This window comes from Uloborus diversus, chromosome 4 (genome assembly GCF_026930045.1).
Source record: "Uloborus diversus isolate 005 chromosome 4, Udiv.v.3.1, whole genome shotgun sequence".
Taxonomy (NCBI): Eukaryota; Metazoa; Arthropoda; class Arachnida; order Araneae; family Uloboridae; genus Uloborus; species Uloborus diversus.
Window position 1 is genome coordinate 105,320,499 of NC_072734.1, and position 133,841 is coordinate 105,454,339.

The 133,841-nt window shown below is 34.3% G+C and overlaps 2 protein-coding genes across 2 annotated transcripts; both read right to left on the bottom strand.

Moving 5' to 3' along the window:
• Nucleotides 1-34,176: 34,176 nt before the first annotated feature.
• On the bottom strand, nt 34,177-66,609 carry LOC129221199 (sialin-like). The gene is made up of 8 exons (XM_054855651.1): nt 66,480-66,609; nt 65,466-65,649; nt 60,413-60,546; nt 50,305-50,454; nt 48,799-48,931; nt 47,673-47,828; nt 42,552-42,637; nt 34,177-34,455 (listed from the first exon to the last, which is right to left on the bottom strand). Exons 1-8 carry the CDS (start codon nt 66,513-66,515, stop codon nt 34,240-34,242), a joined length of 1,095 nt encoding a protein of 364 aa, XP_054711626.1. The 5' UTR covers nt 66,516-66,609; the 3' UTR covers nt 34,177-34,239.
• Nucleotides 66,610-75,763: 9,154 nt separating this feature from the next.
• Nucleotides 75,764-101,139, bottom strand: LOC129221146 (uncharacterized). The gene is made up of 2 exons (XM_054855591.1): nt 100,956-101,139; nt 75,764-76,212 (listed from the first exon to the last, which is right to left on the bottom strand). The coding sequence occupies exons 1-2, from the start codon at nt 101,041-101,043 to the stop codon at nt 75,965-75,967; spliced, it is 336 nt and encodes a 111-aa protein (XP_054711566.1). The 5' UTR covers nt 101,044-101,139; the 3' UTR covers nt 75,764-75,964.
• Between the last annotated feature and the right edge of the window lie 32,702 nt (nt 101,140-133,841).

Consider the following 133,841-nt stretch of genomic DNA (forward strand, 5'->3'; position numbering starts at 1 on the left):
GCAGTTTCCTTTAGAGATACGCGTTGCGACTCATTTGCACACTTTTTGGATTACTAAATATAGTCATCAATTTCTTCTTGAAAGAGATTTTTAATTTCTTTTGGCGTTTTATTTTTTCCTAAATTTTTATTTGCAATTAACTGATAATTCATTTCAAGGTCTGCTATTGTAGTAACATTTCCCTGAACAAGAAACTTATTTAAGGCACACAGGAATTCTACGTCTGTTGCTTTATGAGAAATAAAGTCTTGTGACTTTGTTACTACATCAGGATCGCAATTTTTTCGTAAAACATTAAATACATGTTTTGCCCAACAATATTTATGGTGTAAAATGTTCTTTGCATGAGGGTCTCCTGGATCTGTACAGTCACTGAGTTTGATTTTGAAAGTTTCATTTTTGAAAATTTCAATGGCTTTTTTTAATTGCTGACCTGCAGAATCTGTTTTTATCGCTACCAATGGTTTTCTTACACCGCCTTTTCCCGAGGCAGAAAAACCACTAATTTTTGTCACTAACGACAATTTTGGATCTCGTTGTCTTCATGAATGGAAGTAGAACAATATAGTTCATTTTTATCCATTTCGTGAAATCTCTTACTTCTGTCCATGCTTGCTTTATGAGTGCACTTCTATTAGCATCGTGCATGCCATGATGCGGTTTTCGTTTTTCAATTCTTCTACTGTCACATTCGTTAATCGTTCAGTAAGTAATGTATATACTCTTTTTCATTCCATTCTACTCTCTTTTTGATACATTCTAACACTTTATCATAACCAATGGGTTTAACTAATGGGCACTGTTAATCTGACAAAAAATACACAGTTTATAATTAATTTGTTAGTCTTGCTTTTTTCGAAGATGGAGGCAAAAAAACTTGTAAATGAGTTTCCAGGAGAGAAGACATCGTGAATAAAATTGCAGTGATAAGTTAAGGAAAAAATAACCGTACTTGAATATTTGCTGGGGATCGCAAATGTAGTTCGCTTTAGCAGTAGTTCGTTGTAATCGTGTTCGAATTAACGAGGCTCGAGTGTACTCATGTTTAGTGATCTTAACCTGAAAATTAAAAGTATTTTTAACTGCGAAAGTTCACCCGAGGTATGTTTAAAACAGCTAATTCTGAGAGCCAAAGTAAAAAAAAAAAGATTTATCAGAACTTTTTTTTAAATGAGTTAATAAACAAAAAAATTAAATATTTTGTTTTTAATTCATAATAAGAAGATTAATAGAATATTAATCAAGTAAATTCACCAGAAAATTATCAGAAAATACCCAAAAATTAACTCATAATTGCAAAAACTCATTAAAGCCGCCATCTTGGATTGATGACGTCATATAGGCCGTCTGACACAAATTCAAGCAAAACAACCGGTGAGGCATTATTACACAGACCATAAGGAATATATTAAAGTTGGTCTCACAATTTCCTCATGAAATTTCCCACGGAATGTAGTATGCCCCCCCAACTAATTCGCGAATTTTCCGGATAGATAGTTGATCGTGAATTCTAGAAATCTATTAAACACAAGACTAATAAGGCCTAAGAACTCTTAAATCAAATTTATGTTGATATTAACGAAATGCAAAAACATTAGTTATCAATAACTACCGTAATCGCCAATACAAAACCTTTACAAAAAATTAAGAAAAAAAAATTAAAAAAAAAAAAAAACGCGATCATGAAAGCGAATTCTTTTATACACTAGAGTAGAAAAATCGCACATTTGGTTCTAAAACTTATTTTTTACCATTCCCTTTATTTTTTTTTCGTTTTAAATCATCGAAAAGTGGTGGATTTTTTTTTTCTTTTCCAAACAGAATGTGAGAGTCTCAAGTATTATGAAAAACTTAAGCTTTTTGGTGTTGAAATTATTCTCTCACTATTAGTTTTTAACATTTCGATATTTATAAGCATTTCTGAACTGTTTTCTTCTTATTTTAATATGCATAGCCTTTTATTATAGTACTTTAAGCGCTTTTTAGTTCAATAGCGCTTTTTAGTGATTCAGATATCCGGGATAGCGATGGTCCCGAACTTCCCGGATAATTGGTTCTCTACTGTATAAAACATGTATTCTTACCAGGGGTGGACTGGATGTCGCAAGAGGGCGCCAACCTTGGCCTCCAAAGGGTGCAAAAAAAGATGCAAAAAGTGGTGCAAAAAAGTGCAAAAAGGAAACAAAAAAGGAGAAGAATAAAAGGAAAAAAAGATAAGAAAGGGAAAAAAAGCTAATACACAGGTTTACGATTTTAAAGAAAAGAAAAAAAAAGCAAATTAACGTCGCACAGGTAAAAAAAAAAAAAGTTGCACCAAAAAATTAAATAAAAAATACAAAAATAAAAAAGGTGTTCAGACTTAAGGGCGCAAAGGCGCAGATGCGGGAGGTTGCATCGGCCCTCGGGTCGATGGACCGGCGGGTCAGTCCGCCATTGATCCTTACTTTGTTGGGAAAAAAGAACAAGTCATTTTTTAAAAAAAGAACTTTGTTTTACTTTCACGGAAGAGTAGGCTAGAAACAAAATTCATTAAGAATGTCTGCAAAACAATTTGAAAAAAAAAAGAAAAGAAAAAAAAAAAAAGAAGCAATTTGAAAAATATGATAAAAAAGTTTTTAAAGCGTTCACAAATGAAATTTAGTTGTTCTCCGTAGAAGATGCATATTTTCTAACGACATCATACTTTTGATAATCTCTCTGGATTAAAAAAAAAAATCAATTCGTAAGTTACGATGAAAATTTTTGAAGTTTTTATCGGTGAATTTCATTTGATAACTACCGTAAAATAAGCATACTTTATGACGAAGTTGTATTTCTTACACAATAGTGAAAAATAATTAAACTTGTTGATAATGACACAACAATCACAAAATTTTTTGCAAATGAAATTCATCAGTAACTTTAGCAGGATAAAAATGTTCTGCTATGAAACTTCGTACATTACACATTATTTCAAAAGGAAAAAAAAACTGCAGTTGAATAAAAATTAAAACTAATAAAATCTTACATGTTTCAATATTGAGACGAAAATTATTACTCGGAAAATACCATAAACGATTTTGGAAGCTTTACAGAAGCGATTCATTTAATAATTTCTGTGGAATAATAATACTACTAATAATAATCAGAAGCAATATTGCTAGGTGCAATATTATGGACGCTCATGGTAGTAACGATTAGAGGTTTTAATGTTTCTATGGATGAGTTCATTTTACACTCTCTGCTGAATCAAAATATTTTTCAAAGAAATCTTCCGCACATTACATATTTCAAAAAAATCCAATTTCGAGTTCTGATTAGAAAGTCTTTAAAGCTTCAAATAGAAGATAGATTAATAACTTATGTGGATAAAAAATTTTCTAATGAAATTTCACTTATTACACAATTTTGAAGATTTCTATCCGGATAAAATAATTTTACATATTTCTAACAAAAAAAATTCATTTAATAATTTCTGCTAAACAGAAGTATTTACAAAGAAATCTCCCTCATATTAGTTTGTTGTGGGGAAAAATATTCAATATAACAAAAATTTTCCAATGAAAGCTTAAAATTATTACTGAATTGTGAAAAAAAAAACTGTTTCGCATTAAAAAAAGGAAGATATTATAAATGAAACTCATTTAACACTTTTTTCAGAATAATAATGGGAAAAAAACATTGAAGTTATTAAAAAGATTAAGAAGGTTAAAAATGAGATTTTACAAATGTTAGTCCTTTAATAACTTCAGCAGAGTAAGAATAATAAAAAAAAATATGATGAAAACTTATTTATTAAATAAAATCAAGAAGATTTTTAAAAATGAGAATCCTTTAATAAACTTCTGCTGAATAAAAATAAATAAAATCTTATTTATTAAATTAAGAAGACTAAAAAAGGGAGAGTCCTTTAATAACTTCTGTAGAATAATAATAGTAAACTATAGTGAAATCCTATTTATTAAAGAAAATGAAGAAGATATAAAAAATGAGATTTTACAAAGAAGAATCCTATAATAACTTCTGGAAAATAATTAAAAAAAAATATATTTGTAATGAAATCTAATTTGAAAATTAGGAAGGTTAAAAAATGAGATTTTACAAAGAAGAGTCTTTTAACAAATTCTGAAAAATAAGAAAAAATGAAATCTTACTTATTAAGTAGAATTAGGAAACTTAAAAAAATATAGGATATACAAATAGGAAAACAAAATTTTTCTTAAAGTTGTTCGCTCTTTTGCAAATTAAGATAATACAAACTAAAAATTGTTTTGAGTTCGATAAATCGTAGACATTAATCGACAGAGGGAGGAGAAAAGATAACGCGTCGTCACTTGCTCAAATCGGCTATTGGTATAGTTAATTTTTTATCATCCTCATATATATATATATATATATATATATATATATATATATATATATATATATAAAGGAAATGGCATAGAGATTTAGAAAATATGTAACGAGAGAGTTACCCCCCCCCCCCCCATCCTAGTAAACATTATTTAAAACACTTCATTTGCACTTTTCAGTCTCAAACATTTTAACACTAAGTTGTATAGTTTTACCGAATCGTTCAAATTTTGTAAAAAAAAAAAAAAAAACTTCCTGTTTTAAACTCCTGTTTTACAATATTCTTTTCCATTACAAGTCCGACAGAAAACGAATGTTGAGGTAGTGTACTATTTCTTGTGATTAAGAGTAGAAGTATGATCAAAGTCATCAAGCAAAAGAACTTCCAAATTACTGAATTCGGGATTAAATAATGATGAAGATGTAAAACATGTGAGTCACAAAAATATATCTCAAAAAATATGTTACAGAAACGTGAGAACCATGATTTTATATTTTTGATGCGGGATGTAGTACGGAGCTTAATTTGGCTCATTTTCGGCCTCCCTAGTCCCTCTCGTATTCATTAGAAATTCTAAAATACCAGTTTTGTAAAACTCTCTCTCTCTCTCTCTCTCTCTCTCTCTCTATATATATATATATATATATATATATATATATATATATATATACAGTGGCTCCCAAAAGTGTTCATACACTTTAATTTTTTTTTTTAGTAAAACCAAAATAACGCGAAACTGAATTCGAATATGAAGTCCAATATTTTTTCACATCATTCCTATGTCATTCTAAATAAAACCCTTTAGTTTTTTTTTTTCAAATATTGACGGATCTTCTTTTTGAAATGAGTCCAAAACGAAGAGACAGAGAAATAATACGCCACAATAGTCATCGTACACTCAAATATTTTCGAATAAATTCATGATTAAAATTCTCATATGTCGTTTTTTTTAAAAATTATTTTCGTATTGTGTTGACCCTGAACAGTCATTTGGCTTTAATTTTTTGTTTATTTATTCCTTAATACTGTGCTTATTACTTTAAAATGGCTGGTATTAGTAAAAAAACCGTATAAACACCATTCGAAATTTGAATTTTTTCCTCACAGTGGAGGCAATTGGTTTGAAATGTCTCTAAATTAGTTAATTTATTCCATCCTATAGTAAAGTGCTTGATAAAATGCTTAAAAGAAAAGAATCGGACCGAAAACAAGGCAAGAAAAGGTCAACCGGCAAAGTTGACAAAGCATGATCGGAGATTTACAGTTAAAAAATATGTGAAAAAAACACAGTTGAATGCTGTAACAGTTTCTGCAGAATTTAATGAAATAACTTACATTTAATTTTCACCTAAAACTGTTCGCCAAGTTCCCTGATTAGCTGGATTAAATGATGGGAACGATTCCCGCAGAAATTTCTTGTTCATGCGAAGAACGGAAAGTTTACGCTTTTTGTCGCAAAATAAATGATAAATAAGCTCCAAAGCGTTTTGGAATAACATCTTATTTACAGATGAAATTAAATTCAACATTTTGGGTTAAATTGTTGTATAATTGTCAATAGAAGAAAAAATGAGGAACTTGATCTTAAGAACTTATAGTTGGATCAGTTTATCAGGACGGTGATGGAGTTCTTGTGCGAGGATGCATATCAGCATCAGGACTTGGTAGTTTGGAATTTTTTGATGAAATAATAAATCATGCTTTCATTTAAATATTTTTAAAACCAATTTTAAACTCTTAGCCAAAAATTTGGTTAGCGAAAACAACTTTGTTTTTTATCAAAATAACGATAAGAAGCACACGGCTTTCAACGTTTGCGTCTAGTGCCTCCAAAATTGTCCGAAAGTTTAGAAAATACCCCTTCAATCTCCAGATTTGAACTTAATGTAACATATGTAGAGATATCTGGAGGTTAGATTACGAAAATACGGCTTTGAAACGAAAATAGAGCTAGAAACGGTAGCACTCGAAGTGTGGTTGAACACTTACTCAGAAATTACGCAAAGAAAAAAAAAAAAAAAAAAAAGAAAGAAAGAAAGAAAAAAAGAATGAAATCTATTCCCAAACGTTTAAAAGGTTTACTGCATGATATTCTACTAAATAATTACTTAATAAAAAGTTAGATTATTCAATAATATATAGACATTTTTTAAAGTGTACGAAGACTTTGAGATAAAATTTCCGGCACTTTTTGGTTTTTGATTTTTAAAAAAATTAAGTTTAAATGTTTTTAAAAAAAATTTCAGATAGTTTTGTTGAAAATTGATAATAGATCTTATAATTAAATAACTATACCGAAATAATAATTGCAACCAATGGATAAGGTCCTATTTCATTGAAAGTCGTAGGTGTACGAACACTTTTTGGAGCCACTGTATACAGTGGCTCCCAAAAGTTTTCGTACACCTTGAAATTTTGTAGTAAAACCAAAATAACACAAAACTGAATTCGAATATGAAATCCATTTTTTTACACCATTCCTATGCCATTCTGAATAAAATCCAGTATATTTTTTCAAAACATTGCCAAATTTTATTTTTGAAATTTGTCAAAAAACAATGAGACAGAGAAAAAATACGCCACAAAAGTCATCGTACACTGAAATAGTTTCGAATAAATTCATAGTTAAAATTATCATATGTGGTTTTTTTATTATTTTTGCATTGTAATCACACTGTAAAGTCATTTGCCTTTAACTTTTTGTTTATTTACTCCCTAATTTTCTGCTTATTATTTAAAAATGGCAGGTATGCATAGAAAACAACAAACACGATTTAAAATTTGATTTTTTCCCCTCAAAGTAGACATAAATTGGTTTGAAATGTCTATAAATTAGTTAATTTAGACCATTCTATAGTGAAGTGCTTGATAAAATGCTTTAAGAATCGGATCGAAAACAAGGTAAGAAAAAGTCAACTGACAAAGTTAACTAAGCGTGATCGGAGGTTTACAGTTAAAAAAATTATGAAAAATTCACATTTGAGCGCTGAAAAAGTTTCTGCAGAATTGAATGAAACATTATACGTTTAATTTTCACCTAAAACTGTTCGCCAAGTTCTCTGATTAGCTGGATTAATGGGGACCTCTTCCCACCGAAATTTTCTTGTTCGTGCGAAAAACAGTAAACTTACGCTTTCCGTCATAAAATCAATGAAAAATAAGCTCAAAACGTTTTGGAACAACGTCTTACTTATAGATGAAAAAAAATCAATGTTTTGGGTAAAATTGTTGTATAATTGTCAATAGAAGAAAAAATGAGGAATTTACTCTTAAGAACTTAGCTGGATTAGTTAATCAAGACGGTGAAGGTGTTCTTGTGTGATGGTGCATAACAGCATCAGGACTTGGAAATATGGAATTTTTTGATGAAATAATGAATTATGCTGTTCACTTAAATATTTCAAAAAACAATTTTAAACTATTAGCCCAAAATTTGGCAATCGGAAACAACTTTTCTAGAAACAGCAAGACTCGAAGTGCGGCTGAACACTTATTCAGAAATTGCACAAAAAAGAAAGGAAAAACAATGAAATCTATTCCCAAACGTTTAAAAGTTGTTGTTGATACTGTAGTCCAGTCAATAGGTAGAAAAAAACGGGCTTGCCTTACAAAAAATGGGGTCAAAGATTTTATTTTTTAAATTTGTGTATACTAGTGCCAATATGAAAACACCAAGTTATCCAACACGAAAGACCTCGGGAGAAGTTTTGGGGGCCGAAAACCCCCCAAAAATTGTGACTTTTTGTAATATTTTCAAAATATCTCAAAAAGGTTAAAATTACAAAAAAACTTCCAATGCAAATGTTAAAGAGGATTAAATTTCCTTCAACTTTTGTCATTACAACATTTTTGTAGCATGAAAAGCAAGCGAGTTACAGCTTCTTGAAAGTCACACTTTTTCTGAACTCCCTCAGCGAAGTGCGTGAAAGCGCATCGGATAACGGAGGAAAAAAGGAGAAACGCCGGCAGTCTGACCTTGGAAATCATTTGTCTTTCACAACTGAGGGTAAATGCCTCCGTTCCCTTTAACTTAAACAAAACACCCCCATTCCATCCCCCCTTTTTTTTCTCCAAATGAGATGAAGCGACTCAATAGCTACTTATGTTGGTCACTTCAGCGTTTGAGCCAGAGTATGTTTTATCAATTTGTGTGTTCTGTATTACAATTTTTTTCCCTAGAAATGAATACGCCTGACCAAGGTGTTTTATTATTATTATTATTATTATTATTATTATTTGTGAAATCAGTTTGCGTGAATGCGAAATAAAGATTGTGAAGGAAAAGGGAACATAAAATCTTCAAAGATGCAGCGCAAAACGGCAAAATGAAGAACATCAGCGTTTTTTTTGAAGTTCTTAAAAGAAGTGACAATTCACACTGCCTGTCAAAAATGCTATATCAATGCGCAATCAATCTCTTCCCTTGAAGCAATGGTTGAACCTAACATGTTAACTAAATTCTTCAAGAAAGATTTCTGGCAAATTATAGCAACAAGAACCGTCTTATTCAACTTCTTGAGACATATTTCGAAGAGTGTGAGATTGAAGTCAGGCAGACTCAAGATGATGTCGACTTACTTACTGCTCTTTCAAAGGCAAAAAAAATTGAAAAGTTTGTTATAGTGGGCTAGAAGATATAGATCTGTTGGTGCTGATGACAGCTTTAGGACAGCCTTTCAGCAACTTGTTCCTTTTAAAACCTGGAAGAGGGAGTACTTGTGATTTGTTTTTTCCCCCACTAAATCTTTTAAGTTTAACCCCAGCAATATTCTTTTCATCCATGCGTTTAGTGGGTGTGATACGACTTCGGCAATCTTTGGCCAAGGCAAAATTAAGTTGTACAAAATAGTCAAAAAAGAAAAAAACTCCTGAAATTAAGGAAGCTATTGAAGAATTTAGGGACCCAATCTGTCATCGTGATGCCTTAGCTGCAGCCGGAGAAAACATTTTGCAAATATTATACACAGGTGACGTAAAGTGTTTGAACCTATCTTTGGATACTTTGCAATTTAATCTTTTTATAAAACTAGTACAGGGCTAAGATAAATCTTGAAGGGCTACCTCCAACGTGCGGAGAGGGGGGGGGGGGACGTTATCACTCATATCGGTTCTACCACCAAATTCAAAGTTAGTTGAGCAACATAATTGATCCAGAGAAGTGGGGTTGGGAACGCAGAACGCAAGATCTAATGCATGTTGACAAGAAAAGAGATTCAGTTACTCAGAATCTTTTGAAAATTGTACCTTGTACCTGCAAGAAAAATTACACTAGAGCCTGTTCTTGTCATAAGGCAGGTTTGAAATGCTCCAGCACGTGCAAACACTGCAGTGGCACAAATTGTAAAAATGTTGCAGAAATTTCATCTTTGGATGAGACTGCTGAAGATGATGATTTGTTCCAGGAGCTTTTGGAATTACCGCAACAAGAAGATGAATAATTAAAGGACCAAAGCTTCTTTCTACCCCCTACAGATTCTGAACCGGGAGAACCTGGACCTTCAAAACGGCTTCGAAGAAGATAAACAGCGTATTTTGTTGTCCTTTCTCTATTTGCTTTAAGGTCGAATGAATCTCTCTGTAATCTAGATCTGTATTATTCTGTCTGTAATTAATCTGTATTAAGCTTCTACAGTTGGATTTTCGTTTTGAAGAGTAATTCTTTTGAGTTTTTCAGGCCTCAAAAAGTCAGTTTCTGCAGAATTTTTTCAAAGTGTTCATTACGTATTGCTATTGTACCTTTATTTATGCATTATTATGTCTATTGTTTGCTTATTATCACCCTAATATTTATTCATTCACATTTATATTTTTGAATATTGCATTTTCACTTGTAATAGAATAGATGGTACGAATTATGTGCTTTAAATGAATGAGAAGATTATGTAATTTAATTACAAACTGCAATATGTTATTGGAGTCTGACTGAAGACTACCTCTGTCAGACTAGAAATATTAGTTCGTGAGAGGTGGGGGAGGGTTTATTATTATTATTGTATCAGAGCATAGGATGCATGACTGTGGTGATTGTTTGCTTATTAGCTGCCCAATATTCTTTCCTTCACATTAATAATTAAAAATCGCATCTTTGTTTGCAATAATTAGACTAGAATATACGAATTACATCCCTCAAATGAATGTATATATTGTGTAATCCAGTTATAAACAGCAATTTATCATCTATTATTGGAGTCTGATGAAGACTACCTCTGTCAGATCAGAAAAGTTAGTTCGTGAGCAGTGGGGAGGGTTTTTTTTTTAATTATTGCATTGTCGTATGTGCTTTAAATGAATGTGTATATATGTATTTCAGTTTCATAATACATCGTTTGTTTTTGGAGTATAGTGGGAACTAATCTGACAGCCAGAAATGCTACTCTGTGTCTAGCGGGGGGGGGGGGGGGGGGGGGGGTAGAGCAAGAAACTCAAACTACTCTAACTGTCGATAAACTCTCTGAAACTAAAGTTTCTATTCAAGTTCTAATAATTATGACGCCTTGCTTTCGGTGTGAAAGCTTTTTTTTTTCGGAGTGGAGGAAAACTGCCTATTTTCAAAGAGCTACAGCAAGCTTGTTATTTGTGCTACAAAAAAGTTGTAAATACAAAAGTTGTAGGAAATTTTATGTTCTTTAAACCTTACATTTAAAACTTTTTTCTAAGTTGAACCATTTCGGAAATATTTTGGAAAAAACAAAAAAAGTCATAAATTTTTGTGGTTTTTCGGCCAGCAAAAGTTCTCCCGGGGTCTTTCGTGTTGGATAACTTGGTTTTTCCATGTCGGCACCAATATGTACAAATTAAAAAAATAAAATCTTTGACCCCATTTTTTGCAAGGTAAAATGTATCTATTGACTGGACTACTGCATGATATTCCACTAAATAATAGTTTTGTAAAAAGTTAGATTATTTACTAATTTTTTGACATTTTTTTCAAAGTGTGCGAAAGCTTTTGTGAGATAAAATTTCCGGCACTTTTCGGTTTTTGATTTTAAAAAAAATTAATTTTTAATGTTTTATTAAAAATTTGCGTGTAATTTTGTTAAAAATAGATCATAGATCTTATAATAAAATACCTATTCCGAAATATTAATTCTAACCGATAGGGGCTTATTTCATTGAACGTCGTAGATGTACGAACACTTTTGGGAGCCACTGTATATAAATTTTTGAAAATTTTCAAGGTTTTCAAGCACTTAAAAATAAAATTTATTTTTCAAATACTTTTAATTGTTTTAGGTACGAAACTTTTTTTTTTGGGGGGGGGGAGTTTTTGACCCACCGCTATTTATTGTTTAGCTTATAGGATATTCCAGTCCTGCACGCCTACACACACATACATACATACATACATACTGCCGTGGGCAGGTAAACGACAGTATCCGCAGAAATGAGTTTAGCGAGATTATTTTAAAAACTGAGTGTTTGATTAAATATTAACAATTGGAAAATGCTGGAATGAGACTTTTTTTCGGGTCCTTTTTTTCAGGTCAAACCAAATAAGCAATCTTGTACAATAAAGCTAACGTACAACAGATGACAAAAATGAAAAAAAAAAAAAAAAAAAAAATTAAAATGAAAAATTTGCAGTTACTGCCCTTTACTTGCCCGCGGCAGCATACACGCCTGTACACACGCACACATATGTCACCGCCCAGGGGGGGGGGGCGGACATGCTCGAGGCTCCTGAACCAGAGGACATGGACGCCACAGCCCAGAAGGAGGAGAAACATGCTCTTGGAAGCACGAGCGGATTTGGGGGGGGGGCAGAGGGGGGAAATGCCCCCCCCCCCAGTTTTGGGAGGACTTTATGTAGTAACAACACATTTTCCAAAATTAAAATAAAAAAATTATTATTATTTTCTTTTTTGAATAGTTCAGAAGGGCATGGGTGGATTTATAGGGGGCATAGGGGGCAAGGCCCCCCAGTTTTGGGAGGACTTTATATAGTAACAACACATCTTCCAAAATCTTAAAACAAAAAAATCATGACTTTTTCTTTTTTGGGTAGTTCAATGAAAATGAAGAGAAAAGCGAATGTCCTTTTCTGATGAGAGAAAAGAAAAGGAAAAAAAAACGAACCTTAAATACAAACAGTACAGCTGTCACTGGGGTGCTGAAAATGTATCTAAATTCACTATTTTGGACTGAAAACCATTTGGGCAAGTATATGAGTGAAAATATAGGCTAAACAAGCTATACATTAAGCTGCAACACTTATAATAATTGACGATTAATTTAACAAATTAGAACCTAAAGCAAAGGGGGAACCCCCCCTCCCCATTCCCGCTAACAGAATGATCTACTCGTTATGATTTGTGTCCACATTTAAAGTATTATTTGTGCAAAATATTTATGTTCTTATTAGATTAATTCGCCTTTTGAGAAATTCTAAAGAACAGTTTCTTTTTTCCTTCTCTCTCTCTCTTTTTTTAAATTTTTTTAAGAGAGAGAAAGAAAATAAATACTATTGCAAATTGAATAAATTTCAATTATCTGAGTGTTCTGATTAAATGAATCTTTTTACTTAGAGGGAGAGCACAATTTTACTTACTTTATAAATACTGTTTAAAAAGTAAGGTAAGTCATAATCATCTAAGTCTAAGTGAGTCAGTCCTTGTCATTATTGAAATCTAAATGATTGAGTCATCAAAAGTTTTAGAAAAATTTACTGAAATTTTATAAAAGTCTATAAAAACCTAACAAAGATTGGTAAAATCGTAAAAATCCTTTAACCATAAAAACTGACGAATTTTCGCAAAAATTACAAAAGATCAAGCAAAAATCTGAATTACAAACAGGGCCGAATTTGCCCGTAAGATGAACAAGCTACTGCTTAGGGCCCTTGCTTTGAAGTGGGTCCCTAGCTCCCAAAAAAAATTCATGATTCGTTTCTTAAAAAATGGAAATTGCTTGAAAAAAAAAATTCATTTTTAAGTGCTTGAAAACCTTGAACATTTGGAAACGTGTGGCTACAAACCTTAAATTTTAAAATTTCTAACAAATGGTAGAAGGGGAGGAATGCCAATGTATGTCAAATTCGGCTCCTTGCCACATCCTGTATTAAAAATGTAAAAATCATGGTTCTCAAGTTTGTAACATATTATTTGAAATAAATTTTTGTGACTCGCATGTTTCATATATTGCTATTTATTCAATCCCGAATGCAGTATTTTGGAAATTCTTTTGTATTGATTGCTTTTATATTACTTCTTCTGCATATTGTCTATCTGTTTAGCACGGAAAAAAATACACACTACTTCTATTTCTTTTCGTTTTTTGCCCCACTTGCAACTGAAGAAAAGTTGTTGTCATGAGAAATCTATGGTTTCTTTTTTCTTTTAAATTTAAAATAGCTATTTCTTACAAAGTTAGAACAGGACTATTGAATATACCTTGCCTCGCGTTCAATCTTCGAGTTGAACCGAACCATTGCTTCGGTCTGGTCTGCTAATTCTTTATTAGCTACCAGTTTGTTTCGCACTCTTGGCTTCCTTAAGAGGTTTTCCATCTCCAGCTCAGTCACTTTCCTATGCCGGGCTGATGAGTGCTAATAAGCACGAAACTGCAGTCCTCGGCTGGAAATGACTGAGCTGGCGGTGTATTTCACATCTTAGAACAGGACTGTAAAAATTTACAATCAAGTACTAAAATATCAGAGATTGGAAAGTACAAATAAAGTGCGTTAAATAATTTTATTTATTCTAGAGTCCTTGAAAATAATTAGATAAATCTTTAAAAATCCTAAGCAAAGTGGGCTCTAATTACTTCTACTGAATATTGTTAATCTGTTTACCCAGGGAAAGAAATGATACATTACCTCTATTCCTTTTCTGCATTACTTATAATTAAAAAAAGGTTGTTGTAATGAGAAATCTATAGTTTATGTTTTCTTTCAAAATTAAAATGGCTGTTTCTTACAAAGTTTGAACAATCCTGTACAACTATATAATCTAGTTATCAATTTCTATGTCTATCCAATAAACCTTTGTAAGGCTTCAAAATGTAGAATTTTATATCCATTTCACAAAATTTCCTCCGAGGGAGAAACCCCCGGTCCCCTAAAATTGGAGATATTCTATTTCTCACTTAAAAGGGAGCCTTGCATCACTTTCTTAATACCAGCTCCCTCTCTTAAGGTCAATTCAAAAAGGACAGCATGAAAGCACACTTTAATGAAAACGACACATAAAAAAAGTAAAGCATGGACTTATCCATCACAAAAAACAGACAAAAACATGGGAGTGGGGGAGGGGGGGGGCAATAAAAATGTTGCTCAAAAAAAAATCCTGACCCCCCCCCCCCCCCCAGGAACTCAGTCCTAAATCTGCCTATGCTTGGAAGTTCGTTTTGCTGGATGTTGTTTTTGTCTAAAGAAGATTTTGTAAATTCGAGAGGGTCGGGTATACATGAAGTCGATTTCGGGGGGACAGAAGTCGCTAGTAGAAACAATAGACCAAACGAGTAGGGTTCTATCGCAATTCGTGGTTGTGAAAAACATAATTTGAGTTCAAGATGTCAAATTTCGAATCATGATTATTTTTAAACTTTATTTTTTACTCAAAAAGTAAATAAATAAATAAATAAAATAAATAAATAAATAAATAAATAATAAATTAATTAAAAAAAATAATCTTAAATTCCGGATTTCTGAAAGCCGAATTTCGAGCCCTTGACATGCTCAATTTAAGAAACCCCCACTAATACTTAAAAAAATCCATTTTACACTCAAATTTTGTCACTAAATTTATTTTGCAAACTTCTTTCCAACGTTATGCACAAGTGTCTCTAATTCGCGTCCTTTAATGTTGCCAGCTATGCAAGTGTAATATTTAAAAAATTCCAATTGCTTTCCCCCTCATCTTTCACGATGCCGAAACGTAATTAAAAATACCAAACGTGAGAATACATTTAGGTAAATTTTGCACGGTATTTCCGATTTTCAATTCGTGAAATGGTCTTGTAAATGAGTCAAATATATCTTTGCTAACACGCATATTTGACAATTATGAAAACAAAAATGATTTATATTTATTCTATAACCTATGTTGCTCCCACTACACCCCCTCCCTCTACTTTTTACGAAACTGACTGATGAAGAACGACTTGCGCAAAAAGTTGCAGGTGTCTTGCAGTACATATGTCGGTTGAGAAAGTTGGATTCGATCATTTTTTGACGCAGCTGCAGCAGAGATTACGTTAAAATGGCAACATATTGTTCGTTGGAGAATTAATTAATTTCCTCTCTTTACGAAGAGCGAGTTGAGTTGAGAAAGCCGGTGTCATGTTTATTCACAGAGGAGTAGTCACGATTTGTTGTAATCAGACGGATGCAAAGCAACGTGTCGTGACGTAACGCAGCAGCGACGTGAAGTGAAGTAAGAACCTGCTCGGAAAACTCTTGAAAGAGTTGCGGTCGTCATCCGTCAATTTCATAGCGCGAGTTGTGAAAAAGGATTGCTCAAAAAAATCCATATTGCTCGTTCCGATTGAGTTTAAGATAAATATTTTTAGTTCAGTGCAGTATGCCTCAAAAAAACTGTAAACCGTTTGTTAGAAATGCAAATATAGCAAGCTCATATCTTCTTAGTAAGAAACACTTTTTCCTTCACCCCTAAAAGCGAGCACCCCTCCCCCTTCCTCTTTCTTTTTGGAAAATTGGCAGAAAATGAGAATTTGTTATTTGACAGAAAATAAATACGTGAAAAAAGCGTAAGTTTATTTATTTATTTTTTTACGAATACTGTTGTGGGAGTGGGATGACTAGGGCGTGGGGAAGAGGGTGAAAGTCACAAAAGAATTCCTGAACAAACAAAGTGTAGACCAGTGGTTCCAGACCTGGAGGTGGTCGCTCCTAAAGATGTGATTGAGCTCTTCAAGAGGACGAATAAGGGGGCAATGAACAGTTGAAAGATAAAATAAAAATAGCAAAATAAAGCGAATAATGAAATTGAAAACGCAGATGAAACCGATTGTTGATAGTTCAGACCAGGAATCTCAAGTTAAAAAAAAAAAAAAAAAAACTTTTAAAGCTTTTTTCTTAACTCTAAAAAGTAAACATTTTTTCCTTTAAATATTTTTTTTACGCTTCAAACTTTCAATGTCCTAAGTCTACAGCTTTTTTTTTGCATTTGTAAATATGCATTGCGGATTTTTAAACGGAGACACGTTGTATAATTTAAATGAAAATTAAAGTAAAAAGGTGCAAAACATTATAAGGTAGCAAATAATATGAACTCGGATTTTGTTTTTACAGTTGGAAAGGAATAGAAAAATATTTTTATAAAAACCGGATCTAACCTCCCTAGTTACCCCTACTTGACTAATGTGCGTTGTGTGTGCTTTTGCTTTTCTTCAAAACAATGTTTAATCAGTGTATCTCGAATGGGTACTCTAGAAACTAAATTTTTCCAGCCTATCAGTGGCATACGAAGTGGGAGTGACCCGCCACGGTTGTTGCCCATTCGATGGTGATACGCGGACACAATGTGGTCGTCACCGATAATAATCGGTGCACTTTCATTGTGTACGCTTCTGCTGATGACTTCACAAAAGATGAAATGCCATCCACAGATAAAAATATTTAATTCGCATCTTAACTCACGTGAACTGGCAACGATATGGTTGATAGCAAGCGTAGAGCGCAATATTTAATTCGCTTCTGGATTATCGTAACTTGGAAACGTGGTAGACAGATGCGCCCAAAGTACATCATTTGTGCAGTTATAAAGACCGCGCCCTGCTTTCAAGATCGGACATTTTAAGAAATTAATTAAAAATTAGGCGTTGGGAAAATGAGAGCTTTTTCTCACTCCATTGACCCCATGTTATTTTTTTGCTTATTCTAGCAACTTCAGTGACTAAAAGTAGTACTTTTTACAGAAGGAAACAACCCCGTCGTTCAAAAAAAAAAAAAAAAAACTTTTAAAACACCTGTTCTAATGTCTATGTTTTAATTCAGCAATATATTTTCCTCTCAAATACATAACCCGCGTGTTTTTCAACAGCTAATATCATCGAGAATTCTGATTTCAAAATAGCTTAAAATATAAAGATCTTGGAAAATTAACTCTTGGTTTTACGCATGCGGTGCCTTACACCGAGGCCGTGCGGGAAAGAGAAGAAACGGGAGGAGAGGAAGATCAGTCGAAGACTGAGTGACGTCACACAAAACATCCCAGTGAAGCTGTCGTTCCGTGTTCAGAGCAGCGTTTAATGCTTTTAAATTTAAAATATTATTTATTAAAAGAATCTATTTCGTGTGACACGATTAAAACTTGTAAAAGATTTGAGTTTCAAGTTTTATTGCAGTTTGCATTGCCACACTTCTTGATAATAGAAGTAATACAACAATTTTTGAGTTTTGGCATGTAGTCTTGAGATTTAGATGAATTTTTGTGAAGATGATATCAACTTTTTACTGAATGATGATTGGAGGTTTTATTATTGTTAATAATAATAATATTTAAAAAAAATTCCATATATTTTTTACAATATTAAAAAAAAAAAATGGAACAGCTTTCCATTTTGTTTTATTTATGAGGTTATAAAAGAGAAAGAGAGAAAAGAAAGAGAAACAGAGAACTAAAAATACTGCAACAAAGTTCATTAAGAATGGGTTAATGAATTTTGTTACAGCATTCTTAGTTCACTTTCCCTCTTTTTTTTTTTTTTTCGTTTCCTGTTACATTCATGTTGTAACTGCTCATAATCTACCATTGGAAAAACAAAAAAAAAAAAGGTTCATAAAATGAGCTAGTAATATTTTTTCTGAAAATAACTGTTATGCTAGTTTACGTCTGGGAATAGGGACAGCATTATTTATTGTTTTTGTTTCTAATTGAGCCTCTTACCTATACTCAAAAATTTGACATTACCTGAAGTTACACCAAGTAATGCATGTATAAAAAAATTCTTTCGTTGAAATGTAGCAGGAAAATCGTTATTTCTCAGTTCAGGTAGCAAATCTAGTAAAAACAAATTTTGGCCTATATCTGGGTCTATTTTGAGTCTTAAATATAAAATCCCTAAATTTAATTTCCATATATCTTCATCGATACTTTTATTATGTAATATTTTCTAACGCTTAGCAGGCCTTTACTTTCTTCCATTAGTTTGTGATGTAATAAAAATTAAAAAACATTAATAAAAAATAAATAAAATAAAAATGAAGCGTTTAGATGGACTCGTAATTTTATTATTCAAGTACAAAACAAGAAAATTCTTCTATTTCTCTCTTCAGGGGTGCTCGAACTAAAATTTTTTGGAGATCGAAAATTTTCAATTTGCCGAATGAAATTTCTGTTTTACCGAATGATAAAATACGTTATTATATACGTAAATAACATCTAATGAGAAGTAACACTAAGCATCATTAAACACAATTTAAAAAAATTAAGAAAATGAAGGGGAAAAAATCAGTGTCGCAATATCGTCTTTGCCGAATCGTCAGCAAAATTAGCCGAATGATAATGTTTTTGGAAGGTCACTGTGACCTCCCGTGACCTCCCCATCAGAGCACCCTTGTAACTCTTCCGATTTTTTTTTTTTTTTTTTGAGCAATCACGATTGCTTATTGTTCTTACTTGACAGTTTTGAATTCCTATGATTTTATTTTCCTCCCGCCTCCCTCTGCAGCACCACCATCGGCCGGCCGCCTCACGATGCTGCTCCTCTAGCGAAAACCGTCTCCAGGTTGCGTCACTTACTTGCCTACACTTACACATACACCTACACACACACATACACGTACATAGACACTTACACATACACACACACCTACACATAGACACAACTACCCACACATACACATACCCCCACACAAACACACACACTTCCAAACACACATGCCTACACACATCCCCCCCACACACACAAACACACACGCCTACAAACACACACAATCGTGATTGCGAAAAACATAATTTGAATTCAAGATGTCAAAGTTCAAATCATTATTATCATCATTATTTATTTATTTATTTATTTTTGAAAATCAATGTCCTAGAAGTTTACGGTTATTGGAGAACTTAATGGGAATGATGAGAGAGTTAATTGGTTTTCAAGGATTGAAGAGTTTTCATTTTTAGTAAATTTTGGCACTTTGTGATGTACAATCAAATCAACACCTTCATCTTTTTAAACTGTCTTTATTCATTTCGTAAGTTAAATGTTTAATACACACTGCAGCTGCTGCACTGGGAGTAACAGTTTTCCTCTATCAATACACATTATCTACGTATTTCTTAGAATTCTGATTTGAATTTAGCGCATCAATAAAACAATATGATTCCAATGCATACAAAATTATCACAGAGGATAAATACATGAATTACAATATAAATTTGTTTTCGAGTAAAAATATTTAGATATATATTTCTTCCTTCACAAATAATTATAATTATTAATAATTAAACTGATCAAGCTAATTTAATTTTCATTAGTTTAATAATTAACAAATATACACAAATATATTGATGAAAGCAAAGCTTGTTTTTAGCTAACGGTCTAAACTTAAATAGTACTAAATGTAATTATAATTTTATTACTTTATAATTCTTTTCTTAAGCATATAGGAGTAAGGGGGGCACATGTGAACATGGTATGTTTTACTATGTGCCCCTATAGGGACACATTGGAGCAATTGAAGACATTTTTAAAAAATATCATAAAGTAAAGAAATTTATCCCGGTTTAACGGTTGTCAAGGGACTGGAAAATATTATCGTTAAATCGAGAAGCATAGCCATTCAATACAGTCACATCCGGACCAGTGAAATGTATCATTAAATTGAGGAAATCGTTAAATCGGGTATCGTTAAATAGAAGTTATACCAGTGGCGTACATAGTATAAGCGACATCCGGGGTAGTACTTTTGGGAGTTACCCCTCCCCCCCCTACAAACGCAAAAAATCAAAAAATAAAATTAAATGTAAACATAAAAACGCATGCAATTGCATTCATGCAATTTTCAGAAACTACATTTGTGTTATCACGAAATTTTAAGCGGGCTAATGTGTAAAAAACAAGTAAAAATGGGGGGTCTAAAGGTTGTAGTCTTTGCATTTTAGCTTCATATTTTTCAAAAACTTGCATGTCCCCCCCCCCAGGCGGGTGACACACGGAGCGGACCGCCCCCCCCCCCCGTAACGACGCCACTGGTTATACTGTAAATTTTTTTAATCTCAAAAAATTCCATGACACTAAGACTATTAAATCAAGGGGATATTTTTGCCCTGAGAAATTGATAACACTTTTTTGAAAATAAAGATTAAAAAAATAAAAAAAATCACACGTGTCCCCCTTTTCAAAACGACAATGATAAAAAATCAGTCATTATAAAATTACTACATCTCAGAACTTTAATAGTATTCACTTGAAAATCATTAATCGCCATTTTCATAGGAAGCAAATGTGTGATATCTGGTCAAAATTTGAGTTTACTGATTCAGAAAAAACGATTTTCCTGCAACATTGCAACAAAGGACTGCTTTGGGTTTGATCAAACCGGTCACGATAGAGTGTTCCAAGCATCTTACGAAACGCTCCCAATTATGTAACAATCACCCGATACAATCTTCTCACTGATTTACTTTCGAGTTACGCAAGTTTTTCACTTTTTTTTTTCTTTTTGAGTTTTGAATCCTCACATTGAATGCGCAATACGGAAACCGCCCGCCGCGCCGTTTTGACTAATATGAATACAATGAGGTGCATTCGAATGATGAGATTTTGATATCCTTTATTACTCTCGCGAGGTTTTGATTCGAACACAATTTGTGAGGTGGTGGCGAAAGCTTTTCAGCATAGCAAGCAGGCCCGGCTTCTGTGGTAGGCGACCTAGGCGGCAAACTTTAAGGGCGCAAACGTCGAAATTGAAACTTTTTTTTTCCAAGTATTAAGATCTATTTTAGCGCCATAAGATTCACTGCTTCAATGCTATAAAAAAAAACAAATTAAAAAAAATTTTAGAGTATGTACCAGTGCATGAATATGTAAAACATACTTCGGAATTCAACTAGAAAATCAACTTAATTTTAGAGGCGGTAAATTTCGTGATTTAAAAGTCTTTTTAAAATTTTCAATATCTGTTTCAATGTCATAAGATGCACTACTGTAATGTTTTGTTAAAAAAAGAATTTAAGTGTGTTCCAGTGCTTGGATATGCAGATCCCAGTTTGGAATTTTAACTAGAAACTCATTTTAATTTTTAAGCACTTTACTATTATTTTTATTTTTTATTGTATTATTATTATTATTTAACGGGGGGGGGAGCGGCACTTGTCAACATGGCCTAGGGCGAAAGAACTACTAGAGCCTGCCCTGAGCTGGGGCACCTCGATCTGCAGTCATGGGAGGTCACCGTGACCTCCCAAAAAAACTTCTTATTCAGCAAGTTTTGTTTGACGATCCGTCAAAATTTGGAGTTCTACTCAACAAAATTATCGTTATCTGGCAATATTATAACTTTTCGGTGAAATCTGGAGCTCAATTCCGCGAAATTTGGAGTTTTATTGAGCAAAATGTGGAGTTCCATTCGGCAAGTTGCGAATTTCCGCCCTCCCAAAAATTTGAGTTCAGGGTGCCCTGATAACAAATCATGTTTGTACGTGATAGTGATGCATCGCGAATAGAATAAATATATGAGTGAAACTTATCATAGCATTTTCGTTCTGAAAATGTTTTATTTTTTCACAATTGAGACAGTGAGAAGCAAAGGGATGTAAGTGGACATTTCAAGTTTTGAATAAAACGCGTTTAAAGATATAACATCCTAGGTAGGCTTTCATTGAATTTTTTTTCTAAATCATGCTGTATAGCAGCGACTCCCAGGGCTACTAGTACCATCTCTTGCCCCAAAACAGAGGAGAGGTTCACCTACCATGTGTACTGGTTATCTCCAAATTTTCAATTTTGTCATTTACATCCCTTTGCTTCTCACTGCCTCAATGGGGTGGTTTCCTTCAGTCAAAGTACTACTTTTAGTCATGAAATGGATAGAATGAGCAAAAAAAAAAAAAAAAAAAAAAATTATATGGACCCAGAAAATACTTTCATTTTCCCAACAGTTTTTATTTAATTAATTTTTTTAAATGTCCGATTTTTCTAACAAAGCGTGGTCTTTATGACTTCACAAATGATGCATTATGGCGCATCTTTCTACCACGGTTCCACGTTATGATAATCAAGCAGCGAATTAAAATTGCGCTCTACGCTTGCTATCAACCATATTGTTGCCAATAAACGTGAGTAAAGATGCGCATTAAATATTTTGGTCTGTGAATGGCAACATTGAATGGCATTTCATCATTTGTGATATCACACGACAGAAGTGTAAACAATGAAAGCGCAGAGATTTAAGTAATTTTTCAAAAATATTAAACTTAAATAAATTATTTAAAAAATGATCAGATCCCATGTTTTTAAGCATGCTCTTTCAGAAAAAATACTTTTAAAATTTTGGAAACGACCCCATTCAAAGTTTCAGGTTGGTTTTAGCGGAAACGTCAATTTACATTTCCGAATCCAATCAGTAAGAAATCCAGGAATTTTTTGTATCAGACGAAAGATTACCGTGAATATGGTCTACTTTGGTTCACATTTTGTATTTTTTTTTCATCTTTTCACAATAATTTATTTATTAGTATGCATATGTATCTGTTTTCATTATAAACAAAAACATCCACTTGTTTTCTGGACATTCCGGTGCAAAGCGCATCGTTTTATTGTAGGTAATTCAGAAAGTTTCTAGATTTACGGTAATGCATTGGCGTACCTAGCATGGGTGACACTCGGGGCGATAATTTGGGGTGAAACCTCTCCCCTACGGTGAAAATTTCAAATTTGTAGTCTTAAAAATGCATTTTAGCCTTTATATTTTTCAAAACTTACAATTTAACTTTGGGTGTAACCCCCAAACGGGTGACACCCGAAGCGGACCGACCTCTGCCCCGCCCCTTCGTAGCTACGCTACTGAGTAATATTAAGCGAAAAAATGGAATAAACGCCAAATTTAGCTAGATTACAACAAATTAAGCATATAAAAATAATTACTATTTTCAAAATTTTTAACAAAACGTTAGATCCAAGAAATTATAGTACAGATACAGAAGAGAGTTTCGTGATGGTCACAACATACTAGTTTTCTAAGGGGGTATGGTAGATTTCATGGCTGACGGATTTTTCTAAGCTAAACAATTTTAGTTCAAATTACTTATGCTAGCTATACTTTAAAAACAGATAATGGCTTTTTAGAAATGTACTTTGAAACCAATATACATGAAATTTGCATTATTTTTACCATAATAAGCCAAATATGTCAGGAAACGACCCCCCGGCCCCTTCCCACCCAAGTTACAGCCCTGCCTGCAACTTTTATGTGAAGATGACATATATAAGCCAGCAAAACATAGTAATAAAAACTAAGTACGTCTTACTTTTATAATAGAATATCGGTCATCAAAAGTTCGAATTTCAACCCTAGAACTACAAACTGAAGATATCTACAGTGGCTCCCAAAAGTGTTCGTACACCTACGACTTTCAACGAAATAAGCCCCTATCCATTGGTTAGAATTAATATTTCGGAATAAGTATTTTATTATAAGATCTATGATCTATTTTTAACGAAACTAAATGAAAATTTTTAATAAAACATTAAAACTTAATTTTAATAAAATCAAAAACCAAAAAGTGCCGGAAATTTTATCTCACAAAAGTCTTCGTACACTTTGAAAAAATGTCAAAAAATTAGTAAACAATCTAACTTTTTACTAAGTTATTATTTAGTAGGATATCATGCAGTAACAACAGCAGCTTTTAAACGTCTGGGAATAGATTTCATTATTTTTTCTTTCTTTTTTTGTGCAATTTCTGAATAAGTGTTCAGCCGCACTACGAGTCTTACTGTTTCTAGTTGGCTTTTCATTTCAATGGTGTATTTCCGTAATCTAGCCACCAGATATCTCCAAATATGTTCCATTAAGTTTAAATCTGGCGATTGAGGAGATATTTCTAAGATTAAGGACAAATTTTGAGGCACCAAACGCGAACGTGTGCTTCTTATCGTTATCTTGATAAAAAAACAAAGTTGTTTCCGATTACCAAATTTTGGGGTAATAGTTTTAAATTGCTTTTTGAAATATTTAAATGAACAGCATAATTCATTATTTCGTCAAAAAATTCCAAATTTCCAAGTCCTGATGCTGGGATGCACCCTCACACAAGAACACCTTCACCGTCCTGATTAACCGATCCAACTAAGTTCTTAAGCTTAAATTCCTCATTTTTTTCTTTCATTTACAATTATGCAACAATTTAAGACAAAATGTGTAGTTTATTTTCGCCTATAAGTAAGGCGTTGTTCCAAAACGTTTTGAGATTATTTATCATTGATTTTACGACGGAAAGTGTAAACTTACTGTTTTTAGCACGAACAAGAAAATTTCTGCGGGAAGAGGTCCCATTTAATCTAGCTAATCAGAGAACTTGGCGAACAATTTTAGGTAAAAATTAAATGTAAAATGTTTCATTCAATTCTTCAGAAACTTTTTCAGTTCTGAAATGTGTATTTTTCATATTTTTTTCAAACTGTAAACCTCCGATAATGCTTTGTTAACTTTGCCAGTTGACCTTTTCTTACCTTGTTTTCTATCCGATTCTTGTCTTTAAGGCATTTTATCAAGCCCTTCACTATAGAATGGTATAAATTAACCAATTAAGAGACATTTCAAACCAATTTACGGCTACTATGAGGGAAAAAATCAAATTTCGAATCGTGTTTGTTGTTTTTTACGCATAACTGCCATTTTAAAATAATAAGTAGAATATTAGGGAATAAATACACAAAAAATTAAAGTCAAATGACTTTGCAGTATCATTACAATGCAAAAATGATAAAAAAACCACATATGATAATTTTAATTATGAATTTATTCGAAACTATTTCAGTGTACGATGACTTTTGTGGCGTATTTTTTCTCTGTCTCTTCGTTTTTTGAAAAATTTTAAAAATAAAATCTGGCAATATTCTGAAAAAAACAAATGGGTTTTATTCAGAATGGCATAGGAATGGTGTGAAAAAAAAATGGACTCATATTCGAATTCAGCTTTGCGTTATTTTGGTTTTACTACAAAATTTCAAGGTGTACGAACACTTTTGGGAGCCACTGTATCTACCCCAGGTAAACTCGGTTTTCAGCACTTTAAGCTATTCAAATCGTAAGATAATAAGATAAATAAATACCTTTGTGCTGAATAGTAAAGTCAAAACAGACAACGTAAGTAGAAGCACAAATTTGTAAATCTAATCGTATTTTCACCAACTTAATCTTGATAAAATGGAATTTGTTTTTCACCATTCTTTTCGGCATGAAACAACAAAAAAACATCATGTACTTATGTGGCAGGATACAGCTTTCAAAACGATTTCACTAGCAAAAAAGCCCACGGGGCAAATACACCTCGGTTTGTAGTTTACAGGTAAAAAATAGGTTTGTAGCTCTAGGGTTAAAACTTACATTAAATTGTTGTATCAAGAACACTTGAAAACTACGAAATCTACTACATACCTTTTGTTAGCTTGATAATTTTCTAAATATTTGATGATTGACCCTCTACAACCGACTAAAGCAAATACGTAAATCAATTGCATGAATTCCACGTAAAATATATCCCTTCCATATATATTTGCGTTTACTCGCTGGAATATGAGTCAGAGGGATTTTAGCTGTGTTATTAAAAAGCATTTTAAGAAAAGAGAAATGCAAACGGGATTGTAAATCCGTGTTGGTTAGAAGTTGAAATTCGATATTTTATCGAACAAATATTACTTATTTTACTCCGAGTCATCAAACCCAACACTTACAATATCATCCTTAGTTTACTATTTCAGTTTACGTATGACGCAACTGAACTGGCCAGGCACAATCACAGTTTGGTTTGCAATAAAAAGTAGGAAATATAATAAGTAGGATGATTTCTTGATTACAACCCTCAAAATTAATTTCGAAACACTTAGCTTAACTCTAAAGTAGACAATAAAATTTAAATTAAAAATGTGAGAGACCAAATTGGTGGTATACAGCTTTGTAAAGATAACTTTTGCTATACCGTACATATTTCTTCTTCATTCAACTCTTAAATTTAACTTTTCTTGGCTACTTTAGAATAAACCTTGTATATTTTCTTTTGTTCTCTGCGGACCCAGAAATTTCAACATTTTGGAAAGGGATGACATTTTGTCGTGATAACAAGGGCCACATTTTTAACTTTATTTTGTTTATTTATTTTTTCTATTGCGGCTGCGTTAGAGGCACAATCTTTTGCAGTCCTAGTACATCCTTTATTTCTCGTGGCACTACTATCAACAGTTGCTTCGAGAATTTTGACGTGCTCTCTTCGAGGCGAAACTGCACAAGGAATTTAATTTTATAAAAACACTCGAAGCCAAGCTAGCAGACGAGGGATTTTTTACGTGCCGCATAACCATACGACATGGAGGCTGTCGGTTTTCTGCACCTTGAAAATCCACAGAGTGGAGCCAGGTTTGAACTTGCGCCTTTGGGCGTAAGGGACCAGCATCTAACCACTACACCACTCAGTCTATATTTAATTTTATTTCAATTATCATTGCACCTGGATAATGTTTTGTTTTACTTTCGCGTTTTTCATTTTCAATTTAGATCTATCGGTATGACATTTCATTACACAATATTTAAAATTGCTCTCTATTTCAACTTTTCTATTATTTAAAACAAATTTCGACAATCGATGTTTCTCCACTTTACTGTGATTTTCGTGTTGATATTTTGATTTTTAAAATCAGTCCGTGATTCTTATGATGGAGTCATGTGTACTGTAGTCATGTGTATTTATGAACTACAGTAAACTCCCGATTATCGGATTATCCGCTGGTCTTTTCACATTTTTTTTAATTTTTAAACTGATGATTGCGTAATTGTTCGCTTTTAGATTTTACATGTATTTTTTAGATTCAATACTAGTTGATGCAGTGTAGCAATGATTTTAGTTATAACTAGTGGTACCCGCACGGCTTTGCCCGTAATAGAAAAATTAAAGGGTCTTTTGGTTTGCCTGTATATTTACAAATAATGTATGGTGAATTTTCTCGCCAATTGGCTTTCACCCATGATAAGGTTCCACGTTATGATTATTTCGTATCTCGCCAATTGGCTTGTGTCCATGTTACGGTTCCACGTTATGATAATTTCGTAATTTACTCGTCCATCTTATGATAGTTTTGTTCTTAAAATTGGAATAGAAAAAGAACCACATCGAATTTTCGAAAAATCGCTTCGAGGTGCACACCCCCATGCAACAAACTAACTTTGTGCCAAATTTCACGAAAATCGGCCGAACGGTCTAGGCGCTATGCGCGTCACAGAGATCCGGACAGACAGAGATCCTGACAGACAGAGAGGGATCCGGACAGAGAGACTTTCAGATTTAGTATTAGTAAAGATTTAAATGTATGTGTGAGTGTTAATGAATACAATAGCTGAAAAATATTAATAAGTACCGTCTTTTACCTATTACTCGAATTATACCACCTTGGATCCACGCTTGCCGCTGCTTTTTTAGCGCAAGATTGATTCTTTAGCTTTTGTTCACTGAAACAACGACCCCATATAGAATGGAATGGCTCCCTCCAAAATCATAAACTGGGTTCGCCCATGGTGTTGCTAATCGCTTACTCATTAGTAATTTTTTTCTTTTGACATTAAAATTACCTTCATCCAAAGAGGCATGATTGGTTGCATGAGCTATGCCCTCATATGGAATAGATAAATTCTCGCTCCTTAGCAGAGCCGTACCACGAGATGACGGTGCCCGTGGCGAGTATTTTCTGGCACCCCCTTCCTCCCTCCCACTCACAGAAGGTTGGATGTATAGTGGAAAAGTACCCAACATTTTTATATTAATTTCGAATATAATTGAACATGTAATCTGAAATATCTCTAGATGGTACCATTTTAAATGGGAATTAAATCTAATGTGTTAGCTTTTAAAAAAGAATGATACTAAAAAATATATATAATTCAGCAAAAGTTTAATTGAGGACGCCCTCTCGCATATTGGCGCCCGGGGATATTGCCCGCTTTCCCCCCTCTTTGGACGGCCCTGGCTCTTTGTATGATATCCATAGCACGTCTTATTGCAAGTGACGTCAGTTTTAAATTGGTATGATATGAAAACAGACTAATAACTGAAGTTACTGAAAAATTATTTTCCATTATTTTTGTTGTTCTTTCAAAGACCTTGCAAGAACCTTGAAAATAATTTTTTTTTCCATTACTAATAACCGTATTTGCAACATTTTGAGCTAAAATATTTTCTCTCAGTTTTAAATACATTTTTGTTAAAAACTTCAAAGATAGGCGGCATCAATGTTAAACCTGTATTAAAACAATGAAAGCCTTTCTCAGGAACATTTTATTACGAAATACTACAGCATGTAATATACAATCACTTCTTCAGCTAAAATTCATTACTCAACAGTACATCATCCATGGGAATACAATATAGTGGGATACAAAATAAATTATTAAAAAAAAAAAAAGGAACGCCTCGCTTAGTTACTAATTACAAAATAACTTAACATGAATGATTTACAAAAAATGTTTCAATGATTAAAAGCTCAATAAACAAATGATCACAATGAACAACTATTGACGGATTATGATACACATACAAATTTCCTTAATAATGGGAATACTTTATCAAAACATATGAATACATTCCTAATAACAGTTAAAGTATGAAATCAAATAAAGAAGGATACAGCTAGTGTAAGACATGACAATTTAATTTAAAGTGCTAATTATTTACAGGCTGTTGATCAGAAAATGTACCAAAGGAATATGATTATAAGGAATACATGTAAAGCATTGCAATAAATATTTTATTTTTTTCTATTTTACGCCATCCGTTTGAATTTTAAACTTTTGCTTTTAATTGTGATAAATTCGAATGTGCGGAATCTTTATTTATCATGATTTCGCATAAATATTGTGCAAGATAAACATTTTTAATTGTGAAAACATCTTATTGGTAAACACTCAAACCTCCAACGCGTGAACGTTAATAAATCTTAATCCGAAAACATTTTAAGTCGTGAGAAATTTTAAGGTTCTAAAAATTCAAATGCTGTATAAATATTATTACGTTGAGTTAAAACAAAACAAAAAAAAAAAAAAAAAAAAAAAAAAAAACAGCTGTTATAGTAAGTGAGGGTTTTAAAATACAAAACTTTAACTTTTAATGAGTTATTTTTTTTTTATATCGTTGAAGTGTATTTTATTACATTCAATGCTAGAACAACGAATTACTTCTTTGAGAGGGGGAAATAAAAAAATATTGAAATTAATTGATTGTGGATAAGCAGTTTTTAATTCATTATACGAAATGGTCGATATATTTTTGTCTTCATTTGGCAAATTCTAAAACAGCAAGGTATCTTTTTGTCCGTAATCATCAAATTTTAAAATAGAAAACGGTTTTCTGACTTTATTCACCAAATTGAAATCGTAAGATATTTTTTCTTTATTCGCCTTTCGACTTGATTCACCAAACTCTGAAATAGTAAGATCTATTTTCGAATTTATTCACCAGATTCTGGGATAGTAAGATACATTTTTATCTTTATTCTCCAAATTAGTAGGATACATTTTTGTCGATAATCATCAAATTTTAAAAGTAGTGAGGCATTTTTGGACTTTTGATTTACCAGATTCTGGAATAGTAAGATACACTTTTACTTTATTCACCCAATTTTTTCGTAAAGTAGTAAGATATTTTTGTCCTCATTCACCAGATTCTGGTATAGTAAGATATATTTTTATCTTTTTTCGCCAAATTCTTAAGTGGTAAGATCTATTTCTGTCGATAACCATCAAATTTCAAAAGAAGTGAGACATTTTTGACTTGGTTCATCAAATTCCGAAATAGTAAGATACCTTTTTGTCTTTATTTACCAGACTGTCGAAATAGTAAAAAAAAAAAAAAAAAAAAAAAAAAACATTTTTGTTTTTATTCACCAACTTCTGAATAGAGGAACATTGATCTTGAAAACTTTTTACTCCATCGTGATACGAGTGAACAATCACCCAATTGAATATCAACAGGAAATGTCAACAAGCCGTTTTAACTCGACGCGAAGGGCAAATTGAAGAAATACACTGTTCTACAAACGGAAAAAAGAAGGTCAGAACAATAGGAAGACGCAGTTTTTCAATTCCTTTGGCGGAAGAGTGTCGCAACGGCTCTCGCCACCATCTTTTGCGAGCGTTTCCCGTTTTCTACAGCGTCCTTGTGCGTTTGTAGGTATTTCGCTCTTGCTTGCTTGCGCAAAAATTGCATAGAATTAGTAAAAAGGCTCGCGCCGAGGCCTTTATCATTATTTATCGGTCATAAAAAATGCCATTCTGGAATTTCATACACTTTCTATTGTTGCAGACGATTCACGCGAGAGCATGCGCATTCAAATGGCAAAGGTTGCGAGTTGTGTCCTTCGGTAGTGTGAAATTTCGATTATTTTTCTCTCTCATTCAAGACGGATTAATATTCTATTTTCAACAAACTGGTGAATTGTAAACTTCGAATTACTTGCAGTAACTTTCGCGAGAAAAAAAATGAACTGGTGTTCAATTTTTGAGCACTAGTTCAATTGGAATTTCTAAAACCCTGTTCTGGAATGTTTGACACTTCCAAAGATTTTCTATTGAAGTTAGGATTTGGTAATTATATTTTAAAAGATTTTCACCAAAGCATTGTCATATTTAAAAAAGTTGGAAGATATTGTGTATTTGCGAGAACGTTTAATATTTTCGTATTTCACCCAACATTTTAAAGAAAGTAATACATTTTAAAATTTAAATGGCTTAGTGGCTTATCGTTCCAAAACTTCCCACCTTCTCAGTTCTAAAAGCACATCACCATGTAAAGGTAACTTAGTTTTTTTTTACATAATGCAACTTTTTCAAAAATATTAATGAAGGGTTCAAGAGAAAAGTATTCAATCCATAAGAATAAACGTATTGAAAACAAAGAGGTTTAAATTTGGTCTAATGTGGTTTTTGAACGATTTTTTTTTTTTTTTTTGGGGACAATTTCAAGTTAACTGACTTTGTGCTGCAGAATGTATATGACAGTTAATACAATACTTACGCTATAATGTTCTTTAAGCACATGAAAATTAAAGAACCTTTTTGGCGAAGTATTGCAGAAAGTATATGACAGAAGCAATTTTCACCCGTCTTACCTTGACCGGCGATTTTCTAGTTGCTATATTAATAGATCAAAAATATTAAGTACATAATGCATACAGCAAACTACAGAAGTTGACTCTCGATGTCCTGCACGTGACTCATGCAAATACATTAAATTTAAAGTAACGAAGTTATTTAATGAAAATAATACTATGTCCGGAGTATCTTTGTATCAAATGTAAAGACTAAAAAATGTGCTTACTTCTGTTTAGTTAAAATATTAAGATCTATAACAAATTGTGGGAGAAATTATCGAGTCAAATTGTCCCGTACATGATGGTGGAATGGCCCTATAATGGAAGGTCGTTGAAAGGGGGGGGGGGTCGTTCTAAAGAGTGTAAACTGAAACTGAGAGTGTGTACAAGCGTAGAAATATTGTTTTATAACTTAATGAATTTTTTTAAACTTTTTTTCGATTTCCTTTCAAAAACTAGACATTTGACAGAAGAATTTAGTTTTACAAGTTTTTCATTTCAAAAACTACTTGAAAAAACACTTTCATAAAGGAAACAAAATGGTAAATTTTCAGATCATTAGAACTCGAAATTTGAGATCGAGTAATAAGCATATTGTCAACAAGTTAAACAGTAATACAAATTTCTACTAATTAGCTTGACACATTTTTCACAAATAAAACCAACACAACCATAACGACTAAAAAAAAAAAAAAATAAATAAATAAATGATAAAAAAAAAATCGCCATGCAAAAATATATTTAGAAGTAGTTTTATAAACTATTTTAGACGAACAAAGAAATACTACACAATACAATAATCAATAGCAAAAATTCATTTCTTAAAACAAAAATAGGAAAACTTTGATGGTTGAGATTTTAGGGTCTGTTGTGGTTGTGAAATTTTGGGCAATAACCCTCTTTCTGGCAACATCTACAAAAGCAGATCTACATTGGCGCCAAACTTTTAGCGTCAAAAAGTTTGGCGAAAATTGTAAATACTGTGTCTTACAAAATATTGCCAAAAATTGCAGTCACTTGTTTCGAATTTACAAAAAATCCCTTAGCTCCAAAAAATGTGAACTTAGGCACGTAAAGACATCTGGCAAACATGTTTTAAAAAAAAAGAAAAAAAAGTGGGATCTTTGTTCTTATATATGTGATTCTTTTGCAAATTTTGGGTCTTTTTTCTATAACACTGTCCACTAACATTTGTCTTCTTTAAATATTATTGCCTTCTAAGAACACGATGACAAATTTGAAATAATTGTTTTGAAAAGAAATACTGTTGTTGAAGTATTGTTTAATATATAATTCTTATCACAAGCATGATGAATTAAATCTCAAAGTAACATCGTAATTTTTTAGGAAAATATTTTTGCCCAGCGTTTTAGAGCAGTCAGGAGTTTTATAAATTTTAGTTCTTTAAAGGAGTTGGTACTTGAGTATTTTTCGAATACGAGTGACTATCCCCAAAAATCGGCAACGATTTTCCAGCCAGCTATTAATCGCCAATACGAACTTAAGGGAAAGGATGATCAACATTCCAAACAGAATTTTAAATGCGCATATGACATGCATTAATCGCCTCGCAAAATGCGTGCGATTGTACTGCGTTCATGGAGAAGATAGACCAGACGCAAACAAAGAAAAGGGCCATTTGGCAGCCTCAATCAAGTGTTTGGATTGGACAAAAACAAATTGGTTCCAAGCAGACAGCGAATGCGAATATTGGCTAGCTTTTTCTTCATTTCAGTTTTTTTGGGAAAATCCCAAAAAGTAGCATTATGGCAAACCTACAGGCAACCTCTTTGTTTACTTTCGGTCTATGTTTTCAGTAAACGTCACATTTAAGACTACTGATAGAAAACAAATTACATGTAACGTGTATATTATGAAGTAAGTGAAGCAATATGTTGAAGATGTTTCACAATATTTTTTTCAAAAAATGCTGGATAACCATTTACAAGGAATGAAATATCTTTTGTTGAAGATAATATGAATTTTAATATTAAAGGATCGTGTAAAAAGTCACTAAAAACATTGATGAAACATTAAAAATTAACAACTGTGAACACTAACGCTAAAACATTTTTACAAACGCAACTTTCAGAAGTTGAAATATCAGCAGCAAGCTCTGATATTATTTACTGAGTCCACACAATCTAAACTAAAATGACTTAAGGATTAATTATTCTTGTTACAAATGTTGTTAAAAAAGGTAATTTAAAATCATTAAACACGTGGCCTTTCTATATACATACATATAACATCGAGCTTTTAAAAATATTTAAAAATGTATCATTTAAAACCATTAAACTTCAACAATAAATATTAGCATCAGTCTTAAAACACCTCAACATACGCCTTTATAAATGATTCATAAATTAATGCCTAATCTACGATCAAATTTTCCACCAAGCCGTTTCTCAAATGCACCAGTAGAAAATACACTTATTTAACCAATACAATGAATTGTGTAGCTTTTAACTGTTGCTTGGTAGCTACAAAATGTATAATCTAACATTTGCCAACACCATTAGAAGAATGTCTCCTAGAAGACTCTTTTAGGCGCGGGGCTTGGCTTCATCCGAGCTGCAAGAGGTAGCTCGGGGGCGACACCTGGTGGTAAACGAGGGAGTGCCACTCCCTGATTGAGTCGAGTTGAGCAGTCACATGGGACCAGATGCATGAATACTGAGAGAAATCTCTATGTCCGAACGGACAGAGGCTTTTCTTGAAATTTCACCAGGCATGTTTTGGTCTTCTTCTGTCACGGCCCAAGGTTCTGGTTCTGCAGATCCGAAGATCAGGAAAACGATAGCGCCGAATGCGTAAATGCCGCAAGATGTATAGAAGACTTTAGACCATTGGAACATGCCCCCGTGCTGTTGAAAAAGACGAAATTATTAACATACAGAGTGCACAAAACAGATGTGACAACCGGCAACAGGCTCTGGGCCCAGCTAGTCTGGTACTAGTGAGTTTATAAGTCTCCAATGAAGATAAATGGTCCTCTTAGCTATCCACCCCCTTGCTCATTACCGCTTCTTCCAGTAAGCTGTTCCGAGTGCCCACAATCCTAAAGTAGTAGTTTTTTTCCTAATTTCCTGGTTCGCCTAAGATCTGAATAGCTTAAAACAATGAACCCTTGTCTTGCTTTCCGGGCAGAAATTTAACCCATTATCATCTTTCATGTTAATAAATTTAAACAACTGAATCATGTATCTTATTACTCTCCTTTGCTATACACATTACTCCTTTTAAGTCTGGAATCCTAATCTAAATCTGAAAGTCCCCTCACGAGTTTACTAGCCATTCTTTGAACTCTTTCCAATAAAAAAAATATCTTTCTTGCGATAAGGAGAGCAAAAGTGAACAGCATACTCCTAATGAGGTCTTACCAAACTTCTATAAAAGGCAGAAAAACTTAACAACTTTTCTCCTGAAAGGAACAGAACCCCCAACCGTTTTTATGGGGATGTATAATTATGGGGGTTTGTAATGATGTGATATTAGCGAATACAAATTGTTACGACTTGGTCTGTTCTGTATCACACAACGCTTTGCAAATTTTTTGATACATGCCAAAAATGCTGTGGAAATAATGTTTGTTTTTACCATAAACAGAATAACATGAAAAACTTCACATCCATGAAATGTTTTGTTTCATTTCTGGCAGGCTTTACTACATTTTCTAATGTGCTTAATGGGTACCCCATCGGAATGAAACATTGTATGCCGTAACTGGACATGAAGCCAAGCAATATGAATGAAACAAATACAGAAACGAAAGTCTAAGTACGAATTCCTTTTTACAAATGGCAACACACCCTTTATGTCGCCGTTAAAAGAAATCGAATGTGTGAGCAGGAGGAAATATAGTGTCCCATAAAAATAAAGCTACAGCGGTGCCCACATGACGGGATTATGGCGCAAGTTGCGCCATCAATTTTTTTTTGGGGGGGGGGGGGATTATTTTTCCAGAAGGTTTTTTTTTTAATTTAGAACATGAAATTTTTGAATTTTGGAAAGAAAAAATATTTAAACTCATTCAACTAGAAATAGATGCATTAACAATACTTTTTCCGCGTAGTTTTCAGGGCCGTCGCCGTAGCAAGCCCCCTCCCCCTCCCCGCTTTTCAGAAGTGTGGCCACCAATTTCATTTTAGCGATGCAACTAACGAAGAAAAAGGAAAACTCTGTTTTGATAAATTAAAATAGTAATCATAAATGAACAAGTGAAATAATAGTGACAAAAAGTATTTTTTCTGTCAAACTTGAATAGAAAATGTAATCTTAAAATACAATTTAAAAACATGCATGATTCTCTTTTATCAAGAGTATGTAAGTAAGGGCCGCGGAAATATACACTTCAATCATTTTTTTTAACAGAATAAAAAAGTATTCAGTACAGTATACTCTTCACTAGGCCGTAGAGTGCGTTTGTCTGCCAAGTCGGAAACTATGGGCTCGGCTCGAATTAAAAACATTGCGCATAGAGTAAAATTTGAATAATGGGAGGGAGGACAGGCGACCAAACTAACATGTTGCACGCCTTGTCTCTCGGCGGCCCTGGTTTTACAAAACCATGTTTCATGGTTCTGCAGTTAAAAAAAAAACAAAAAAAAAACATAAATATATAGAACCCAGCCCATAGGATAGGGGTCGCCGAAACATTACCATATGTATATACAGTTGGCTCTCTGTTTAAGGACTTTCAAGGGACCACAAAAAATCGTCCTTAAGTAGAAAGCGTCCTTAAATAGAATGCTTTTAGCACTATGGTGTACCATCTGGGACCGTGAAAAGCCGTCGTTAAATAGAGCGTCGTTAAACAGAGAGCCAACTATACTTTTTTTTTTGATTAAAAATGTTGTCCTGAAAATCATTGCTAAGTGGAGAAAAATGTGTTGGTCGCCGAAATAAATTTGAAATCGAGAGATAGAGGAAAAAAAAAAACAGTTAAATGCAAAGAGATTCAAAGTATTATAATACTCACACCAAAAGTTCTAAATGTTTGAATGTAAAAATCGTAAGTAAATCAAAGTTTAATCAAAAGATGCAGGTGGCATATTTAAAATAAAATGAAGTGGAATAGAGACCTAAGGTATCGCAGAAAATTACTACATCCGTTTAAAATGTTAAAAGTCCTTTTTCTAAGGCCGCAAACGCTTGTATTGCAAGAAAACAAAAATATTGGGCGGGAAATTGAAAACTTTATTATGGAAAATCCAAGCAAATAATCGTGTTTGGCAAAGGAAAATTGGGAAAAAATATTATGACAATATGTTTATCAATTATTGAAATTTACAATGAAGATAGGAGGGACGTAGCCAAACTGAAAGGAAGAGTGGGAAACTCCAAACCTTTCTTTTTACGTCCCCAAAGCTGGCCTGGAAGTGAGTTTTTAAAATTCAGGTTTTGAAAAAATCCCGGGAAAACGTTCTCAAACCCCATCTCTTAGCCTAACGTAATTAAAGACACCTAACCTAAGCCTACACCTAAGTATTTAGGACTGCAATTTCGAAAAGCTGCGAGAGTGCTCCCAGCGTAACCTCCGAGAAACGCCATCTCAATTAATCATTCCTCATCATTCAAGGTCGAAGAAATTTCATCTTTTGGACTTTTTAATTAAAAAAAAAACTCCTTGAGGTGTCCCGAAACTGTCGCTCTCCAAATATTACTGAAGAGCCTCAAAAATTTCATTGTTAAGGCTTCAATTCAGAAAACTTTTCGGGGGATATCTCCAAAACCTTCTACTCATCTAACAGTATTTAAAATCGTCTACGATTGCGTTAGTTGGATTAAATTTTGAAAATTTGCCAGGGGAGAACTCCGAATCTCTCCACCCATTAACATTACCGAAAATCTTCGAAAACTGCGGTTTCAACAGATCGAAATTTTTTCGAGAGAATGCCACCCCCCCCCCCCCTCTATCTCTCTCTCGCCAATATTATCGAAAAATGTCTTAAATCTCGCTTTTAGTGCTTCAATTACGAAATATTTCTACTCTCGATCCCCTTCAAAACTCCCCCCCCCCCCTTCATCGAAGGTTGACTTAAATTACGTTTTCTTTCGGAGCTTTAATTTCAAGAAACTGACGGTGCACTAAATTTTAACAAAAAAAAAGTCTACAATCGCGTTTTTAAGGCTTCAAAATTTGAAAAAAATTCGGGGAGGGGGGTGCATCTCTCTTCCCCTTAATATCACCATAGATCATCTAAAACTGCATTTTTCAAACTACAATTTTCAGATTTTTCCCAGGGGAGAGCCACCAGACCCCCTTTTACGTGTCACAATTACAAATAATTCACAATTGGGAATGCGTGCTTGAAGTTTCCATTTTTAAAAATTATAGAACAATGCCCTGAGTCTCTTCCTCCCTTAACATCACCATAAGTCGTCTTAAACTGTGTTTTTCAAATAACAATCTTGAAAATTCCCGAGGGACTTAAATTTTGAAAAATTATCGGGAGAGGCTATCCTAGACCTCCTTTCCCCCTTCCTCCCAAACTTAAAATATAGTCTAAAACTGCGTTTTTATGTCTGCAATTTCGAAATAATGCACGAAGATAGCCCTGCGACACCTCCTAATTATGACTGAATATTATCCTTACGATTAAATTTATATTGCTAGTACTAAGGTCAAGTAATATGACTATCCCTGCTATCCTGCTAAACCAGAAGACAAATCTTCACTCTCTCTCTCTCTCTGCATATTGGAACATGCGTTTGAAACAATTAACCGGCCGCCAAAAGCGTACCCCCCTTTCCTCCCCAGTTTTTTTGACCTAGCGACGGCCCTGGTACTCTTTTAAAAATTTAATCACCGTGTCTCTTTTCCAATGAAGAGAACATCACAGACGGCATGGAGTTAGTGTCCGTTTCAAAGCTGGATCAGACGACTTGATTTCTTTTCAATTTTTTATAAATTTTCTGGAAGTAGCACAATTCTGCATGATGAATGCGTGTGTAAAAATGATGAGAGGTAGAGAGGTCAAAAATGTTTTATTGTTTATAATAATTCTGACCAATATGCTCTAGTCTTCCATTGATTCATTTGCACCTCGACAATCGTTAAGAACTAGTTTTGAAGCTTGCGAATGACACATTTTTTATCCCTCCAATTGACAATATATTTTCTTTAACGAGTTTAAGCTTGTGATGAATTTTTCTCTCTCATTCCACTTTACTCCCATCTTCTCCACCATTTTGAAACTGATTGTTTCAATTTATCATTAGATGATTTTTATTAAAACTTTCAGTGATGTTGGTTTTCACTGATGGATGTAGAACAGTCTATTCGTAAGGTGTTTAAATTATGTTTCGTAAACTACATTTATTTTCTTCTATATCTGATATGTATAGAAGGATATTTTTGATTTATTAAAATTTTTGAGTTCTGATTTTCGATGTGTGCTGAATAGCTGAATCTATTTTTAAGGATTTCCAAAACATATCTGTCACGGTGTGTCTGATCCATTTTTTTGGATATGCAACTTCAATTTTGGAAAACTTCCAGGAGAGCGCCCCTCACTTTAGCGCCAGAATAACACCCTCTTTATCATCAAGAGTCACCTAAAACTGCATTTGTCGAACTGCAATGTTGAAAAATTTATAGGAGAGAACCCCTGATTCCCCCCCCCTCTTTCCTTAGCATGATCAAAGACAAGCGTAGAATTGCGTTTTTGGAATACCAATTTCAAACAATTGCCGGGGGAATGGCACCGAAATTCACCTTCCACTAACATTATCCAGATCTATCAAAACTGCGTTTTTAAAGCTACAAGTTCGAAAATTAAAGTGGAGCACCCCTCTCCCCCCCTACTCTCGTCAACATTATTAAAAAATCGTGGTAAATTTGGTTTTCAGGGTTCAATTTCGAGAAAATTCCGGGAGAGCTTCCGAAAACTCGTTTTTTTTTTAATTATTTTTTTTTAACGTCACAAAAGTCGGCTACAGTTGCAATTTTAGAGCTTCAATTTCAGAAAACTGCTTTTCCCCCAACCATACATTGCGTTTTTAAGATTTTAATTTTAAAACTTTTCCTGGGGCAATCCCTAGGATCTCTTCTTTCCCTAACATTACCACAGATAGTCTAAAACTGCGTTTTTAGAACTACAATTTTGAAAACAAAGGAAAAGCCCTCTTTCACACAACGTTAAATTATCTACAATTGCGCTTTTAAAGTTTCAATATTAAAAAATTACCGGGAAGGGCACACCAAACCTTTTATCCCCCAAACATCACCAGAGATCGTCTAAAACAGTGGTTTTAAAAATACAATTTCGAAAATTTTCCGGAGGAGAAACCCCCGGCCCCCCTATCTAAGGAACAATAAAATAAGATTCATATTTTATAGATTCATATTGTATACATCTAGTAATGACTCCATCCCAAGCCAGAAAGTTGAATCCACTCTTCCTGTAATTGTTCATACGTTTGAAAAAAAAAAAAGTGTAACAAAATTCAGGGGTACCCAAAACTTGTTTGCTCAAGGTGCACGTTGTAAAATTTGGGAAGGCAAGGCAGGTCAACAATCCAACAATATTTCAGTTCAAATGCTATTTGTTAGAGCTACCCTCCCTCCCCCCTCCCCCCATGAATTTGACTGGAAATTAAACATTCTGAAAACTGTTGTATTTAACCCGATTCGAAAGCGAGAATTTTTTTTTGGGGGGGGGGAGAATTTGCACCATTGAGCTTGGGGAGGGGGGGATGGGCACCCCTGTAAAGCTACCATCCTTATACTTCTGTGGGAACTTCAGAAGTTCGAGATGATGCAGGTTAATAGGTTCATGACGCAAAGCACATTGCCAAATTCCCCCCTGACGCCAATCGAACATTGTTCACACTTCAGAAGTTAACTTACAACATTTTTAGAAATATTGCAATGTGAGAAGGAACTCTGCTACTAGAGCCAAAGAAAAACTAAACACTATCTTATAAGAAATACGACATTTCACCCAGATATATTATATCAGAGGATGTAAAACAGTAATGGACAATTTTGTGAAGCAGAACATTACGTTATGTTGTTCATACAGAAAAGTGGCTTCCTATGAGAATGGTGTTATCGTCTGTTGCCTCGCACGCTCTTGTACTTTTGAGACAAATAGCCAAAGGGGACACTGGCCGTCTCTGTAACAAATCAACCCTATCATGGATGGTTTAACGTACAAGAAACCTGCGATGTAAAACATGTAAAAGCAATTCATTTTCAAAATTACCATTTTAAGCAACTTATGAAAGATAGGACAAAATACCATCATACCTGAGGGAGAGGGGCACTTTGCCTAGATTTATAATCTCACATGAGAAAAATTCAACTTTAACACCTTGTATTGTATCGGCACGATATGAGAAAAAGAGGGAAAACCTCCCATAGAGAGTGTAAGGCGGAAGTTTATTAATAGTTTGTTCAGATTTAAATTAAGATGGTCAATTTAACCTGGTTTTCCCCTCCGGTTGCATGGAGCTTGAGAAACAAAATAAGCACATTTATTGCCATTTATAGAGAGAAATGGTGGCACTAGCTGGATTTCTTGAAAAAGAAATGCCTTCTCACGTTGCAAATTGCTCCTGGGTATAATTTTTGGATAATAGGGTACATATCATGAAATGGCTTGCCGTTTCCTGATCGTACACACTCCAAGAAAACATATTGGGTGCATTAGTAGTGTGGGGCATAGCCAGAGTTCGAAAATATCCAATATTTTGATATATATCGGATATTTTGTTATAAACCCGATATTTTCAATTAGCACAAGCTAAAGTCTTCAAAAGAGTAAATGCATCCTCAAATCACTCTTTATTTTCTTATAATTACAATATGTAGACTTAGGTTTCTTTCATTATTTATACCTAATATTTCATTTTACATTTCTATCAATTTTAAGAGTTAATTTAGCATTAGCTGTTTTACTCATTTTTCTTTTGTTAGCTACTTTTACAGTTGTATGATTCAGAAATAAATAATATGCATTAGTCGGTCACAGTCATAAGACATTTTCTTGTTTCTGAGCACTGTTTAATATTTAATTATGCACTTCTAATATGAATTACAATTGTTACATTACTAATAATTTTATGAATATAAAATACAAGTAAGAAAGGAATATTGTATTACTTTGTTACATTAATGATGTATTAATACATCACAAAAATATAGTACGTAACGTTTTGGTTATTTTTAATAATAAATGAACAAGATTACTATGATTAATATATTTTCTATATTGAAAATACGGTAGTTGAAAAAATAAGTATCGAAAATATCAAAAATCATGATATTTTTTAAATAAATATCGGATATATATCGACTGTATATATTAGCGAACCATGGGCATAGCAAAGCTAAACAATTTCCGTCAGTGGAAAAAAGGAAAGGTCCTATTGCTGAAGCCCGATATGATGAAAACACAAAACCGTTGGTTTGTTTAAGTGTCGATGTTGAACAAATAAAGATTTAACAGGTTATCGAATTTTTCTCTTTAAGGCAACAATATTTACAGCTGAAAACCGATCACTAACTGAACAAGTCATTCGCAGAAAGCTAACAGTAAATCGCGTTTTCGTTTCTAAATCTCTAATTTATGAAATTTCAGATTTTTTGACTGGCATTTCAAAGGTAGTTATAACAATGACTTTTTTAATGGACAACCACATAAAAAATACATATGAGGCAGTGAGCAGCAAAGGGATTTAAGTGGTAAAATTAAAAATTTGGAGACAACCAGTACAAATGGGAGGTCGACCCCTCCTCTCTCTTGGAGCTTCAGATAGTACTAGTAGTCCTGGTAGGTGCTGCTGTACAGCATGATTTCGGGGAAAAAAAACAATGAAAGCCTACCTAGAACGTTACCTTTATAGTCGTTTTACTCAAAACTTGAAAATGTACACTTACATCCCTTTGCTTCTCACAGCCTCATGTGATTTCTATCAGAACACTGTGGAAAAAGAGCATTTTCATACTACTTACATCTTTGTCCAGAAAAATACCAGCTACAAGTGGTGACAAGAATCCGGTTGTTCCAGCTATGCCATTTGCCAGCCCGAAAATCGTTCCTTTAAAAAAATAGCGATATTTAAGTTAACATTTTTTATGAAAGATTAGAATAAGAAATAGAGAGTTAGTACTATAAACGCAAGGAAACAAGCGATTGATATTACTGCACAACATCAATACACTTTAGGGTGAATATATTGTGGGAGAAAGATTCCAAATAAGCTCATCAGGTTTATATCAAACGAGATCAATACTCATTTAATGTATCATCAGAGGAATATTATTGTGGAATACAGGTAACATAAAATGTTAGAGTGTGTAACACAATAAAGCAAAGTAATTAATTCCCACTGTTTAGTATTTTCTAGCCAGTCAGGTTTCTTACATAGCGATTGCATAGCATTTGCGATCTGCAACGAATGGTGAAGAACAAAAAGAGTACTCCAGGTAGGATAGCAAATTCTAGACTATCAAGTTACTCTCAGATCTACTTCAGTTAAAGGCATGATTTAGAGTTCCTCCACCTCGCGATACAACAAAGAAATTTCTCCTGGTAGACTAGTCAGACTAGTTTTTTCTTTAGTCTGCCAGTTAATATTTTGCAGGATGGGTTCATTTGAGATCTACTACACATTGGAAAAAGAATGTCTCCTCCTCACGATACAAGAGAAAACTACTCCATGTAGGCAAGCATTTTCAATACTTCCAGTTCTCTTGCAGGACTTACAGTTGAACTTACTATATTTGGGGCAAACCTAACCCGGCAGCATTGTTAAGGCTACGCAGATCCTTATCACGGCATTACGACACTGCCAGGTTAGATTTGTCCCAACCATACGCATATTGTAATACGCTTTATAAAAAATGTGCCAGTATTATTTATCATTACTAATTATTTATTAATTCATTTAAAAATAGTAATTTATACAGTGTTGGCATAGTATAGTACAGTAGGCATGGTGAAGCTTCTTCTCGTGGTACAACAAAGAAACCTCTCCAGGTCTCTTGAGACCCTATATAGACAGTGAGGTTGTGTTTCTCCTGCTGAAGATACAACAAGGTAACTTGAGGTTGCCCAACATTTCCTAGTCTGTTATTAAGCAAAAGATTACCTCATTTGCGTACTATGTGCAATATAAAGTTAAGACGTATACAAGGCAAGAAAACGCTGGAAAAACATGGAAACTTAAAATTTTAGCGTTGTAATTTTCTTTTCTGGCTCCTCCACCTGCATTCCTTATGCTATTAAACCATTTTTTTCTTACAATCAGAGCTTCAAACTTTTATTGCTGGGCCTTGTATCCATGGGCGTCGCGGCCGGGGGGTCCAAGGGGTCCGGACCCCCTCAATATTTGAGGACCGGACAACCTCAATATTTGAAAATCGGACCCCCTCGATAATTGTCAAGATGTAATTCATTATTTTGGGGAAATTATTTTTGCTTTGAAGACTTTAAACAGTTGCATAATACATAATTTACCATGTTTAATTCATGTCAAATAAAACGAAATGAACATCGAAAAAAATGAACTAAAAACAAAAAACAAAATAGGTGATGTGTATAGTGAACGGAAAGTCGGAAAGTGAACTCCAATGACAAACAATTGCTCTGCTCTCTGCGCATACTAGCTTTAGTGGAGGATGCTAGAAAAGGGGACACCTTCTCCGGAGTGCAATATGTCAACCATCCATAGTCGTTTCCCCAGCTTGAAAGTCATTCCAGAGTACTATTTGAGACAACTTTGAGATACTGAAACAAGATGGACAACCCCCCCCTCCTTAGTTTTTTTACGACTCTCGTGCTAATAAGTCAACAGAAGTCAGACGGGGATCTGAGTTTCTGCCCCTTTCTTTCTTATCTCGTTTCTCGGCGCTTCCAGATTTCTTTTTCGAGTTTTGCAGTGTTTGTTTCTCCGATTCGATTCAATTTATAGCGACTCCGATGTTACCCAAACAAAATGAGACACCAGACCTCTTTGGCGGTTTTTTGCAGCTGGCAACAGCACCCTGCCCCTGGCCAAAGGATGCACAAAAATTTAGAAGACCACTTAGCTGGTCAAAGGTTAAGTTTGGGGTAGGAAGGGAAAGGACGTGTCATGTGTTTGACATTATTCAACACGTGGCTTCAAAGTACCTTACCGAAGCGCGGTTTCTCAAATGTGTTTGCGGCATCTCAAATTTGACCGAAAAAGCGTTACGTTACAGAAAAAAAAGAGGAGGAGTCTAAAAATTAACGTGCAATTTCAAAAGCAAATAGTAAGCCAGCATAACGATGGATACTGTGATGTCACTTCGATAGACCAGCGAAAAAAGAAGTGCAAGATGACCAGAAAAAAAAGACAGAAATAAAAGGAGCTTCCCTATTGGGAAACGTTCCGACAAAAATAATTATGATTTCATGTGGTCTTTTGGTCTCCTTGAGAGTAGGTGACCTGAAGAGCGCTCCTATTTTGGTAAAAATACTTTTTTTTACATATTCGATTATGGCTATGGAGAGGTGGCTTGAAACGGGAAAATGTAGCAAACCTTCTACATCAACTGAACCTGAGCAATTTTTAACTGCTGAATCATCATCAACATCCACGGAAGTCAAAAGACCGTGATAGGTAAGTACCATTCTGTTTAGTGTAATACATGCAGGGGCTCTCCGATTTTATACTATTCAGATGGGGTTACTTCTCGATTTTCCGAATGAAATTTTTAATTACCCACATCACTACATCTATTGAGAATATCTTTTTAATGCAATATTTCACAAAAAAATTACTCGAAATTTGAAGACTCGTCAGACAAAATTTTTTGGGAAATTAAAGTTTATGAAAGTTCACAGTGACCTATCGAGTAGCCCCTGAATGCCTGCTACAGTCCAACCACGGATTGTATGGAATTTTCAAACGTCCAGACAAGACTAATCTATCTGAATGAGGGGGGAAAAGTAAAAATTTGATGCCGGTATTCCGCTCATTTGAAGGAGACTCTGCTTCTGCATCGTAAAAAATAATAGATTCTTCCGCATTTCCGACTATAAAACGGATGTTTGCCTTTCCATACAATCCGTGGTTAGACAGTAATCGGGTTATGCTTTTCAGTCAATATTTTGACAATATGAGTCCTATCGGAGCTAATGCGTTCAACTTTTTTTTTAATGTTTCATCTTTTATAAATTTTAATGGATTAAATAATACCCCTTTTAGTTATTAAAGCTTAACAGAAAATTATCCATTAATAATCCTGCTTTACTGAACAAATTTTATTGAAATAACCATTTTAAAACTTATTGTCACGTGTCAGAAAAAAGCAGTTCATTTCTCTATCTCTTTCCCATCGTCCGCTGATCAGAATTCAATTATACACCAAATCCTGTTTGTTCTCTGTGTAGTTCAGTACTTTTCAATCTGTGGGGTGTCCCTCTCAAGGCAGGCCTGTCACTTAAAGAGGATCAAGAGGGGCACTTTCCCTGCTGACTTTGAGAAATCAGAAATTAATGTATTTACATGGGCATGGTTTTTGCTATTTTTTGGTTTCATATGCATTGAGTGTATGGAGGATTCAACAAAAAAAGCAAAATTTTAGTGCATTTGTTACAAAAAACTTGAAAAAATTAAGAAAATACTTTAAAAGGTTGCGTTATTAAAATATGATATTATGAGAGCTTAATTATTTGTGTGTTATTTTATTTTTGTAGTTGTGTTTTTCGTAGGTTCGTGAATGCCATAACGATGAATAATATATTTTAATTTTTTTTATTAAAAAACATCAAATTAAACTCCTTCGAATCCAACTTGTGCCAAGAACTTAGAGCTGCAGGGTTTATCACTATGTAATATAAAAATTTAATTATACAGTTGTCGCGGATCATATGAGTCACATTTTGTTCTAAACAGCTTTGATTCCATAAAGCGGCTGATTCAATAAAGTTGGATTTCGTTTCTGATGATTTCATTCATTAAGAATCGTTAATTCAATTGTCCACTGTTTAAAAATGTTGAAAATTTGGTGCGACTACTCTTGGTGTGCCGCCCTTCGTTGTGTAAAGCTGAAAAAAGCTTCAGTGCGCTGAGAAAGCTGAAATTGCATCTAAGGTCGACTATGAAACAAAAGCGGTTGAATCATGTTGCTTTATGTTACGTTCACAAAAACATCTTGGACGAAATTGATCACGAAAAAATAGCACGGATATTCGTATCCCATGTGCAGTCTAGAAAAAATGTATTCGTTGGTATTTAATTTTTTTTTCTTATTGTGTAATTATGTAAATCAAAATGTACCCGTTTAAAAGTATTGTATTAAATGCAAACCCATTTCTATTTGATGTCAAGTGTTTGTCTCATATATATATATATATATATATATATATATATACGAATTTTTCTTAATGCAACTTGAAAATAACAGAGTCAGAATGGTCTCCCCCAATAAATTTTAGCTATCAAGTAACTCAGAGGGTTGAAATCCAGTTAAAGCTGCTGTTTAAGCCCCGTGTTCCGAGAATAAAGAATGTTGTAGCACTCTGGACTCAAAAAGTTCAATCAAAAATAACCTCAAATTAGCCTCTGAATGGAGGTTATGCTTTAAACCTCTGGTGGCATAACTTCAAGATTCAGCCCTATCGTATAAAAACACTACCCATCTTATGAAGTTGTGGGTAGTTACCTTTTTTTAAGTTACCTTTGCAAGCAAATGTTTCTATAAAGGCTATTGGAAATTTAAAATTCTAACCTCCTCCCCCAATGAAATATGACCTTTGCGCCAATAAAAAAAATTAAATTGAGCTTAAGGGTCCATGTACCAGTCCCATTACCATATTCTGTTAATTCAAATAGTCTTCATGTTTCCCACAGTCAGGGGCTCTCCGAACTTTAATTTTTGGAAGGCGAAAATTCTCAATTTGCTGAATGGAGATTTCGCCAAATGAAGATAATTTTGCCGAATCGTCAACCTAAATTTGCCGAATAAGGAAATTTATTCGAGGTCCCGTGAACTTCCATCTGGGCACTCCTGCCCACAGTACATCAATAGTCACTGTTGAGACGTCTGTTGAATAGCAATAAATCACTTCGATCCAAATTGAATGTAATTCATTGTAGTACTTACCAGCGAGTTCCGGAGCAATGTCAACAAAGGCAGGAATATCGCCTCCTCCAACCATCCCATAGAAGCCCATAGACATGATGATGAGCATGACCACTGGCCAATGATTGCAACCCATGGCGGGAATACAAACCAAACAAAGTGTTGGTCCTAATAAAGCTATAATCATAGAACCGAAAGTTAAAGTCAAGCTTTATGGTTAGCAAAACATTTGATAAATTAAAAACGAAAGAACTGTAAGAGTAAAATTGTAAAATAAAATACTTATGCCCTATGGAAACCTCTACTGAATGTGCCAAAATAACTACTAGAACATAAAATGCATTTAATTTGTAAGACTAAACATAGCTTCCTTAAAAAAATAAAAAGAATTATCTATCCTTCTTAATAACTGAAATTTCAAAAATTTCTCAAGAAAATTAGGATAGTGAGTTAAAATTTCCAATATTTTTAAAGAAATAAAATTTTCTCTAAAATAGCATTAAAGGGCGAACCACAAGTGGATATTGAATTGTCATTGTGAAATATAAGAATGTCATTCTGCCTATTCATTCCTTCTAATATTATCTTGACTCAATTTCGTAGATTGCAAAAAATAAGGTATATTACACATAAATACTGGGCTTTATTGCTAAGAAAAAAAGTGTAGGGAACGCATATAATTAACCTTTACGCAGCTACGGACCATGTAACAGGTTTGGGACTTCTGATTGGTCAGCCGACGCCGACGGTGGATATGGCCATGTTTTTCCCCATATCCAACGCATGTGAACAACTTCATTCTTCAAAAGTTCTGCATTCACGCTGGAATGTTTTACCCAATTCGAATAAAGTTTAGAAGATCTTGTTTAGAAATGAAACAATGATTAGAGCAAGCAAAACAAGCTCTAAAGGAGATAGGTGACGTTTTTACGTGGTTGCCAATCAGCAGTCCCCAAATTTCAATATGCATTCCAGCAAAGTAAAGTTTTCGTAGGAGACCTAGTTTTTTTACGTACTTTCATACGGAAGTACTAAGTAATCTAAATAAATCACATTAAATTGGAGTACAAAAGGGGAGCTCCCTTGAGCTCTCTTAAAATTTAAATACAGTGTAAATAAAACAATTGTAATTTAAACTGAAACAAACCTAAGGTTTCAAAGAGCTTTCGGATATTTGTATTCGTTAGCCATTCCTTTTTTCTTATGTAATCAGAAGAACACCCTGAGAGGAACATAGCTGCTATTTCTGCTGTATACACCATGGCATTAATAAGACCATTCTATAAATAGAAAAAGAATAATTTTGTGAGGCAAAGCAAATTTGAAAACTGTCATCGTGAGCTAATGATAGTACAGTAGACCCTCATTTTACGTGGATTTGATTTTTCACGCTTTAAAGATTTCGGGTCTTTATTTTGTTCTATGCAGATGAGTTTTGATTGCACACAGAAGCGGTATAGCAAAAAAAGAAAATATTCCTGTCTTTCAAAATTTAAACGCCTGAGATTGCAGATAATGTGCAATGAACTGCATTAAGTTTAGACAAAAGGTTGTCTAAACCGCAAGTAGTATTGCATAAAACCCTACATCGTAGCTTAAGAAGCGACACATCCGCCATTTTAGGGCCAAATGCCATTATTTCATATGTCTATTTCTACTATGATGAAGGAGCTTGTTTTGCTTCTTGGTTGTGATGCTCCTTGACTGCAGATTGACATAGAGTTAATTAGAAACCACAATTAAGAAGCAAAACACGCTACTTCACCATAGCAGACATAGGAAAAAGAGACGTTTAGCTTCAAGATGGCGGATCGGTCGTTCCTTTGTGAACCTGCAATCTCCCCTTGATGCACCATTGTGTTTTTACAGAAGGATCGACTGATAGTGATAGACGAATGGCTGAATGGATAGAAAGGTTTAAGAGATTGATGAATGGCTGAACAGGATTTATAGGATTGTATTACTGATGGGATGGATGATGGATTTGTAGGATGGATGGAGAAATAGATTGATCGATTATTCGATAAATAGATGAACACACAGATGGATTAAGAGATTGATGGATAGATAGATGGATAGAAGAATTTATAGACGGATGATGAATAGATAGACAAGTAGGGGGATGTATAGACGGATAATGGATAGACGGTTGATGGATAGATAGACGAATGATGGATAGATAGACGGATAGAGGGTTGTATAGAGGGATGATAGAGGGATGGATAGAACGATCTATAAACGGATGATAGATGGACGGATAGAGCGATGTAGGGATGCATAGACGGATGATAGATAGACAGATAGAAGAAAAGCTGGAGAGATTGATAACATAGATAGACGGAGAGAAGGATCTATAAACGGATGATGGATAGATAGACGGATGTAGGGATGTATAGACGGATGATATAGACGGACAGAAGAAAAGCTGGGGAGATTGATGAACATATAAAAATTGTCACAAACCGAAGTTCAGAAAAAATTCCGTTGCAAAATCGTACACAAGAAATGGCATTTCTTAGGTCGTGCCAACATAGCATTCATTCCAGTGCTGTTTTTAATTTCATACGTATACCAGAAATGGCATTTACATTGAATATCTGAATAATTCATCAAAGTGTAAGGTTGTGTTGCCAAGATCTCCGAAGTAGCTCACCTTCTGGATGGGGAAGTGCAGCACATCCGCCAAGTAGGCGGGCAGTTTGGTCAGGAGGCATGTAAAACCCCACGTACCGGCGAATTTGGCCACAGTCACGGCCCACACGGCCTTCGAGCGAACAATTTTCCCCCACGGAATGGGACGACTCTGCAAAGAAAGGAAAGATTGTTAGATTCGCGAATCAAAATCACACTGAAAAAGGAGTTGACCTTTTGAGAGCGAAATTCTACTGGTCAACGATTAATGACTACACGTTCATACCGGTGCGCTGCGCTTGATGTGCGATTCACCTTCCCAAAATACCGTTTATTCATCCTCACCACCATAACACAAAGAAATGGATTCAATTGTTTAGTACAAGATCTCGATCAGCGGTTTTCAAAGGGTGAGGGGAGGAGTATATCAACTGTGGCGTGAATGAAAAAATAACAGTGTAAAACAGTAAAACTAACAATAATGTACTCAATTTTTCAGTCACATGAAAATGTTTTTAACATTATCGCCATATTTTGAGGTTTTTAGAGTAGTTTTCATTAATTTATGTCTGCGAATCTACCATTTTCAGCATTCATGACGTCAAAATATCAAGCTGGACGTTGAAAGTGGCTGGGAATGTGATTTATCAGTCACAGCTCAATATTAAAAAACTTGTAAAGGACAAACAGTGCCATTTGACTCACAGTTTTTGCAGCACTAAACAGCTTTAGTTTCAAATCCCGATTTTACTACTCTGTATTGACTACATATGGGGAGGGGAAGCTTACATCAGTGTTCAAGGGGGGGGGGCAGAGCCTGATAGGTTGAGACCCCTTAACTAGATTATCGTATCGTTCAAATTTTTTCCACGGGAGGGGGTCGAAGGATATATACTCACTATGCGTTATGCTAAAGACCAAAAAAAATAAATAAATAATAATATTAAAATTTCATATACATCATATTTATCAAAGTTATCGTGTCTCATTTTCATTCGCTCTTTTTACTTTCACCATCGCCCTTAAAGGAAACAAGACACTTTGGTAGGGGTGCCCTCTCCCAAGAACAATGGCTTCTTCTTCAAGTATAACAAATGTCCCTCCTAGAGTAAGAGCACCCTCCCCCCCCAATACCCGTAAAAATATCCCCCAAAAAATTTCAATGTTGCAGTCTGTGCTATGACCGCCCACTCTCCCCATTTGGGCAGCTCTGTTCATGGCGTCGTTATTTTTTAACGCCAAAGCAAAAAGATGATTGTACAAGTTTAGCTTGTACATCTGTGTGTTTGTCTGTGTCGTCGTTGCTCCAAAACAAATTAATTGATTTTCTTCACTTTTTGTTTTTCTTTTTTGACAGGTGACTTGATCAAGTGTGTTCCTGGCTATGATTCAAGAAGAGTCACTATTTTTAAAAATGTTTAATTTAAGTTTTCTTGCATCGACGTTGATACTTCGATAGCGTGTGGATTTTAAATTCTCCCTATTCTCTAGAAGAAATTGTATTATGTTTTTTACGTCAAAAGCGGCAACACAATGTCTTCTTTTTAGCGGGAATTAATTTAAATGGTAGATTCATAGTCCCATGCTCTTTTGAAACATTCTATGTAGCATTCAAAATTGATTTACACGAAAAGAAAGATCTTCAACCTTGTTAAGTCCTAGCACATTGTATGTAGTACATTCTAATTAAACAATGAGATGACGATCCAGCGAAAAATATCTCTCGTAGAGCACAGGACATTAACCTCGACTTAATATTTCCTTTTTCCATTCACTTTACTCGTACGTGTCAAATGCGATTGCCGACAATTTTACGTATTAAGAAGTGTAATTGTTATTACTTGTGTACTGTGTACATTTTATTACTTGAACTTTATCTTTTCTGGCATAGTTTTTACTCAAATTTTTGAAAAAAAGGGGGAGGGGGCTGTGTTAAAATAGTTGAAATTTGAACGTGGTAAAAAGACATGTGAATTCTGCGACTTCATTACAGATACGAGAAACTAACGTTTTTATTATGACAGTGGCGTACCTAACATGAGTGACATGAGCGTGGTAATTTGTAGTGCCACCCCTCCCCCCCCCCTACAACCGCGAAAAACAAAAGAGTTTTAATGTTCTATATAAACATAAAATTTAACTATTTTCAGAAACAACTAATTTGTGTTATAACCAAATTTTAAGTGAGCTAGTGTACAAAAGATAAATAAAAACTTTGAACGCTTTTTATGAAACTTTCCTTAAAAGTATATGTGTAGGGCCACCGTGAGACCAAAAAAAAGTTAGGGGTGCATGAAATTCCCCCTTAATTAGTTCAAACGTATTTCAAACACAAGGAAAGGTAATTTGGTTTTTTTTTTTGGTTTAGGAGGAAGTAACTACTTTTCTCCGCACACACCCCACCACTTAGCCGTAAGCCTTAGGTTCCACCCCCCGCACGGCTGGGTGCAGCGGAGGAAGTAACTACTTTTCTTTTCTCCGCACACACCCCACCTCTTAGCCTTAGGCCTTAGGTTCCACCGCTCGGGGGGTCCGCGTAGCGGGCCCCCCGCACGGTTGGGTGCGGCGGTCGATAGTCGTATCATGCTACGGACGCGCTTGATGCTTATTGCGCCGGGGAAGGTCCCCGTGCTGGGCGTCAGCCCAGCTGGGAGTTTACCCCTTGATGTGTGGGTCTTGCTCACCGTGAGATACGGTATATCTCCCCGTACCTCGTTAGTGTGCCATGACCCCCGAGGAAGTAACTACTTTTCTCCGCACACACCCCACCTCTTAGCCGTAGGCCTTAGGTTCCACCGCCCGGGGGGTCCGCGTAGCGGGCCCCCCGCACGGCTGGGTGCGGCGGTCGATGAGGAAGTAACTACTAGTCTAAGTATTGACAACAAGAACCAAATCCTGAGTATAATGTTCACTCCATCATGTGAGGTGGGGAAGAGAAACTCGTGGGTTCGCCCTCCCCCCGGAAAATTTTCAAATTTGTAGACTGAAAAACGTATTTTAGTTTTATATTCTTCAATAACTTGAAATTCCGCTTACGGTACCACAACCCCAGACGAGTGACACCCGGGGCACACCCCCCCCCCTCCCCGCAGCGATGCCACTGGTAATGATGTAATGGAGTTTTGAATATTGTTTTAGGGTTGGGCGGAAAAAATTGGAACTGAACAACTAGATTACAGGATCCAATCAATTTATCAATCAAACTTAATCCGAGTAATAATATGTTGAACTAGGAACGTGGTTAAATTGTCGGCATGCTACAACTAGATGACAGATTCAATCAAATTCTCAATTAAATTTAAACCAAGTAAAAATTAAACTCAACTCTAACAACATCAAAGCAGCTTTTGCATTCATATAAAATGAAAATGAAAGGAGGTAAACTTTATACTTGAACATCCCCCTTTTACCCATACTTCGTAAAATTTCAAAGCCAAATGCACTTGTAAGCATTCATCAAAACGATGACGACATCGTGACGTCACATGCATTGCTCTCACATCGGATGAAAAGAATGACGTGATTTGGTTAGCGGCGGGTTTATGTCCTGGGCGTTTACTAGGAAATACAAAAAAGGTCGAAAGCCTACTCTGAACCGCAAACTAGATTCATCAGAAAGTTGTTAGATTAAGCGGTTTCATCTTGGTTTTACGTTTACTCACGTCGTATTGTGACGCAACACTCTCTCCTTTAAGGAAATGTGTAGAGATAAAAAAATGAAAATTTTGATTTTGACGGAATGTTAGTTGTTTTCGGCAATTAGCCTTACAATCTCAGTAAACATTCATCTTAAAGAGAGCTTTCGGACTGATCTGCTGTATGAGGTATGACGCACAAACAAATTAACAGATTTGTCATTAAATTACGTCCTTCAATAGTTAAAAAAGAAAGATTAGGTAATGAATAGAAAATAGTTTAGCAAAAACTACTGAATCCATTCATTTATCAGTGAAACAATATTTGTTAAGCATACAAAAAATATTTTAAAAACTGGAATTAATAAATACGATATCAAGAAACTTAAGAGAAATGAAAAATAAAAACCCTCCCCAATCTTTCTTTAATCTTTTATTTAAAAAAATGAATAAATAAAATTAATGATTGAAACAACGGCATATAGTTTTTGGTTACTTATATCTTTCTATCAAGTGTAACTTGGAAAAAAAAAAGACAAAACAAGTTTTATTGAAAATGTTAAAACGAAAATAATTGTAAATAAAATTAGTTTTAAAAATAACTAAAATAAATCACCAGAATAGAATGTTAAAAGGGGAGAGAGATTTAAAAAAAGAAAAAAAAAAAAAGAACGAAAAAAAAAGATAGTAAGTACCATCAAAACCCTTTTAATTTAAAAAAAGTTCTTGAAATGTTCTTGATAGACATTTCAAAAAGAAAACAAGAACATATATATTTAGTTTTTTTCCCGATGGTAAGGAGTCTTATTCATCGATATTTTTTAACGCCCTTACAAGCGTGTTTCGTGCATTGAAGATATGCTTCAAAAACGCAATAAAGCGTATTTTAAACCTTTTTACATTAAACTAAGGGGCTTCGCCCCCTGATAATTGACGCTCACAAATCCTCGAAGATTGCTCTGCAGTCTTAATTTATTCGCCAAGAATAAAATCATCTATTACAAAGAACCATATTTAAAAACGCGTTACGAGTTCTATTTCGAACAAAATGAAAATCCCCCCCCCCCTCTCGCGTAGAAAATAGATTTTAAATTGTGAGCTTATAATTAGAACACAATCCCGCTTCTACCCGAAAACAAGAAGAACTTAATAGAAATATGTATAACCAAGATATTTAAAATAAAAAAAAAAGAAAAGTGCTTTGAAGAGCTCCCCTTTTCCCGGATTCCCAATTAACCTGTACCAACAGGCTAAGATAATGGTTCAGCATCCTGAGGCTCCTGATGCCAGGACCAAGCAGTTTTGCACGCTGGAAAAGTCGCTTTCAAATTCGTGGTCTCTAGCAATATGTTTTGATCTACAGCTCCGGAATAAATTGAGTTAAGGCTAGGACTTTTCACGAAAGTAGAAAACCTTATATCCGCTGTTCTAATTAGTGGAGAAAATTGGCATGAGTTTTATTCGATGCAGATCGAGAAATCTCGAACGACGTATATTGATAAGGGGTGTGGGAAGTCTTTGATCCTATTTATAGGCAGTTTTACACGAAATTACAGCTTAAAAAATTAATTACAAAATATTTATTCGAAATTTAAAATAAAAAACCCCAAGTGCAAACCTCCGGGGCTCGAAGTAAATTTGTACAAAATTTCAAGGCTGTAGGTAAAGTGGGATCTCCTAGACGCAGACCCGCCACAAAGAGAATTTCACAATTTGTTTGACGTTATTTTATTTATTTATTTTTTAAAATATATATAGAGATAAAAACAGTATCGTGGAGAATGGGGAAGCAAAAGGGATTAATCTTTAAAAAGTGTTATTTTTTTAACACAAAATATCAAATGTTAAAAATCAGTCGAGTCATCTGGCATCTCTTCTATCTCGGTCATCTTTCATTTCATTGGAGTTTATAATTTTTCGGTTACAGCTGCTTTAGATTTGACTCTTTCAAAATGAACTTTACTCCCCTAAAAACATTGACGAGCATTTTAATGTTCTAGTGGGGGGGGGGGGGACTTCCCTTCAGCTATCTCGATCATAGTTTCTATTGTCTAAACACAGAACGCAATTTCTTACATGAAAAAAGTGAATTTTCTTAAGGATGTCCTCCTCCCCCCCCCCCCCACTTACAACCATACTTTTTAAAAATCTACCCAGATTGGCTGAAGACAGGTTCGAAAATCCCACCATATGTCAACAATTTCACGGTAAAAAAGCTGCCTGGAAGTTACAGCAATTTGAGTAACATTTCGCTAGTCGGGATCCCGGTAGCACGAATTCTTTCAACTGTCTATGAAGCATATTTAAGAGGGAATAAAAATCCAAGTAAAGTCTGCAAGGTAAATCTCAAATTTAATTTAAAAAACAAAAACCTTTAAAAAATATCAGCGTCAAGTATCTATTGATTATAACACGTTTCAAAATGAACAGAAAAACGTTGACAGGACGATGTCGCGTTTACAGCTCTTGAATTTAGACAAATTCTGACAAACACAGAAAATTAAAACACTGATTGTTTTTTTTTTTTTTTTTTCATTCGACTTAGGTTTCAATTTGATATTACGTACCGAAAAACTCCGAAGTTTTCTTTCCAAACTGAAAGAAGTTTCGCTTTTAGTGCTGCCATCTGTTGAGTTATTATAAAAGTATATGTAATTTTGGATTAGGTAATTCCGTATCGCGTCTGCGAACATTTGAACAAGAAGAAACTGTTTTCTGTTAATATTTTTAGTTAAATATACTAGTATTCAAAAAAAGTTACAAAAATTTCTTTCCTTATGCTTAAAATCATTGGACCTTTTAAATTATGTGCGAAATGCTCGCTTTTCGTTAAGTTAAAATTTCCACATGTTCTTGCAGCTCTCAACTGCAATTACATTTCTGTTTTTAAAAAACTTACAGTAGTTTATCCCCCCCCCCTCCTTATAGAAACAATTTCGTCTTTGCAAACTTTACGAACATTGCACATCTACTCTCTCATAGTTTTCACTTTTCTATTTTAATAACATTTAGGGATCGAACGGGTAAAAAAGAACGAATCCTTAAAATGGGATCCTGGATCCATCCATTCACGTAAAAAATAAACGACCGTTCTTTTGAACGGTGAGCAGTTTGAAACATTGTATTGATGCACTTGATAAAATTTCTTTTTTCTTTTTTTTTTGGATTACATCCATCTTCAATTTTTTTTACTCTCAATCCATCTCAAATTTCTTTTTTCTCAGTGCAGTACAATGTATTCATTTCGAACCTTTTTACTTTCTGTTTTATTCAACACTAAGGGAACCTGCACGGCTTTGCCCGTTGTTGAAAATTAAAAGATCATTTGGTTCGCCAGTATACTTACAAATAATGGATGATGAATTTCTCGCCAATTTGCTATGTTCATTTGCTTGCCCATGTTACGGTTCCACGTTATGATAATTTGGTAACTTATTCGTTCACGTTGTGATAATTTGCTCGGTAAAATTTTCTTAAAATTGCAATAGAAAAAGAACAAAATCGAATTTTCGAATAATCGCTTCGAGATGCACACCCCCATGCTATAAACCAATTCTGTGCAAAATTTCATGAAAATCGGCAGAACGACCTAGGTGCTATGCGTATCACAGAGATCCAGGCAGAAAGAGATCTAGAAAGAGAGACTTTCAGCTTTATTATTAGTAAAGATTTTGCTTCAACCGTTTCAGTTCATTTGCAATTTTAAAATTTATCAATTAATAATGTTTTGTGCAACTTGTTTGGGCTACTAACAAAATGTTTGGACTTTCCACTTCCTGTCCCACGCACCTGCTAAACTTCTTCTCCCGCTTTCTGTCTCCAAAATTAATAAAAACCCCTTTTATCACTTTTCTGGAAATCCTTTTGTCTTCTATAACCATTGAGTGATAGACATTGACTTAAAAATAAGAAAATAAATTTGAAGAAAACCTTTCTGTTTTTATTTTCATGTTGTTTAATTTCTTTTTCTAACTAATTCGAAATTCTTCCTGGCAAAAGTACTTATAATTCGAACACTGAGACATGGCGAATGAATTGGAAGCACCAACGTAGCACTTCATTTTGTAACAGATAGAATCAGCGAGATCGTACTATCAGTGAAACTTTATTGTTTGAGAGTTCTCTGCTAACGCGGTCTCGCTGATGCTATTATTAGATAAAGTGGTCTGTTTCCGCTTCCAGTTCAACCACCATCTCTCTGTGGACAAGCTATACAAAAGTTGATCTGTCTTATTGGGTTATCCGAGGAAGTAATTCGGTTAAACTGAGACCATTAACATTACGTCTATGGGAAAATATTCGGTTCCAAAAAGTTTTACACTTATAAACGGAGCATTCATTTACCCGTTAACCTATTAAGCGGGGTCAACAATACCTTTTTTTTTACATCAGTATATCTGTATTTAAGAATAAACTTATTACAATGACCACCGCTTATTTAAATCATGTTTGTTTCAAACTGTGTTGATTCAATAAAATGGCTGGTTCAATAAAGCAAAAATGTGTATTTTTTTATTTCAAAGTGGTATTCTAAATGCAAATTTAAGAGAATTTTATTTAATTCCTTGTCAAACAAGATACAGTATTACATGAAATACACCGTCAGTCCTCGACTGGAATTGACTGAGCTGGCGGTGTATTTCATGTATTTCTGCCTTAGCCCTGGCTATAGGGCGGTAACTTACTGTACCTACCTTGCCTTCAATCTTCCGAGTTGAACCGAACCATTGTTTCGGTCACTCGTCTGGTCCGTGCTAATTCTGTATTAGCTACCAGTTTGTTTCGCACTCTAGGCTTCCTTAAGTGGTTTTCCACCTCCAGCTCAGTTACTCCTATGCCGGGCTGATGAGTGCTAATAAGCACGAAACTGCAGTCCTCGGTTGGAATTGGCTGAGCTGGCGGAGTATTTTATGTTTTTCTGCTTTAGCCCTGGCTATAGGACGGTAACTTACTTAAGATACAATATTGTGAAAGTATCTTCGCCGTTCAGTCAAAATGTTGATTCTCGGATTATTTAAAGATTTTTTTTTCGTAAATTCAAATTTATATGCTGTTGATTGCTAAAAATAGGTAGAAAATTAGGCACTCTTCATTCAATGCCATAAAACTACCTATAGGCATTAGAATTCGCACCTCCGTTGCCTCATGTAGACGCCATCTATTAAAGCCTAGAGCACAAAGGTCCATCGACACCATGTCTCTCTCCATCTCACTGGTTTTGTTTTGACTTTTCCCAAGAAAAAAGTCCAGAAAAGAACAACACTTTGCCTCCCCCTCTTTTCACCGTTCACAAAAAAAAAAAAAAAAGTAACTTTCCTAAAAGAAGACAAAGAACAAAAGACTGCGCTGAGGAACCACATGTTTCTGCGGAAGGGTTAGTCACATAATCTTGATTCATTTAAGCGTCGTGTTTGATTCAAAAATCCGGCAGATTTTTTATGGTATTAGGGCCATTCCACGGAAAAGTCAACAGTTTGTCCGGTTCATATCAATATATAATAACCAATTACCGAGTAACGCTCCTGACGTCATCAATAATGAAACTCGCTCCATGGCATGATTATTTGATAATATGTTTTGGTAATGCTTGACATGCAGGGAAAGGCTTTACTGTGACAAGGCTGAACTGGATCCGGTAACCGAAGCGTTTTACTGGTAAGACTGTGTCATTTCAGGGGAATGAAGAAACATAAAAGCAGATGAATTTGACGAAAATTTTAATAAGGTAGCATTGTTCACAAAGCCATTTCGCCCGATGCGACGAAAATTTCTTGAGATTTGATGATGCATTTTTGAAAAAATGCATTTAAAAGCAGAAACCAGATTTTTAAACGAGTTTTCAGTCATTTTTGGGCCCCTGAAAACAATGAGGGGACTAGCTCAAGCTTGCTAACTCAAGCTCAAGGGCAAGCTCGACATGATAACTTGATTATATTTTTGGTAGCGTTTGACATGCAGGGAAATGCTTTATTTTAACAGGCTGAACTCGATCTGGTAACTGAACTGTTTTACTGGTAAGACTGCCATTTTAAGAGAATGAAGAAACGAAAAAGTGGTCAACAATGAACGCGATCTACTGGAGTTAAGGGTTCATCCAATGGAGTTAGGGTTAAAATTTCAACCATCAAAATATCACCAAACAGGCAATTCCTTCGATCAAATGTAGAAGCAATTTTCACCCCTCATACCTTGACGGGCGATTTTCTAGTATTTTGTTAAAAAGTTAATTTTAAAGGCTAAGACGAAATTTTTTTCTTAAGGAATCACACATAAGTTTGCAATCTGTTAAGCAGAACAAATTTATTGATTCATATTTTAAAGTATTATTTTCAATGAAATATATGTCTTCACATGCGGGACAAAACGACCGTTTTCCGTGGAATGGCCCTATAGCAGGATTTGATTCTGTATTTGAGGGATTTGATTCATTAAAGCGGATGATTCAATTAGCCACCGATTCAAATATCCGGTGCTCATTGTATAAAAAAATCTAACCTTTCTTTCAGCTGACGTCTGAGGTAGATGTTGCTGTATGTACATCAGTTCCCGTTTGGAGATTCTAGGATGCTCAGCTGGGGTGTTGTAAACCAGCGTCACCCAAAACACAAACCACACGCAGCCTACAGCACCTAGAAATGAATACAGTTGAAGCTCAAATTAAAGTAATGGTAAAAACAGAAGGAAATATAACTTTACAATACAATTGGAAACTTTAAAATTTTGAATTTTTCTTTTTCTTTTTTTTTCTGCTACTGAAGGCATTAAGACATCACAGATCTTAGGTCTACTTCCTCTTCGACGCAAGTGAAAGCTAGAAGCATAAGAATGCGGGGGAAGACAAATTCAAAACTAAAACTTCAGTATGTATCAGGTCTGTCATTTCGGGAGAAAGAAGGGGGTCAAGAGGGGGAAGCAGATTTCCGCCTGGCTTTGAGAAATGAATGTACTCCCATATTAAGTGAGAGGGCGGTTTCTTACTCTGTCTAATACTGACTATCCGATTTAAGGGGAGGGGTCACAGCATCTTTCTCCTAATGCCCATCCTCTCCAAAATCAAAGCAGGAAAAAAAAAAAAAAAGACTGAAAAACATTGCTTTTATATCAGCGAAAAAAGACACACACAGCGAAAGAAAGACCAGTTCTTCGACAGGGTGGCGACAGATCAGGGAAATCAGGGAGATCAGGGAAAAGTCAGGGAACTTTATTAATCAGGGAAAAATCAGGGAAATATCAGGGAATTTTGAAAAAATAACAAAAAATCAGGGAAAATTGATTTTATGAAGAATTTTTTTTGTTTTTTTTTTTTTGCTTTACAAAATTAAGTACTCTAATTCCCTACGCATTTTCCGCCAGTTATCTGTTCAAAAAAAAAAAGTAAAATTAATGAGGTGCGATTATACACTGCCGCATATTTGTGCATCTTTTTTTCTCAACGTCAAAGTATTGAATCTTACTTATTAACCACAGGATGAACTTCCTGAAATTGTTTCTGTGTCTGTTAGGTTATTTTACCTAGCTTGAAATTTCCTTTTACGCTTTCAATGCTACGTAAAATAAACAACCATACAGGCAAAGAGGAAGCCTTCCTTAATGCCTTAGCTCCTTTGCCTTTATTCCATTGTCTCGAAGTAATTAAGTACTGTAATCAAGATTTCAAGAAGAAATCTTTGGTTTTTGAATTAATACTTTAAAAGCTTAAAAGTTATTATTTCTTCGGGTTTTTAATTTAATTGCTAAAATTGAATTTTCTATAAAAAAAAAACTTTGTTTTTTGCCGTTATACTATTTGTTGTCACCGCAGATTATAAAGGTTTTCTTTTCTTCAGACTTAAGTAATTCTTTAATTTTATAACCAAGTTGTATTCTTCTTTTATATATTTTGATATTAACTAATTGCTTTTTTTTTTCTTGCATTTCAAAGTTGTTTTTTACAAAAGCAATCTAAGATTTTTTTTTCGTTGCATACTGAAATTATTTGAAATAGAGTTAACTTGTGTATTTAAGTAAATATCTTTATTTTTTATTGTTAAAATGCTGTATTCATTCATTAAAACCTATGTTCTTGATTAGAGAAAAGCTCCCTATGAATGGATGTCAAATGGTTTCATCTGTTTTGCATAAATATGTCAATTAGTTATATAAGAATAACTACATTGATTCTATTCTTTCACTATTATTTGTTACTCTTGCAACAATTATTATACTGTTTGAAAACTTAGTTCAAAATAATTTCAATTACTTTTTAGTTCTATCATAAAAACACATATGTTTTTAAGAGCAATTTTAATAGTTTCTTAAAATTCTTATGCTAAGTGGTTTCTGGAAGTAAAGTTTTTTTTTTTTAATTTTCTATAATCTTTCCATTGTATAAAAATTTAATATACTGTTTTGTAGGTCCCCCCCCCCCCCCCGCCCAAAAAAAATTGTCTTGGTTTTTTTTCTTTTTAACCACTTTATTAAAAAGGTAGCATCTTTTTAAAATATATCTTTAGTTCAGCAACTTTACACAACTTAAAACGTTTAAAATACTGCATTTTATACATACAAACATACAATGGATTTCAAGTAGAGCAAAGAAAGAAAACCATTATCATTGGTAACGTAAATCAGGGAAATTTGGTGAACTTAATCAGGGAAATCAGGGAAAAGTCAGGGAACTTTTTTTCACAGTTCCTGTCGCCACCCTGTTCGACAAAGCTGTCCGGACTACCAAACAGGTCCCATTCCTGTAATAGCTTAGGCGCAGGGGTGCCCATCCCGCCCCCCCCCCCCCCAAGTTCAATGGCGCAAATTCTCCCCCAAAATTTTCCTCAACTCTCTCCCTTCCTTTTGTTTTTAGTTCTTTTTCATGTTATTTATTTATTTTTTTTAAATAATTTTTAATTTTTTTCGCTTTTCAATATTTTTTATTTATTTATTCTTCTAAATATTTAATTATTTTTAATTATTATTTTATTAGAAAATTTCTGTGCTACGCCAATGACATACACAAACTAAATAAAATAAAAATAAACAAAATAAAATAAATACCTAATTTAAATTAAAATAAATAAATAAAAAGCAATTTTAACCCCCCCCCCCGCCCCCCAAATATTTTGATGGCGCAACTTACACCATAATCCCCCTTGTTAGCACCCCTGGCTTAGGGTTATGGTGATAGTAATTTCGTTTCAAGATGGAAAGAGCCTAAGATCTATTTCATACAAAAAGAGATAAATGTTCGTAAATTCAGAATTAGACTTTTCTCGATTCCTAACTGTATGAAAAAAAAAAAAAAAAAAAAGAAAGAAACACATTGATAATAACAAATAGTGCTAAAAGTCTGCTTTTTATCATGACACGCTACAAAACTAGAATGTTGCTGACCCAAAATAATCGCAAAAAATTAGTTTCTCAAGTTTCACTGTTTGATTAGCAGTTAGCATTATTTATTGAAAGATTTGAGGAAACTAAGTGAGAAAATATCAATGTAATAACGAAATAGAATGAATAAACTAAATCTTTACCAATCACTTTTGCTGAAATACTTTTGTTTTAAGGAATATGTATATTGTTTTCCTAATTGACTATTGTACGGAGATGATGTTAATTTCAAACAAATAAAACTAATCTTCCGATTTCACAACTTTTAGCTAACATTTTCCGATTTTTTTTCCCAGTCTGTGAACGTAATTTTAATTTAAAACAAACTGTTTTTTCATTTATATATCCCATTTTGTTTCTTTTATTCAAATCCTTTTTTTCCCCATTCTCTTGTTTTTGTTGTGGTGGCGACATATAGTGGCATATTTTAAAAACGGAAACCCGAGTCAACTGCATGTTGACCTTAACAGTTTCTTCATATGTGAAACATTTATTTTACCATTTTTTGAACTGAAGCTGTGGTGAAATTTTCCCTGAAATTTTTTGTAGTTCATAAAGGTGGCGGAAAAAATAAATTAGACTAAGCAGAAGCGTTTTCAAGTTGGCATGAAAGGATTCTGAAGTATGATTCACTTGTTGTAAAAGTGTCCATTCAAAATTGAAAGCATTTTTCAGAGCAATAAATGAGCACTTTCTACCTTTACCCCACCTTTTTAAAGCTTCAAGGCATTGAATAAAATAATACATTTTTTTCTACGGTAACAAAATAGAATTGTCAATTATAAAATTACTATTTACTGAAAATCATTCATTGTGATGTTCCGTTTTCAGCTGTAATTGACTGCAGTAGAAAATTTGTGTTTTGGAAAAGTACAAATAGCTGTTAAATGTATCAAGTTATGGAAACAACAAACAATGAGATTCATTACGAATTGCAGAAATGTATACATGTTTGAAACTCGGAAATTGACTATGAAATATATGTTTACATTGCAATTTCAAAACAGAAAACTTTCATTTCTTAATGTGATCTAGGTACAAAAAAGGAAAAATATAATGCTGTTAAAATTTTAAGTCAGAAAACAATCAGTAGGGAGTTAGACGGCGAGTCAAACTAGTCTGAAATTTGTACTAAACAGATTATAGCCATAACCTTTACAGTGGCTTTTTTTACAAATCAAAATACAGAACTGAAGACGCATTCTGTGTCAGAATTAGTTCCGTGAAAAATAAGTGTTAAAATAAAAGCACGTGATATTTGATTACATGAACAAATAAAAAGGAACACACACACACACATTATATATATATATATATATATATATATATCCGTCTAAGTCTAATCTAATATCTAATCTGTCAGTCTAATATATATATATATATATATATATATATATATATATATATATCAAGTCAGTCTAATTAGAAACAATGAATAAAAACTAGAAACTGTAGTATTTAAAGACTCTTTTAGAAATGAAAAAAAAATCAGACAGTTTAAACTTAAGGAATATAAGGAAGAAAGACGCATACAATTCGCACAGCTTTGAAATTCTACAGAAAGACAATAGATGGCGCCACCAATAATAATAATAAAGGTTTATTTTTTGGATTTACATTTTCATGATGGAAAATGTCATTTCAAAATGAATAATTATAAACCAATTAAAACAAATAAAACAAATAAATAAAAAAAAAACACACGAAGGAACATCAACTGCGGTAAATTCATCAATTCCGGTTTACGGTTTTTAAAAAAAATATGAAAAATGGATTGAATTTTGAAAAGTTTTTTTTCTCCTACAGAGGTTCTACGATGTACGTCGCAGCGTGTATTTCTGCTACCGGGCCTAAAGACTGGTAGACTTTTTTTTTTTTTTTTTGATGAGGCACCATTATCGTCGGTAAGTCGATTCTACTTCAGAACTTTGGTGCACAGTTTCTCACCAGATACAGGCACTTGGGCTCTTAGGCTCTTACGATGCGAAACTGCTCTAGGAATTTAATCTAGCCAGGAGTATCCAAGCCAAACTAATACTCAAGGGATTTTTCACATGTCGCATTGCATAATCAGACTTTGACGTGATGATTTCCTCTGGAACGTCAAATGTAACTTATGCTGATTGATCACAACTAAGATGCTGAAAGTGCATGTTACACCTGTAATTAGAAGAAGTGTTCTTACCGAATAAGTAGAATGCCGAGGGCCAACCCCCGGCCACATTGTACTGGATGAGAAAGCCCGTGACGGGCATGGTGACGATGGTGCCCACGTGCTGCCCGATGGTGCATATGGAGAGCAGACGACTGCGTTCCTGAGTCGGTGCCCAGCGGGAGAACATGGCGTACATGGAGGCGGAATTCACGCCCTGGAATTTGAAAAAGAAAAGATTTTAAACCGGAAGTCACATTGCCAGTGGAATAATTATTCTTCTATAAAGAGAACATATTCGATTATTTCATTTTAGTTTTCAAGCAAGGTGTTTACGCTAGGGCGAATCCAGACATTAGTCAAGGTGGGAGGGACGATTGATGTTAAATACCTGCCCTTTACTGCATGTCCTGGCTTACAAATACTGATCACAAATGTTTCGGACTTCAACTCCAAAAAGAAAAAAAAAAAAAATGCGTTGGAGAGCCCCAAACTTCCTTTCTCCTAACACCCAAAACCGTCTAAAATTGCATTTTTTAAGCTTCAGTGGCGAAAAATTACCAGTGAAGAGTCCCTCTGGGGAAGGGCGATCGCCCTCATCACCTCTTCCTTGTATCCGCGCCTAGTGTCTAGTGGGGGGAGTAAAACGCAATTGTTCTGCGCTGGTTTAGTTAGTCGTTTGGTTGTTTATAGTGTTAACAATATTTGTTCTCGGCTTTAAAAAATCTAATGATTTTAAATTGATTTTAAATCGAGTTTTAATTTTGATATTGTGAAATAAAAGATAAACTTTGCTTTGTGACTGAAAAGGGAAAAGAACTTAAAATGGAAGCATATACCGGAAGACCGGTTACGAAATTCAGAGACTAAAGTTTTGCACTTGTTACCGTTAGCTTACTACCTTAACATTAACCGTCACTTTACTAGTTTAGCTGCACCATGCTTGTGAACTCTCACCGGTGCGAAAGTTTATTTTAGGTACCAGTGTGAAGATTTTTTTTTTTTGCACAAGATAAACTGTTAATTTAACCACCATATTTGACCTACTTGTGCCGCTCCGATGATGATGCGTAGAACGACCATGGCTGTGACACCGAATTCCGCCGCATATGGGGTGATGAGAGTGAGAAGTGAAGTGAAGAAGATTCCTCCTCCTAGCAACCACTTGGCTCCCAGTAGCTCAGAGAGACGGCCTCCAAGCAGGGGCGTGCAGATGTAGCCGTAATAGAATGCGCCCAGGATGATGCCCTGGGTGGAGGGGCTCCATGTGAATTTGCCCTGCTGTGAAGAAAAACCAATCCAAATAAGGACCAAGTTTGTTCCAATCTTGTTGGAAAATCAAAATTGCGAAATAGACTTCGAAATTGCAAAGAAACGGAGAGTGCATGATGTCACACATGTCAAAACTAATCCAATTAATAGAGGAAACTTGATACTTTAGACAATCTCTTTTTTATTCAAGATTAAAAGGTTTAGAACTTTTTTATGTGATCCAAGTAATTGTTCTAAGATACTATATGGCAAGACAGAGCATAAGTAGAAGCGAGAAAGCATTAATTGTTGTTTTGCAATTGATAAACGTATATTACTATACAAATGAAGAGAGAAAGAGATCAGGACAAGTTCTTTTTGAGAAAAAAATCTGCTTTCGTTACTTTTACACACTTGAAATTTTTATTTTACGGCGATAGAAAACTCTTTTTTCTTAAACTTTTTCCGAATCCCATCGATTCTAACTCTTTAGTTGAAACACACTCACAGAGAAGTAGAAATACATTTAGAGAAGAAAAACTGCTTCGATTTACTTTTATACTCGTACTCTTAGACTTGTTCATCTTATGATGCAAGAAGAAAGTAGATAAATAAGGAAGCCTCTTATTTGATACTTTACCATGACGTTCCGAGAAAGATATCAATTTAAAAAAAACTAGTTGTTTATAAGTTCATATATTGTCCTTAAAAAAAAAATCAGGCCTGTTGCATTAATGATGATTGGAGTAGCACAGTAATTGAAAAGTCTTGACAAGTAAAACTGAGAAATAAACTCCTTTATACCATGAAATAAACTCAAAAGACATGCCTGCAGCCAATCATCTCACTTTAGTTTAATACAGGGTGTCCTGAAAAGGACCGACTGTTTTCAAAAAATTATAACAGGAAAACGGTAAATGACAAAAAAAAAAAAAAATTCTTGCAGAAAATTCATGCGGTGGGCCGTAAATCCCCCCCCCCCCTCCCGAGTTCCAAATTTTAGTCGAAAATTTTTCTATTAGATGACGCTACAGATAGTAAGCCCGTAAATAAAAAAAAGATAGAAAATTACATCATATAATTTTTCAAAAACAATAAACATAAGAACAAAACAATATTTTCAAGCAATAGTTGGCTGTAATCATGTGTCGCAATCGGAGGAAAAATCGGCGAATTTCAATTCTTCTTTTTTGATTTACAGGCTTACTTATGTGCAGCGCCATCTATTGAAACATTTTTAACAAAAATTTGGAACTCTGAGGGGGAAAATTTAGCACACATGAATTTTCTGCAGGAATTTGTTTTTTATCATTAATCGTTCTCATGTTATGAATTTTTGGAAACAGTCAGTCTTTTCCAGGACACCGTGTAAGAACTACAGTAGTATTAAACTTGAATTGTGACATCATGCATTTTTCCTTCAAACACTTTCAAAAGCAATATATATAAATTCTACTATTCATTTCCAAGTTTAATAAAACTTCAGATTTTCATACAACTGTACATTTTTGTTACCATCTTAAGAGAAACTTTGCGTTGTAATTCATTACACTTTTCCAATTTTATATTTCAGCCCTAAATGTAGTATAACTAGATACACAAATCCGTCATGGACCTTATTTACGGTTTGGCAACGGACCCATCAGTTGTCCGGCTGCGGGTATTTTGACCACTACGTAGTGTCAACAGTGCTAAAAAAACTCGTTTTATTTCAGGATTATTGGACTTCATGCGCATAATAAACATGCTTAGGGCTTATACAGAATTATGACTGCATGAAAAATGCCGAGAAAAGGGAAAAGTAAAAAAAGAATTCGAGTTTTCACCATGTTTCTGATGAGGAACCAAAGAGCCTTAAACCCATGAAAATACAATAATAAAGAGAGTATTTCGTATCAAATGAATCGTTCATCATTCTTTTACAAGGTTTCTTAGTTTAGGTTTTGGGTTCCATGGAACGGTTTTTCGTTGTGTTAGCAGTGTCGTAAAATATTCCTCAACTTTTCTTAATCAAAGGATTGAGCAATTAGTTTTTAATTTTTTTAAGTGTAGACTCCAAGTGTTTTTTTTTTTATTTAATTATTATTATTTTTTAACTAACATGTTAAGTAATTTTGGAATACAAAAAGATACCATTGGACTATCATGTTTGAAAAAGTAAGTAACGAGAAATAAGGAAAACATTTATGTTTTTTAAAAATAACATTTAACCCTTAAATACATGATTTAAAAAAAAAAAAAACGCTTTAAAATATGACATTTGACTTTTGACTAACTAATGCTCAAATACTTTAAAACGATAGTTTATAGAAAAATACTTTTAAATGATAGTTTAATTTAGGTATGATTTATGGTTAAATAACCACTTGGTAAATACCGGGCTTCAACTAAAACGAGCTATGTGAGCCTCACATGACTTTCTTTTACGCCAATTTAATGATAATAGCACCTTAGAGTAAGCACGGAAACACTTTAAATATGTTCACCCCTAATTTGTCACGAACAGAAGTAAAAAAGCGTTTTACAGAGATTAATTTTCCCAATATCGGCAATTTAAACGTGATTCAATGGTTAACACTCTAAAATATCCCTAATAATGCCAAACTGAAACCAGATTCAAAAAATAATTTTTTCGCCAAATTTGTGGCCAAATTGGCGACACACCGCCAGCAAATTTGGCGAGCAAAAACTTGTGGACATACTGCCAAATGTTCGCCAAATTATAACATCAATTGAGTTTGCATTGAAATTAAGTGATTTTTCCCCCAAAAAGGTGTTATAGACTCCTTTCGGAACATCCGAATGCAGTCAAAAGGGAAGGTGCACAACTATACCCCCCCTAGGAGGTAGATACCAAATTTCAACTTTCTACGGCATACCATTTTTGAGTTATGCGAGATACGTACATGCACGCATGCAGACATCACGAGAAAACTCGTGGTAATTATCTTGGAGACGTCCATACATTCTAGGTACATATGCACGTGCGTCGGGCAGAAAAAACAACTTGAAATTCATTCGGGGGTGAGCAAAATGGAAATTCAAGCCGATATTTGAGTGAAATTTTTTTCGCGAATACAATACTTCCTTTACTATGTAAAAGGAAGTAAAAACAAATAATTTACCATCAAACGTCCAAAAATATTAAAATGCCTCACTATTTAAGTAGTAGTAAAATTTTATTCGTCATACAACTAAAAAAGTAGGCATTTTCAAAGTGCACTAAACTAAAAAAAATCCTACATTTGCGAATGGCGAAAAAAGAATTATATTCCTGTTTACCACCAGATTGGTGCATTCACAAGTTAAAAAAAATGATTTAATAGCATCTTCAGTTAGTATTTTCTTGGTTATTGGCAACTACGAAATTTCACTTTGTTCTTATATTATTATTTTGGAAGACTAAATTCGGTATGTTGTCAAATGGCAAAACAAAGCATTTAAGGGTTAAATGTAAATTTTTCGGTCATAAGAATAACATGAATTACTTACGCACTGAATGTTTCTGAACTAAGGCAGTTTATTCTTGAAAACTATTTACGATCAAATTGGTACTCGGAATTGACATTCAGTTTTAATTTTCAGTTCATAAAGACTGTTGTACAAAAATTCTGCAATAGCAATTTGTATGGAGAAATGAAATAATGGACTTCGCCTGCCTAATTCTCCAGCACTATGGTACCTAATCTGTTTAGTACGTCCGAGAAAATGATAATTATAAAAAGGATATTTAATGAAATAATACAGAGAAATAAATTTTTAATTATCAATTGTAGCACATTTTCTAAACATTATTCCAGACTTTAGCTGTATTGCGTAATGAATATCCAGTAATGATAAAAATGATACTTAAATTTGAAATAAGGTGTATAATTTGAAAATAAAGATAAATGAAATTGCATTTATCTCTCATAGTATACAAGGGAAAATGTAGTACCAATTTAAATTAGTGTTTTCATTTGCGTTTTGCATATCTTGGTACTTATACGTATTATCCCGTCGACCTTTTTCGCCAAACAAAAAATTACGGCCAAGTATGCGCTAGACTGCCAATACAATGATAGAGTGGCGTAACCCTTTCTATTGTACTCATTTTGGAAAATCTTTTGAAGCAGATATTTGGCAATCCTTTTTTTAATTTTTAATCTCAATTTTCATTTGGCAATTAGTTTGGTTTTGAGAAATGTTCGACGAAACAATGCGTTAGTATCCATATCTTTTAAGTGTATAAAAAAAAAAAAAGTGAAAATTGAAATAAATATAAATAATTTGCATCACATGAGAAAAAATATGTACGCATTTTATAATTTGTTTATATTTGTGATTGTTTTTGAAGCTGAATAAAAACAGGCAAAATCCATGTTTTTTCCCCAACGGTATCATTGCAGTATTTTTAACAACTATCTGATACAAAAGAGTCGTTTTGAATATCAGGTATAGGAATGATCTATACATACCTGTTGCCACTTTAATAAGGACTACATAAGGGAGAATGCAGAAAGTGGTATTCTGACATCTCCTAGAGCCGTCTCAAAATGACCAACGCATTTTCCTTTAAAAAGATTTAAAGAGCAATTCGCTACATTTCACCAAATAGAGTTTTAGGAAGAAAAAAAAAAGAACGCCAGTTAATTAGAGACAAACCAGATGCATCTTAAGTGGCCAACAGTAAGTGGAAATTGACAACAACATGAAATTTTGAGAACATTGTATTTTTTTTTTTTTTTTTTTTATACTTTTTATCAAGGATAGCGTAATCTTCGCAATTTAGACAGCGTGCAAATTCATTTCGAAATCAAGAGATAAACTTGTACAAAAGGCATTTAAACGATTTTGTAGTATTTTTGTAATTTTACTTGGGGTGATGGCACACAACAGAGAAAAATCTTGCATAGATCTTAGTAGTACTACCATAGATATACATATGGGAAAATTCATTAAATCCTAATCGCAATAATACAACAGAGATGAAAATGGTGAGAACTTTTAGAAGAATTAAAAATAAGTCTATATAAGACTTTGAACTTTGTTTCACTATGGAGTTATATTTTGCCAGAAGATTTTTCTAAGAGAAAAAAAGGCCATTGATCAATTTTTCGATAAATTTTCAACCGATTTCGTTTTCTTTTTTCTTCTTTTACATGTGATTAGAGACAATGCTTCGTAAGGAAATGTTTGCAAACTTAACATCTTTTTCGCCTGAATTAGTAAAGTAAGATTTAGTCGTTATACATTACTATCACGGACGACCAGGAGGAAAGGGACCGTGAGGCAGATTGCGCCATTGAAATTTTTGGGGGGTTGTTCTCATTTGGAGGCCCTCGTTCTGGGATAGGGTTGCTCCGTAGCACTGAATAAACAAAATCGTTTTTCAACTGAAACTACTTCATTTGTCGCACAATTTAACAGTGGAGCATTAAAACTGATAATCATAAATGCATTCGATGTGAAAGCATGAAACACAAAAGTTTCACCATAAAAATAATTTGTAAAAAAATAGATCAATAAGAGATTTTTTTAAAAAAATATCTGATAATTTACGACCCTAAAATTTCAATTCCTTACATTTCCCCCGTTTTTTCTTTTTTTTTTTTTGCAATGACCTAAACTATTCAGATTTTCCTCTGTTGTATAGCAACTCTGGGTTAAACCCCACTTTCTTCTACAAATCATGGAAATTCAGAAGAGAAGGCATTTTAGTGAAAAGATTCACTCGTTAACCGTGCAGACTCGTAAATTGAAATGCATCTGATTTGCAGCGAATTGTATGATAAACATTTTTCGTTAAAGTAAAAACTAAATGGCGGAATAAAAAAATTGAGCTAGAATTTTTTTACTCCTAATATGAAAAATTTAAAGAATACAAATTCTAGTGCCGCTTAGTCTTTATTAATTCCGAAGCATTCTAATACTTAGAACGCTTTTGTTAATTAATGTTTTACGAGCGTTACGCATATAATAAATTTTAGAAAACATGCATTTGAAAGTTGGCGTTCAACCACGAAAAAACATTTTTACAGGAAGAAAAGTATCTTTTGTAGAATTATATTTTATTGCGTGTAGATGTAAGAGCACTGGGAAAGCACAAACAGTGTACCAATGTGAAAGGTTTTCAAATTGAGGACAGTAAGTGATGCGGTTTTTAAAATAGTCGAAGCAAAAAAAAATGTTCCGTCCAGAACTAAACGAGCCTACTTTCCTGTATACCAACATCGACTTTCTAGTATCAAATCAATAATCTCTAAATTAGCTAGAGTCGCTAATAGTCGCTAGAGTCGCACATAGTCGAAGCAAAAAAAAAATGTTCCGTCCAGAACTAAACGAGTCTACTTTCCTGTATACCAACATCGACTTTCTAGTATCAAATCAATAATCTCTAAATAAGCTAAGCAAGTTGAACTCTGGTCTATGCACTCAAACCACTTTACCTGTACTCATACCTGGTGCGGCTGAATCTAAATCCAGAATTTTATCCAGATTCGCGACTCCCAAGAGCGTAAGTTAAGAATTAGGACCTACAGGGTCTGTATAAAAAGTAATGTGACTAAGCTGTGTTCTTAGAATTTATTGCAGATATTAATACTCACACCTAATGTTTTTTCAAAATAAGACCCTTGGCCTTGCACACACACTTATCCCAGCAAGTCTTCTAAGCTTTGAAGACCGCTTTGTAGTCTGCTTCCGGAACGCCCCTTAAAAGTCTTGTACTAGAGCTTTCACGAATAAAAAGAAGTCAGCTGGTGCTAAATAGGGGCTGTAGGCGGGCTGGGGAAGCGTAGAGATACCGTTATTGACCAGGAAGTCTTGGAGGATGAAACAGTTTTTTCCAGCATTTCTCAAGTCTTAGCAACGATGCTGTGAACTTTCATTTCATCAAGTCCAACTTCATCAGAAATCCTTCTCACACTTAACTGGCGGTCCGACTTTGGCACAACACGCATACGATTCCGATTTGAGTCTGTTCTGTTGGTTTAAGATTCATCCTCGACGCTCTCCCGGCCATCTTTGAAACACTTGCGTGAATGGGACACATGCGCCTTTGGCAGACAATTATCTCCTTACACTTGCTTACACATCTCTTAAGTCCCTGAGGCCGATTTACCAAGTTCCACACAAAACTTAATAGCTTAACGCTGCTCAAATGATCTCTGCATTTTGGAGCTGGAACCGACGTTAGCAACAGAGGTACACTATAACGAGGATGCTGCCCGAACAAAGACTCCCAGGCGACTGCGGATCGGAGTGAGTCCCACCTGTAACCACCATCACCGACCTAACCGCTTTGTGCGTCCTTGGGAGGTACCGTCGCATCAGGAAAAAATGAGTCTCATTACTTATTATACCCTGTATCACTTTTAACAACCCGATATATTTATGTACGTACAGGAATTTATATAAAATTTCATAGAAAGATTCTTGAAGTTTCATTTAACAAACAGATAATTACTAATTCCTTAAAATTTGAATGATTTCAATGTTAATTTTGGTATCTTAACCTAACAACAAACAAAACTGCCTCTACATTAAGAACTGACTTTTTTTGTCCTACTGAAACAAGTTAACTTATAAAAAGGTTTACAAGTATGAGCTAGTATCACACTTATTCGTAGTTATTTTTTCACAGACTTGACTAAACCATTGTTACATAAGCACAATGAATTACTTATTCTTTTGTGTGAAAACAAATACGCTAGAAAAGTTTCATTCAAATGTAATGAACGGTAGATTTTATGCGACATAGTTGTGAATAACGGACCATTCAGAACGGATTAGATATATCAAATTACTGTACGGAACAGTCAAGCGATTCTTCTCAGAATTTGAATAAATATTTATAGAAAACAAAAACCCCTCTATTCGCTATTTTTTGAATTTGATAAAGTAATAAATATTCAGTTTTGAACTACGTTTATAACATTTGTTAAAAAAAAAGGGAAAAGGGGCCGTTCCACGAAAAAGATAGCCACTTTGTCCCGCACGTAACGGTTCATATATTTCATTAAAAATTAGTAATTAAAAAAAGGTGATGACGAAAATTTTTTTGCTTTAGGAATCACACACACGTTTAAAATTTGTTAAGAAACAAAATTTTGTATTTTACCCTTTTAAATTATTATTCCTAATAAAATATATAGATGTCATGTGCGGCACAAAATGGCCATTTTCCGTGGAACATAGCTAGAGCCATTGCACGAGCAGTCAAACAACAAGCAGTCAAAAGTTGTGTTTGCCGACTAAGTGATTAATCCAAACATGTCCTTTATTTAAGAGTAGCTTAATGATTGAAATATTCTCAATTGCAACTGTTTGAAAAATGCTAGGTCTATTGATTTTTCCCATGCAATTATGATGGCATTCAATTCTATTTTCTGAAGATTCCCATACAAATAAAAAAAATTAGGTGAATGGACCACTTGCAGGAAAAAGGCGTCCTTTTTTTTTTGGAATTCCCGTATTTTCATAATAAACAGACACCGTTATAAAGAAAAAAAAGCAAGTTTCGAATAAATACATTAATTTGTATCAATGCTCTACATCTGCAGCAGTTTCATCAGTGTAAAACGTTCATCCGTCAACTCTCAATGTTGTAAGTGAACGTTCATTAGCGTCCCAACATCAGAAACTAGATAGAAAAATTAGAGTATATTCATCAGTGCAAATCGTTCATTGGACAACACTGCTGAAGGTGTAAACGAAATTTTATCCACTGTTCAATAGCTGGAGTATCTTCAACATCGCAAAACGTTCATCAGTCAACTGCCAAAGGGTAAGTGAACGTTCATTCGCTTTTCAACGGCAGAAACTAGTTAAAGTGACTGACTGAAGCACATTCATCAGTGCATAACGTTCACGATACAATTGCTGAAGGTGTAAACCAAATTTCATTCCCCTTTTAACAGCAAGAATTAGCTAAGAAACTGAACCATGTCCACCACACTCATTCAACAGACACCCTTAATAGTTGTCACTGCAAGTTTTGTGCTCTAGATATTTGTTAATTTCTTAATTCCTAATAAGAGAAAAAAAGGGCAAAGATTTAAAAATTTCAATAATTAAAAATCTGAAATGCTCTCAAAAAAATTGAAAAAAGTCTGAAGAATCTCATCTATGCATATCAATAAATTCAAGCGTTCACCGCATCAGTGTAGCACGATTTATCGTTTTTTAATCATGATAAAAAGTCTGATAACGATGTTTACGGTTGTCTTTTCTTGGTTGCTGCCAATTTTTCAATACAAATGCATGTGTTTCCGACTGATTCCACCCAACTAGGTGGCTAACTAGAGGCCTTCTTGCGGCACATCGAACACTAGAAAATTTACCTCCTTGAAAGACTGGGTCACGTTCTCGACCGAGTCCGCGAACAGGTTGGGGCACTCGTCCGTCGTCGTGTCATTCTCCTTCCCTTCGATGAAGGTGGAGTTGACCATTGCGACCATGGTGACATTGAGGTTCACCCGCTGGGTATACTGGATACCCAGCCCCAAAAACGTCAGCAAGGTCAGAACATAGCGGGCAGGAATGCGTTCTGAAAAGAGAGAAAAAGGGTAACGTTATTGAACCAGAAGCATATAAGCAACCTTTACTCAGCTAGGGACCTTGTAATAGTTTTGGGACTCCTGATTGGCAGCCCACGCAAATGCGTCAGCCATGTTTTTCCCCTCCAGCCAACGCAAGTGAACAAATTTCGTTCCTCAGAAGCTCTGAATTCACGTTTTGATGTTTTTAATTTCCCCACCCCCCTTGAAAAATGTCTAGAAGATCTTGTTTCGAAATGAATCAAACTAAATCATGCAAAACAAGCTACGATAAAGATGGGTGGTGTTATAACGCGGTAGCCAGTCAGCAGTCTCCAAGTTTTTACATGGTCTCTAGCAGAGTAAAGATTGTTTATATGCGAACCGAGCCTGAACCACATTTGGTTTTCAATTTGTTCACAGTAGTTTTGACTGATTCTATTGTATCATAAGGTAATATCCATAAATCCAAAGCAATTTTTCATCCAAGCCAAGCACCTACCAATTTAATTAGTTCAGGTCGCTGATGCCTTCACAAGTTTGACATGATACTTAAGAGGAGCAAAGGTCTCAAGGACCCTGCACCCAAGGTAACTGCGACGACCGATCCCTGGACCTTCGGATACACGGGGTTTTAAAAGCATGTGCCTCCTACGTACTCTGTATGTGCCGGCATGCGGCTCTGAGCACAGAATTCTGCGATTCCGAGTCCAGCTCCTTATTCACGGCTCAAATAAAGCACTACACTCTTAAATTTGACATCACAAGCACACAAAAGAGGGATGAAAAGTCTGAATAGAGTACAGTCACTTAAAATTACAACGATCTGATAATATGAGAGCATTAAAAACGAGCCTTTAAAATGTTTGATAAGACAATTATCAAGCTTATTTAATGAAAAATACTTAAATAACCAAAAAGAAAAATAATTTACGTTTTTACTTTTCTCATAGTTAAAAAATGGATTTGAGTTCCATAGAATCTCGTTTTAATTACGAAACTAAAAACATGGTTATTACAGTCTATTCATTTATGATCACCACTCTGCTTCTGATAAGCAATACGTTATAGGAAAAGTTCAAAATATTTTTAAACATCTTTTAACATGAGGATTTTATTTTTTCATTTATTAGAACTGAAATTATTGTCACCTTAGTTTGAAATTATTCTACGTACAAAATACATAAAACCGTAATCAATCTGGAAAAAAGCAAGACTTATGGGAGGGGTCCGGACCACCTGGACCCCTCCCTTGTGTGCACCACTGTGATCCGGTAAAAATCGTCAAATGCACAAAATATCCTCGGTAATGTTATAATTTTAAGCATAACGTAAGGTTAAACTTAAACGACATGCAAATGTTTCGTGGGTCAAGAAGTTTAAAAGCAGGGCGCGACTATAATCATGATAATCTAAACTAACTAAATAAATAAATTTGGTTGGGAAAAATGGAGATTTTAAATGGATATAGATATTAAAAGCAGTTTCAGCTCTTAGGTTTTCTTTTTCTCTAGTTCAGATAATTATTTTTCACGAAAGTTCCTCTTTTACTCTACTTCGGAGAATCAATGGTTTTCATACAAGATACTAGGAGTTTTTATCTATCTCTGCTTCAAATCCTTCAACGGTTCCCATACCATTCATTGCCGTTTCTCTTTTTCTCCGTCCCATAGACAATCAACGACTGAACAAAATTTTGTTGATTTTTTTTTCTCTACTATGGGCAAGTAAGAATATAATAATAGAAGAAATATTAAATACAATAATCTTCAGTTGCATTATGTTCAGATATTCAAAAAGAATATATCTTCATGTAACTGGTCGGTTTTCTCAAACTTATTCATACCCAGGAGTGAGTGGATATAGGGGTGGAGTCATGCCCCTCCCCCAAACCGTCGAGACTACTATGCATTCAAATTATATAGAAACAATTTATGAATAAAATGTAAAAGATTTCGATAATATATTTTAATTCATTAAAAATTTTTAAAAGCAAACATTTGAAACTATGTTTTTTCATTAACGAAATTAGTAATGTTTAGTCCTATCAGGTGTATTATCCCTGCCTGATTTGGTGCTTTTTACTGACGTCCAATCAGTTTCAGAAATTGTTTGCACCCAAAAACGTTGGTTTGATTGTAGGGAGAAGGGGGGGGGGATCATTCTTCAGCATGACTTCCCTCAAAATGGTAGTCTGTATCCGCTCCGCCATTGTTCATATCAAGGCACATTATGGTAGAAATTCTAAAATACTGTAACTATACTTATTCACACTTGTTTTACTCAGATATTCTCAACAGCAATTTACACTCGAAATCAGTAAAGATGTGTTTTTCACCGTTTTCTTCAATCAATGATCTCCAAAAGCATCAAACAAATAATTTCATCAATGATCTAGTTTGCAATCAGTCTCATTGGGAATGATCTCGTGAGAAATCGGACTTCAAAAATTCAATTGGAAATTTTTTTATCGTTCCTCGCGTCAAATTTCGAACTGTCAAATATCAAACTAATCAGCAAAAAAAAAAAAAAAAAAAAAAAAGAAAGAAAGAAAGAAAGAAAAGAAAAGAAAAACACAGAAACTCATTAAAAAAAAGGGGGGGGGTGGAATGTAGCACAACGATGAATAGAATTTTATGGGGGAATAAGCAGTTCGAGTTATTCAATTTAGAGTTTTAAAAACCATTAAGAAGAGATAAAATAGAGGGAGTGAAGACTTTCTTACGTGAACCACAGACCACGGGATAGATTTTAAAGCGAAGCATAGGAAGAAATCAGGTTTCTTTCGTTAGTTTCACGCAAAACGTGTCAGCATTTGTCGCTGTTCAGTCACATGACTTGGAGTCGCAGCCTCAGCTTTTGCTAAGCCAATGAATGGACTTGCTCCCTCCATTTATATTTCTGCTCTAAGTTAAAAACACCACTGTTTATAAGGAATTCGTTGCTTCAGTTCCTCGGGGAAAAATAGTTATCGAACACATTTAACTAAGCTCTTCATGTGACTTTTATTTTGCACAACTAATTTCAGTTCTTGCTATTCTAGATAGCTCTTTATAGTTAGTAATTTATAATTTTAGGCATTGACAAAATCAGAAATTAAATATTTTTGCCGATAACGAAATAAGGCATAACTAGTTTCACGTAATATAAAGGGGAAAAAAATCTCAATATCTATCTCAAATTATTTATCTAAAATCGAAAGAAAACAAACCAAATGACAAGTATCGAAAAACAAACTAGCCGAATTTTATTATTCGCCTTAAGTTTGCGAAAAGCATTTTATCATACATATGTTAATGCATTCATGGTGCTATAATTAAACTACTATAAGATATTTTGTTGTATGTGGACATAAAAAAAAAGAATTACAACGAAGTTTTAAAAAGCAAAATACGTAATTCTATCAATGATTTGATTGACCCAGTCCACTGGCTATTTTGTACAAAAAACTCATGAGAAAAAGAAATGGCGAGTGAGCTCTGTTGCATAATTAAAGGAAGAATTAATTTGCGTAAGATAGGAAACGTTATTCTTTACATAATACTAGCATCAAAAAGTAGCCTTGGTAAACCTCCACTTCTGCACCTGAGTAAACTTATTTTTGATGTGAAAAAGAAACAGATTTAAAGTTGCATTAATTAATCTAGACTTTCATACATTTTCAAAAACAGTACAATATTTCGTTGCAAATGAAGGAAACTAGATGCTTTTTAGTGTACCACGAATTTTCTTAAAGATATTTTCAGAAACTGGAAGTAAGTAGAATTATTCTGAATGTAAGTGTTGTAATGTGCTTAATCCATTGCTTTTAAGTAGCGTGTATTCTTAGAATAACAATAAAAACTGATTTTAATTTTGATATGTAGACAACTGCAATGTGCCTAATCTGTTTATGTGATTTCTAAAAATTCAATAATAAATATCTTTAATAAGTAAAAGAGAAAGGCTCATTTCCATTTTAGTCAGTGGACCATGACGAATTTAACCCTTTTGTGTGCTTTCAAGAAAACTAGAATGTCCTTGTCAAGTAAGGAAGAGTGATTCTTAAACATTTGATGTTCCAATTCACTGATTTTTAGTTGGGCAATTCTTTTTCTGTGACTTTATGAAAATAAGTAATAGCCATCATTAGAAAGTAGGACAAAGTTTCATTTTGGTAGGTAGACTTTAGTGTTTGGGAAGAAATATTTTTTTCATGAGAAACATTTGTCTTTTTTGACAATTAGTAACAACTTTCCTGGGAAAGTAAAGGAAGAAGATATGTTTTTATTTAGGTAGTTGAACCGTCGAATTGGGGCTAAATTAGTTTGTGACTTCAAGAAAAACATTTGTGACTCTTTAACAGATATCCTGAAAAAGTAAAGGAAGAAGGCATATTTTCATTTTGGTATGTGGAATGTCGTACTGATAGTAAATCCATTTGTCTGATTTCAAATAAATAAAGAAATCATAGGTGATTACCGTTGTAAAGCAATCGAAGACAGATTTCTGCTTGAGTGTTTTTAACCTGTCAATTTTATTCATGTGATTAAGACAACTATTAATAAGTGTTTCTGCAAAGTAAGGAAGTATTTATTTTCATTACGAACCTGGTACATTCTAGTTGAAATACGAATAAATTCTTTATGCTTATACAAATCCAGCTTCAAAATATAGCATGAAATTTCTCCTTTGATTATTGTTCAATAGATCAATTCTTGAAGTTCAGACAGCACTGTTAAACAATTACTCAAAATATCAAAGAGAATTCTAGTTTCACAAAACAGAGCCTTATATTTTGATAAACTAGAGGCAACATGCCTTTCTCGAATGTCGAATTTTATCGTTTCCACCAGGTGGTAAATTGCGTTCTGTACTCAGCTAATCGTATACAAATTACAACGGAATATTAAAAAAAAAAAAAAAAACGGAATGGAAATAAAGTAGTCACAGGATAACTTTGATCCAAAAGACTTTGACACAGATATTTTTTAAGTGTAAATGTCATACAAACATTAAAAAAAAAATCAAAGAATGGAAAGAGGAAGAATAATTTTAAAAACCGTGAAAGCAATGGTTTTTGGAATATGGCAAGCGACCTTTCAAACACGTATTTATCAATGTACGAGCTATGCATTGGAAAAAAAAGTCCAGATAGTTTTATATCGTTTGCATCAATTTAAAGATTAAAATATTTTACATAGAAGAGAAAATAGTGAAAATGTATTTAGATAAATAACTGATGAGAAACAAATGACCTAGTTTATTACTAGGTGCGCGTAATTTGGATATGGCAAAACAGTTTATATGTTTACGATAAACGAGTTAAATCAGATAGGCCAGTTACTTCGAATTTTTGAGGGGGGGGGGGGTTGTATATTCAATGTAATTTTATCGGAAAACAACAAAACCCACGACCACTTATAAATAAAAACATTGATTTCTTAAAGCCCCCCCCCCCCAGGGGCAATTGACCTCCTTCATCACCCTAAATGCCATGCCTGAGATCAGGTATTCTAACCGCTGGTTCGGCGAACTGGCAATTTGAACAGACAAAAAGTTTTCTTTTTAAAAATAAAATTATTAGTTACAATATTTTATGTAACATTTTTTTTTAAATTAATTTTTTGATTTTTTGTTTCTTTTCATAATTTTCAAAAGTTTTTTTTTTACTTATGTAATGAAATAATTACTAATCTTTATATTTAAATATTTTTGTAAGTAAATCATTAGAAAAATCTTAAAATTAGCTGGTGTAACAGTTTCCCAATATATAGTTAAGTTTTTTCTTTCTTTTTTATGTAAAAAATAAAGAAAAAACCCTTTTACCAGTCTGTCCGTCAGAAAAGGTCGAGAAAAGCTATACATTAACTAAAGATGGAACAACGTTTTATTGCCATTAGTTTTAAAACGCGACATGAGAGATGATCATGCGAAGACTTCAAAAGCAATTGGCTTTACTTACCATAAAACCATGGTACTTTAGGAACATTAGCGAAAACATTGTTTCCAATTGCTCTTTCATTTATAGCCACGGTCATTTCCCTTTACAATGTATATAAGCACAAGTATGTGTAATCCTTTTTTTTTTTTTTCCACCACCAAGTTCAGCGCGTCAATTTTTCTGTTCAAACGGCGTCAAACAATGTGCTCTACGCACCAAGGCTGTTACAGAGAACACAGAGTCCCAAACTCTTCCACACAACTGAATGATGGAGCACGTGTAACAAAGCAAAAACTGACAGAGCGTAATATCTTTTGCCTACTTATACCTAGGCCAAGACGAAAGGAATTTCACCAGCAGGATTTATCTTCCACAAGCGAAAAAGACTCGCAGTTAATCGATTCGTTTGATCTAACTTGATGTCCCAGAACTTGAAAATCTGTTTTCAGGTAGAGAACCAGCAAAGACAAATGGTTTCATTGTTTGAAATGTGCTTCGAACAAAAAGTGCCTTGTAAAATGATAATTTCACGAAAAAATCGTAAAAAAGTTCTCAAAACGTCGTCATGAAAGAATACTGTTTACGCAAATCATTCTTAATGATACAAAAAGTCAAGAAGACATGAGGTTGCGTAATTCTTGAATTTTTTCCCCCAAGTTCGAAACCTGAAGAAAATCTTTCACCACTTCAATTTCCAAACGCTCGAACCAGTATTGTTTGATCTGTGTGTTATGTCATCGAATTTGAAATTTTTTATTTCGAAATTTTACAAAAAAACTTTTCATTATTATTATTATTTTTTTAAGTATGAGTTTAAGTACATACGTTACCCTATATGTAACGGCATAAATAAGCGTAATTGAATAACACACACGTGGATAAAAACGTATTAGAATGAAGGGATAATAGTGGTGTAAATGGTAATCAACAACGTTTTAACGCACAAAATTAGCAGATTACTGCCTAAACGTTTTCGGGTTTACAGGGAACCTCTTTTTCAATGTTGCATTGAAAAGCGAGTTCCCTATAACCCCGAAGCACGAGTATGCAGTAATCTGCTTTGTGCGTTAAAACGTTGTTGACTACCATTTATTTCTCTGCACAAAAGTATTTATTTCTTATAATAGTGGTGTGCCAGAATTTTAGGTCAATTCAGAAAAAATACTCCATAAAATGTTAAAAACTTGAATGTGACTAAGTCGTATTCAATCATTTATTATTAATTACGGAGTCATGATATGTAAATAAAACATTGAATCGATTTCAGGTAATTACGTTGAAAATAAAATGATTTGTTTACATTTTTTTTAAATCTAACTTTTGTGCGCTGTGTGGGTATTTTTTTCCCTTGTATGCAAGGCATGCCATCTGAGCAACCGTTTTTTATTTCCTGGATCAAAAAGAAAAAAGAAAAGGAAGAACGCGCCATTTGTGTGTGACTTTCTTTTCTGATGCAAGTCACTAAACTAGAGAATATCTCTTTCGTGAGCATCCTTGGATCCATGGCAAAAAAAAAAGTGTTAAATTTTACACAATGAAATGAAATCTTTGACAGAATTTTCATTACATGAAGCAATTACACACATCTTTTTTTAAAGAAGTAAAATTTTGAAACGATAACAGAAATTTCATACGTTTTTTGGTACTTTTAGGGCCGTAGTGTTTTTCGCATTATTCCCCATTATCACTCCACCTCAACTGAATAAAGATGTAAAAAATAAAAACACAGTAAACCTGTCTATACGCTAAAAGCTAATGTGTACTGACGTTTTAATCTTCCGATAAAATTTTCGCACAAACACTGCAATCATTTAAAAATAAGATAATCATCAATAACGTAAGAAAACAGATTGAAGCACTTGTAACTATTTCATTCAGGAAATGCTTAAAAATAAAACGGAAAACGGGCTTGATTCATAAACAATCCACGTGAGTGTATATCTGAACATTCAATTAACGTAAATTAATAATTTTCGTATGCATAAAAGAGTAATTATTATTTCATTATTATTAATAAAATAGTGTTGTAAAAAAAGAAAGATAGAAAAAGAGCTAGAGCTTTGGAGGAATGTGGTATTGTCAGTCCGAATCATTTGCGCAGCCCGAATTTACTTTCTGGAGACATTAATTTTAACAGTTCTTACATAATTGCTGGGGAGGTCCACCTCCTGCTCGTTTCGCTCACCAACCCCCGTTTGCCTCCTGCGGCAAGTGGCAGTTGATGATTTTAATGCTTAGCCTCACCTCTGGATGTCCTAAGGACATCCAGGCGTGAGGATGTCCTAAAGATTGGATGTCCGACCCCTTCAGGTTTAGAGCTTGGGTACAGGACATCCAGGGAAAGTTCTAACCTAAAGGAAAGCTCTACCTCTCACAGTTCTAAAAGTAAAGGGGTCGGACATCCACTCTTTAGGACATCCTCAGCCCTAAATATCCTGGATGAGGATGTCCTAAAGAGTGGATGTCCGACCCCTTTAGGTTTAGAGCTGTGGGAGGTAGAGCTTTTTTTTTTTAGGTTAGAGCTCTCCCTGGATGTCCTGTATCCAAACTCTAAACCTGAAGGGGTCGGACATCCACTGTTTAGGACATCCTCAGCCCTGAATGTCCTGGGTGAGGATGTCCTAAAGAGTGGATGTCCGACCCCTTTAGGTTTAGAGATGTGGGCGGTAGAGCTTTTCTTTAGGTTAGAGCTTTCCCTGTATGTTCTGTACCCAACGGTATTAGTATTGCCCGAGTAGACATAGCCACTCCAGAGGAGATACGGTTACCGACACACACACAGACAGACAGACGCTCTAGGTTTTAATAGTATAGATAAAATACTAGACCAGAATTGGGGCAATATGAAAACACCAAAGGTTCTGGGGGATTGACAGCTCCCCTCGTTGCGCAACTTGAAGGATAAGCTAAGAAATCCATATTAATAAGAATATGGCAAATTTCCAACGAATGATTTTAAAAATACAGTGAAAAAACAGTTATGAATTATAATCGGAAACGTATAAAACACTTAATTTTGAACAAAACGAATCAAAAATTTTTGTTGATGGAAATTTATGAAAGAATTACCCGGATCAAATTTTGAGTCTACTAAAAAAATTTATGTTCGCACAGATAATTTTAAATTATGATTGAAATAACGTAGCTTTTCGGTACGCCGAACAATTGTTTCTCATTTTGATTAAATATATAGCTCCTGCATAGATTATATCAAGAACTACGGTAATCTAACTCTGAGTTGAACTATAATGGTAAAGCATTAGGTTGACCGTGCTTTGTTCAAACGACACATGTGTTTGAACCTCAAGAGAGTGGAGCAATTCTATGTTAAGGAATGATACAAAAAATTGTTTTGATACTGTTTAAGTCGTCTAAGGTTTTTTTTTTTGTAATTTTGTGTCAAAATACGGTTTTTTTGTCGCAATGAACTACAGTCGGACCCTGGTTTAACGAATTCATTATGACCGAAACTTGTATGCGTTAAATCGGGGTTATTCGTAATATCGGGGTATTAAAATTTTTTTTAAAAGTGCACTTACCCCCTTATCTAAAACCCCTAACAAACAACTGCACAAAAATATCCATAATTAGAAAGTGCACACTTTTAATTCAAAATTTCACGACTTATTACACACTTAGTTAATTTAAAATTTTAAACAACTGAGTAATAGATGTTTAACAATTTCCTTGATACTTGGCTCGAAATAGTTCTCTTTCGACTTTATGGAGAGAAGAAAATACTGTGTCATTTGCAGCCAGCTGCATGAGTATAGTTTCTAGGCCATGTAAAGCATTTGAAAAAGTAACAGTTTTAATGGGAGTTTCATTATCGCTTTCTGCATCGAAATCAGTATTCGTTGATTGCCCCCTCGCCCGTCCAAAATTGCTGATTCTAAGAAAACATTTGGAAAACAATCCAATATTTCCGATCTGTAATTAACAAAAAAAATTTTTTTTTCGGTTGTTAAAATAATTCGTTAATTCGGGGTTTATTATTTGGTAAATAGGGGGTTTTGTCTTCATTTTAGCATGAGAAAAAAATTCGTTAAATCGTGAAATTCGTCAAATTGAGGTTCATTAATCGGGGTCCGGTCCGCCTGTATAAGCCTGCTTATTTAAGTTTTCGCTTTGCCTTTTTCTCATATTACTCGGATTATCCTGCATTTCAAGCATCCGGTATGCCATTGTCCCGGTTAATCCGGTAAAACGAGGTACAACAAAGCGAAATACCCCTGTTCAGCGATGCTGCGAACCGATGCAGAAAAAATAGTTTTACAGAGATTCACCTACGTAATTCTCGGCATCAACGTAGAGCATTATGGGAAATAATATAGCCAGTATCCAAGGACGAATCCAGAAAGTATTCAAGGAGGGGTCGATTGATTTCAGATACTTAACCCTTTTATAAATCCCCACACCTCCACCCCCTTCATTGAAGATTATCTAAAATTAAGGTTTTTTTTTTTTTTTTTTTTGGACTTCCATTTCTAAAAATTCCGGAGGAGTGTACTGAACTTCATCCTTTACCTTAACGTCATCAAAAGTACCATAAAATTACTTTTTTTTAGACTTCAATTGAAAAAAATTTCCAGGGGACAGCCCACAAAACCCATCTAAGAACATCTACGATCGTCTAAAATTGAGTTTTAGTAACTTCGAAAAACTTCCTGAATAAGGTTCTGATCACTATCACTAAAGTATTAAGAGATGTGCTAAAATTGAGTTTTCAAGACTACAATTCTGAAAAAATTCCAAGAAAGATTCCTCTTTTACGTAACATTATTGAAGCTCATCAAAAATTACGGTTTTGGAACTTCAGTATCGAAAATATGCCGAGGGAGAATTCCTATATCATGGCTCAATTGGCGGCGATCGTCCCCATCGCCCCTGCCTTGTATCCGTCCTTGCCAATACCGATAACCGACGCTGGATTTAACAATTCATTTCTGGATATAAATTTGACCATAGCTGCTAGAGATGATTCATAAATAGGCGACTATTTGGCGATAACTTCCGTTTGGTTCCGTTTCATTACTTCTTTTATTTTGAAATTTTGATGGATTTGAGGATCCTTAAACTGTCTCGTTTACAAATTCTGTAACCATAGTTTCATACTACAGTTGTTTGCATGTGCGAGTACCTCAACTAAAAACACATTTTCCCGCTAATCCCACGAGACGGAAACGATTTCCAAAGAACCGATTACCCCCCCCCCCCCCTCCCATCTCAAACAGGAATCAATTTAGATGAAATCCTACTTAAAAATCAGGTTCAAGAACGCACAATATTCTTTCAGAGCCGTAACTACTATCGCGAGAGTCAGTCTATAACTACCATATATTTTTTGAGCTATCAAAAACCGTTGTTTACTTTCAAGTCATGTTTTTTGATTATATGCTTAAATATGAAGAAATTATCGTTTTCTAGAAGACGAATTCAGCCTGAGTTTTCCAGAAACCTGCTAATAAAGCACCTCCCGCTTAGTGAGCAGTTTTCTGGGGTGGGAGGGGGGCATATATAGTAATTGGAAAGAATTGGACGGGAGGGGGGGGGGGGGTGCTGTTTCACTCAAAAAGGGGAGACGAGCTCCTCTTTGCAGCGAGAATGTTCAGAGAAAATTTGCATTGTGTTTCACTGCAGTATTTTGCGCATTGTACGACAACCATATGAAGAAAAAAAACTTCATTACAAATGTAATTTAAAACTTATTCTTTGCTCAGAATAACTAACGGGAAGGCGAGCTTTCATTTTTACTACCAATAGCGTCTTCCCACGTTTTAAAATGTCAGAGAGCACAAAAGAACAAAATAAAAACTTTTCCCCCCTTCATATTGAAACTTTTTGCTTTATAGCCTGGAAATAAGTTGAAACAGTTATTTATTTTTTAACACACGTGGAGAAACATGTGCTCATCTTATTGCTTTTTCCCATGTAGTCGGAGATTTTAATAACTTGATATCCCAAGAGCATCTTATCTTCGTTAACAGAAAAGTGCACCAATAAAACGATGATTCACTCACAAATAAACAATTTGATAACCGAATGAACGAGTTAAAAATAACTATCTTTCTGCAATAAAAATAATTCCATTCAGTGACGGTTTTAATGGGGTAAGTTCCAGGAACAGGGAAGTTTTTTTTTTAGAAGTGTAACTTTTCAGGCGAGGTCTTTGCAATTCTGATTCACAACCTTTTTGTACGACGGGAAGTGACATATGTTTAATTGTTGCCAAAAAAAAAAAAATAATTGTAATTATAAAATTAGTTTTGTAATGAATTCATCAAATTAATTTCAAAGCTCAACGGAAAATAACTTTGATTCAAGTCATTAGTTTAAAAGCATAACCCACATTACTTACGTTCAGCCTTGAAATTAGTTTGTAAACTTTTATAATTTTCAGCAAAATTAACTTTATTTTTAATTGTTTTTGGCAGCTATTAAAAGGTGGTTTTGGAGTCTTGTTTAGTTTTCTCGATGTCTGTAATCTATTCTCTTCATTAAAATACACAATTTTGTGGTGAATATGCCTCAGACAGGCGCAGAAAGAACGTGGCGTGAGAGAAAACATGAGGTTGAACTGACAGTTCAGAATTTAGAAGGAAAAAAAAAAGGAAAAAATATTCACTTCTATCGCGCGTCTTTAAGAGACTCACAAGTTTTTTTTTTTTTTTTTTCTTTCGAATTTTATTGAAGTGAAAATGTGTTTTTAGGTTACATTTTTGATAAGTTTTTCAAAAGCAGGAAAGAAGTCTTAATATCTGTTGAAAACATCGCTAAGAACAATTACAAAGTTTACAACTAATTTGATTATTTTAAAAACATTAAAAATGATCATTTTAAATTAAAAACTGGAAAATGTGAAGGCAGGGCTGTCCCGTCATACTTATAAGAGAATGGTCCTTTTCGAACCAAACTCTTTTGATGTATGAAAACGCTTGGTCAGGATGCCCCACTCTCATTTCAGTTTCTGAATTTAACGATTTTTCTTTCTAAGTTGAAAAATTAAAACATTGTTAACATTAGAGATTTCGGGGAAATTAGAATTGTATTACATACATAAACCCTCGCCTAACAAGTATATTGCTTCGATATAATATATATTTGCTTCGAATAAACTTTAGCGAACAGATTTCTGACGTAGGAAGTGTACAAAACAGGAATTTTTGATTTTGTTCATAATTATCATTAGTAAAAACATTTTTTTTCCCCCGAATGTACCTTAAATTTTGTATATTTGACATTTCCAATCATAAACATTTGATACATCTTATAAGTAGATAGATTTTTTTTTAGTAGAAATCAGTTAAATTAGTATAACTTAACGGCTTGATTAATCTACAGTGTACTTTTTTTCTTTTTTGAAATGTGCCACGACAGTCGTCGGTGAGTGATATGCGTAAATAGAAACTCTACAGCTGACGAGCGAAGTCGAGCCCATTGACCTTACTGCTGCTTGGAACTGCTTAGATCTGGAATCATTTATACTTTGTGTCGAAGATGGAGTTGCAATGAACGAAAGAGTTATTTAAGTAGAGAATTTCAAAGGATGTGAAAGAGTTTTGAAGCTTTATTTTCTCTCTCGAAGTCATCATACGGCCGTCTAGATAAGAAGTCACGGAAGATCACTGACTTTTTTTTTTTTGACATGCACACATTTTATTTTATTTATGTTGTTGTTACATATGGCTTTATTTCGAAAGATATTAATCCATTTAAAAGGCAGCGAAGAACAGGAAAAATAATTAAACAATTGAACATACAACAAAATTGATAATTTAAAATATAAAAGAAATCTGTAAATTAGAGGAATTCACAATTGTAGATGAAATAAAGAGAAAGTCATTTCAGGGAGCCCATGACATATCGCGCAGACCAATAACGCTTTCCGAGTAAATTTTGTTTTTGATCAGTTGGGTCAAGTTTTGAGCAGGAGAGGAGATGAGTAGCATTCATGTTGCCAGAACCGCAAATTAGACAGGTACTAGATATTAAGATACCTACCTTGTAAAGGTGCTCAGCCAGGCAATCATGGCCTGTAAAGAGCTTAAAAAAGGCCACAACTATTTATTATTTTAATCATTCGGTGAACTTCGGAGTTTCTCCTATCTCAAAATTTTAGCTTCGGGACGCCCCTGGAGGTCATATTTCTTTCGGTAAGATTGAGGGTGTAATTTCTGCACTCAACAGAAATAATGTGACAAACTGTTAGTTGGAATGCCACGTGAATGTTTGCAATAAAACGAAATATGGCCCAGAGCACAAAACACCTGAGCAAAAAAACTGGACTTCCAGATTTGAAATTTGGTTGTCAGCGAGCTTGGCGAAATTACGAACCACTATACTGCCAAGGGCAAGTAAGCGCAGTAACTGCATTTTTATTTTCCTTGCATTTTTGTCATCGATTTTACTTTAGTTTGCTCAGTACAAACTTGCTTGTTTGGTTTCCGCTGAAAAAAAAAAAAAAAAAAAAAAAAAAAAAAACCATACGTCCAATTCCAACATTTTCCTATTGTTAGTATTGAATTTAAAACACGTTTCTTCACATATCTCTAAAACTCATTGCGGCTGATAATACCGTTTACCTGTCCACGGTAGTAAAAGTATAGGAACGAATTTAAAACTACGAATATTTTATTTAATTTTTATTTCTAAACAATATCAATGTAGCTAAGTCCTAAAGCTACAAATTAGCTAATCTGCAGCCTAGCTTTTATCTCCACTTTGTCGATGTGGAGCTGTATATAAGTTTGCGGACCTATCACTGGTGTGCTAAAATATTTTAAACTACCAGTATGAAGATATGCTCGGCGCTCATATGAGGTAAATCGCGTGCAGCCAGGGAACGTCTATTCCAGACTGATGAGCCCAAAATATGGGCGAAACTGCAGTCCCTAAATGCTGTAAATGAGCTGTACGTTATTTCTTGCAATTCTGCCGTAAGTCCGGCTATGGGGCCGTAAGTTGTAGCTTTAATAACTCAATATTATCTTGCAGTTTCTATGCAATGCGCAAAATCTTATAATGTAGTATATCTACAACACCATTGTAGCAAAGTAAAGCTTTAGTTTAAAGTATCTTTTCAATGCAAGAATGTATGATTACTTCAAATATTTACAAAATTTCGATCTGTCTACGCATCCAAGTTTCCAGAAAATAGATCAATTCAGTTATTGTTGGATGAAATCACACATTAATTGTAGCCTGATTCAAAACTAATTGACTACTACAGTGAAACCCCGATTTTATGTTCCTCAAGGGACTGGGTTAAAAAATTTAAAATACGGGAAAATCTAAAATACGGGAAACACATAGCAGCAAAATTGATGATGGGACCCCACAAAAAAACGTTAAATGCGAGGAAAACGTAGAATCAGGGGATGTAAAATCGGGGTTTAACTGTGCATATCCCCCCCCCCAAAAAAAAAACATACAGTTGAAGTAAGCAATAGAGCTCACATTACATTAAAATGAAGAACTGCTACGAAAACTATACAAAAGTTTATCTATCCGTGAACTGATTCTGATTACAATGTTTAATCTGATGTAGATAGCAAACTCTATAAGTTAGTTTGACTTTCATTGTTTGTAAGTATTACTACTTTTAAAAATCCAAATAATCAGGGGCGCCCCGAACTTAAATTTTTGGAACAGCGGAAAATCTCAGTTTGACGAATGGAACTCCAAATTTCGCTGAATGATGATAATTTTTCCAAATAGAACTCCAAATTTTATCAAATGATAATAATTTTCCCCAACTGTCAGACAAAATTTGCTGAATAAAGTAATTTTCGGGAGGTCACAATGACCTCCCGGGATCTCCCATCACCCCTGCTGCCCTACTTTATCCATCTCCAGAATAACGTCTGAATCACACATTTTCACTTGCCATACATAAAACAAATATTTCTCATAAATTACCTGTGTCTTCTGCAGCAACTTTGCAAGACCCCTTGGATGATGTCGCAAAGCAAAATCCCATTTGTTTAAAGGAAAATACGATTCTTGGAAACAGCTTTCATTTAAAACGAGCCTATCTCTTTGAGAAAGCTTTGAGAGATGTAGACACCGAAAAAAAGGAACCGCTGTATTTCAAGATTTTTCCACTCACAAACAAAAAGCTACAAACAGTTTAATATTTCCTGCTTCTGGAACAAAAACAGGATATACCGTCTCTGTAATTTATGATTTGTTGTTGATGTTGTATATTGCTCGACACTCCTTGGCTAAAATCCCAGATTATAAATAACTGCTTCTATGTTATTGAGCAACTGGTTTCCGAAATGTACAGGTTTTTTTCAACTGTAACAGGTGTTATGAAATTCATTTAAACTGCATTGCTCAAAATGCGAATGTTTCATTCCTAAAAAAGAAAATTTTAATAAAGGAAATAAAATTTATCTAAACTTATGTATGCAAGAAGCGCGTATTTTTTCCGTCTGAAACTTTAGCAATGTACTTTTCATTCATAGGTGAAAGGTTTTTGATTGATGTATTTTAAGATGGTTTTTACTTAAGGGCAAAACTGGTGAAATTCTTTAGTCGCCAGCAGCAACAATTTCATTAGTGGCCATTTTTTTAACTCGAAGCAAAAAACGATTTTTTTTCCTAATTTGTTCAAATCTCTAGTTCTAAATGCATAAATTAATGCAAATGATTTAAGTAAATTAGTTTATAATGGTTGCGTTTTGATCTTGCTGAAAATATTTTTACCAATTATTTAATGTCTTTTGCACTCTTAAAAGTTTTTTTTTTTTTTTTAATTTTTAAGTAGCGATCAAGCGGCGATTGAGCATTGATTTTTAATCGCCATTTATTCGCCCTGTGCACTGTTAAAAATTCAGGAATATTATCTGATAATTGTTACTGTAAAATGGCGGACTTAACGCATCGCTGATTTTTACGGTAATTTATACCGGAAAAATAAGCGATCCCAGCTCCAATTGGTTGCTGTGGCCTACCGACGAAACCGTAAAATTTTACAGTAACATTTTATTTTTACGGTAATTTTTACTGGCAACATGGATGCCAGTAACAATTACCGTAAATTTCCCGGAAAATTTTTAACAGTGGGGTTGTTGCCGATCGTTAATTTTGCTCTTTGAGTTTTTATTTAACATTGCATTTTATCGTGTTAACTTCTGTTAGACCTCAAGAACAAAATTTGAGGTTTACTAATGACTTTTTTATTTTATTTTGAAATTCCAGCTTTTTAAAACCCTCATTCAGTTAAAAGTGTTTTCGTCCCGAAGCTAATTTCTCTGCATTTAAAAGAAAGTTCTTTCTATCTCTGAAAAACGTATCGGCAATTTGTTTTTTTATTTATATTTTTAATGCCCATTAATATTTATTTATTTTCTTTTATAACGCTCAGAGGTTCTTAGTTTGAACTTGGTTCTTGAATGTGCATTAAAATTTCATATAGCAAACATTTCTGAATAATATTTTATAGAATGCATTAATACACCGCCAGCTCAGTTATTCCAGCCGAGGACTGCAGTTTCGTGCTTTTAGCACTCATCAGCCCGGCATAGGAAGTGACTGAGCTGGAGGTGGAAAACCTCTTAAAGAAGCCAAGAGTGCCAAACAAACTGGTAGCTAACATAGAATTAGCACTGACTAGACCAGTGACCGAAGCAATGGTTCGGTTCAACTAGCAAATTGAAGACAAGGCATGGTATTTTCAATAAGTTACCCGGCATAGGTCACTTCCTATGCCGGGCTGATGAGTGCTAATAAGCACGAAACTGCAGTCCTCGGCTGGAATGACTGAGCTGGCGGTGTATTAATGTATTTCTGCTTTAGCCCTTGCTATAGGGTGTAACTTATTGAAAATATTTTATAGAATGCTTTGATTAAACAAATGAATATCACGATTTTAAATGAAAACTTTCTGCATTATTGCCAACTTTGCGCATTAACTACACTGCTTTAAAACTATCGCTAAATTCATGAAAATCTTAACAAACATTGAAGCAAAAACTTTTAAACGAACGCACTGCAGAAGATATTTCTAACTATGACGCAGATAAATTGGCATTTTAAATATAGCATCCCAGCTTTAAACAGTAATCGTAAAAATAGGAATGATAATAACCAGACTAAGAACAAAGCACGTAAAAGAAATGAAAATCTCAACTGACGAAGAGAGAAGGACAAATCAGGCCAGGCTTTTCAAGATCAAACCAGAAGACCCAGAGGATTTGCTTTTTTCAGACGAAGCTGTCTTCGATAGTTTCGGAGCAATCGAAAGCTTTCCGGATACACTTCAGGGACACGTCACATCATCACCATTAGCAATACTTTTTTTTTTTTCAAAAATTATTTGTGTGGAAAAAGGACTTGATATATACTACAAAGTTGGTATTTTGCTAAGACGAAACATTAAAACCTAAAATAGTTTTTTTACTTACTATTCTTAATTTCTTAGAACAATTCATTGAAAATAATCAAGAGAAGCTCATCAAAATTTTGATAAACTATCAAAAATTATCCCATAAACGGCATCTTTTTTTCTCTTTTTTGTTTGCATAGTGGTGAAAATTCGTAGAATTTTAACTCATATACTGCTTTGTACTGTTAGAAAGAAACTTGTCATGTTTTGATTCATTTTCAATATGTAAAAAAAGAAATTTTTTAAGAAAAATGTATACATATATACTACCGTGAGTAGGTAAAAAGGTAGCAACTTTTTTTTTTGCATTTTTGTCATCTTTTGCATTTTTGTGGTTTTTGCACTTTTGCCATCAATGTCTTTTGCATTTGCGTACAATAAAGCTATCATCCTTAGCTTTATTGTACAAGCTTGCTTATTTGTTTTCCTCTGAAAAAAAGCTCCTAATCCCAACATTTCTCTATCGTTAGTATTGAACCCAAAACGCGTTTTTTTTTTTTTCCAAATATTTCGAAAACTCATTTATGCGGATACTGCTGTTTACCTGCCCACAGCAGTATATTGCGGCATATTTCAAAGACACGGAGCAGCTAGATATTAAAACCTCTCTTCCATTATTACTTGCAGCTTGGGGAAAAAAATCCCATTAAAATGCGTAATTTTAAAAGACAAAGAGAAAAAGACCACGAACAAAAGACGAATATGATCTTTTGATAAAGGAAAAAAACCTTTATCCCTATACTTTTCTTTAAAATGTTGAAATATTCTCTCCCAGTCTCTAACAAACAAATAGCATTTTCGGAGCCATAAAACCTTTTATTGTGTACCTTATCGTCTTTCCTGAAAATCTTTCGGCGAATTTTGAGCAAGAAAAACAAACAGGATCATGCAAAAGAACAAAACGACTGATTTGTTATTGTAGTATTATGAGGTATAAAAGTAAGTGCATATAAATTAGGAAATAAAAATTTATAGCTCCCAAAACGATATTTTTTCCATCACATGCTCACTGCGGCGTAACACTGAAGTCGTTGATCATGTAGCTTTATAGAGGACGCTTTTACAGTATGATTTTTTTTTCTTTTTGCTGAGAAAAACCGTAATACCCAATATTCTTAATTTTATATTCTACTACTGGTACCCGCACGGCTTTGCCCGTAGTTGAAAATTAAAAGGCCATTCGGTTCGCCAGTATATTTACAAATAATGGATGACGAATTTCTCGCCAATTGGCTATGTTCATTCTTTCTCCCATTCTACGTCATGATAATTTCATAATTTACTCGTCCATCTTATGATAATTTTGCTTCGGAAAATGTTCTAAAAATTGAAATAAAAAAAGAACAAAACCGAATTTTCGAAAAATCGCTTCGAGGTGCACACCCCCAGCTACAAACTAACTTTGTGCCAAATTTCATGAAAATCGGCCGAACGGTCTAGACGCTATGCGCGTCACAGAGATCCAGACATCCTACAGACAGAGAGACTGAGCTTTATTATTAGTAAAGATTTAAATGGAAATCCTAAATAATCCGATGGGGGGAGGGGGGAAGGCACAGGCAGATTTTGAATAGACATTTGGTTGATCGTTAATAATGGTACGATATCTATGTTTTCGAAACAATGGATGTTCTTGTCGTAACATCGATGTTTTTTCGATGTTGATATTTATAACCTTAAAAAATGAATATGTTTACAGTTGTGATGAAAGCCTTATTATTAATTAGTTATGAGATCTATCACATGGGAAATAGTTTTCTATTGTTTGCTGTCTATTGAAGTAGTCGACTTTAATTGAAGAAAACGTTACAATCCTTTTTCCTGCGCACTGTTAAAAAGAATATTGAGTGTTTCTAAAGTTTTCACCAATTATAAACATGATTTTTTTTTCATTAGAGATTTCTTCTAAGATACATATGAATCTATAAATTTTACTTTAACTATGTAATTTTCAAAACGCTATAAATATTTAAAATCTTTGAACTGACTTGGAGTTTTAAATATAATTTGCACAATTCTATGTAATTCCGTTAGAAATAAGTGGACTACAACAATCATTTGTTATTCATTATATTTCCACTTCTCTTCGTCACTCTTCTCTTCCTTTGAGTGTGCACGTTATGAACTTTAATTATTAAATAACTTACTTTCATTTTTAGTATAATTGAGGTAGAAATTTAAGAGATGTTACGAAATTATTCCACTTAATTTGTATTGATGTTTCAATTTTTTGTATTTTAAATGTATACGTTATTTATTCATTTGCCGTACTTAATTTGGAATATTAATAATTATAGCTGTTTTTGACCTCTCAAAAATCTAATAAACAAGTAAATTGATAACTGAATTTAGTTTTAGCATTAAAACATTTTTTAGAGTTTATTATGCAAGGATACACTTTGAAAGATTCTACGTTTCGAAACATCGATGTTTTTAGATCGATGTATTGTTACTATCGGAGTTTTAATTTTCCAACATCGATGTTTTTTCATGGATATCGCACCACTGATCGTTAACTGTTCAGGAAAATTGCGAACATTCGATTTTTAAACAAGAACTCATTACGTTTGGCTGTGATTGCTGCTTGGGGGAAATGTTTTTTTCCCCCTTGCATTGAAAAAGAAGTATCTTGCAATCCCCCCCCCCCCCGAAAAAAATGTATGCAATACATCATGGAACGTAATCAAATTTTTTTAGAGTTATTGTAGAAATAATTATGTTTGAAGGAGATAACATTCATCCGACCAAAAGTCTCAACTTTTTAAAAAATATCACTTAACATTTTTGCTCGCTTAGCTCCTCTATTGTGTGGCTAATCAAGTAATGATATTTACTGAGCTAATTAAATCTCCCGCCGCATTTGCTACTAATTAGCTTATAAAAACTAGCGAGGTCCAAGGTGAATAGGTATTCTACTGCATAGTTGCTAATTAGATGAAAAATAGTAAGGAAATAGATATCCTGCCGCATAGCTGCCAATTAGTTAATAAAATTTTGTGAAGAAATTAGATATCCTGCCTCGTTCATGTCTAATCGGCACATAAAATTTAGTGAGGTAATTAAGATATTCTGCCTCATTGGTGGCTATGCAGATAATGAAATTTCGTGGCGTTATTGAATATTCTGCTTGCTTGCTGCCAACTAGTTAATTAAATTTAGTGAGATCATTAGATATCCTGCCTAGTTTGTTACGAATGAGATAATAAAATTTAGTGATGTATTTCATCCTGCCTTCATTTGTTTACTTTTCTTACAATTAGGAAAAAAATCGTACAAGGTCCTAAAATAAACGTTTTTTAAAGAATGTGTCTTGTAACATTAAGCAATATAGAAGATCAGGGGCGCTCCGAACTTAAACTTTTGGAAGTTCAGAAATTCTCAATTTGATGAATGACACTTCGGATTTTGCCGAATGATGATAATTTTGCCGAATGGAACTCCAAATTTCACCGATTGATGATAATTATGCCGAATAGAGCTCCAGATTTTGCTGAATAGAACCATAAATTTCACGAAATGGAGCCCCAAATTTTACCGCAGGATGATAATTTTTCCGAATGAAACTCCAAGTCTTGCCGAACCGTCACACAAAATTTGCCGAATAAAGACATTTTTGGAAGGTCACTGACCTTCCGCAATCTCCCATAGGGGGCACTGTAGAAGATTCAAACTTTTATAGCAGCAAAAAAGAAATCATTCATTGACTCGCTTTAGTACAAGTAAAAATAAACTATGCTAATTTTTGCTGCATGTCACCTCACTTTCCACTAAAGATGTCATATTTTTTTGCCGATAACACACGATATTTCATTCACTCTACGAAAATCTACGTTCCAAGGTTCTAATTTAGCATACCACCAACTCGTCACTCTTCAGAATTCTGTCATTTTTTCTTTTTTTTTTTTGCTCTCACCTTTTTGGAAATTCCGCATGTAATCCTCACACTAGCTTCAACCGGAATTCAAAAATAAAAATACGCTGCAGGACTTCGACCGTATCTACGAATTCTGGAAAACTTTTGACAGATGTTGAGATCCGCTTTTATGATTTTTGAGTAAACACATTTATTTGAATAGTCCTTTCACAGGGCGTTCAACAGCTCTTTTTCATTTTCATAAATTTTCAGGTTCACTTGCAAGTACTATGTGTTGTGTAGTGGTTAACTATTCGACTGTACTTTCTACGGCAACGTGATATTCTCAGAAACACGGAAAACAATATTTAAGCATTCGCTTGTTATTTCCATCTTTTTTTTTTTACATTTAACATAAATGTGAAAAAGGTAAAAGAGAGAAGGCAGACTATTTAGGGGAAAAAAAGAAATCTATACCTTAAATTATTGTTTTGAAAGTAGATTAGAGGCAATATATTTACAATTAATTTGTGATGGGCAAAATTAATTGAAAAGCATCTTTCAGGTAATGTCATTTTTCAATCCGACATTTCGAACGATGTTCTTAGAGCTTGGCCTTCTTTCGAACATTGTTGTCGAATTGTGTTTCTTCGAGGTTAAATATGTTGGTTTAAATCATCCAATGTAGAGCTTATGCCCGTACACGAGTAAATTCGCTAATAAGGATTAACTGCGCATGGACAAAGCAGAGAACGCCTAGCAAAACTGCCATGACTATATTCTAGTGTAAGTGAAAAACACGGAGTTCTATCGTCTACACACGGCGACCTCACTTGCAGGCTCAATGAGAGGCCATGTCAGCACAGAGGAGCCCAGTTCAGAATTGGAGTAGTTTAGGTTTTACCTACTCATTATTAATAACTTATTGTTTTTCATAATTTATTTGAAAAAATACGCCAACTAAGAAATTAATTCGCTTTCGGCGGCTCTGCGCTTTTGTACCTAATTTCACATCGTGAAATTTTCCACTAACGCGAAGGGCCGTGGAACGTATCAGTCACGTAAATCAAGATCAAGACTACACTGTTTCAGTTTTAACCACTTGCGTTAACAAGTAACGTACGTTTAGATGCTTTCCCCACAAAGGATCCGACTTCGGCAGGCAATTTTAACTTCATATATTTCATAAACTTGCATTTTCACTTTGGGTGTCACCCCCCAGACGGGTCACACCCGAGCCCGAGGCGAACCGCCCCCTTGTAGCAACGCCACTGCTAAACAGTCACGTCATTCTCGAATGACGTGATGCATAGCACGTCGATGCTTACTTTTTACCCTTGATTCTGCGTTGGAAAAATGGATGCAAAACATTTTACGCCTAGCAGTGAGTTGAAATCGACTGTTTTGGAGACTTATCTATAAATTTCATGCCAGCGCAAGTGGTTAAGTAAACCAACATAACTTTAAAATATTCATTGAAATCAGGGTTTAATTTGCATAGGAGCACACAGGAGCTCAGCTCCTGCCCTTATTTTCAATTTTATGGAATTGTTACATTTGACAGATTTCAGACTACTAAAGCGTTAAAATAGACTCTGAACACTATGCTGCCGTGCTAAGCAAAAAGTCGTATCTGCACTTTTTATCGTAATTGAGATACGGTCCCCAGATGATTCTTTGTCAGATGTTTCATCTAAATACAATGTTTTATGGTCATTTGTCAAAAGGAAATATTTAAAAAAAAACCTGAAAAAGTTGCCTTTGAATCAAATACATGGAGGCATGAAACTTTGAACGGGAATTTCTCATTTTGAATTCGGTTGCAGATACCTTTATGCTTAGCACGGCAGTAGAGGTTTCCCACACTTATTTTGTTAGAAATTGATTGCCCGTAAAAGCACTTATTTTCGCGAGCCGTAATTTTCGCAAAAATTCAGATATCGATGATTTGGCGAATTTTATATGTACAGTATGGAAGTTGATGAAGAAAAACAAAGTTTAAATATTTTGCGAGGCTTATAGTTTTCTTGATTGTGATAGGCTTGTGATCAGGGGCGTGCACAGTGGGGGGAGAATGGACACCTGTTGGCCCGGGCCCGAACCTGGTGAGGATTTTTCAAATTCTTATGAAATATATGTAGGGGTGTAGGGTAAACAATATGGAGGGAGGCCCGTAAAAGTCATTTGGAAGAGCCCCAAAATTTTTGCGCACGCCCCTGCTTGTGACAGAAAATTAAAGCCTCGTGAAAATACTACCCTCGCGCTTTTACAGTATTGACCAAAGTACAAAATCCAATCGATTTGGAATAAGTAATCGTTCGATTTACACCAAACTGACTTTTCTGAGAAAAAAAAGAATGGCATTCAATTTTAAAAACATTCGTGCAAATATTACAGCTTTTGATTACAGGACATTTTAATAAAATCATAAACTATCCACAAAAAACCAACAGAGAAAATACTGGTGCTATTTTCAATGACTGCTATAGTGTTTGCAGTCGGAACGTATTTGTGATACTTTTGCAATACCGTTTTAGCATCTAAAGTTTTAATATGTAAGCTAACATATTGAATAAAATATCTGTACCTCTAATAGATTTTTTCCTTCTCTCCTTTACTAGTAGGGGAGTTTTATATTCGTCAGGAAAGTCTGCAGGCCAATGCTGATAACCCATCGAATTTCAAACAGAATTTGGAGCGAGTTGCGTTCCTTCCGCAAGATTAAAAAATTATTCAGAAATGAACTTGGAAGCACTTAGAGCCAGGTAATATTTCCCACCAGTCGTCCAATAACGTTCGACCACTATTGACACAACGTTCGTCAGAGATCAAAAATCAACAAATTGGCGATACAATTAAACTCCCGCCCCCTTCCGTGCTGTCTATTGGCGCTTAACTTTGATTTGACGCCAAGAAATCTTCCCAAACAAATCTTACCATTTTTTTTCTATCCTAAATTTGTTATCGCTGAATGAACTTTTAGAGAAGAAAATGGTTTCGTGTTTCGTAGAAAAGAACCAGTAGATGGCAGATTCGAAACAACTAATTATTAACAGTCCTTTTATCGTTTGTCATAATTTATCTGAACAAAACACGTCAACTAAGAAATTAATTCACCTTTGATAGTTGAATGTGAAACAAGGTTACGTTTTTTTTCAATCATAAAAAAATGTCGACAGGAATTATGCTCAAGTTCTGTGGGATTTTTCTGTGTATCATAAATAATTTCCCATGCGCTAACAAACGTGGCTGAGGCGCCAGACGAAAACTTTAGTCTTTTCTGGAAAGAAACACTGTTGACAATAATAGAATTAAATTTTGAAAACATCAACATCATCTAAGAGTTTAATTAGACTTTTGACGATGACTGACTTCTAATGTCTCCAATTTTCGGGTAAACAACCTACATTTTGCGTCATCGACTTCACTTCCAGTTCCAGTTTCGGTCGCGGCTGGTTTAAAATGCATTATAGTGCGCAGTAGGTGAAGGTCATGTTTACGTTTCTTAATTATGCCTCAAAGATGTTTTCGATTGAAATGTGATAGATTACAACATTCCATGAAATTTGACGTAGCATCGAATGCAAATCTAAGGATGGGAGTTACGTAACTCTGCGCCTTCGTTTCTTGATTTAAATATTTTTTTATGTGTTTAAATTTTTTACCATTGCTTTTTAGCAAGAAAATCGAATGAAGACTCATTCGCATCATTAACTTAAGAGAATGTAAATGATTTTGAATTTTACATGTTTAAATTAGAAAGGAAATATTAATTTTGTTCTCGCGTAGGGGGAGGGGATCAAGTATTAAATTCGAAATAAAATTAATGCTGTTTCGGGAACCGCGGCAAATAATAATTGTTTCAAATAGATTTTAAAAAAATAACAAATATGTAAAAAAAAGTAATGAAAAAAGGCAATAATGATAATGCAGCTTTGTAATTGCACTTTAAACGTGAAAGTTTTATTTATTTATTTTATTTTTTTAACATTGGCGAGCGCAATGCCGTTGATACCGTGGTTGGCTCATAGAAACGAACAGACAGCATTATTGCATTTTCGATTCCCTCGCCGCTCGTTATTCCACACCTCAGATAAGCGATTCTCAACCCGCGGTTCAGCAGACGAACGCCGGTTCACAGAAAAATTTGACCGGTTCTCAGAGATTTTTGCTCATCGTCAAAAAAACTTCCTTACACAAAATCGAAAAAATAAATAAATGAAATACAACAACTAGCATACAGCCGCAAGAATTTATTTTTGAATTTTGACATCTTGAATTTACATTATGTTTTTCGCCATCACGAAAACTGCGAAAAACAGAGATCATATTTTTGAAATTCTTCAAATTTTTATATTCTTAAACGTCGTGCTTTCATTTCTAACTGAATACTATTTCGTTTTTTATACTGATTGCTATTTTACTTTTAAGGAAGAAGCACGATTTTAATCACTTCAAAGCGGTGTGTTTTGAGTTCTTTCAGTTAAAACAGAAAAACGAATGAAAGTAGCAATTGTTTCTCACAATTATTACTGACCCAGGCAACGCCGGGTATTTTTGCTAGTACTAGTAAATAAAAGTAAGATTTCAAAGAAATTCAGGAAGGAAGTCTATAGCGGGCCTGCGTCCAGGAGACCACATAGCACCTACAGTTTTGAAATTTTGTACAAAATTATTTCAAGTCCCGGTGGTTTGCACCTGGGGTTTTGATTCTTAAAATTCGAATTAATTTTTTGTAATAAATTTTTTAAGCTCAAATTTCGCGTAAATTGTTTATTATTGCCTATTAAAGGGGTGAAAAATTACTTGCACATATTAATATTATATATTGCATGAAATGCACCGCCAGCTCAGTCATTTCCAGCCGAGGACTGCAGTTTCGTGCTTATTAGCACTCATCAGCCCGGCATAGGAAAGTGACTGCGCTGGAGATGGAAAAACCTCTTAAAGAAGCCAAGAGTGCCAAACAAACTGGTAGCTAATATAGAATTAGCACAGACCAGACGAGTGACCGAAGCAATGGTTCGGTTCAACTCGAAGATTGAAGGCAAGGCATGGTATATTCAGTAAATTACCGCCCATTAGCCAGGGCTAAAGCAAAAATACATGAAATACACCGCCAGCTCAGTCATTTCCAGCCGAGGACTGCAGTTTCGTGCTTATTAGCATTCATCAGCCCGGCATAGGAAAGTGACTGCGAAAAGGGAAAGTGTATTTACTGAATATACCATGCCTTGCCTTCAATCTTCGAGTTGAACCGAACCATTGCTTCGGTCACTCGTCTGGTCTGTGCTAATTCTATACTAGCTACCAGTTTGTTTGGCACTCTTGACTTCCTTAAGAGATTTTTCCATCTCCAGCGCAGTCACTTTCCTATACCGAGCTGATGAGTGCTAATAAGCACGAAACTGCAGTCCTCGGCTGGAAATGACTGAGCTGGCGGTGTATTTCATGTATTTTTGCTTTAGCCCTGGCTGATGGGCGGTAATTTACTGAATAATATTATATATTGTTGGAAAGGGTAGAATTTTCCGTGTTCTACGCAATTTGTTTCAATGCTCTAATTTAAATGCGGCGGGAGTTATTTGCATTTTTAGCTCGAACTTTTTTAGACTTGGATAAAATTGGGCACTACTTTCTTCATTAAATTTATCAGTAAAAAGCTAAGGAATTGTCCCACAGTTTTCTTTTTTAAACCACTGGAAAGAGCGGCTTTTTTACTCCAGATCTAACTCAACCTATGTGCTCGCAAAACTAAGCTTCTATCTCCAAAGGAAAAAAAGTTACAAGCCGTTAAAAATCAAGTTCGAATAATCTCATCCCCATTAAAATTATTAATGTTTTATTTGGCGTTGACATAGTTACGTCTTTTCGATTCGCTTCTTTTTTCTTTCCTTATTCACAAACTTTAAGGGTTTCGATTTTAACGGAAAATCTTAGACTCAACTGAATTCAATCCCCGAGCTAAAGAGCGAAATATATTACTAGAGACTACGAATATGAAAGCGACTTTTCAAGCGTACAAAACTGCAGTTTTGCAATGCTCAGGAGCCTCTTAGCCCTTACGGCTCTGCAAGTTGGTACAAGTTATTTTGAAACCAGGGGAAGGGGTGCTTTTTATTCCAAAGGGAGCTCATAATGCGTTTTTAATCTGTTTGTTTTTAATTGACGATTCAAATCTTTGCTACTCAAATAAGATTGCGAAGCAATCTTCGGGGGTTGTTGAGCGTTAGCGAGCAGGGGGCAGAGCCCCTGAGTAATGAAAATAATCTCATGGTTGCAATATTGTTTCCAAATTGCCGAATCGTCAGCAAAATTTGTCGAATAAGGTTTTTTTTTTTTTTTTTTTTGTGCAGTGACCTCCCATCGGGACGCCCCTTGCAAAGCAGAAAGTCCTCCAGGAAGACAGGTCTTATGTCTTCCTGGAGGTCTCTTTTGTCCTATTTACTATGAAATGTCGAGTAACACGAAATGACGTAATTTTGATGGCGTAATGTTAGTAAATGTTCGGTAAAAAATAATAATACTCTCATTATCTACATAAAGAAAACTATCACAACTAGTTCGGTCAATTTAGACAATGGAAATAACAAAAATTCCGACAAAACCAAATTTTTGTATAGATCTTATGTTTACCATCACAAATAAAGTGCCAAAAGTTCATATCGGTCACATGTGAGCTAAAAAAGTTGTTCGGGGTCAAAGGTCAAAATTTTAAGTTTTTTGGATTTTTCACGAAAACGGTAAGTTTTATCGAAAAGTACCTCCGACCAAAGTTGCAGATCTCAAAATTCTCTATGAAAATGGTCCTTGGGATTTTTTTCTCTAAAACCAACAATTTCCCAGATATCGCGTACTCTCAAAAGACAGCCAGTCACTTACAAAATCCCCTCTACTCGCATGGCGTCGTTCACGTATCCAGGGGTGCCCACCCCCATAAGAGCAAGGGCGCGCCCCTCAATATCGCGGAGACCCCCCAAAGCAAGCCCCCCTTAAAAAATGAGAAAAATACCCCTCAAAACAACCTCTAAAACTTTCGATGGCTCAGATTGCTCCTAGGTGGGCACCCCTGACGTACCTGCTTCTTTTAGAGTTAAACGTGCAGTTCGAGTGAATAAACGTATTTATTAAAAGTGTCTACTTGCTGTTTGTGCTGATTAATATTTAAGAAAAACGTCACAATTTTGCTTTATTTGCAATCAAGTTTTGACTGAAGGTGAAACTGTTGAGCAGGGCAGTCGTGGAATGCCAACTTTAATCGATGAAAGTGTCGCGAGAAGTGATGAGTTTGCTGATTATTTAAGAAGTCAAAAGTCCGTTACAATTCGCGTGAGTTGCAGAAAATCACACAAGCGGAAAAGTTTAATTTCTGCAGCAACGTGAGGATGAACAGGCCAGTACTTAAAACTTCAAAAGTATAAGTTCACCTCGTACTGGAGTGCGATTAAGTGATTTTGAATCCTGCTTTTGTCTTAAAAACGCTGCTTATTTTGTGGCGATGAAGATAATGAGACGAAGAAAGCGCAGAATTATAGCAGAAAAATTCATAAAGCAGGTACTAAATCATACTCAAAATTAATACGTGCAAGGACAGCTTTTGAAACATCATCCGATCTTTAGCTAATTTTGAGAGGGATTCTTTGAATGTAAGTGTAGAAATTTTATGAATTTTTCTGCGATAATTCTGAGCTTTCTTCATCTCAGCCTCTTCATCTGCTTCATCGCCACAAAAAATTAGCAGTGTTTTTAAAACAAAAGCTGGATTCAAATTCACTTAATCGCGCTCTAATACGAGGTGGACTTACTTTTGAAGTACTGGCCTGTTCATCCTCACGTTGCTGCAGAAATTAAACTTTTCCGCGTGTGTGATTTTTTGCAACTCACGCGAATTGTAACGGACTTTTGACTTCTTAAATAATCAGCAAACTCATCACTTCTCGCGACACTTTCATCGATTAAAGTTGGCATTCCACTACTGCCCAGCACAACAGTTTCACCTTCAGTCAAAAGTTGATTGCAAATAAAGCAAAATTGTGACGTTTTTCTTAAATATTAATCAGCACAAACATCAGTAGACGCTTGTAATAAATACGTTTATTCACTCGAACTGCACGTTTAACTCTAAAAGAAGCAGGTACGTCAGGGGTGCCTACCTAGGAGCAATCTGAGCCATCGAAAGTTTTAGAGATGTTGTTTTGAGGGATATTTTTCTCATTTTTTAAAGGGGGGCTTGCTTTGGGGGGTCTTCGTGATATTGAAGGGGTGCGCATTTGTCCTTAGGGGGGCTGGGTACGTGAACGATGACACGCGGACTAGAACAGCCAGATTTTATTCAAGGCCATGCGAGTATTGTCCGTTTTTCAGGAGAAGGCACTTCGCCGCGCCTCCTCGAACGCGGAGTTCTATTTTACGCTGGAGTGATCGGTACTTAATCCACGCGCTTCTAAAGGAGACAACCAGATAGCCTTAACTCGGGCGTGCATTTCAATGTGAAAAAAAGTGTTAGTTTCCTTTACATCACTTGCTTCTCACTTGTCTGTTGTCATTTTAGTTATTCTTACATTTTAAAAACTGCTGTTTTTACAACAAAATGCTATGATCCGAATATAGCTGCTGCCGAAAACAGCAAAATAGAATCATCGGAAACCACGTGACGAGGGAGGAATCAAGCGCCTTTTTGTAAAAAACGGACAATAGGGGGGATTCCGTAAATGACTGGCTGTCTTTTGAGAGTGCGCGATATATTGGAAATGGTTGGTTTTAGAGAAAAAAATCATAAGGACCATTTTTATAGAGAATTTTGAGATCTACAACTTTGATCCGAGGTACTTTTCGATAAAACTTACCGTTTTCGGAAAAATCCAAAGTATTTGCAATGGTAAACCTAAGGTCTTTACAAAAATTTGGCTCTGTCGGAATTTTTGTTATTTGATCACTAATTTTTTGTCTAAACTGACCGGACTAAACCGTTGAAAGTGGTATCGTCAAAAGGTAAAACATACTTTAATCCTTAAACAACTCTCCTTTAAAAATATCTTTAAAAAATCTACCCATCTAGCCCACACCACTTTCATCTGGTTTTAACCTGATGATTATTATAATCAATTTCAAGAGTAATATCATCTTCTATCATTTACTAGTAACATTACGCCATCAAAAATACGTCAGTCCACGCGCGCATACAAAAACTGATCTTCGGACCTACAACCAATCAGTGATAATCAGCCAAATTTATGCAAAAGTTTTACTACGCATAGATTTTAATACGTCATATTTTTCCCACTACGAAGATGAGTTAAGATAAATTAATGACGCCTTTGAGTCTTAAACCTTTGAAGTGTGTTGACGGACATCGGCAATTCATCAAGGTAAATTTTTATCTTCTATTTTGCGATTAATCCTCTCGAGGCGCAAAGTTCTATGCATTAGGTAGTGATAAATCGCCAAGTTCAAAAAGCTATTATTAGATTACTTTCTTGCATGCAAAGAGAATGAACGTTGCGCCATTTTTATGAAAACTCATGTTTTCAGAACTTATCACCTGTAGAAGTGTTTGACTTGTAATTCAGCAACACATACAAGTGTCAAGTGTTGGCGCTTTCCATAGTGTACTTCCTTCTATCCAAAACATTTCCTTCTAAAAAATTATTTTCCGTTTTTTGAAACTGAGCTTAAATAAATAGTAAAGTGTTTAAACAATCGATTGTTAAACAATCGGTAATTACCTGTCGACAAGATGAAGTAGGCGAACGTACCGATTTGTAAAGACGACTGCGGTTCTTGAATCCGGTGTGGAACCAGTTTGAAAAATGTAAGGAGTGAACATACTGCAGGACTTGTCAATACAGGACTTGTGTCAGCGTTCGTGTATTTTTCGATTTTCATGAACTATTTACTATCTGAATCAATACTTCACTGAATCGAAACAGCTCAATTAGTGATATTTTTTATTTATCAGTGTTAAACAGTAGGATAAATATATTTCGATTTTTTATTCATAAAAAATAAAGAAAACTTTAGAAAGGTTTTTTTTTTTTTTTTCAAAATAAGTAAATAATTTTTACTAATAATAAAGGTCAAAGTCTCTCTGTCTGGAGGATGTTTGGATCTCTGTGACGCGCATAACGCCTAGACCATTCGGTCGATTTTCATAAATTTTGGCACAAAGTTAGTTTGCAGCATGGGGGTGTGCACCTCGAAGCGATTTTTTCGAAAATTCGATTTTGTTCTTTTTCTATTTCAATTTTAAGGACATTTTCCGGAGCAAAATTATCATAAGATGGACGAGTAAATTATGAAATTATCATGACATGGAATGGGAAAGCGAATGAACATAGCCAATTGGCGAGAAATTCGTCATCCACTATTTGTAAATATACAGGCGAATCGAATGACCTTTTAATTATTAACTACCGGCAAAGCCGTGCGGTTACCACTAGTTAAATAATAAAATGATTATTAATGAACAAAACAAAAAAATTATTATCACAATTTCATCGGCAATAAAATTGTTCGGAAGTTGGGTCAAGTGGGGAAAGTGGATCTGAAATCAGACTTTTAAATTTATTTTAATGAAACGTTTGATGCATTTTATATACATTGGATTTATATAGATTAAGCTTGAAGCAGAACCTTTTAATTTTGTTTGATTGTTTCCTCTCAGTGTCACATTTGAAAGATCATGGTTTAATAATTTCACTTTCCCCCATGGTGGGATAAAGTAGAGATAGCTTAGAAATTAGGGTATGGTAAACAAAATGTGTAAATATACTTTTGAAATAAGGATACAGTGAAATAAATGTACCTTGGTTACATTTAACAGTACAAATGCCCTAAAATATACATGTATTTGTACCTATTAATTTAAACAAACTAGAAAATCGCCCGTCATGGTATGACGGGTGAAAATTGTTTCTACCTTTAAACGAAGCAATTGCCTGTTTGTTGATATTTTGATAGTTGAAAATTTAACCCCATCACCAGTGGATTAACCCTAAATTGCAGTAGATATCGTTAATTGTTTTGGTTTCTTCGTTTTCCTAAAATGAAGGTCTTACCAGTAAAACAGATAAGTTACCGAATCAAGTTCAGCCTTGTCACAATAAAACCTTTCCCTGCATGTTGAATATTACCAAAACATATTATCAAATTATCATGCCGTGGCGCGAGTTTCATTGTTGAAACACGCGGGTTACTCGATCATTGGCTATTATTGCTATTATTTATAAGAGGATAAAGTCAATAGTTAGCAACCGTTTTTTTTTTTCATTCTTTTCACTTCAAACTACAATTAGAAAATGAAATTAAAACATTTTTTTTAAAGACAAAAGTATTTCTTAAGGTTATAAAAAATGAAAAAAACGTTTTGCTTTGTCATTTTACTATAAAATATAGAGCAGTCATCTTTGACAAACGTTAACTCAAGAGACAAAAAGAACTAGTGCAATGCAACACTTAGCTAAGCCTAATCATGCAATTCACCACACCTCAGAAAACGCCACATGCTAAATAGAATCTTCAAGTTCATTCTTACATTTCTATAGTGATCTATTCTCTAAATAATGCTTTTTCAATTTGTACTTGGAGAGAAGTTGATTAATAGCATAAAATTACGTCCCATTTAACGAACACATAAAGTTATTACATGTTAGGTATTTTTTCTGTTCAACATCCCACAATGCAAGCTGTAATATGATTTTGATTTCTTTGTGCTTCAAAGTATTATGTGCTATGTACTTATTTCAGTAAAACTGTAAATGTTAACACACAGCACAGAATATATCAATAACATCAATTAATGGAAACATTTACATTAAAGTTTTAATATATTTTCATTTAATGTGTGTAGGTTAAGTGTACACATGTATGTGAATGCATGTAACAAACTTTTTACTTTGGAAAAAAAATCAACTTCCTGTTCATAGTTAAAAAAAAATGATTTAACAATTTGTAAAAATCCCATCCTACTCGAAACAAACTGCCGAATGATGATTTGACTAATTTGGATAATTTTTGGGGTTTTGAACTCAGAAATGTGCTGGTAGCTTTGAAAGCAGAAAGACTTTTTTAATAATACAATTTTTATGCATATTTTCAAGAAGAAAAAATAACGTAGACGGCATATGTATTTTTTAAATGCTCAACACTTCTTCCGTTTTTTAAGAAAATGTAGCCATTAAACTTCAATCTAATTCGTAAAAAATCAATTTTTCCCATTTCTTTTTTTTTCTCAGTTTTTCCAGTAAAAAACGGAAAAACTTTTTCCCACAGCCTCCAAATTTTCGGAAATCTTACATCCCTAGTTACATCTTTCCTTTTTAGTTCCGCAAAGAAAATGCTAGTTTTCAAAATGATTTATAGTAGGTACTGTTTAGAATTTTTCCGGACGAATCAGCGCTGTAGTTACAGGAAAGGGAACGCTGTTCCCCGAACTATTTAGTTTGTTATTGTAAAAAAAAATCCAAACTTAATGTATGTAAATTGGTTTGCAAACCACTGTTTTTTTTTTTTTTTTCAGAACAAAAATAAATAATAAAATGAAATAATAATGGCTCGCTTTTAAATTAAAGCTGGCTAAGTAATCTCAACTGATCATTTTCAGTAAAACAAACACATGTCGACCGTGACATTTACCCTGTAAAAATGTGAGTTGACCCAATAAAAAAAGAAAACTATTTTTTTTTTACTGGAAAACGTATTAGTTTTTCGTGCAAAAACATCATATTGACTGATACTTCTTGAAAAATCATTAACTGAGTATAGGGAAAAAGAGAGAGAGAGAAACGAATAAATCAGTTTGAAAATAAATATATAAATGAAGGAAATTATTCTTCCATAGAGAGTAAGTAAATTTTTATTCTTAAAAAGAAGAAAGAAAAGAGAAGAAAAGCATAATTAATGAAGATTTTAAATTAGATTTAATTTCGAAAGCATTATATAAGCTTGTGTTTCAGTGCTGTTAAAACTCAGTTAGACGAGGAAAATGAGAGTATATATTTATAGATTCATTTAAAAGGGTAAAAAATACATAATACAAATTAAGACACTATTTATTCTACGAAATAAAGATAGAAAGCGGTATGAAATCATAAATTACTTATATAATGTAATGTGAAAGGATTGTTGATGATAGGAAAAAATATTGATGATGTTCAAAACAGAGAGACGGATGAAAGTATAAAATTTATTTTCAAGCTAAGTTTGAAAAATCATTGATAGAAAATTCTAGTGGAACAGTTAGGGGTTATGCCACGAGCTGTGACATTGAACGCTTTAGGGACCAGTGATTTAGCGGATTTTTCCCCTTCTTTTTAAGCGGCTATCGTTCTTGGAGGAAAATGCTCCGTAACTTTTGAGAGTGTGTGACATCGCTTTAAGGGGGGGGGGGGAGGGTACGTCTCCTGAGTAAAAATGCTAATATTGCATTAAATACAGAATTAGTTGCGTAAAACCATCATTACTCATTTTTATACCCTCATGCACTTTTGCAATTTTATTAAATTTTCTGGGTAAAACAATCAATTCAAATATTGGACGATTTCCACTTGCTCCAAAATGCATGTTTCTAAAAGTAAAAAATAAATAAATAAATAAATAAAAATAAAATAAATAAGCCAAAAAAGAGAGATAATGAAAATTTATAGCAACCAAAAAATTTTTGCAATTTCTGGCAACCTCCAAAGAAGTACGTACTTCATCCGTAATCGGCTCAGGTAAAGGATCATACACTTCAAAACTTATCTGTGGGGGCACAGATATGAGAAGGAGGCCGCTTCTTCGATAAGACACTTGCAAAATGAAGCTAAGCCTCGACACTCCACACAAGAGAACATTCGTTTCACTGATTTGTCTCCATCATGTGAGCGGGAAAAGGGAAAACAAGATGTTGCCACAAGTTATTGACAAAATAAACAAACAATCCGTCATAGTCAAAAGATGTGCATTTGATTACGTAATATATTCATAACATTCTGTCGGGAATGAGACTTCTTTAAATTCCAATTAATAGAACATATACGCCTGATAAGAGTCGCAGCATTTTTATAATTTAACTAGGACATTAAAAGGAGTAATCTTTTTATTTTTGTTTATTTATTTACTTACTTATGACGCGTCATGAAAGTTGTTTTCTTAAAAGTATTAGCAAAACATCACCTAAATCCATTTTTTTTTTCCTTGCTTCAAAAAAAAAAAAAAATTTTTTTTTTGCCCCATATACGTTTTTTCCCTTCTAAATAGTTATCGACACAATGATAATATTCTAAGACTAGGCTGAATGCTATCATAATAGAACGGGTTATCATAAAGTAAGTGAGCTATGCGTCAAAATATTTAACTTTTTTTTTTCAATTTAAAAGATTCACAAAAAACTTCTCATGCTCCACAGTATACATGAGTCTTACAGATGAAGTGATAAACAGCAATTGCAACACTGCAAAAACATAAGCTAAGAAGATGAATGAAATAGAAATAAACAGTTTACAAATTTAAGTAATAATAAATCAGCGAAAATAATAGATTTACGGCTTTTAAAATACCTTCAACAATGATAAACCAGGAAGTACCATCACACATAAATGAAAGGAACATTAAAAAAAAACGACAAACTTTCGAGAAAGTTCCAAACAAGATAGACACAGCCACAGCTTACAAATTTAAATGACAGATAAAATTACGAAAAGCATTAAAATTATGAAAGCTCTCAATAAATCAAGACAAAGAAGGTGGATTTTACATATTTACAAAAGACTATTTCTTAAGTTATTTTTCCCTTCTAAGATCTGCCGATTTCGTTTTTTAATTGTTGCCCAAAACAGTAAAAAATAATAACAATTATAAAGTTAATTTTGTCAAAGCATAGATTTGTATATTTTGAAGTTGAAACTTTTCAAATAATCCAGATTTTTCAAGTCAAGTCAAGTAATCAGTTTAAAATCGCCATAAATTTTTTTTTTCCAAGTTATATTTGTTCAAAATTGTTTTTAAATTTGAGTATGCAAAATGTATATAAGCTACTCTCTTTTTATGCTCAAACCATTAAAATTACAGCGAAAGTGAAAAGTGTTTTTTCTTTTTCTTTTCTTTCTTTTAAATTTGCATTTTTAATATGGATGGATAATAAGTAAATCTGTTTAAAATTTCAAATAGTTTATTCTCAAACAAATTTTAAAGCGAAAAAACTTTAAAATGAAACATAAAGAATGCTTTTTAAATCTAAACACCACTTTTGTAAGCTTGTTTAGCACTAAAAAGTATGAAATGAAACAAGAATATGATTTTTGATTGAAACACTCAAAAGTTGCAGTAAATCTAATATCTTAAGCAAATTCTAAAGCAACCAATAAAATTTAAATTAAAAACTGGTAGAAGAAGAAGTATAGGCGTAGTAAAAGCTATTTCTACAAAGTTATATGTCGCTTATTTCTTCTCAGAATGTTTTATATTAAAATATCTGCCATCTTTTATTTTCATATATTCATCATGCCAAAAAAAGGCAATTTTCATTATTTTTTTTTTTTAATATTTAAAGAATATTGTTTTTTTTATCGTCCATTTTTTTTTCGTTTATATAGTGCAGCTTTTCGTGTCTACTTTTTTTTAGGGGTGGGGGGAGAATATAAACAGAGATAGTACGATTTCATTCTGGTTCTAAATAAGTTAGACAAATAATAATGCTTGTGAATATGGTAATGAGAGTTAGAAGCATAGAATTAAAAAAAAAGTTAAATAATTAAGATCAAGACACAATTTTAATCTTATTATTAGAACGTAAAAATTCAATTTATTTTATATCCCTCTCTTTTTGTACAATGCTGAAGTATTTTACTTTTCCATGTGAAAAATAGCACATTAAGCGGAATTCAGATTATTTAAAAATGAAAATAAGTTCTGAAGACTATGGGACTCCATCATTTCTTTTGTTGAAAATTCAGCCCTCGGTAAAACTTATTCAAGTTGTCGTACAAAATTATCACCTTCATAAACTTTAGATAAAACTAGTGCATCTCAATAATTAGTAATTTAATTGATTTGAATTTTAAGCCTAAATATTTGTTTCACATAAAAATTCTTATACATTTCACATTTATTGTGTCGTGTAAAAGTAGTATTTTAATCACTTTTCAGTAAAAGAGAATATTCTCATCGATACAGCGATCATTTAATATAACTACCCAAATAGAGAAGGGTCAGGTAGTTACAACGCGAATATACTGTACAGAAAATATTGTACATGAAGCTATGTCATTGAAATATTTAATGACATTGTTTTCCAGTTAAACGTAAGACACGAGACTAACTTCCGTTACTCTTTAGTCTTACAGTTCGAAGCCAAAAGTGTGTCCCTCCCTAAAAGAGCAAAGGCTCACCCCCCCCCCCCCAAGTACTAGCAAATACCCCCAAAGTGGGAAAGCCCCCTCCAAAAAAAAGAAAAATATACTGCTCAAAACACTCCTCCCAATAAAAATTTTAATGGTGCAGTCTGCATCATGCCCCCCCCCCCCCAGGTGAGTACCCCTGTCGAAGCAGGGATGCAATCCGGGGGAGGAGGGTAACACCCCAAAGCAATGTGTCCTACTTACGACCCGTTAACCACGTGTAGTCTGCGAAACTGACCCGTGTGTCCCATTGTTTCCTTCAATGTTACAAATTGAAAACTAAGGTCAGTCCACAATGTCACAAATTTGGAACCAAATATTAAAAAATCGGTTTCTGGACTACAACACAGATACTACTCTCAAGTTAATAAAGTAAGCGTAGCGAAATGATAGCAGCAGTTTTTGCTTTGTAATTTTCTTTCATTTTTCATGCTTGCCTATATTATCTAGAAATTTCTTAAGTGTTTTAAAAGTTACAGGTCGCGAGAATAATCTTAATGTAAAGTGTCCTCTTAAAAAAAAAAAAAAAAAAGATGGGGCACCATATTGCCTTAGCATCTAAGTTTTTCTTTCGGACAATAATATGTTGAAACATGTACGTGTAAGGGACTGTGCATAGACGAATACAGAGTACCATTTTAGGGTGATCATGCTGAGGCATGCCCCTCTCCTCCCCTACAAAAAACCTGCGGTTTTGGGTGGTGCGAAAAATTTCTCACCAAAAAACACAAAAAAATTAAACGTGTTGACAAAAAACACCAAATCGGCCAGGAATAATGCACCTAACAGGCCAAAAACGTTACTAATTCGTTTCATAAGCAATGAAAAGAAGTAGTAGGTATTTCAAATGTTTACTTTAAATTTTTTTTTAATTGAATTAAAATGATTGCTGCAATTGTTTACATTTTATTCTTAAATTGTTTGAACACAATGAAGATGTTTTATAGTGTCGACGGTTAAGGGGGATGCAGGGGGTTATGACCCCAATGATCCGCACTCTGTATCCGTCCCTAGGACTGTTATTATTCAAACTTCCCGGCGCGAATTTTGGTTTGCAGAACTGAATCGAAGGATGGCATTCAACCGCAGGAACTCTATATTTTTACTTATGTGGAACATAACAATAGACTGATCGCAAAGTCATACAATGTTACAACTTCTTTGGAAAATTTGCTTTTTAATAGCTTTTCAAACTTAATACTTTTGTCTTTAGACCAAGAGCTGATCCCCCAAAACGCGATTTATCTCTTTTATGGCTTGTGGCCGGTTAAAATAATAAAAAAGTGCAATTAAAAACTTTGGCTCGAATCCCCCCCCCCCCCACTAATTTTGAGTCACACGGCTGCGTGGGTGGATGAAAGGTCAAAAAAAAAAAAGAAAAAAAAAAGAAAATATTAAAGTGATGAGTTAAATGGCTAAAAAACTATATAATAACATTAAATTAATATGAAAAACCACGTAGCGAATTTCTCCCCCAGCTATGTTGGGGCGAACGTGGTGGCCCCCAAGGGTAAAGTATCGATTATAAAACTTTTAAAAAAATGATCACTTTCGTGGGGGGGAATTTTACAGGGTATTAGTTTCATTATTTTGATTGCCAAAAAAAAAAATCCCCCCCCCAGTAACTATGGGTCAATTTGTCAAAAAAAAGGTTTTTTTGTTCCTCTTTATTTGGTCCACGTCGAGTATTATTCGAACTTACGCATGACCGTTTAAATTGCAACCCCCCCCCCCCCCAAAGTTTGAACGTTTATTCGATAAAAAAAAATCGTAGCAATCCCCCCTCCACATCTATGCAGAGGGTTGCTACGCGGTGCGCATTTTTTACAACGTGGTGCACCCCCCCCCCAGGGATGAATTATCGATTGATTAAATTAAAAATAAATGATCACTTTCTTGGAGGGAATTTTACAGAGCATACATTTAATTGTTTTAATTGCAAAACAAAATCTCTCCTCCCCAGCAATTATGAGTCTACTAGCTGCATTGCCAGGCGTTGCACGGTCTACCTCAAAAATGTACGTGTATTCGGCGTTCCAAGCATTTTATACAATTATATAAATTTTCTCGTTTTCATTACATTTATTATTGCTGCTCCACTCCTATTAGTCAAAGCGCAATGTTTTATAACCTATAGCCTTCTCAATAAATGGACTATTCAACACGAAATGAATTTTTCAGTTCGAACCCGTCGTCCCTGTAGACCAAGAGCTGAGCCCCCCAAAACACGGTTTATCTGTTTTATGGCGGGTGGCCGGTTAAAAATAATAAAAAAATGTAATTAAAAATTTTGACTCTAATCCCCCCCCCCCCCATCCCTCGCCCACTATTTTTGGGTCACACGCTGCATGGGTGGATGAACGGTCAAAATAAAAGAAAAATATTAACATGATAAGTGAATTGGCTAAAAATTATATAATAACATTAAATTAATAAAAAAAACCAACGTAGCAATCCCCCCTCCAGCTATGTTGGGGCGAATGTGGGAGCCCCCCCCCCCCAGAAGTGAATATCGATTATTAAAATTTAAAAAAAAAGATCACTTTCGTGGGGTTGGGGATGGGGAACTTTACAGTGTATTTGTTTCATTATTTTGATTTCCCTAAAAATCTCTCCCCCCCAGTAACTATGGGTCAATTTGTCAAAAAAAAAGTTTTTTGTTTCTCTTTATTTGGTCCGAGTCGAGTACTATTCGAACTTTCCCATGACCTCTTAAATTGTAAAAAACAATTGCAATTATTTATTCGGTAAAAAAAACCACGTAGAAAATCCCCCCCCCAGCTATGTTAGGGCGAACTTGTTGCCCCCCCCCCCGGAGTGAATTATCGATTGATTAAATAAAAAAAAAGTTTACTTTCGTAGAGAGGGGGGATTTTCTCAGAGTTTACATTTGATTGTAGCAGGAAAAAAAATCCCCCCCCAAAAAAAATGTTTTTAAATTAAATTAGAAATTTTGAAATATTTTTACAAAATGAAAGGAAGCAATTCAGCGTCCGTACATCTGCTTGTACCATTGTGTGCTCAGTATTAAAAGAAGGAAGGGGAAAGTATACGCCTGTGATGATTTCTTCTTGCTGTTTCGAGGGCGAGTTTCGTCAGTGATCAAATGTAGAAAACACAGTGAAGTCGTTATAGCTGTTGGTTTTTCTTTTCGGAGCACGCTGTACCGCATCCTTAAACTGAAAACGTAAAAAAATCTTTTTTCCAAAAATATAGTTTGATGTTTTTATATTATGAGTGTTTTAAAGGGTAATTTTAAGTGTAGCCAGCCACCAGATAAAAGATAATGTTTTGACAGAAACTTTATTTGAAGGAATAAAAGTTTCAAAGATTCGAAAACACTGAAAACTGAAATTCCCTGATTTAGATTTTTCCGAGTTCTTAACAGAAGCAGATTTATATCATCGAGAATGCAGGAACATTTTTATCAAACTAGATAGACACTAATCACAACCAATATGCCGAAGGTAAATAAATCTATATGAATTTCAAAATTATTATTTTAAATATTCATTTAACGCATCGGATTAACGCATTAACATTTACAAGTAAAAAAATCGTTATTGCAATTTTAACATAAAATCACTTTTGTTTGTGAAATAAACTCATAATTACTGGGGTAGGGGGAGATTTTTTTTTTTTTTTTTTCAATTAAAACAATTAAATGTATACTCTGTAAAATTCCCCACGACAGTTATTTGCTTTTTATTTAATCAGTCGATAGTTCATCCCTGGGGGACATCACATTGTAAAACCGCGCACCGCGGTAGCAACCCTCCCCCCACAAATAGATGGGGGGAATTTGCTACGAGTTTTTTTAACGAAATAAACATTCAAACTTTGTTTTTTGCAATTTAAGTGGTCAGGCTAAAGTGCAAATAGTAATCGACTCGGACGAAATAAAGAGGAACAAATTTTTTTTTTCTTTTTTTTTGACAAATTGATCCATAGTTACTGAAAGGGGGGAGGGGGGAGATTTTTTTTTTTTTGCAATTAAAACAATTAAATGTATTCTCTGTAAAATTCCCTCCGCGAAAGTGATCATTTATTTTTAGTTTAATCAATCGATAATTCACCCCTGGGGGGGAAGGGCACCACGTTGTAAAACCGCGCACCGCGTAGCAACCCCCTCCATAGGTGTGAAGGGGGGATTGCTACGAGTTTTTTTTATGGAATAAACGTTCAAACTTGGGGGGGGGGGGTTGCAATTTAAACAGTCATGCGTAAGTTCGAATAATACTCGACGTGGACCAAATAAAGAGGAACGAACATTTTTTTTTTTTTGACAAATTGACCCATAGTTACTGGGGGGGGGGGATATTTTTTTTGGCACTCAAAATAATGAAACTAATACCCTGTAAAATCCCCCCCCCCCCACGAAAGTGATCATTTTTTTAAAAGTTTTATAATCGATACTTTACCCCTGGGGGGCCACCACGTTCGCCCCAACATAGCTGGGGGAGAAATTCGCTACGTGGTTTTTCATTATTAATTTAATGTTATTATATAGTTTTTAGCCATTTAACTCATCACTTTAATATTTTTCTTTTTTTTTCTTTTTTTTTTGACCTTTCATCCACCCACGCAGCCGTGGTTGACCCAAAATTAGTGGGGGGGATTCGAGCCAAGTTTTTAATTGCATTTTTTTATTATTTTAACCGGCCACAAGCCATAAAAGAGATAAATCGCGTTTTGGGGGGCTCAGCTCTTGGTCTAAAGACAAAAGTATTAAGTTTGAAAAGCCATTAAAAAGCAAATTTTCCAAAGAAGTTGTAACATTGTATGACTTTGCGATCAGTTATCTGGGCTCTCTCAACGTTATCAATGCAGAAAAAAAGGCAGAAGTGTTTTAGGTAAATGAGTGCAGAGTTCAGTCTTCGAACTTTATTACTGATGAAGTCATTGTAATGTAAGAGTTATTTTAATCTCACATGTTGAATTTTTTTTGAACTTCGATGATTGATTTTAAAATTCTGGCGGGAAACAAAAACAGTAAAATGACATAGGGAACTAAAATAAGAGGTAGGCAGCCTTTCTGAACAGAAGGGTTCATTCTGTTCAGAAGGGTTCATTGAACAGAAGGGTTCATTCAGTTTGCTGTATAGCAAACGGGGGGGGGGGGGGAATTTAAGAGTTAGTACTGTTTTGTATTTGTGCATTTTTCTAAACATAAAATAGCGTTCTTTAAAAATCCTTGTTGGAAGGATTTAGAGTCGACGTATACCAAAGACTGTTGGCTCATATTAAGTATTTTCAAGAGTTAAAAAGGCAGCCCCACTTGCAAAATTGTATCGTTTACCAGGACTTGATTACCGAATAGGCCAACTAAGATATGGCCTAGGGCCCCCAAATGACTAAAACTGTTTTAGGAGACTGTAAGGTTTGAACACTGGGAGGCTCCAAAAAAGCGTTTGGTTTAGAGTCGCGCAACATCTAAATCGGGATCTGTCCTTCACGTAATCTTTTAACAAGCATTTTGTTTTCAAGCACAAAGTGAGAATGAAAACTTGTTGTTCTTTTAAAGCAGATATAAATTAGTTGATATATGAATTAATTTTATTGAAGGCGGGGGGATAACGAAGCGTACAGACCTGGATCTGCGTGCCCGCAAACCTCCCGGGGAGTGGGGTGGGGGCAAGTTCTTTAAAGGCTCAACGGCCCAAGAAATTGCAAAAAAAAAAAAAAAAAAAAAAAAAAAAAAAAAAATAGCACTGAGACTTATTAACGTTGCAAATATACGCTACTGGCCTCTAGGAAGAGACTCTACTGATGTTGTTGCAGGGGGGCCCAAAATTTATAGATTCGAGCCTGGAAGTGTAAAATTTAAAATTTTGCTTGTAAAAGAGGGATCAATCATTTTTCTCTTTTCGTAAAATGCAACGTTTATATTGAAATCTTTTTTTGAAAGATAATTTGTTAATAAGTATTTAGGGAGAAAACCATTTTACGTTAAGTTGTTGCGTACAGTTTGCTAATTCAAGTGACACTAAATAATTAGCTTAAATTTATGCAAATGGAATTGTTTCCTTCAGTGAAAAGTACTACTTTTAGTCACTGAAATTGATAGAATATACAAAAAAAAAAAAAAAAAAAAAAAAAATGACATGGAGCTAGAAAAAGCTTTTATTTTCCGAATAGTTATTTTTTATTTTATTTTTAATTATGTCCTATTTTGAAACTAAGGCATGGTCTTCATGACGTCACAAGTGATTTACTTTGGCAAGCTGAATTTTTACGCATATTTAAAATAAAAGGTTGTCATTAAACGGTAATATTAATAGCAATTGTAATGAGAATTTGAATGAAGGATTTTCTGAAGCAAACATGAAATTCATTAGTATTATTACGTATAGTATTTTTTTATCTCATCTAATGACAAAATTATTGCGCTTTGCGCTGATGGCATCAGTGAATGGCATTCCATCATTTGTGATATCATGAGTAGAAACGTAAAAAATAAAATTGAATCTCTGCACCGATTAAAATTACTTCTTAAATAATTCTAAACTTTGTAAAATATTTTAAAAAATGGTTAAAACCTATGTTTGTAAGCATGTTCTTTCAGAAAAAAAAAATACTTTTAAAATTTCGGAAACAATCCAATTATGCAATTCATCACTTAAATCTTACCTCGGGGCTCTTTTTCGGGCTGTACGAGTATCTTTGGGTGATCCTTAATGGTATCTATCTCGTGTTGCATTACTATTTCCTGCAACTTTTCAAAATCGATATTTGAATTATTGGACAAAGTCCTCCGCCTCACCGTCGAAATCATTGAAATTTTTGGGCGGAAAATCCTGGCTCAAAAATTAAAGCTCGAATCAAAATCGAAGAAACCTCGTTTGCTTCCCCTGTCCTTTTATACCATTGCTTAACACTGTTGTCAAGTCTATTGTGCGTCAAAAAGGATTTGAAGACTTTTAGGGGGATTAAAAGCAGTTTCGGTAGACCATGAACAGATTATGTCCTAATTTATAACGCTATGGGTTAAATTCATGATTTATTATCCGGCAGATTAAGGGGGCTTAGATGGCTGGCATATCTTTACTGCTTCATAGGCAAGTCAAGATGACATAAAGCACAAGGTCATCGTGCAGAAAATACAGGAATACGTAGGTAGTTCTGAAATGAAGGGATACTTTGCATTCCTTTCTGCAAAATTTTATGATCCCGAGAAAATCTTTTCACAAAGGACGCCACTCTGAAAGCAGTTCCTCTTTTATTTAAAAACCGAAACATTATTTCTCGTTCTTTTTCAAAACAAATAATACAATCAAACTCTCACCTCTTTTAAAAAAACGTGATTTTTCAGGGAAAGCGATTTTAAAAGTTAAAAGTAAGATATCATGTTGTAGAACTATATTTCAAGCCACTGATTGAACTTTTTTTTACGCATAAGGTCTTTTCCAAGAAAATCTTGTGTTTCTTCTCTGATTCATGAATTTTTTTCTTATAACTTTTAGTATAAATACAAAGGAATTTCTTATTGGTTCAAAGGAAGTTTTAGTTTTAGACATCCGTGTGATATGGATAAAATTATAAGGACAACTAGAGGGACCCGACAGACGTTGTTCTGTTCAAACTTTGTAAATTGAAAAGTCAAAAAATTTCAATAAACTATCAAGTGTTTTGAACCGTTCTATTGAAAAAAATAAGTTAAAAAAAATGTTTTAAGCTGCTATGGTGTCAGAATGCGTATATTTATTACAACTTGGTTTATCTAATGTCCACTGAGCAGTTGTTTTATTAACTTTTTTCTCTCCCGTACTTGATGGTTTTTCCTTCAGCTATACTTAAAGGATAAAAGCATCCTCAGATATTAAGTGTAAAAATCTAACTACCCATCTAGAATAAACGGGAAATCCCGCTGCAATCCCCATATGAAAAAGCATAAAACAATCGAAAGGATATCCTTTAGAAAAATTATAAAGGTAAAAAACAGTTCTCTGAATAAGGCGAAAATCACTCACCCCCCCCCCCCCCCCCCCTTCCTGATGTAAAATAAAACACATTCTTCAACTAAAATGACTAAAAACTTTTTGCGAACTTAAGAAATTGCGTCCTCCCCCTAGGATCGAACACATAGGAAGTCACCGGAGGTCATTGTGGCCTCTTTTTTTTTTTTTTTAAACTTTTTGGTTGATTGCTAATATCACCAATTAGCAGACCCGTCATTTCACAAACTTCCAGCGGGAGGTGCGGCAAAGTGTTTGTATTCAAAATATTTCATGGGAGAAAACAACAAAATACATTCAAAATTGCATAATTACATTGCGATTCTGAATTCTAGGGGGATGTATTTTGCTGTTTCTTTCATACAGCGAACGCAAACTTGGGCCAACAAGGGGAATTTGGTGGGTAGCACAACGATAGGACTCGGGATGAGAAGATTGAAAAAAAAAATGTAAATCTTACATTCATGCATTGTTTTACGAAAATGGCTTGCACAATGGCACGATCCAAATTGGTACCCCCTCCCTTCCCGGAGAGGTATACGGAGCAGCCAGAATTTCTTACAGTGGAGGGCGAGGTGCTGTTCATAAGTACTTCAACGCAAATGTATTACCATACTAGGAGATACAATATGACCTAAAAATAGGTAGGGAAACAAGTAGGGAATAAAAAATGAAAATTTTAGGACAAAACTCGAAATTTTAGGACAAAACTCGAAATTTTAGGACAAACTCGAAATTTTAGGACAAAACTCGAAATTTTAGGACAAAATTTGAAATTTTAGGACCCTTGCATTCAATGATTGCTCATTTAGTTAGATTTAGGTTTTAACCGGGCTTTATGCTATGTTATGTAATTATTCTTCATTCCCTTTTTAATATGGGACCTCCAAAGCACTCCTCTTCCTCTTGTTAATATTACCAAAGATCGTCTATAAACAGGGTGGCGACAGGGACTGGGAAAAAAAAGTTCCTCGACTTTCCCCTGATTAAGTTCACAAAATTTCCCTGATTTATGTTACCAATGATAACGGTTTCCTTTTCTTTGCCCTACCTGAAAAGCAATTGCATTTTAAATGAAATGCGGTGTTTAAAACGGTTTAAGTTGTTAATTAAAAATATATTTTGAAAAGATGTTCCTTTTTTTTTTGGTAAAAATAGTATATTCAATTATCGACAGAGAAATATTGTAGTAAATCTAAAACAAATACTTTACTTCCAAAAACCAGTTAACATAAGAATCCTGAGAAATTATTAAAACCACTCTTAAAGACATGTCTAATATCTAAATATGATAAAACTGAAAAATTTAAATGGAAATAATCTTGAACTGAATTTTCAAGCAGTATAGTTGTTGCTGCAAGAATAACAAGTGATAGTTAAAGTATAGAAGTAATGTAGTTTTACTTACGTAAATAATACTGACGTGTGCAGGTAAACGGCAGTATCTGCAGAAATTAGTTTTCGAGACATTTGAAGAAATGTGTGGTGGATTCAGTACTAACAAATAGGAAAATGTTGGAATTAGACGTTTTTTTTCGCACCTCTTTTTCCAGCGGAAACCAAATAAGCGAGTATGTACAATAAAGGTAAAGTACAATAGTAAAACAAAAATGCAAAAAAAAAAAGAAAAATTTGCAGTTACTGCCCTTTACCTGCACACGGCAGAATAGACATATTTATGTAAAACAAACTGAAATCTTTCAACAACCAGTCTCATTGAGCTATTTATTCTCTAATCAAGAACTTAGGTTTTAATGAATGAATAGAGCATTTTAACTATTAAAAAATAATAAAAATATTTACTTAATGTACACAACTCAATTTCAAATGATTTCGTTAGTTGTCGAAAAAAAAAACCGTAGATTAACTTAGTGAAAAACAACATTGAAATGCAAAAACAATTATTAATTTCAAAATGTATGTGTATATGGTTTTAAAATAAAAGAGTTTTAAAGGCTGAAAGAAAACAAAACCCTTCCTGTAATCTGAAATGACAGCAAATAATACCATGGCAAAAAAAAAAAAAAAAAAAAAAATAAAAATTGATTTTCAGTCAAAATTTAATTTTAGCAATTAAATGAAAAACGCTAAAGTGATAACTTTTAAGATTTTTTCAGCATTAATTTAAAAGGATTTTTTCTTGAAATCGTGATAACAGTATGCTAATATGCTAATTACTTCAAGACAATGAGTAAAGGCAAGGGACTTCCTCTTTGCCTGTAGGGTTGTTCATTTTATGTAGCACGGAAATGCGTGGAAGAAAAATTCAAGCTAGGTAAAATAAACAACTTTACAGACACAGACGGGATGCATTTTACCAGAAGTGAACGTCAATGAGAATAGTTGAATACTGAGTTGGGACCAGCTTTACCTGAAAAGGGAATTTATTTTCTTTGAAAAACAGACCTGGTACGTCGTTCCGGCATCAATTCACCCTGTACTACACTACTACACATCGGTTAACCATATCAATGAAATTTTACGTTAAAGATTGAAAAAACATCACTTTTTACAGCAGAAATAATACGTTAACTAATGTAAACAAATGATTTCCCCCGGTTATACTACAGCGCCATCTTACGGGCAAGGCGGCGCCTTTGATCTTTTGAGAAATGACTGAGCCTGATAAGACACGCACAGAATACTTTGACCTTGAGGAAGAAGGATGCACAAATATGCGGCACTATATAATCCCACCTCATTAATTTTACTTTTTTAAAACAAATAATTTCCCGAAAATTTGCAGGGAATCAAAGTACTTCATTTTGGAAGGAAAAACAATTTTTTTTTCTACATTTGATCAATTTTACCTGAATTTTTGTTATTTTTTCAAAATTTCCTGATATTTCCCTAAGTGATAAAGTTCCCTGACTTTTCCCTGATCTCCCTGATCTGTCGCCACCCTGATAAACCACGTTTTAAAAATAACTGGTAAAAGTTTTCAGGGGAGGGTCCTCACCTTTCATTTTCTCCAACATCGTTCAAGATCAGCCTAAATTTTGTTTTAAGCGCTTGAGTTTCTAAATGTTTCCGGGGGAGAACTCCTCCCTCCCTAACATCATTGAAAGTCTTCAAGAATTACGTTTCTGGAGCTTCAATTTCGAAAAATTACAAGTCCTCTAAAAGTTACCCATGAATCATGGATTGCCTACATTTGCAATTTAAAGAGTTCAATTTTGAAAAATTTTGGGAGGTAAACATCAGAATCTCTTCAACCCCTAACCAAACCAAAGATAGTCTAGAATGCGTTTTTAAGTCTATAAATTAGTAAAATTTCTTTGAATGGGCTTTTTAATCTCTCCTTCCCTTAACATCACCAACAATCGTCTAAAACAGCCTTTTTAGAGCCACAATTTCGGAAGGAGCGCTCCAAACCTCTTCTCCTCTACCATAACCAAAGATAAAGATAATTAGATAAGTTCCTTGGCGTAGGCCCTCGAATTTCTCCTCCACGTATCTTTACGAAAAGATCGTATTAAACTGCGTTTTTGGCTCCACAATGGCAAAAAAAATCCGCTGGAGAAACCCCAAACCTTCTTCTTTTTACCATTGTTGGAGATAATGTTAGCATTTTTAAGGTTTCAACTTCAAAAAATGACGGGGGGGGGGGGGGGGGGGGAGTCACAACCAAGCCCTTAATGTTATGAAAGACAGTTAAAATGCATTTCTAAGATTACAAATCAGGAAAATTTCCTTAGATGGGCCCTCAAATCTCTCCTCCTTCTAACATCATCAAAGATCCAGGGTTCGTACTCAATTTCAGAAACAAAATCAAGGAGTTTTTGGAGGAGTTTTTCAAGAGGAAAATGACATTTTGAAGGAGTACATTCGAGCTATCCTTAAATGCTGTCAGTTTTTTTCAACGTATTTGACCCCTTTCACCCTTCCTCACATTTCACCTTACTCCTTCCCTTGTCACATGTCATATTTTTCTTAAGCACATATTGTTATTATAACTGTTGTGATGTCACTATTTGTCTCCCTCTCTCTTACACTTGTCACAATTTCATGAGCCTGTCTCCCCTCAAGGCATGACATCACTTGTGGATAACTCTTTTTACAATGTCAAAACTCCGATTTACTAAACAATTCTTTTTTTAACACAAGCCACTTAAAATAGTAGTAGGTACATCTACTTATGTATTTTTAAATATTTAAATATAGTTAGACAAACTGACTTTTGCTACTGAGAGCATTGTGGAGGGAAAAACAATAATCATAAAACTTTAAGAACGAGCTGACGTGTGCATCACATGACTTCCTTTTACTCCAATTTAATGTCATTTTCTCATTATTGGCAGTTTGAATGTGATCCAATAGTTTTCTCTCTAAATATCACCAGCAGTGGCCAAATTGAAACCAGATTTAAATTAATTAATTAATTTGAATTCTGAAATTTTGAATTCAAATTATGTTTTTCGCAATCACGAGTTGCGACAGGACCCTGCCAATTGGGGGCTATTGTTTCTAGAAACGGCTCCTGTCCCCCCAAGCTTGCCCCGCCTCCTGGGAGGTTATGTGTGTATAGTTGTGTGTGCAGGCGCGTGTGTGTGTGTAGGCTTGCATGCATGTGTAGGTTTATGTGAGTGCGTAGACTTGTGTGTATGCACGTAGGCGCGTCTGTATGTGTGTAAAGGCTTGTGTGTGTGTAGGACATGGACGCCATCGACCAGGAGAAACGGATTCCAGGAGGGAGTGCTCGGAGCCGCGCCTGCAGAGGCCGGTGGACGGTGGTGCTTCAGAGGCCTCTGGTCCAAGCTAAAAAAGACACGGACATCAAAGACGGTCAAATGAGAACAATAAGCAATCGTGATTGCTCAAAAAAATAAATGAAATAAAATCGCCAATTTGCGCCAAGTTGGCGACCAAAAGACTGGTGATATATCGCCAAGTGTCCGCCAAATTATAACACCACTTGAGTTTACATTGAAATTAACAATGATTTATCTCCAAAACCGGGGCAAAAAGACCCACTTTGGAGCATCCGAATGCAACCAAAAAGGGAGGTGCACAACTAGACCCCACTAGAAGTCTACGTACCAAATTTCAACTTTCTAGGACATTCCGTTCTTGAGTTATGTGACATACATACGCACATGCACACGTACGCACATACATACGTACATACAGACCTCAACGAGAAAACTCGTTGTAATGAACTCGGGGATCGTTAAAATGGTTATTTCGCGTGTCTATACGTTCTTAGGCACTTATCCACGTGTGGTCGAGTCGGGGAAAAAAAAAACAAAACAACATTCGTTCAGGGGTGAGCAAAATGGCAATTAAGGTCGATTTTTGAGTGAAAATATTCGCGAATACGATACTTCCTTTTTACTTCTTTTTACAAAAAAAAGGAAGTCTGGTATTCGAGAAAAAAAATTCACTCAAAAATCGGCCTTAATTTCCATTTTGCTCACCCCCAAATGAATGTTCAATTTTTTTTTCGATCCGATCACACGTACATATGTACCTAAGAACGTATAGACCAGCGTTTCTTAAATTGTGTTCCGCGGAAAACCAGGGTTCCATAGAGCTCTCTCAGGGGTTCTATGAGATTTTCTTTCGACACCTTTCAAATTTGTCAATTAAAAAATCGACAAAAATAACGCCTTTTCAAAAATACATTTACCCTGTCACTTTCGCATCCAATCTAAGCATTAAATTCGAGATCAATCCCAAAACGCCTATTTTTCACCTAATGTCTCCAAAGATAGCATAAAATTGCATTTCAAAATCTTCAATTTTGGAAAAAGTTTCGGAAGAAGGTATTGACTCTCTAATATCGTCAAAAATAGTTTAAAAGTAGCTTCAATGTTGAACAAATTTCGGGAAAGCACCCCAAATCCCTCTCCTATAACATTACCAAATATTGCCATAAATTACGATTTTTTACATCAATTTCAAATATTTTGCCCTTAGTACTAGCCACTCTCCCAGCATTTATAGCAGCAGTTGAAAGGATAATTTCAGCATTTAACGAGTGAGGACCAATTTAAGGAGGAGTACTGGTCACGAGGGTCTAAATGATTTAGTTCTGTCTAAGGCCCTATATACAGTCGAACCTGTTTATCTAGAACCTGCCTCTCTATGTCGAAGTTTTTCATTTTCCCTGTACCATAAAGTATTGATTCAATGTTTTCCCCAATGTTTGTCTCGAATGAAATTTTCTGAAAAACTGTATATCTCGAATTTCGACTAAAGTGTCTTTCTTGAGTTCGATCCCCAACGATCTTTATTAACTGTAATTTTTAGAGAAAAACCATTTTTCTTAATATTAGCAGTCACATAATCCTCCAGAATTAAAACTTTATGTACAAGAAGCAAGTTTTCCAGCTATTATATCCATTCGGACATTGTTGATTAGTAAAACTGTTTCCAAAGATTTACTTTCGAGTCATTGCTCTAATTTCTTATTTATAGAACTTTTTTCAAAACCTCCATATCTCGAATTTTTCTTCTCTCCCGTAAAATTCGAGATAGACAGGTTCGACTGTATACAGCAACTATCTGATGGAACACACAGTGACATCAAAAACTCTTGATTTTTAAATAAATAAAATATTTTTTTTTTGAATAAGGGATATTTCAAAATTTTTAACTTTAAGGATAAAAATCTTTTTCTGCGTAAATTTAAGTGAATTATTAACACTTTTGTATGTAAAACACAACAGTATTTCTTTTCCTAATTAAGAAGATACTTTAATCATGTAATTCATGCATTATTTATCCGTGTTAAAATTTTTGAGTATTTCTCAGTATCACAAATAGGAATGTACTGGTACAGTGAACCCCGATTTAACGAACCTCTATTTAACAAATTTCGCGATTTAGCGAATTTTTATTTTTTCCTCCGACTAAAATGAAAGCAAAAACCTCTATTTAACGAATTATTTCAACAGTCTTTTTTTTTTTTTTTTTGTCAATTTGAGTTTGGAAATATTGGATTGTTTTCCAAATGATATATTCATATTACCCGAAGCAGAAAAACACTTTTATTAGAATCTACAATTTTCGACGGGTGAGGGGGTAGCCAATGAATAGTGATTCTAATGCAGAAAGCGGTAATGAAACTCCCATTAAAAATTGCTTTTTCAAATGCTTTACATGGCCTGGAAACTATAAAACCATATTCCATGCAGCAGACTGTAAATGAGACAGTATTTCTTTCTCTCCATAAAGTCGAAAGATAATTATTTCCAATCAAGTATCAATAGTATTGTCAAAATATATTACTCAGTACTTTAAAATTTCGAATTAACGAGTGAGTAATAATTTGTAGAATGCTGAATAAAAAGTGTACACTTTCTTCTTTTGGATATTTATGCGCAATTGCTAATCAGGGCTTATAGATAAAAGTAAGTGAAATTTTTCTCACACCCCAATATTACGAACAAACCCGATTTAACGTACAAAAGTTTCAGTCCCGATGAATTCGTTAAATCAGAGTCGACTTTTTTTTTACAAAAAGAATAAATAATTAGCAATTACCAATAATTAAAATTATCTATAATTATGTACATTAAAATTAGCGATTTATTGACAATTAAGTAATGTGATAGTCTCTTTGAGGTAAAAACCAGGGCACTCTCCGATACAGAATACAGGCAACGCCACTGCAAACTATTGAAACACCAGAGGTTCCACTAAAAAAGTGAGCATTAAAAAGGATTCCACTAATCAAAGAAATTAAGCAACGCTGGGGTATAGACGCCCGAAATATCCATTTTGACGTTTCCCGAGTTAGTAACAACGAGTTTTCTCGTGACGTCTGTATGTACGTATGTGTGCCGCATAACTCAACGGTATGTCCTAGAAAGTTGAAATTTGGTATGTAGACTTCTAGTGGGGTCTAGTTGTGCACCTCCCTTTTTCGTTGCTTTCGGGTGTTTCTAAAAGGGTCTTTTGCACCTTTTTAGGGGGAATTCATTGTTAATTTTGATGCAAACTCAAGTGGTGTTATAGTTTGGAGGGACACTTGGCAATTTATCGCCAGTCTTTTGGTCGCCAAATTTTGTCGCCAACTTAGCGACACATTTGGCGAGTTTTTTTTTTTAAATCTGATTTCAATGTAGACATTGTTGGTGGTATTTGGAGAGTTAACTCTTGAATCACATTAAAATTGCACTAATGGGGAAATAACATTAAATTGGTGTAAAAGGAAGTCATGTGATGCACACATCAGCTCGTTTTAAAAGAAAGTTAAAAAAAAAAAAAAATAGCCAAGCACCATTTAACCATGTATTATTTCATTTATGTAATGTTTTAGTGTCATCTAATAATATTTTCTCATTCAACTTTTATGAATTCTATAGCCAATTTACATCTTTCTTTATGAAAATATATCAAAATTACTACATTAAAGTCGCGCTTATACCTTCGCCTTTGTGACGAAGTTAAGTTGTCGATCAAAGTATTTTAAATTACTGCCACAGAGGAAGATTATGTAGCCTTGATCTAAAAAAGAAGGAGTTTTTGAAGAAGTTAAAACCAAAATGAAAGAGTTTGAAGGGGCCTTTAAAAAAAATTCTTAAATGAAGGAGTATTGGAGGAGTTTTGAAGGAGCGTACGAAACCCTGAAGATCGTCTAAAACTGCATTCTTAAAGCTATTATTTTGAAAATTAGACAGTTGAGTGCCACCGGACCCTCTTCCCCCCTAACAGTACCAAAGATCATCTAAAAATACGTTTTGAAGACTTCAAATTCGAAAATTTTCCGGGTTGAGAAACTCCCGGATCCTCTTTACTTCGGAGTTAATATATTATACTTATGTTTGGTTCATATCGGCTTCCTTTTTAAATCAGAAGTCCTATACAGTTGCCTCAGAACACAGTAGTGGTTACAGAAATACCACTTTGAGGCCACGATATATGCACACGTTTTTTTAAAAAAGAGGAAAATTATTGGGAAACGGCCTTTATGTTAAAATTTGCGTAGCCTCGTGAAAATTCCTTTAAAAAATGCTCCAGTTAAAGGTTGGGCTATATTGATACAGTAAAATCCTTCTAATGCGGACACTAATGGTACAATTTTTTTTGTCCACAATACAGAGGTGTCCGCAGGAAAGGGGTTTAATGTTATTTGTATTGGAACTGGGGAATAAAAAATTGTCCGCATAAGAGGGGTGTCCGTTAGGAGGGTTTTTATTATATTTGTAAAATTCAAAAATTTTCCAAAGCACCATATTTTTCCACATGGCCAATTCCGACAATTCTGTCTGGATCCGCCCCTGCCTGATGTATTTTGTAGTTCGTCTCTTCTCAATTCATTATTTTTTGAAGCCAGGTGTTGAAAGTGCATCCCCGGCCGGCACTCATACATAAACATGAGTTAAATATTTTTCGTGCATGCTTGGTGACGTTAGGGGTGATTTCAGGGGCTCTTTTTAGAATTTTTCTTTTTGAGATCCATATTTAAAGAAAGCAATTTTAGATCCTTGTTGATGTAAGGAGAAGAGATGGGATATTAGGGAGTTCCCTCTCCTGAAAACATGACACTGGATGAGGGATGGGGAAGGTTGTTTTTTAAACTGGCACCCCATAAACATTCTTTAGGTGATATTCAATCAAGTTAAAGGAGATGAGGCATATAGGCAGCACTCCTCCTGAAAGTTTTTGAAATGGAAGTCTTAAAAATGCAGTTCTAAATAACCTGTTGATATTTGGGTGAGACGTGGGGATTGGAGGCCCTCTTCCGGAATTATTCTAAAATCACTGGCCTAAAATTTAAATTTTTGGCTCTTTATGTCATCAAGGGGGGTTTAACCCCTTTAGGAACCTTACTTTGGCGCAAATTTTGAATTTGCCATTCTTAGAAGCTGTGCCTAAGGCACAGACGAGTCCTGGCAATTCACCGGGACAAATGCACATATAGTTACGTACGTTTCAAACCTCCATATTTCCCTTCTTTCGAGATAAAATTTCTCCAGTTGTGTTCAATATAAATTGTACTCAGGGGCGGATCTAGAGGGGGGGCCATGGGGGCCATGGCCCCTCCCAAAGCCTTGTGATTGTAGGAATTTTTTTAAGGAAAAAAAAAAGAAAAAAATATTACGAGAAGATAACAAAATTTAACACATGTATTTTACTGAAAAAGAAGTATAGGCCTTAATTGGGAGATAAACTATATCCCTATCTTCAAAACAAAACTTTTATTTCCAAAATTTTTCTCCATCTTTTACACCATTTCTTGATTCCAACTACAGACACTTGGACGATCTCTAAATGCTGCGGTTCTCAGAGCATATCTTTTGTTCACAAGACCAAAGAGAGCCTTAATTTTCGTTTTTATGGTTTTAATTTCGAAACTAGGAGGAGAATCCCCTTTTCCCATGTCCTTTCATAAATGTGTAGATATGTAGCAAAAAATTGCATTTTAAGTCTTTTATTTGGAAAAAATGTCAACGGAAACTAGCTTATCCACCCCTTATCACTTACCTTTCTTAAAAGCAACTTAAATGAATTTTTTTGGGACTTCAATTACAAACAAGTTTGATAGGACCCCCCCCTCCCTTCCTAGTTTATATCGTGATGAGAGCTTTAAAAGGAGGTTTTTTTGGAGGAGCTCACGAATCATCCATTCCTTTCTAAAATATGTATAAATATAGTTAAAAATCGAATTTTTAGAGTCTCAAAGGCAAAATATTTCTAGGAAGTAAGGATTCTAAGCACCTTCACACTTCCTTTAATGTAAGCAAACATTACCTAAAGGTGCATTTTTAGGCTGAACAGCTGAAGAGCTAGAAGAGCACCCCTCCTCTTCTAACTTCTTAATGCATAATAACAGAATATTTTAGTTTCTAAGCTTTATTTTCAAAAAGTATTTTGGGGCCAGCTCCCGAAACCTGACCTTTCTCCGTACATCATCAAAAATAGACAAAATGCGTTTTTAGTTTGCTAATTTTCTAAAATTACTCGGAAATTTAAATTTTGAAACATTTTCAAGGGAGATTCCTAAATTCACCCCCTCACCTAATGACTCGATACCCCGAAAATTGAGTTTTTAAAACCTCATGTTAATAAAATTTCTGGGGAGTTATCAGTTTATCCCAATTTCCCAATAGACAGAGTATAGGCAGCTGTCTACGGTGGCAAACTTTTCAAGGGCGGCAAATTTGCTATTATAATACACATTTTTTGAATTAA

What these genes read in the sequence shown, in the direction of transcription:
- LOC129221146 (XM_054855591.1), bottom strand. Translation starts at nt 101,043, where the DNA reads ATGGGTTATCAGCATTGGCCTGCAGACTTTCCTGACGAATATAAAACT. An exon ending in AAGGAAAAAATCTATTAGAG is followed by an intron (nt 76,213 to 100,955) that starts GTACAGATATTT and finishes CTCTCTTTTCAG; the next exon opens with AACGCATTCCTGCCCGCTAT.
- LOC129221199 (XM_054855651.1), bottom strand. Translation starts at nt 66,515, where the DNA reads ATGGTCGTTCTACGCATCATCATCGGAGCGGCACAA. An exon ending in CTCGGCATTCTACTTATTCG is followed by an intron (nt 60,547 to 65,465) that starts GTAAGAACACTT and finishes ATTCATTTCTAG; the next exon opens with GTGCTGTAGGCTGCGTGTGG. An exon ending in AAAGCTCTTTGAAACCTTAG is followed by an intron (nt 47,829 to 48,798) that starts GTTTGTTTCAGT and finishes CTATGATTATAG; the next exon opens with CTTTATTAGGACCAACACTT.